Source organism: Amblyomma mixtum, chromosome 1 (assembly GCF_055824585.1).
Source record: "Amblyomma mixtum isolate Tamu chromosome 1, ASM5582458v1, whole genome shotgun sequence".
Lineage (NCBI taxonomy): Eukaryota > Metazoa > Arthropoda > Arachnida > Ixodida > Ixodidae > Amblyomma > Amblyomma mixtum.
Genome location: NC_143012.1, coordinates 75,734,251 through 75,878,429, shown reverse-complemented (window position 1 = coordinate 75,878,429; position 144,179 = coordinate 75,734,251). Strand labels below are relative to the sequence as shown.

The 144,179-nt window shown below is 50.8% G+C and overlaps 1 pseudogene; it reads right to left on the bottom strand.

Annotated features, from left to right (window-relative positions):
• Positions 1-33,184: 33,184 nt before the first annotated feature.
• On the bottom strand, positions 33,185-103,864 carry LOC149366804 (uncharacterized; annotated as a pseudogene).
• Between the last annotated feature and the right edge of the window lie 40,315 nt (positions 103,865-144,179).

Here is a 144,179-nt window from a genome sequence, read left to right as displayed (position 1 = left end):
GATGTTGTGCATGAAAAACTCCGCGACTTCGGAAGCTGTGCCACGAGGGATCGCCTTGGTCTCGGCGTAGCGAGTCAAATAGTCGGTAGCAACTATGATCCACTTATTGCCGGCGTGCGACAAAGGGAAAGGGCCGAGGAGGTCCATACCGATCTAGTCGAACGGAGCGCGAGGGGCTGTAACGGGCTTGAGAAAACCCGCCGGCTTAAGTGGTGGCGTTTTCCGGCGCTGGCATTCTCGGCAGCTTTTAACGTAGCGTTTGACATCATCAGAAAGTCCAGGCCAGTAGTACATGTTCCGCACTGGCGAGCGTACGTGAAAAGCCCAAGTGGCCAGATGTGGGCTCATCGTGGCAGGCGAAAAGAACGTCAGCTCGGAGATCGGCTGGAATGACCAGAAGGTAAGGTCTATCGTTGCCTCTCGAGTTCTTCTTGTACAAGAGGCCTTGCCGCAAACAGAAGGAGCCAAGACGTCGAGAGAAGTGGCGAGGTATAGCCGTATCGCTACCTTCAAGGCCGTCAATGAGAGGGCGAAGTTCCGAGTCCGCCCTCTGCCGGGTCAGTAGGTCGGAGGCGGTGAGCGTACCAAGGAATCCGCTGTCGTCATCGGGCGCTGCGTCGCCAGGATCAACTGGTGCGCGCGACAGTGTGTCGGCATCTTCGTGTCTGCGGCCGGACTTGTAGACAATAGTGATGTCAAATTCCTGGAGCCGTAAGCTCCAGCGTGCCAGGCGTCCAGATGGTTCTCGCAAATTTGCCAGCCAGCATAGGCAGTGGTGATCGGTTACGACTTTGAATGGGCGGCCGTATAGATAAGGGCGAAACTTCATGGTGGCCCACACCACCGCAAGACATTCATTTTCAGACGTGGAGTAATTGCTCTCAGCGCGGGAGAGAGTACGGCTAGCATAGGCGATAACCCTCTCAAGGCCCTCTTGGTGTTGAACAAGGACAGCTCCAAGACCGATGTTACTGGCGTCGGTGTGAACCTCGGTATCGGCATCTTCATCGAAGTGCGCAAGAACGGGAGATGTTTGAAAGCGCTGGCGGAGCGTAGAGAAAGCGGTCTGTTGCTCAGAGGTCCAGACAAAGGAGGTGGTATTCCTGGTGAGACGCGTCAACGGCTCGGCAATCGTGGAAAAGTCCGCAATAAAGCGCCGATAGTACGCACAGAGACCCAGGAAGCGCTGGACAGCTTTCTTGTCGGTTGGAACGGGAAAGCGCGCGACGGCGGCAGTCTTTTCGGGGTCTGGCCGCACTCCCTCAGCGCTCACAACGTGACCCAGAAATTTGAGCTCTTCGTAACCGAAATGACACTTCTGGGGCTTCAGGGTAAGGTCAGCCGAGCGGAGAGCGTCGAGGACAGCCCGCAGGCGCTGGAGATGTTGATCAAACATTTCCGAAAAAACGACGACGTCGTCCAAGTAGACAAGACAGCTTTGCCACTTGAGGCCTGTGAGGACGGTGTCCATCATCCTTTGAAACGTAGCCGGGGCGGAGCACAAACCGAAAGGAAGCACTTTGAATTCATAGAGGCCATCTGGAGTCACAAAAGCGGTTTTTTCGCGGTCCCGTTCATCTACTTCAATTTGCCAATAACCGCTCTTCAAGTCAATAGATGAGAAGTACTTAGCGCGCCGTAATCTATCCAGCGAATCGTCAATGCGCGGCAACGGGTAGACGTCCTTTTTGGTCACACTGTTCAGTTTGCGATAGTCGACACAAAACCGGAGAGTGCCATCCTTCTTCCTAACGAGGACGACAGGCGAAGACCACGGGCTTTGGGAAGGTTGAACAACGCCATCATCAAGCATTTCCTGAACCTGGGTTTGAATAACTGCCCGTTCTTTAGCAGAAACACGGTAAGGCTGCTGTCGTATAGGGCGAGCGTCGTCATAGGTGATGATGCGGTGCTGCGTGATGGGTGTTTGACGAACCTTCGAGGAAGAAGCGAAGCACGGCTTGTATTCCTTCAGCAGAAGCTCCAAAGCCAGTCGTTGTTCCCGAGGCAGGTGGCAGTTTATGTCGACGTTTTCAAGGGAGGGCTCGTCAGTGCCGGCTGCCGCGGAAGCAAAACAAACAGGAGTATCGATAAAAGGTTCGGCAGAAGCAATAGCGGTTCCTGCAAAAAGATGTCGGTACTCGTTAGAAAAATTTGTGACCAGCACCGCAGACCGGCCACTACGAAGCGTTAATAGACTGCGAGCGGCACAGATGCCTTGAGTAAGCAGGAGTGAACAGTTAGCCTCGGCGACTGCTTCTGCGTCATGCAAGTCGTTGCAGGCGACTTCAACCAAAACACTGCTCCGTGGCGGCAACGTGACACTGTCAGCAGAAACACGAAGGGCGGCACTGCGGTGGCAAGAGTCGGCGAGGTGGGTGGCTTGACTGGTCGAAAAGCTGATGATTCGGTGGCGGAGGTCGATCACAGCACCATACTCCCGCAGGAAGTCATTGCCGATAATGAGATCGCGGGAGCAATTGCACAGAACTACACAACTGATGACGAACGTAGATCCATGAATCTGAACGCGAGCCGTGCAAATGCCCTTTGGGGTAACGAGATGACCACCGGCTGTACGAAGATGCACCACAGAACATGGAGTAAGCACTTTTTTCAGAAGAGTCGCCAATTTATCACTGATAATTGAATAGTCGGCCCCGGTGTCCACTAATGCACTGACTCTGTGACCGTCGAGAAGAACAGGTATGTCCAAAGAAACGGGGCTGTCTAGGTCGGATGACGGTGCCATCTGTTCACGGTCGGAACGTAGCGGCGGCGACGGGAGGTCTTCAGCGCAGCGACTCCCAGCGACCTCGCCCCCGAAGGTCGCCGGTCTCAGTTTTCCCGACGAGGGCTGGGCGAGCGACCCTGTGGTGCTCGCGAGGAGTTGTGGGGGTTCGGGGAAGAGCGGCTCGGAGACGATGAGCGCGGCTGATGCGGCGTGCGGGCTGAAATTCGCTGTTCCGCTAGGAAATCTTCAATGGCAGGGGGCCGATGGCCAAACCGGGGTCTGGGTGAATCGGCTCGAAAGCCCTGCAGACCGAGACGTCGATAAGAGCAGTTACGGTAGAGATGTCCTGGTTCTCCGCAGTGAAAGCAGAGTGGCCGGTTATCAGGTGTGCGCCAGATATCGGCCTTCCGCAAGGGCGCTCGGCGATCGTCGAAATACTGCACTGGTGGCACGGAGGACCGCGGCTCAGGAGGCGTTACCGGAAACGGTGGTGGCGAAACCGCAGCCGGGCGCCTCGCAATTTCAGCATAGGTGGGGCGGTGACATTCTCCTGGTAGAGGAGGTGTTTCGACAGCAGGAGCCCTGAACGCCTGTTGCACTTCCTCGCGAACAAGAGCAGAAATCGAACCTAGCGCTGGCTGCGAAGGGCTGCAAAATTTCAGGACCTCTTCACGCACGATGGTGCGAATCAGTTCACGCAGATCGTCAGGGTGGCTCCCGGAGGTAGCAAACGATGCGGTGACAGCAGCAGCATGCACGGGCCGGTCGTAGGTCGCAGAACGTTGTTGCAGCACCTTTTCCATCGTTGTGGCCTCTGTAAGGAATGCAGCAACGGTCGATGGTGGGCTGCGCACGAGGCCTGCGAAAAGCTGCTCTTTGACGCCACGCATCAAATGCCGGAGTTTCTTGTCTTCCGGCATGGCCGGGTCAGCTCTTCTGAATAGGCGCGTCATGTCCTCGACGTACATCTGGACAGTTTCGTTCGGCAGCTGGATGCGAGATTGTAGTGCACGCTCAGCTCGTTCACGACGATCAGCGCTTGTGTAGGCCTCCAGCAGCCGACGACGGAACTCATGCCACGAGATTAAAACGTCCTCTCGGTTCTCAAACCAGGTGCGAGCACCATCCTCGAGGCTGAAGTAAACGTTCCGGAGTTTGGCTGCGTCGTCCCATTGGTTAAACGCAGCTACGCGCTCAAAATGAAGGAGCCAGCCCTCCACATCCTCAAAAAGTTCCCCACGGAACGTCTTGGGAATCCGCGGAGTCTGCAGGGTGTAGTGAGATGGCGCGGCAGCGGCAGTTTGCAGAGGAGAAGGAGCGGCTGTCTCCATGGCGCCGCTCTCTACTAGTCCTACCTCCGGAGGCAGTCCCTGGATCCTCCGACTGAAGCGGTGTACCGGGGTGTCGAGTGGTACAGGGCTGGCGCGACGGCTGCCTGGAGGGGTCTCTTGCATGGGTTCACGGGTACCCGGCACACTCCACCAAACTGTAACGTACTTGTTGACGAAGGGGCTTTAATAACACGTGCAAAGACAGACAAGGCCACGCAAGCTGGGGCAGCAAGGGCGACAGATTCCACACGGCGCGAGCCCTTCTTCGTCGTCGTCAGTAGCTATGCGCCACCTGGCAATGCTAGGTGGCAATACTCTGGTAGCCGTACTATTTTTCCCAATTATTCTCAACAACAGCACTTCCCACATAGTGCGCTAATTTTGACCCATCGGTATAAAATGCTTCGTATTCTCCGTATTTTTCGTTGAGTGCTAAATATTATTGTAATATCTGTTCATGTGGTGTATGTTTTTTCTGAAATTGTGTAAATGTCAAGTCGCACACAGATGGTAGGCAGTACCAAGGCAGGAGTGGGTCAGGTTTGCGGGAAATATTAGGCATGTGTCGATTATGTCTAGTTCTTGGCATTTCTCTTCAAAGCGGAGAAGGAGTGGTCTGATAGCTAGAGGTTTGTTGGTAAATAGCGTTCGAGATGGACACTTTGTAACGAGTGGGTAACAGTTGTGTTTATGCTGGGAACAGATCTTTAAAATATATGAGCATGTGAGCATTGTTCGTCTGTCTGCAAGTGGTGGTTCATTGGTTTCTACGTAAACGCTTTTTATGGGTGATGTCCTGTAAGCACCAGTTGAAAGACGCAAACCCATATTGTGCACAGGTCCAGTCGCTTCAAGTACGACGGCCTTGCTGATCCATACACTATGCAGCCATAATCTAAAACGGAACATACTACAGCGCGATAAATGTGTAGAAGGCATACCCGATTAGAACCCCAGTGTTTGCGTGAAAGGACTTTCAGTACGTTCAGTGATAGCGACGCTTTCTTCTTTAGTGCGTTTATGTGAGGCAGGCAAGCAAGTTTGGTTTAGTAAAACGAGCTTCTGGGCAAGTTGGTTACTTTGCTTCCACATCACTGCAGCGTAAAGAAGACGAGCACAAAGGAAGAAAACACTTACGACACGGACAAACGCTGCACTCACAACTGATTTTATTTCGCCAGCAATGGGAAATATAAAGATTCCGCTGCTAATGCGCGCGCAGGAAAGTACACATGCCATGAATAACAAAGATACATGATACATCAGATACATCTTATCGTGTGGCAGAGAAAAGATCACATTCCGCTTTGTACAAATGAATAGAGGTATCGCTTACACAAAAATCACCCTTTTTCTTTATATGGTATGCTTCTAGTAGTTCACGTGCAGTTTGATCTTTGCTTTTTCCTAGAATCTTTGCACCGTCAAAATGAGGCGAACAATCCTGGCAAGACCTGCAATGTTTTACTAAGTTAACATCTTCATCGTTCTTAAAATTCCTTTCATGCTCCCTCAATCGATCATTGACACATCTGCCAGACTGGCCGACATAGGCTTTTCCGCATGACAGTGGAATTTCATATACCACTCCTGACTGGCACTGTACATGGGGCTTGGTATGCTTTTTCCCGCATCCAGATTTTGTAGCCTCCTTACCGGAGATACGAGGGCACAGTTGGCCAAGCTTTTTCGGAGCCGAAAAAACGAGTGGCACCCCAAACCTATTCGCTACTTTTTTCAAGTTATGCGAGACTGCGTGCAGGTAGGGGGCAACTTCCGGACGCACAGTGCGCTCAACTTCCCTCGTCTTCATGGACGTCGTGCTCTTCTTTACCTTTTTCAGGAGGGTTTCGGCAACAGCCGTCACGATCGACTGAGGGTAGCCCGAGTCCAATATTCGTGCCAATTGGCCGTCAAAGCTGGTCTGCATCTCATGTTCGCACGATTTATCTAGTGCAGTTTCTAGGCATAAGTTCACAATGCTTCTCTTTATTATTTTAGAGTGTGCAGAATCATATGGTAAAAGTCGTTTTTGCACACGTGGAGAGTACCGCCAACACACGTGATCCCCACCGAACTTTAAACGAATATCTAAAAACTGTAGACATTTCTCTTTTTTTGGAACTTCGCAAGTGAAAGTCAATCCCTTTCCATGCTGTTTAAAAGCGTCTAAAATCTTGTCAGCAATAGCGCAGTAGTGTAAAGGGCTCTGCTTGTCCAATAAGATCAAAAAATCGTCAACATAACGGTACACTTTTGTGACCTCGTCCGGTTTAAAAACAGTTGCTAAAATCTCGTCAATACTGGCTAAAAAAATATCACTTAAAATGGGTGCTACGCAAGACCCAATGCATATTCCTTTGGTTTGTAAGTAGTGCTTGTTGTTAAAAGCGATAAAAGTTCCTTGAAGGTAAAACTCTAAAAGTGTTAGAAAATTGTCAACCGACATACCAGCTGAATTCTGGAAAGGGACGACGCCACTCTTGTCAATGCACTGTTTCAGTGACGCGAACAAATCCCGGTGGGGTATCGAATAAAACAAATCTTCCACATCCACAGAGAATGCAAAGCCAATGCTGCGGTTGGTTTTTAGAAAATCAACAACTTCTCTAGAATTCTTTATAAGGAAAGGGTCATTAATGGTGAGCACTCGCAAAGATCTCTGCAGGAACCGGCTAACAAGCACCTGCCACGTACCATTTTCACTAACAATAGTTCGAAACGGAACATCTAGTTTGTGCGTCTTGGCACTGAAAAAAACCTGTTCGGACCCGTAACACCATCTTGGGGGCATGTAAAGCGCGTGGGAAAGATTCTACGGTCGGAGCTATGGCGTCAGGTCCGGTTGTACCAGGACTGGCTGTCAGCAACGTGCTACACCCGGTATCCACCTTGGCTGGCGGATTCCAAGTTGCGCCACTTCAAACAGTCCACGGCCCATCTGACTGAGCTCTGGTGGAGCTTCTACCTAAGGAGTGCCCTCCGAGTTCCTGAGACTACGCAGAGGAAGGTACAAGCCAGTGGAAACCTCACGGTGTTAGGTGGGGTAGAATTGCCCCAGAACATACGCGGTCTGCTGGACAAAGGACCCAAATACGGGCTTCCACCTTCTGTACCGGTTCAAGACCTGGCAGCACTCAACCGCCGCATAGCAAAGAAAGCGCCGACCGAACAACGAGAGAGATGCTTGCTCGAAGGTGCGGACACTCTTTTGAAAACAACTGGTTTTTCTAATAATAATCATGTTGGCACGTCCTTGCGGAAAGTGGTTACTTACTTTCAAGAAAAGGGGCTCTCTCTACTCCAGGCCGACAAAAATGGGGGGTTTGTTGTTTTACCGGAAGGTATTTTCCGCGAAAAAGCCCTTCAGGCTGTGCAAAAAAACTTTACCCTGAAGGAAGGCCGTCCCAACGTTGCAAAAAAGAAAGTGGCCAACCTTTGCAAGGACGTAGGAAACGATAAGTTGTCGAAGCAGATTATCAATTGTAAAGGCAATGCTTTGAAAGTGTTTTTCAGTGCCAAGACGCACAAACTAGATGTTCCGTTTCGAACTATTGTTAGTGAAAATGGTACGTGGCAGGTGCTTGTTAGCCGGTTCCTGCAGAGATCTTTGCGAGTGCTCACCATTAATGACCCTTTCCTTATAAAGAATTCTAGAGAAGTTGTTGATTTTCTAAAAACCAACCGCAGCATTGGCTTTGCATTCTCTGTGGATGTGGAAGATTTGTTTTATTCGATACCCCACCGGGATTTGTTCGCGTCACTGAAACAGTGCATTGACAAGAGTGGCGTCGTCCCTTTCCAGAATTCAGCTGGTATGTCGGTTGACAATTTTCTAACACTTTTAGAGTTTTACCTTCAAGGAACTTTTATCGCTTTTAACAACAAGCACTACTTACAAACCAAAGGAATATGCATTGGGTCTTGCGTAGCACCCATTTTAAGTGATATTTTTTTAGCCAGTATTGACGAGATTTTAGCAACTGTTTTTAAACCGGACGAGGTCACAAAAGTGTACCGTTATGTTGACGATTTTTTGATCTTATTGGACAAGCAGAGCCCTTTACACTACTGCGCTATTGCTGACAAGATTTTAGACGCTTTTAAACAGCATGGAAAGGGATTGACTTTCACTTGCGAAGTTCCAAAAAAAGAGAAATGTCTACAGTTTTTAGATATTCGTTTAAAGTTCGGTGGGGATCACGTGTGTTGGCGGTACTCTCCACGTGTGCAAAAACGACTTTTACCATATGATTCTGCACACTCTAAAATAATAAAGAGAAGCATTATGAACTTATGCCTAGAAACTGCACTAGATAAATCGTGCGAACATGAGATGCAGACCAGCTTTGACGGCCAATTGGCACGAATATTGGACTCGGGCTACCCTCAGTCGATCGTGACGGCTGTTGCCGAAACCCTCCTGAAAAAGGTAAAGAAGAGCACGACGTCCATGAAGACGAGGGAAGTTGAGCGCACTGTGCGTCCGGAAGTTGCCCCCTACCTGCACGCAGTCTCGCATAACTTGAAAAAAGTAGCGAATAGGTTTGGGGTGCCACTCGTTTTTTCGGCTCCGAAAAAGCTTGGCCAACTGTGCCCTCGTATCTCCGGTAAGGAGGCTACAAAATCTGGATGCGGGAAAAAGCATACCAAGCCCCATGTACAGTGCCAGTCAGGAGTGGTATATGAAATTCCACTGTCATGCGGAAAAGCCTATGTCGGCCAGTCTGGCAGATGTGTCAATGATCGATTGAGGGAGCATGAAAGGAATTTTAAGAACGATGAAGATGTTAACTTAGTAAAACATTGCAGGTCTTGCCAGGATTCTTCGCCTCATTTTGACGGTGCAAAGATTCTAGGAAAAAGCAAAGATCAAACTGCACGTGAACTACTAGAAGCATACCATATAAAGAAAAAGGGTGATTTTTGTGTAAGCGATACCTCTATTCATTTGTACAAAGCGGAATGTGATCTTTTCTCTGCCACACGATAAGATGTATCTGATGTATCATGTATCTTTGTTATTCATGGCATGTGTACTTTCCTGCGCGCGCATTAGCAGCGGAATCTTTATATTTCCCATTTCTGGCGAAATAAAATCAGTTGTGAGTGCAGCGTTTGTCCGTGTCGTAAGTGTTTTCTTCCTTTGTGCTCGTATTCTTTACGCTGCAGTGATGTGGAAGCAAGTTTGGTGTCGAAGGTGGTGCCTAAAAATTTGTGTTTCTTTTTCAAAGGCAGTTCGGTTTGGTTTAGGTGTAATGTGGGATCTGTGTGCAAGCCTCGTTTGAGTGAAAAAAGTTAGGCCACTGTTTTGTGTGGTGAGAACTGGAAACCATTCATGTCTGCCCATGTTGCCAGTTTGTTGATTGTAAGCTTTACTTGTCTTTCACATGTAGATATATTGGAAGATGTGCACGCTATCTGAAGATCGTCAACATAGACAGAATATGTTATGGACCTTGGGATTATTTTCTTAATAGAATTCATTTTTACAACGAAGAGAGTTGTGCTTAAGATGCAGCCTTGATGCACTCCATTTTCCTGAATAAAATTCCTCGAAAAGGTTGAGCCTAGGCGGACATTAAATGAACGGTTAGTCAAAAAGTCTTTAATTGTGAGTTCAGTATTCTGCCGCGGATGCCAAGCTCAGCTAAGTCCTGAAGAATCCCGAACCTCCAGGTAGTATCATACGCTTTTTCTAAATCACAAAAGACGCTAAGAGATTGTTGCTTGTGTATAAAAACTTCTCTGACAGTATTTTCAAGGCGGACTAGGTGGTCTGTCGTGCAGAATAGTTGCCAATTTTCGGGCGAGGGGGATGGGGGTAATGTTAAAGAGAAAGGGGGAAAGGACGGAGCCTTTAGGGGTGCCGATACTCTGAAGCGTGTAGGAGGGGTAAGACAAAGGGCCGAAGTGTATCTCAGCTGTGCGGTCAGTGAGGAATGCTTGAATGTAGGCATACGTGCGCACACCCACATTCAATGGGGATTGGGCAGTCATGATCGCCTGATGTTCAATGCGATCAAAAGCTTTGGAAAGGTCCAAAGCTAAGATTGCCTTGGTGTGACCTGGAAGAAGCGAGTCAAAAAGGTCGTGAGTGAGTTGCAGCATGGCGTCCTGTGCGGATAGATGGGGGTGGAATCCCACCATGCTATGCGGGTAAAGATTGTTGTCCGCCATGTGACTTGTGAGTCTCGCTAACACAACATGCTCGAGGAGGTTCCCGAGGCATGAGGTTAGCGAAATCGGGCGAATGTTTTGGATGGTAAGTGGTTTGTTGGGTTTGGTATGAATATTACCTTCGCGTGGCGCCACGACTGCGGGAGGCTACCCTCCCTCCAGCACTGGTTGAAGTATTTCGTAATCTGGGTGATCGATCGATCGTCCAGATTACGGAGCATGGAGTTTGTGATTTGGTCTGCACCAGGTGCGGAGTTGGCGCGAAGAATCAGGAGGGCCGCTCTTACTTCCGTCTCCGTGATGTCGGTGCCGAGTGTGGGATTTGCTTGTCCTGTGTAGTGGGGTAGACGAGGGGGGTGTATCGTGCTCGGTCATGCCGCCATATGGCACGTGATGCGCACCGTGTTGCGCGTCAACCGAGAACGGCCTATATAAGCAAGGTACTGTGAGTTCGGACTGCTTTCCGATTCAATGATTCGCGACCAAATCGTGTTTGGTACCTGCAGCAGTAAACTAAGAGAAAAAATGCTGAGAGAGAAGAATTTGACGCTCCAAAAGGCAGAACAAATATGCAAGGCCGCAGAAGTGGCGAGCAAACAAAACGAAGCATGGCAAAGTAAGGAGGCAAAAGTGGACGCTTCCGAAAAAGGGTATCCACGTCGCAGCCAAGGGCTGAAAAATGCGTTCCAGTGCTCCAAGTGTAACAGAAGACACGAGCCAAGGAAATGCCCCGCCTTTGGCAAATTCTGCCGCGCTTGTGCAGGCAGAAATCATTTCGCGGTTTGCTGCAGAAAGCATGAGGTTGCCGGAGTGCAACACGAAAATGAGGACTTCAAAATACTGGACGTCACCGTATGCGGAATCCAGAAAATGGACTGGATTTTTAATGCCCAAGTTGGAAAACAGCAGGTTGCATTCAAAGTGGACACTGGCTCCCAATCCAATCTATTACCACTGTCTGTGTACAACAGATTCCGAACGAAGCCACGCCTGAGGCCAAGTAATTCCGTCTTGCGGTCCTATAGCGGGAATGCAATCATGCACTGCGGAGTGACAACTCAAGTAGTCACGATCAACGATCGTCGGTGCCTAGCAGACTTCTTCGTTGTGAAGCCGGGCCAGCCCATCTTAGGTCTGGGACTGGCTGAATCCCTTACACTACTGTCCCGTGCTGTGGATTCCGTGACCGCAGACAAGGTTGCCCCAGCAGTACAGAAATTTCCCCAACTTTTCGAAGGCACTGGTTGCGCGAAGCGAGAATATCGGATGGTGCTTCGTGACGATGCAGTTCCGGTGATCCAAGCAGCGCGTCGCGTCCCCTTGGCGTTACGGGAACCCCTGCGGAAAGAACTCTTGCGCATGGAAAAGGCGAACATCATCTGCAAAGTGGACGAGCCCACTGATTGGGTAAGTCCTCTTGTTATTGTGAGGAAAAAAGATGGTAGCCTCAGGGTGTGCATGGATCCAAGAAATGTAAACGCATGTTTGAAACGGGAGCACTACCAGATGCCACAACGCGAAGATATTGAGGCGGAGCTATCCGGCGCAAAATTTTTCAGTCGCCTCGACGCTAACGCGGGGTTCCACCAAATTCCACTCGACGAGGCCACTTCAAAGATATGCACGTTCGCCACGCCGTTTGGTCGCTACCGCTTCCTTAGACTCCCATTTGGAATCGCATCCGCACCCGAAGTCTTCCAGAAAACGCTTAGCGAGATTTTTGACCCTTTACCAGGAGTAAGGGTGTACATAGATGACATTTTGGTGTGGGGATCTTCTAAGCAGGAGCATGACGATCGCCTGAAAGCCGCTCTATCTGCAGCACAACAAGCAGGGCTAACATTAAACTTGGCCAAGTGCAACTTCGGAGTACAGGAAATAGCTTTACTTGGGCGATGTGCTTAGTCAAGCGGGAATTCGTCCAAACCCAGCATCGGTAGACGGTGTAAGCAAAATGCCCGTGCCAAACGATAAACTTGCCATTCAGCGCATGCTCGCGTAATCAACTATTTCGGCAAATATCTGCCAACACTAGCTGAGAAAACGAAGCTTCTTAGAAGCCTCATACGGAAGGACACCGTGTTTAATTGCACAGAAAAGCACGCACAAGAATGGGAAACAATCTGCGACGCACTGCGCACTGCGCCGCTGCTGGCGATATTCGACCCCGCGAAAGAAACTAAGATAACGTCAGATGCTTCTAAAGATGGCCTAGGCGCTGCTCTGCTTCAGCGACACACCAGTGGCTGGCGTCCTGTCGCCCACGCGTCGCGAGCGATGACCGAAGTTGAAAAACGCTATTCCCAGATCGAGAAAGAGGCCATGGGAATTGCATACGCCTGTCACAAGTTCCACCAGTTTGTGTACGGCAGGAAAATCGTAATAGATACCGACCACAAACCATTGATCGGCATTGCGTGCAAAGACATTGGCAGCATGCCCCCAGGCTTCAACGGTTTTTTCTTCGCCTGTTGATATACGAGTATGCTCTACACTTTGTGCCAGGAAAAAACTTGACACTTGCTGACATGCTGTCAAGGGCCACGCCGGCAGAATGTGGAGACACTAGCGATTTCGGCGACATTCAAGTTCACGCAGTTGCTGTTCTGTCGTCCTTGGTAAGCGAAAGAACGAAACGGCTTTTGGCACAGGAGACCTACAACGACCCGGAGCTGCGTGCAGCAGCAGAAAACCTGTCTTCAAACAAAGCCGTCGAAGGAACACTCAAACCATTTGCGTCGGAGCTTTCAGTGATTGACGGAATTCTGTTGAAGGGCAGCAAAGTAGTTATTCCAAAGAAGATGCGTCCAGAAACGCTCAGGCGCATTCACGAGGGCCATCTGGGTCTAAATAAGAGCAAAACGAAGGCAAGGCGTTTAGTCTTCTGGCCCGGTTTGAACTCCGATATTGCAGACGTTGTACGCAAATGTGCGGTTTGTAAAACCTATGCATACAAACAGCCGAACGAGCCTCTTAGCTACGACCCCCTCCGGATCACCCCTGGTACCGAGCCGGCGTAGATCTCTTCTACTATGCTGGATCCATGCATCTTGCAGTTTTTGACGCATATTCAAATTTTCCAGAGGTCGAAAAACTCGGAGACACGTCTGCGGCTGCGGTCATCGACAAGTTGGCAGCCATCTTTGCAAGATACGGAATCCCGGTGGAAGTCTGCACCGACAACAGCCCCCAGTTTTCAAGCCACCAATTCACCGCCTTCGCGAGACGGTACGATTTCAAACACATTACTTCGAGCCCCGAGTTTTCACGTTCCAACGGGCTTGCGGAAAAGGGTGTTCAGATCATCAAGCGGCTTCTTAAGAAGACCGCGAACGCACATGAAGATTTTTGGTTAGGTTTACTCGCATACCGCTCTGCCCCATTGCAGGATGGTCGGTCACCGGCGGAACTTCTGCAGGGCAGGCGCCTACGCACCAGACTACCAGACTTCAGCCAGGAGCCCAAACCACCCGTAAAGAAGCGCCAGCAGCAGTCGTCGGGCAGGCCGCTGCACCAACTGCAACCAGGACAGATTGTTCGCGTGAGAGGCCAGGCCTGGACACAAAAAGTGAAAGTAATAGAAAAAGTAGCACCTAGATCCTACAACATTGCAACAGAAGAGGGCAGAACGCTGCGACGTAACCGTCAGCATCTGCTGGCCACCTCGGAGGCATTCAGGCTTTCCAGCTACAGCGACGACAGTGACAGTGACGTGGGAGACGCTGATGCCGAAGAGCCTCCGCATCGGTCTTCACCTCGTGCGACTACGCCGGTACCTAGAAGATCGTCAAGGACTACGGCTGAACCATGACGTTTAGCATACGGTTCCAACTTTGAACAAATCTCTTAGTGTCTCTTATCTCTGTAGCGTTTGTTGTTTCAATATTTCATTGCTTGTCGCATTATTCTTTCTTTGCTGTTCTGTTCAAAAAAAAAAAAAAAGATGGGAAGATGTATCGTGTTCGGTCATGCCGGCATATGGCACGTGATGCGCACCGTGTTGCGCGTCAACCGAGAACGGCCTATATAAGCGCCCACAATAAACCCAGCGGCAGCATTGCCGCTCCCGGATTCGTAGTCGATTGTCAGTTCCTTATCAGCCTGTCTGGGGCTGATACAAGGGGGCGCCTGGAGAGGTGTACATGGTTTGAAGTGTGTCTAGGAGGGTGTCGGGATCGTCGATGTGTTCGTGCGTGAGGCGTGTCACGTAGTGTTTTATTGCTGATTTGGTGTGTGTGGGGTCAGTGAGGTATCGGAGGAGTTGCCATGCGCGTTAGATATGTGAGACAGATACTGCTCCATTTCCTTCCTCAAAAACCAATTTACCAATTTTTGCCCCTTTAAAAGCCTGGTTAAAATATTGCAGCTCTGCTGAGCACAGTACCGCGTTGGTATAGTAAATGTGAAGGAGACAACGCCCCTCGCTTTTGGTTTAGGTTTAGGTTTATGGGGCTTAACGTCCCAAAGCGACCTAGGCTATGGGAGACGCCGTAGTGAAGGGCTCCGGAAATTTCGACCACCTGGGGTTCTTTAACGTGCACTGACATCGCACAGTGCAGTACATGTTAACGAACCCCAGGTGGTCGAAATTTCCGGAGCCCTTCACTACGGCGTCCCTCATAGCCTGAGTCGCTTTGGGACGTTAAACCCCATAAACCTAAACCTAAAACAAAAAAGCGAAGGGCGTAGGGCATGCGCCCTATGCCCAGAACCTTTCGCCTTATCCCTCCACATCCTTTCCCTCTGCCCGGCGGACCCTCCGCCGCGGGACCTAGAGAACATCAAGACCTGGGAGGACTGGGAGACCCTGCTGCGCTCGGAGGACCCGGCCGTGCAGACTATCGCTACCGGCCGGGCTGCCAGTGTTATGGACCTTAGGAACATAAACACTTGAGTGCAGTGGGGTCGTGCGGGGACCCTGGGGCGTGCCCCGAATTCCTTGTACAATAAAGTTTTTTTTCTCTCTCTCTCCTGACTCCTTCACTTATACTATACCAACGCGGTACTGTGCTCAGCCGTGCTGCAATATTTTAACCCGGCTTTTAAAGGGGCAAAAATTGGTAAATTGGTTTTTGAGGAAAGGAAATGGAGCAGTATCTGTCTCACATATCTCGGCGGACACCTGAACTGCGCCGTAAGAGAAGGGAGTAAGGTAGAAGTCAAAGAAGAGAGAAAGAGGTGCCCTAGTGGAGCTCTCCGTAATAATTTCGAAGAACTCCACTACGTCACCCCTTTCTCTCTTTCTTCTTTCACTCCCACCTTCCTCTGTTCCCTTACGTCGCGGTTCAGGTGTCCGCTAAGCCCTGTGTGACAAATACTGCTCCATTTCCTTTCCTCAAAAACAAATTTACCAATTTTTACCCCGTTAAAAGCCGGGTTAAAATAATGTCTGCCTCTCCCGTAACCGAGAGTAGAGCAAGCATGAAATGTTTACAGGCCTAATGTCATCTCGGTGGACACCCGAACCGCACCGTACAGGAAGGGAGGAACGCCACCACCCGTTCAGCGCGATGCCTTGCCATTTGAACGCAAGGTTTTTTGAGGAAAGGAAATGGCGCAGCAACTCTCTGCCATCTCGGTGGACACCCGAACCACACTGTAATGGAAGGGAGGAACGCCACCACCCGTTCGGCGCGATGCCTTGCCCTTTGAACGCAGCGCTTCTCCCCCGGGCCCCTGTGCACCTGCGCGGCTTTGCTTCGATGCGCGAAGCCCCTAAGAGATCACGTATGTCAACGAAGTGTATCGTGGCATTTATGTGCTTTTTGCACGCGTTATTAGAAATCGGAAAATATAATTCCGTGCATTATCAAACGCACAGCGACTGATATCTTGATAAACATTGAGAAGGCACTGGCAGCAGTTATTTTTTGTGACTCCTTTGGAGACCAACCGGCGCTTGCATGCCGGTCGCGTAGGAGGGCTTAGAGAGAGACTCGTTAAGTCTCGTACAGGTGCCCGGATGTTCTCGTTTCAGAACCCTGCAAAAATAAGGTCATGGTTGTGTTTGCGCGTTGTATTTGCGCGTTGTGTTCGTGCGCGAGGTTTGTGCACGTGATTTGTGCACGTGATTTGTGCGCGTGATTTGTGCGCGACGTTTCGTGCGCGATATTTGTGCGCAGAGTTTGTGCGCGTCGCTTGTGCGCGATGATTGTGCGCGGGCTTTTGTGCGCGGTTTTTAAATCCGGCGTGCTTCCCCCGCGCGTTTGGACTCTTGAACTTTCTGAGACATGTTGTCTTCTTGGACACTTAAGTTCACCGCGTGTGTATGTTTGCACCGGGCTACGTCAGTCGCTGCAATGTACCTTTGTTTTGTAGAGGGACGGACGTCCCTTTTTGTTTAAGTGTCCAATAAACTTCTCTTCAAGGTCATGGTGGCTGATGTCGCGCATGTTTTTTGTTAGCCTCGACTCGCACACCAGGCCGCGCGACGCATTTGTGCGGCTCTTGCTGTGTGTTGGGGCCTTTGTTTTGTGGCGCCAGAGAGGCGTCGCTTCCTTGCAGGGCCGGCCTCAACGCGCCATGTTCCCCATGCTGCAGAGGGTTCGGGCGCGCCTGTTTCAACAGGCGTGTTTACATCATGTGACCCTCCCAGAAGACGAGTTCCTGCGGCGGTGGAGCACCCGCTTCATCGCCGCCAGCGGGGGCCGCGTGACGGTGCGGCTCCTGCCGTATTGAGTGTGTGGTGCGCGGTGTCGGTGCGCGTTCATCGTATTCAGTGAGCGTGCTTCCCCGCGATGCCTGGACATTATGGACCCTGTGAACATTTTGTGCTGTGAATGATTTTGTGTGAACGGCGGCAGCAGTCGCCGTTGTGTTCTTGTTTCATAGCTTGTTTGTACCGAGCGACACTAGTCGCTGGCTTGGTGTTTTTGTCTTTGTGAGGGACTATGGTCTCTTTGTATGAATAATCAGTCCAATAGACTACTCTTCAAGGTCATGGTGTTTCTGGGTGGCCACCCACTTTGTATACATTTGTTTTGCCCTCAGTCATGAGTGTGTTTCCAGTGTTTTGTTTGTTTGCACTGTTGAATAAACTTCCCTTTTATTCAGAACCCTGCTCAATACTGACTACAAACTGGTCGCCTCGATTCTCGTCGCTCGCTTGCGTCTTCTTTTGTCAAACCTCGTTAGCCCCTTCCAGGCTTGCGCTGTTCCTGGCCGTTCGGTCTTTGCGTCGCTCACGCTCACGCGCGATGTGTTCGCATACGCACACGCGAAAGGGACTAGCGGGGTTTTTGTTTCCTTAGACCAAGCTAAGGCCTTTGATAGAGTAGAGCATCGCTACTTATACTCCGTTTTGCGGTGCTTTGGGCTGCCTGCCAGCTTCATTGAGCGCATCAAATCGTTGTACTCGGGCCTCACGGCCGAACTCCTGGTGAACGGGTCAGTCACCGCTCCTTTCCCCGTAACACGTGGCGTGCGCCAGGGATGCCCTCTTTCTCCAGCTCTGTTCGTCCTGTCTTTGGACCCCCTGCTGCGCAGCGTCGCCTCCAACGAACGCATCCGCGGCTTTCCATTGACAGGACAGGAAACAATCGTCGTCTCGGCCTATGCCGACGATATTTCAATCTTCGTCCGAGACACCCGGAGTTTTGAGGCCTTCCTGGCCGTATTTACTACTTACTCGGCGCTCTCCGGTGCCGAGCTCAACGCCAGCAAGAGCAGGGCGCTTCGTTTTGGGACCTTCAGCGATCCCCTCCCGGTGCCCATTCCTTTCGTGGACGGGGTCCGAGTGCTAGGAGTCCTTTTTGAGCACAGCGGTGTGTCGTCCCGGACATGGGATGAAGTTGTTGCGAGCACGACGAGCGCGCTAAGGATGACAGCGCAGTTCGGCCTCTCCATGGAGGCCAGGTTGAGCGTCACATCAAGGGCCGCGCGTGCGCCTTTGCCCACTATGTGGCCCGCGTAGCAGTGATGCCGCGTCGTACGGCGGGTCGGCTCGCGTCCCTTGTGGGCGCCTTTGTCTGGGACGGTGGCACGGCGCAGGTCGCTCGACGCCTTTGCCAGCTGCCGCCTTCTAGAGGAGGACTCGGGCTGCCCTGTGAAGCCACCATGGCGCGTGCGTTCAGTGCCAAGCTCGTAAGCACGCTGGTGGAGAGCGACGCATACCTTGGGCGTTCGCTCATGTTTTATTGGATGAGCACAGTGCGGCGCTTCTTCACCACTGAGCGCCATATAGGTCCACAGGCCGAGAGGCCTCTGCGCTTCTATAGAGCGGCTGCTGGTTTTAAGGAGTCTGTTTGTTCTGACTTGCCAGGAGTCGACCTGACTGAGACGCCCGCGTCTCGGCTGAGCGAGATGATCGCGTGCGTGCGCCTTGGCGCCGACGACCAGCGGCGCACCGCGGTACGCAAGTGGCGCACGTGGTGCACAAGTCGTCTCCCTCCGCAGGTCCGCGACTTTGAGTGGAGGAGGAGATGGAGAGTCCTCCCCACGCGCGAACGCCTCTTATCATGGGGCCTTGTGCCCAACGCCCAGTGCGCGCAATGTGGAGCGCGAGAGACAGCGCGACACACTTTCTTTGAGTGCCGTGTTGCCCGGATAATGTGGTGGCAGGTGTATCGGATGTTTTCAGTTCGTGCCGGGCCAGGCATCCGGCAACCACGGGATTATTTTGGCAAACTAGTGTTTATGTCCGCTATGTTTGTTTTGTGGCGTCGCCGCTGTCTGGCCGAAGCCCGGCGTCAACCGGCGACGGCTATGTACCCCGCGTTGCAGAGCCTGCGTCTCCTCATCTGGCAATACCTGTCTGAAAGGCTTGCAGCGGATGGGGAGGCGCGGTTTCTGCGACGGTGGCACACACGCTTCTTTGTCGTGCACGAAGGTCGGCTGGTTATGCCGGCGCTGCGGTATTAGCCGGGCCGACCCCCCCCCCTCTCTTTACCGACTATGCTGGTTTGTTCGAGGATGGTGGTGTACAATTTTGAAAGGGCCAATCACCCTGAGAAAGATCCTTGCCCCCCCCCCCCCCCCCCCCCCCCGTGCGTCGTTGCTACGGGAGGCTGATTCTTTGTCCAGTGTTCGTTCTATGCACTATAGGCTGTAATTTGTGATATGTACGGTGTGTTAAAATAAGGTCATGGTGTTTCTGGGTGGCCACCCACTTTGTATACATTTGTTTTGCCCTCAATCATGAGTGTGTTTCCAGTGTTTTGTTTGTTTGCACTGTTGAATAAACTTCCCTTTTATTCAGAGCCCGGATGACTGGAATTCAGTGCCAGGATGATGGCTCTCGGTCTCGGCGTGACGTCACCACACTGCCGACAACGGGGGCTAAAAGCATTTCATGCTTAATATTGCAGCACTGCCGGGCATAGTACCGTGTTGGTATAGTATAAGTGAAGGATCCAACGCTCCTCATCTTATTCTCCTGCTCAGCACACTTGCCCCGTGCTTCTTGGCACCTGAACAGTCCACAGCAGTGGGAAGCTGGTTTGTCCAGCACCGAGGTGAATCTCCAACTTCGGCTGTTGACCTGGGCAGAAGACGTCGCGTCTAGGCATGGCCTGGACGCCACAACCGGCAGCCTGAAGGGAGGGCAGGCTGGGTCGCATAAGTACCGACTGTGGAAGGACCTGCCATCCAGGGTAGTGTCGCATCGCTAAACCGCTGGCCCACTACGCCAGGAATACTATGAAGACCCCCGGGAATTCACCCTTTAAAGCTATCGTGTCATACCCATAAGGCAGAGCTTAAGGGTACCTGTCCTTTTTCCATTCTCATAATGAATTCTTTATGGACTAGAAACTGGATTTAATTGAATGTCAGATGTAGCCTGTTTCTCAGTAGCATGTTTCTTCAAACAGCGCACAAGCTCGGAGTAGTTATTTGCAAATTAGCGCATTCAATTTTTTAAAAACCCCAAAGCAGATCCGTCATATTGTCCCCCAGCCGAACTTTAAATCATCGCTTGCTATGAGTTCCTAATCAAATATTCATCTTGCCAAAGACGATTACTAAAAACCATCATTACGCGGTGACTCAGTGGTTATGGTGCTGAAGGCCGCCCGCAATGCTGCATAATTTTCGTTTTTTTAGGCCTTCCTCAATAAAGTCTTTCACCACCACCACCTCGCTTTTGGTTGAAGGCATCTATGCTAAGTAGTGCCCGCATTGTGGGTGCGCGCTCTCGGACGTGTACCACATGGAATGGGGAAGCCCCTCTAACCCCTCTTACCCCCTTTCCCCTCACCTGCCCGAGGGAGCTGGGAGGCTGGCTGCTCTACATTAGGGAGCCAATGAGCTCTCGTGGCAAGGGCTCGAGCTGGTGCGGAAGTCACAGGGGTCCCAGTCTAGGGACCCCACAGAGAATTTGTAAGCGGCTGGCCCTAAAGTCCAGTCCCCACTGCCTTCTGTAAATAGCCGAAATAAATGTTTTCCACCACCACCGCCATTTCCTTTCCTCAAAGAACATTTTGCATCTCAAAATTTGGAGGCAACCGTTCGTCGCACAGCGCTCCGGGAAGTGTCAAACACGAGTGTGTGTGGGTGAGTGTGAATGCACCCTGTGACAGGGACATTAATGCTTTCACAGCCGCCGCGGTGGCTCAGTGGTTATGGCGCTCGGCTGCTGACCCGAAAGAGAAGTGTTCGATCCCGGCCGCGGTGGTCGAATTTCGATGGAGGCGAAATTCTAGAGGCTCGTGTACTGTGCGATGTCTGTGCACGTTAAATAACCCCAGGTAGTCGACATTTCCGGAGCATTTCACTGCGGCATCCCCCATAGCCTTAGTTGCTTGGGGTCGTTAAACCCCAATCAATCAATCAGTAATACTTTCACATACCCACATGTAACCACTCTTAGTGTCTCTGTCAAATAATCATTTGTAGCAAGAGCGACACTGGCCGAGTTTGAGCAGTTTCGCGCGGCTCCTGGAGAGCCGTGCAGCGCATGCGCAAGGAGCAGTGACGCCACAGGGCTCACAGCTGGCGTGCCTCACCGCGCGCGCTTGCCTTCCTTTCCTTAAAGTGATCGGAGAGTAAAACGTTGACAACGCCATCGCGAATGAACACACTGAACGCCCACGGCCTATGGCTTCAGCGCAGCGTTTCTGGCACTACATTATCAATGCCTGCAGCAAACATCCCTCTCTAATCCCCCCTCGTACCTATAAGCACGATTCAGGCGTCCACTGTCCCAGGGAGCCAGTTATGAGCAGTTCCTTTCCTTAAAATGATCGGATTGTAAAACGTTCTCAACGCCAACGCCAATGAACACAGCGAACGCCGACGGCCTATGGCTTCAGCGCCGCGTTTATGTCACAACGTTGTCAATGCCGACGCATGCAGCCAGCGTCTCCTGTAGAGGAGGCACTGATGCAGCGCACACCTGCCACTGCCGCCACTTAAAGCACGGTTGAGGTGAATGGATGGATGGAAACAACTTTACTACACAGGAGTCGAGAGAGAGAGAAAATGGTTGTGGCTCAACTTGGGTAAGCCGGGAAATCGCGAAAGCAATACCCATGGCTACGCCCTCGCTCACATGATAGTCGTGCTGTTGTGGTGCTTGTGTGAAACTTGGTGTGGTGCTTGGTGCTGCTGTGGTGATCACTACGACCTACTGAACTACAGACCTGCACATTTGGCACTGCTCCAGCGCGCATGTTCTAGTTCATGCCTTTTGCCGCTAGGGAAAGACACCTACGGGAAGCGTGGCGCTACATTATACCTGTTGAACAAGATGGCCTCCTTCATCATTTTATTTCAAAGAAGGCAGTTTCGTCGTTTGTCCACGTAATCATTAACATCCATTTATCTATGCTAGGCACGGTGGTGCTGACGAAAAGAAAGTGGATAAAAAGAACGACGTTTTTTGTACTCATCCAGAGCGAAAAAACTCGTTATTGTGGATATTTTTATTGTTGATGTTAAGATAGCAGAAGAAGACGAAACAAATGTATTAAATATCTTGCGCAAATTGGCAAACGATGATGATGATGACAGCAGACGAACAGGTCAACTGAGCGCCCTCAACGGCCAATAAGCTAACGAAAGTTGGCGCACGCTGCTCCATAGGACCCCGCCAAATGTGCAGGTCTGTAGTTCAGTAGGTCTTGATCACTACATTAAGCTTCGCCTTTAGGAGTGGAACGCGACAGCGTGTTGTAGCGCTGCCACGGAGTCCAAAGAACGTCACCACCTGTTCGGCGCGGTGCGTTGCCCTTCGAACGCAACGCTTTTTGAGGAAAGGGAATGGTCTGTAATTCTCTGTACTCTCGGTGGACACCTGAGCCGCACCGTACAGGAAGGGAGGAAGTGTGAGTGAAAGAAGAGGGGCTGTAATGAACAAAATGAAAATTGTATTTGAGGAAAAGGAAATTACTCATTGTCTTACATATCTCATTAGACACTAGTCTAAAATTGTATTTGAGGAAAGGAAGTTGCGCAGTAACTGTCTCTTGATTGTAAAACATTTTATTCGCCGGGAAGAGCTTGGCAAGAGGTCGCGTTAAGTGGTCGAGAGTACATAGCCCTCGACGACTTTGTCAGCCCACTCCACCGCCAAAACTTGCGTTCTGGGGTCAGAGCTAGCCAGCACGGTCTCCCACCGCTCGAGAGAAGGAGCTGTAACTAGATCACCCGGAGGTGGCTCTATTTTGCAGTCCCACAGGATGTGATCGTAGGTAGCACGTTGGCCACAGTGTTTGCAGTTTGGGTTGTAAAGATCTGGATAAATGCGCGCGAGGAGTGATGGGGTGCGTATCGATCTCGTCTGTAGACGACGCCACGTAACCTCTTGTTCTTTACTAAGTCTTTTGTCTGGAGGGGGGAAAATTCTCCTCTCTAGTTTAAAATGATTGGTGAGATCATGATATGTGATCATGGAGTCCTTCGTGAAATTCAGGGAGCCAGACTCATCCACTGCCCGGTCGACGAAACCTCGGGCTTTATTGTGGGCTGCCTCGTTCCCCGGATTCCCCGAATGGGCTGGGACCCATATCAATTCGGAATAATTTGGTGAGAATTTGGTTGCGTTAAGGATTCTAAGGGAGGTGTTTGGAATTCGCCCTTTAGCGAAATTATTGATACCCATTTTGGAATCACATATTTCGGTGGACACCCGTCAAATTTCGCGCGCGGTGACGTCACGACAACTTGGGTCAATCTGAAACGCGGACAAATACGCCTTGCTCGTCGGTGAGTTGGTTTTTGAGGAAAGGAAATGTATCTGTCTCTCATATCTCGGACGACACGTAAACCTCGTCGTAACGGGAAGGGAGGAAGATGGGAGTGAACGAAGACACCGTATTCTCTAGACGCACCTTTGTTCATTCCAAACCATCGAGTTGGCATGGCGGAGTGGTAGCGTGCTCGACTCGCACTCCGGAGACCGGGGGTGGTATTCTGCCGGTGTCGCCTTTTGCGACATGTCGCATATGGGCGGGGCCTAAAAAAGTGCTTACAGATGCTCGAAGAAACGGAAAAAGCCGCCGGCACTTTCGTCTGCGGTGCATTCATTCACTCCGAGAAGCGACAATTTACCACTGCTGATTCACTAGCAGCAGTAGTTTCGTATCTTTTATAGCAAGGATATTTGCCATCACATGACGTCTAATGTTCAAAAAAACATTTGCAAATTTAATATAAACTCGCTTTACTTCATTTAAGTCTATAAAACACCGCGAAAAAGCTCCAAATCTATTTTTCTTTCGTTCCGGACGGTTGTGCTAGGTTTCGGCTGCGTTTCGGGCAGTTGCAGACGGTAGCAGTGTAGCTGGAGGTCCTATTAGGCTTGCGCGCTCCAGAATCGAGAGCGTATCTAAAAAACTAGGCTGAATTGCAGCTTAACTTTATCGTCGAAGCAAGGAAAGTCATAGCGAAAAGTAACAACACCAGTAGTTGCCGGTAAACATGCCGACCGGAATCGCAAGGACTGCTGAATTGGCTGAAGCGGGCGGCTCTCGCTTGAAAGGACGTCGCCATGTTTTCACGCCAAGGGCGCAAAAGCCGCAACTGCCGATTGCGTTCGTACGCTAACGGTAGCCCGTCGCCCGCGCGAATCGCTTCAGCGCATTTTGTTGTTCAACTAAGCGTAATAAATTGGGGCGACGTCACGATGACGTAGCAGGAAGGCGGGTCCGTGTTGTCACGCCGCCGTCACCGCGGCTCGAGCCAATCAGCGAAGAGCGAATGCGACATGTCGCAAAAGGCGACACCGGGAGAATACCACCCCGGGGTTCGATTCGCACGCTCGGCAAATTTCTTACTGGGCTTTATTTATTTATCTTGTGTGACTAGAAAGGTTAAGTAGGGAATTAATTAAACTCAGTCAAACTTACATGGAGCATCACTAAACGATCCCTTTAATTGGTTGCATGGTTAGTAGCCAAAGTACAATTGGCCCCGTCTGAAATTCGCGCACTGTGACGTCACGACCGTTTCGACCAAATGAAAAGCGTCACATTTCTGTCGACAGCTCCTCCTTACAATGATGAGGCACTAAACGATTACGCCTTAAAAGCGCGCTTCGATCGCGGAGGCCACGCCGTGGTGGCACCGCCGCGGCTTGCGACGGCGCGAGTCGGTCGCCCTTCTCTTCGGCGTGACGTCACAAAGCACCTGTTGCGCTTCTAGCGGAGAACGCAAGCGTTAGGCGCCGGTGGTGGTGGCACCGCCGCGCCACGCTAAAGGCTGAAAGTGCAAGTAGTAAAGCTTTCGCTTTAAAACTTTATTCAACAGGAATTCGGGGCACGTCCCAGGGCCCCCGCACGACCCCACTGCACTCAAGTGTTCATGTTCCTGCGGTCCATAACACTGGCAGCACGGCCGGTGGCAATGGTCTGCACGGCCGGGTCTTCCGAGCGCAGCAGGGTCTCCCAGTCCTCCCAGGTCTTGAGGTTCTCTAGGTCCCGCGGGGGAGGGTCCGCCGGGCAGAGGGAAAGGATGTGGAGGGAAGAAGCGAAGGGTTCTGGGCATAGGGCACATGCGGGAGTGCGAAAGGACGGATAATAGTGTGCTAGGTTAAGGGGTGAGGGGAGAGTGTGTTTCTGTGGTCTGTGCCAGAGTTTTGCGTGTTTGTTATCTAGGGAGGGGTGGGGCGGGGGGTAGAGCTGGTGTGAGGCTCTGTATGCCTGGGTCAGCTCACTGAATGTGTGCATGCGCTCCTTCGTGAATACCCCATCCGAGGCCACCTGAGCCCGGTTTGAAGAACCTCGGGCTAAAAAGTTGGCAGCCTCGTTTCCGGGATTCCCTGAGTGCGCAGGCACCCATATCAGCTCCACATGGCGGGGCGGGGGTGCATCGGGTGAGTCCAGTATGTCAAAAGCAGGGACATGAACTCGGCCTAGCGCAAAATTTAAAATCGCAGTTTTATAGTCACTTAAAATATACCGGGCTTCCGTGCGAGTGATAGCAAGTGCAATGGCGGCTTCCTCTGCAGCCTCTGGGGACTTGTCTGGAGGGAGAGGTAGTGTGAGGAGGCTGGATGAAGAGTCCACCACAGCTGCTATCGCTTCATCACCCGTGCAGGCAACGTCCACCCATACGGCCTCCGGCTCGTAGCCGTACGCTCGATGGAGTGCCTTCGCACGGGCTCTGCGGCGCTGCTCATGGTGGGCGGGTGCATATTCCTCGGGAGCGGCCTGATGAGAAGCTCCCGGTGAAGGGGTCGTGGGATGGCGAGGAGGGTTGGGTCGACGGCGTTGTGCTTTACGTAAACCCCGATCCATCAGGCATTTTTGGCCGGCGGGCTGTGCGCTCCGTAAAGCAGCCTCCCAGGAAGAATGAGTGGGATTGGGGATGGGGGTACTGCCTTTGGGGAAGGTCATTCCCAAAGATAGTGGAAAAGTGTCGATCTGGGCACGCCACAGGTGGTACAATCAGGAGGAAAGGTGGTGTGAAAGCATGAGAGACGGTGGGGGGGGGAGGAAATCAGGCAGCCTATCTGTAATTGTCTCCATGTGGCGCTCGATGAGGGCGACAGGGTACTGTGGGGTGGTGGCAGTGTCATGCGGCTGAGTTTGTAGATTGAGTTGATTTGACGACGATATGTAGAGACCGATTGCGCCTCTTGCGCAAGGTTGGGTGCCTATCATCCGGTGTCCGGTAGGAGAGTTCTCGGGCCAGCGCATGAACGCGCTCATTACCGGGAATCGAGGCATGGCCAGGGACCCAAGACAGAGTGACCGTTCGGTCGACAGAGGTCGCTGTGGCAAGAATAGGATGCGTTGCTGGCGTCGCCACGCCCTTTAGGTAGTGGCGGTACGTTGCCTGGGAATCTGTGCAAATTTCGGTTATGTTTTTGTCAATGGTGGAGCGGGCCAGAGCAAGTGCGATTGCGGCTCCTTCCGCTTCTGCAGGCGAATTAGTCCGGGTAGTGGCGGCGGCCCCCAGTGTGCCGTCTTGAAGGCGGTTGAGGTGTCCACTGTTCCAAGGAGGCAGTTATGCGCCTTCCCTCTGGTTCAGGCATCCACCGAGATGTGGACATCTCGTCCTCACCTTGCGCTACGTATATCCTGGTATAGCAGAGCTAAGCCAGTGCCATTTTTTTAACGGTAACGTAACGCACAGGCCACGGGCATTTTTAGTGATTTACGTGATGCTGTGCCGCAGCGGCACCACGCAACCATGTATAACTTCCGCATGGCGCTAATGAGCGGTCATTGTTAACTGCAGCTAAGAAAGAATGTTACATTTATTTTTGTTTACTCTTCACGAATAGTGCATGTTTTTAACAATTTGATCCACCTTGTCATGCGCAATGCAGCGCAAGGATGGCTTGCAAATTAGCTTTAACAGCTTAGAATAAACATAGTCAAGGTACCGGCTTTCCCAGGGAATTTTCTTCCGCTAGAAAGGACTGCATGCAGCAGTTGCGGTGTAGTTGAACGGTTTACTTCTACGGTCGATCTGATAGTGAAACCTGCTTTCGAATGCTTGTCAGTTGACCTTATGCCAACCTCCATGATAATTTGGTACTCCACGCTTCCAAACTGCAATCTCTTCTGGTGGTCGATTCCGTGTGTGTACCGGCCGCCGGCTTTCGTCGGTGGACGGTGTGTGACCTTTCGACGTACTCTTTTGTTAAGGTGTCCTTCGGCTGGCGGGCGCCTCATTATGGTGACCCAGCCACCTACAAAGGCTCTGGCCTTTGATGTTGTCGTCCCTGAGGGGGCTACCCCGGAGGATGTCGTCGATGCGACAGCCTCCGTTGTTGGATTGGAGCAAGTTTACTGCGTCCAGCACTTCGGTGGACGCAACTACCAAATGACTGTGAAAAGTGAAGCCGCCATGGCTACAATCGTTGAAGCTTCCTGCCTCACCATCGGCAAGGAACGCGTCGCCATCGTTCCCCTGAGCCCGCAGGTGACCCAGGTGACTGTTCTTTTTCTGCCCGCACGTGTACCCAGTGACGCCCTTGCCAAGGCTCTCTCCCCTTTTGGCAAGGTGCTGCACATTAGTCGCGGCGTCATGGGATCGCGTCCCACTGTCACCACCGGGACCCGCTACGTGCGAATGGAAATGAAGCCAGAGTCACCCGTACCCAACTACATCAAGGTTTGGTTGGTTTATGGGGTTTAACGTCCCAAAGCGACTAAGGCTATGAGAGACGCCGTAGTGGAGGGCTCCGGAAATTTCGACCACCTGGGGTTCTTTAACGTGCACTGACATCGCACAGTACACGGGCCTCTAGAATTTCTCCTCCAAAGAAATTCTAGCCGCCGCGGCCGGGATCGAACCCGCGTCTTTCGGGACAGCATTGTTTGTGCATTCTTTGTTCAGTTTTGTACAACCGCGTAGGTATCGCGTAGGGTATGTCATGTTTGTACTGTACCAGTCAACTCAGTACACAATAAATTCTGTGTATGCAATGGTTTAATTAATATCGTCAGGTCAGTAAACGGTGGACATAGGCTCCCCCACGTGAATTTCCGCGGACGTAAAGGCGAACGTGACGTCCTAAATCAATTATTGAAATTACATATTCCATTCTGTTTTGCAGGAATATAAATTAAAAATGAATGCGATAAATTTACAAGTTTGAGCAGGTATATGACCCTTGAATAGGGTTTATTTTCATTGCACTGTGTGCGGAGATTTCACAAAAGCACGCTCTTTAGCGTCCACCCCTCTTACGGAAGCGATGGTTTTAGCTCCCTACTCAGACGTGAGAAGTACTCTTTCACCAGATGATCGACAGTAGTTTACAGGTGGTTTCACGCAAGGATCGCCCCTCCATTCCAAGAATTTCCTATAGGGAGCGGCCATTACCACAGCGTTGTCCAGTAAACGACTTGGTTTTTTGGTTGTGCTTGGTCCAGGTTGCGAGCACCACTCTTTCTTTCAATGCCGCGGCGTGGGAACGACAACAGCTACGTCTGCGAAGGTTCTCTTCTCGGAAGGCAATTTCCGCTCTTTAATCGGACGCAGCTTTGACGCCCACTTTTCCGCTCTTTGATGCTCAAGGGCGCTCAGTGCGTTGACAAAGGCTTCTATCTTCCATCTTCGTAAAGGAGAGTACAGTCCTCAGAGGCTGGCTATTGACCCCACGAGGCAGGCAACCTTCTGTTCACCTTTTCTAAATATCGCAGGAAAAGCACGCTCCTTGAGCTGCATGTTTCTTAGACAGGTTGTACATCTCCCGGCTGATACCTTTCAGGCGTGGGCCGTATTTGCCATTTATTTCTCAGTCGCGCTGCCTATAAGCCTACAATTTATCGACAGTGTGCTCCCTATCCGTTAGAGAGACTCCAATCCGGTACGCTGATTTCACAAGGCAGTTATGAATATACACGCAAGCCGTTTAGGCCAACAGAACTGTGTTTCTAGAACTGTTATTTCAGGCCTACTTATTTTAGACCAGCACAAAGACGGATATGACAAGATACCAGATATGATCATAAGAAATTGGCAACCGGAGTTTTTGTTCATAGAAAGGTGAGGGTTTGAGACAGTGGGTGATTCAGAAAATCAGACTCCATAGGGCAAAACCACGAAGGGAGAAGACAGATGCTAGTGGCTGTACACAAGACGGCATTTTCTACAAGTCTTTTCCGAATCTACTGTAGTAAAACGGCTGTGGCTCAGCTGAGCTGATACGGGTTATACGGAGCGAAAGGCAACCGAAACAGTGGCCGATGTCCACGGGGAGACGTTGGCAGCATCCGCCGCACTTTTCCGCTTGAGATACTCGCCCGTATACTGCCGCTTTAACTGTGGATGCGACACACACGAGCTCACCTTTTCAATCCTCCGACATGTTATCAGGCATGCGACACAGCTGGCGAAGCGAGCGGAGGCGAGCGCAACGACGAGGCAAGCGGTGTGACGTCATACCAAACGGCGGCGGCAGTTCCGCGGTGAGGCGGGCGGTGTGACTTCATGCCAGATGGCGCGGCGAGCGCGCGGCGTCCGCCAGCTGCAACGGTTGCCAGGTAACGCCTCAAGGTCGGTCTCTGTGCCTCTTCGGAGCAGCGCCGCAGTGAAATCGCAAGTTCGTGGCCAATGTAGCTTTCGCTACAAAAGAGATTAGGCCTACGCGGTTTCTGTGATGATGCGCAGTCTAAGACGTATGGAGGCCTATGGCGGCACCGACATTGCCGACATAGGCCTCGTAGAACTTTGGAGAAAGATGTAGGGTGGAGAGTACCACGAGGAGCTTGTTTGCACTGATTAGGCCTTCCTGATGGGCCCTACAGGCGTTCGCGCAAGCTGTGCTCATTAGCCGGGCTGACCCCAGCTGTATGACCACATCGCCAGGTTCTCCCAGCCCCCCCGAATGCCTCGCACCCAATATGAGCTGAAAGTGCTGGTGCCGTGCTCATTAAGGGTGCGGAAATGTAGTGATCAATAGTGCACATTTATAGCCTCATTACGGTTAGAGGCCCTGGTATTCCGCTTCATTTTTGCCTCTTTATTTGCGGCTTACTCAGTAGCGAGTAATCCTATCTTTTACAAGTTTTTCTCTGCTTCAACTTTTCATCTGTTGCTGAATAAAACTCAAAATTCCAACCATCTTTCTCCTCTTCTGTTGGTCCCTAAAGTTTTGCTTAACAGAATATAATGACAAAATTGGCAAAGTCAACTGCGTGTCTAAGACTAATCTGATCGCAATATCAAAGCGCGCATTGGCCATGCGCGCAAACAGCGAACAGCTGGCGGCATCAACATTGCCTGGGCAGCCTCGTTTTCCGCCCGTCGCCCAGAGGACGGTCTCTGGCGCGACATCCAGCCCAAAGACCGCTCAACAGCCACCCTAGCGTGAAATGGGAAGAGAGCGCCTTGCGCCTTACACGCATGGCGGGCTTACTACGCGGCCTGAATGACAGGACTGCACTACGGACGACACTGCACCTACATTTCTCTAAGCCATATACCAGCAGAGAGCGCTGGGTAGCAAAGAACAAACAACCTGCGCAACATAAAAATAGCAAGGCCTTCTTTTTACCGCACATGATACCCGCGCTCCACTGCGCTTACATGGAGAGCGCGACGCTAGATGTGTCGAGTTCAGCGGCCCATGTCATTGTCGTTGTGCAGCAACACATAGGATTGAGGAAGGCGGAACAAGGGACGCGGTAACCAGCTGAAAGAGCGCTTTGCCCGTCAACAGTGTGATGCTACGCGCCTGAGGAGGTATATGTGGTCATCTAATAATGAAAACCTGCCCACTTAGCAGAGCGCCGAATTGCCTTCACTTTCAAGCGTATCATCAGCTGAGCTTTAACCTATGATTTTTTCTTTCTTCTCCATGCGTTGAAATTCTCTCGGCAATGCTGCGCCTGTGCATGTTAACTGAAACGAGTGTGCAAAATCCGTGGCGAGTACTTTGATGGAGAGAAAGACTAACAGGCAACTCAGTGTCACAAAATTTTGCCTAACGACAATTAAATATTCTTCGCAGCTAGTACCCCAAACGTACCCCCCCCCCCCCCCCCCCCCTTGAGCTGGCGTAAACAGCACTAAAGGTACTATAAGCGAACGTCTACATAGCTCTCGTATTCGCACCCAAACTTGATCTCCAGCGAGCACAAGTACTTCTCGGACTGACCATCAATTCACCCAGTTATGGTCACGTCATCCCAGCCAACGTTCTGATCTTTATCCCTGTCGCCTCCTGTTGATCTTCTATAGGGAAGCTCTCCGTCATCTTAAACCTACATAGATCTCATATAAGAAGATTGAACAGTAGTGCTGCCGAAGTGCTGCCGCCTATTTCTACTTTTCAACGGGGTCACAGTTATACTAATAACATTGACGCCGTCGTTAGTATCCCAGTTTTCAACTCGAAGGTGAACTAACGGAAAAAATTTCGAGTCAACCCTGCCTCCCTTCATATTCATGGGTCGTCAACGACACACACGCAGCTACAAATTTTGTAAAATAAATAAAAAGAGCACCTACATGTCCTTACGAATCCATCTCTAATATCGGTTTCATAGCTAATGCGCCAGCAAACGCTACCCCACTTCTGACTCCACCCAGCCTCACTGTGAAAAGGACTTGTTGCCATACTCTAGCACCGAAGAGGGCCGGCAGCTAGCCAACAACGCATTAGCAACTTGAGCGTTATGTGATTCATTTTGCGCATCAGATGAAACTTGTCGTGGCTGCTACCGAGATGGGCGTTGTGTGCCCCGCGTGTAGCGCTACTTTGGACTCCAACTGTACGATCTGATCCCAAAAATAAATTCAGAAAAGAAGAATCGAGACACTGAAAGTATTGTTTTGTCTAAGTGTAGAAATATGGAGGGAAGACGAACTAAAATTCAGGGGATGTGGGCTAAATTTATCTTGCACAAATTATCGGCAAGAAGGGCAGCCCTGCTGATCCCGTCACTTCTAGAGCGTCCCGATGGAGATCGAAGCCAAACAGGCAGATTTCCTCAATATGCGGCCCTTATTGCTATTGGCCTATAGCCTGACCTACACAACTTCTCTGAAAAATGTATCCAAGAAAGGAACCTGAGAGAAAGAAGCGCAATTTATTCTGGCGCTCAACAACTGCGGACAGTTGTTGCCTTTAGATTTAGACGTAGATTCTTACCCGTACTATTTTCCTCAGTGAAACTTAAGCTAAGGGAGAGAAGAGTGTATTGAAACATTTCCGTTCATTCGGTCTGCATGTTCTAGTGGCTAACCCCATACTGTTTAAAGAAAAATTACACGATTGTGCAAGAAAATTTTTAGCCCACCCAACCGAATTTTAGTTCATCTTCACTCCATATTTCTCCACAATGCGCATCTCGATAGCTGCCACAATATATATATATATATATATATATATATATATATATATATATATATATATATATATAGAAGAAGGGGTCACAATCTTGCAATTATCTTAATTTAATACCGACAGTTTCAGACGGAGGACCGTCCTTCCTCAGGGTATACACAAGATTCTTGTGTATACCCTGAGGAAGGACGGTCCTCCGTCTGAAACTGTCGGTATTAAATTAAGATAATTGCAAGGTTGTGACCCCTTCTTCTACAAGTCTTCCTGGCCCATTGAACGACAAGACCTCCTGCAACTACTATATATATATATATATATGCATAGGCCGCCGCGGTGGCTCAGTGGCTATGGTGCTCGGCTGCTGGCCCGAAAGACGTGGGTTCGATCCCGGCCGCGGCGGCTGAATTTCTTTGGAGGAGAAATTCGAGGCCCGTGTACTGGGCGATGTCAGTGCACGTTAAAGAACCCCAGGTGGTCGAAATTTCCGGAGCCCTCCACTACGGCGTCTCTCATAGCCTTAGTCGCTTTGGGACGTTAAACCCCATAAACCAACCAACCATATATATGCATACATACACATACATTCCCCACTCTTTCACCGCAGAAAAAAAACAGTAAGAGAGATCTGAGCGGTACTTTCCTAAAGGCTGACATGCTGCACAAAATAAAGCTGTGGCTGGGACACGTTAACTGGGACACGTTAAGAAAGCACCAAACAGTGCTGCTACCAACTGCGCCGCAGTTTCACCTCGCCTAGAAGGGGTCGCCATCCCCCTCTTCATCTCTGATCTTCACCGTCTTTTCTTGCCTTCTTTTCTCCGTCGATTTCTTGCCTCGCAGGCAACGGATCTCCGAGTGCGTTTTCTGAATGCAAGAAAGTCGACACTGTTTACGCCCTCACATACTTGCAAACGCGACCGCAGAGACTCCCGGCAGCTCTTTCATCCAGATATACTTGCCTCCCGCCATCGTCTTTTTCGCTTCTGGAACTCTCGAGCACACGCCTTCGGTGCCATTTCGAAACGCAGTTGTTTTATTATTTTGATCTTCCCAGCCTAACCATAACGACGACGTCGTCTAACTGCGCTCAAACGCATATTATCGTTCGCGTAGCTCTTGCCCTCTTTTTCTTCGCCACGACCATAGTTCGGTTCGGGTTATGACGTTCCGCAGCAAAGCGAACTTCCCCTCAGCCAGTCATTTGTAAAACGCCCGGCGAAGAACCCTGGCGCTGGCATTGCACACGCTCTATGCTTCGGAGTGTTCGCCTCAAGGCATGACGACGACGAAACGAAACGGAAAGCAAGCAGGGCTAAAACACTTAGTGACTTGACAGTAAACGCTAATGAAACTCTGCGCAAACTGGTCGAATGGAGTACCGAATATTTGTTGAAAATTAACGCTACCAAAACTAGTGCTGTACTTTTTAGACCTAAGAACAAACAACTAGAACATTTACCTACACTAACGCTTGGTTCTCAAAGCATTGAAATAGCGCCGTCAGTAAAGTGTCTAGGTGTGACACTACAGTGCAATCTTTCATGGGACATACACATTGACAATGTGGTTAAAAAACTTGCAAAATGCACAGGCATGTTATACAAAGTCCGCTCTTTACTACCTCTGAGTGTCAGACTTTTAGTTTATAATGCACTATTTCTATCTAACCTTTCATATTGTCATCTGGTGTGGGGTACAACAACATGGTCAAATACATATAGGTTACAGAAAATACAGAAAGAGGTCATTCGTATCATTGCAAATGCCCCGTTTACTGCTCACACCCAACCTCTTTTCGCATCATTAAAAATAACTCCTATTAATGACCTATATAATTTATTGCTAAGTAAACGATGTGACAGAAAGCGGAAAAATCATGACGCATTCTTTGATATCACAGCTAACTTACGGCCCAAAGCCGCGGTGGCTCAGCGGCTATGGCGCTCGGCTGCTGACCCAAAAGACGCGGGTTCGATCCCGGCCGCGGCGGCTAGAATTTCTTTGGAGGAGAAATTCTAGAGGCCCGTGTACTGTGCGATGTCAGTGCACGTTAAAGAACCCCAGGTGGTCGAAATTTCCGGAGCCCTCCACTACGGCGTCTCTCATAGCCTTAGTCGCTTTGGGACGTTAAACCCCATAAACCAAACCAAACCTAATTACTACCCAACGCGTAACAACGACGTCTGGTATGTGCCATCATTCCGTACTAATTATGGTCGTCAAATGCTGCGACATATAATTCCAATTCTTCTTAATCGGCGCAATGAGCCCTGAGGACCTAACGGTACGGTTTTTTTTCTTACTGCAAGTTTTTGTCTTTCTTTATCCCGTTTGCTTTTGTGATTGTTATCCTTCATTTTCCATTTTTCAGTGTCTTTGAGAGTTGCGTGTTAATCTTGCCGACTTCACCTATTCATTATTGCAAGAGGATGTTCACTAATCTTTATTGAATATGATATTTGCTTATGCACTGCAGTATTTTTTATTGTTCTGTCCGTGTTCTGCTGCTGCCGGTTTTTATGTACGGGGGTGCGCGCCTCTGTGAAGCCAGTCATAGGCTTTTTGGGTGTACCCCTAACATCTCTGATGTTGAAATAAAGGTGTTTGTATTTGTATAAATAAGCACACATTGAAAACATTGCAAATATTTTCTCCCTATGTTCCCGTGTGTAAGCGACTTGAAGTTGATGAAAGCTTTCAAATCACACAAATACGAAGTTTTTGCAGTCAAAATTCGAGCACAGCAATATAATTTCTCAGTTCCTATCGGGTCGCCACGTTTACACCTCTTGAATCATCACTGCTTTCTATATATCGTTGATAGTTTTACGGACTCATTATTTTCATGAGAGTGTGCAGTTGAGGCCCTAAATAGGTCTACTAGTGACACAGACGCTGATTACCAAATATTAGTGCCGCCGTTTTATCTGTTATCTTCCAGAGAAAATTTTTATTGTATATGTAAAGTTTAAAGTTTTATCTTTCATAGCTAAACCAAGTCCATGGCCCTAGCATTTTTATATTACAATTATTAGAGGAAGGCACACTTTTAATCCAAGAGTTGAGAGAAAATTTGTTGCCGTGTAAAAAGAAGCCTGCAAAAAACAATATTTCGGGCCACTGACCGTTTTTGAATTGTTTGGGTGCCCAAAGTACGGTGAAAATTTTGTCCTGGTCAATACACCCAACTACACAAAGAAATGTGAACATTTTTATCTCGATAACAGAAGTCTGGATAAATTTATCGCTTCACCGTACTTCTATGCCGCTCCTCCACCGAAGAAAATCACCAATAACACATGCACTAGTGCAGGGGTCTTCGATGCGTGCAGGCTGGAGAAGATAAATCGGAAGTCGCGCCACTGGAACAAATTACGAAGACATCCAAACGCTGCTGCCACCAGCTGCGGGACAATTTTTTGTTTTATTGTGGTCGTCTTTTTCAATACGCCAAGAAGCGCTCGCCATCCGTCTCCTTTTTCATCTCCAGTCCTCATCGTCTTTTCCTGCTGTGTTATCTCTGTCTCTCCCCTTCTTAACTTGCCGTGCATCTAAGAGTCCCCGCCCTGAGGGTAATACAGTCGACCACGTTATCACTCCAGCATGCTTATACAAATCTGACCTCAGGGACTCCCGGCATGTGTTTCATCCGCCCTACTTTCCTCCCGCCCTGTCCTTTTTGCATATTTTATTCCCGAGCACATGATTTGGTCCTGCTTTCTTTGGTTTTTTTTTCTCTCTTTCAGCACACCAACTTCGTCGGCGGCGCTGAACTATGCACAACCGCATGACGCTACTCACGCCGTTCTTGCCTTCTCTATGTTCGCGACCAGCGAACAGCGGTTCGTGTTTAACGCCCCGGAGCAAACCGAACTTCCCATTAAACAGCAATTTCTAAGTCGCCTTGGGAAGGGCCCTGACACGCCCGTGGCACAGGCTCGATACTTCGGGGCGTTCGTTCAACCGCTGGACATAATAACGACGACGAATCACACGCATCGCTGACACTTCGCTCATCCGTAGTGTCGGTGTAGAACCATAAGCGATTCTCTCGTGAATCACTAAAATATCTCTATCCGTCGGCGTGTCGCGTAAAGCTGTCGATTTAAGCCCCGACGCGGCATCGGAGGATGTAGACGAAATGCGGAGGGCGCGAGTGCCCATCTCCCCCTCTGCCTAGATCATGACATTTTCAGTCATAAACCATAATGACTTTTTTTTACGATGAAAGGAGCTTAACAAGACCACCGTGCAAATACCACTGCCGCCTCTACGAGATACTCATAAATACGCCCCTGACACGTACAGTTCTTGGCTTATGCATCGTGCCATATTTCGTGTCTTTACTAACATCTGAAGTAAAGTTTGTATGAAGCGTTATTAATTAATTAGTAGAACAAGTGGAAAAAAAGAAAATGCGTTAATTTAGACCACCACCACCTGCAACACGCTCTCCCGTTCGACTGTTACAGGCGAAGCTTAAGCGTCCTCCAATTTTTATTTTTTCACTGCAGTATATGGCAGTGTACTGCATACCTCGCAAACCAAATATAAGGTGTGGCTAGTACAGCTTGTTTCCCCAGGCGCTTGATATATTACGACTACAACGTCCTACGTCCGTTGCGCCCAACGTAGCGCGATAACCTTCGGGTCAGCTTACCGAACTGCGCACCGGCACTTTTCTGCTACTCCTTTGCCGTGCTCATATAAAACGCGACGATCGATTGTTTTAGTGAGTTTTAATGGCGCGTTAGTAGGTGCTTTGTTAGAATGATACTCTAAGCAAGTGCAAAGATCAAGACGAGCTCATAGTTTGGCCGCAAGTAGCTCTTGCCTAACTTTAGTGCATCGGCGACCGTTCGGGCCAAGCCCACTGTACGAAGCTGTAGCTCTGGCTTCGAGCTGAGCAGAAAGCTCGCCGCCGGAGCTACAGCTTCCATCGACGCCCTGCTTCCTCTCTGCCCCTCACTTTATTCTCTCATGAATCAGTTAAGTTGTTTACATACTTACCTACCGCTCGCCCAACCACTGTCTTTGCTGAAATAGTCTCCATTACACCGAGGGCCTTTCGTACTGACTGAACATCAAACATGTGGTTGAACATTTTTTGATACTTGTGGCATCTTTCTAGAGTGCCCTCTTTCGCTCTCCAACATATCGTCTAGAACATACATTTACTGAAGAATGCTATGCTTCTGATGCTTTAATTCGTACCTTTCTCTGACTGGTAGCACACTCTAAACAGTCTGTGCCCCAAGTTCGATAACACGTAGACTTCCCACTGAGCAGCGCAGACCAGAACTAGGAGGATACTAGCGCTTTTTTTTTAATGAAACTTCACTGTCCTGCCTTATAGACGTTAAAGTTGTGCACCGCTACCAGCGTTTCAAGTGCTGTCTTGGTTGCACACGGCCTCCTACTGATCGCAATGTTTTGAAGGAAAGCTATGACTCTGTTCGTGCTATCACAGAAAACGACCGTGCTTGGAGTGATTGAGCATCAGCCAGAGATTATGCGGACAGTCATGATTCATTTTCATTAGAAGATGCAATAATGGAGGTAACAAGATGAGCAGCCACGTTTCTCTCTCCAATAATCAGTCGTGAGAAACGGCAATATAGAACGGACGGACTACCTGAGTGTTCGCCTCTTATGGCGCCTGAGTTCTTTCGATTGGACCTCTATTATGTACGCCAGAAATTCCTTCGAGAAAAATTCAGCGGGAGGGGGGTTCAGTTTGCTGGCCTAAAGTGGGGTGAGGCAAAAGCCTTTAGCGTGGTATTGCTGCTTGTGTCACTGGTGTTTGGTTAAGATGTTAATTAAGTGCACAATTCTTAGTGAATCTTAAATGCTGGAGACACTGGAGGGCGTTTGGGGGGCATCCGTCTGATTCGACGCCTGTCTGCAAACACTATCCAGCGTCCTATACAAGAACTACATATGCATTGGCAGGAATTAGCGTAGCCATTAGCACGCTCAGCTGCGAAACGGAAGGTTCGTGGTTCGAATCCCATCGTGCACAAAGATTTTTCTTCTGGTCTGACTAGAAAAAGCGTGACACCTCTGCTGACAACCTTCTGTCGGCAACAATGAGGCATTAAAACAGATCGCCTGCTTGAGTCACCAAAGCTATCTGCATTGAGGATTTTTTTGCATGCTACGCTTCGGTTCACCGTGGGCGGCTGATTTGCGAAGATCCTAAAGTCTGCCACTGCGCCTGTGTGACACACGAAGAAACTAATATTAGCGTGAGTGCAATACTTTCAGATAACAGACTAATCAGTAACATTTCAGCCTGATTTATTTGCCCTGTAAGGTGCTGAAAGAAGAGCAGCGCTATTTTAAGAGGACGTGTAAGCCGTAGCTTCCTTCATTGCGTCTTAAAGTTGTATCCTACACAGTAAATGCAAGCAAGCAGTGTGAAATTTCAAAATCACAAAGCCACTCCTCTTCTCTACCGGGCTGGTAAAGAAATAATGTTCAGTTAAGAGAACACTGAGCGAAGCGCTCCAGAAAACAAAGGCGGCTCAAGAAATACATTGTTGTATTCCAGTGGCCGCACATAATAGAAGCCGGCAGACTTTGCAAATACAGCTTCCTATCCAATGTAATAATGGTCGCGAAAACCAAGAAAGAGAAAGTCTGGAGTCGACAAAGACGCGGAGGTTTGTGTAGAGCCTTTTTATCGAGCCTTTTTGTTATCTTTCCTGCCTGCCTTCTCCCAGATTTTTTTTTTTATCCAGGCACGCCGCTGGCTTTCTCTAGCTTCTTGTCTCCCGACATTGTTTTCTTTTCTTACTCCCTTGTTTTCTTACTTTTTATCTCCCACTCTCGACGCTGTGCGCGAAGCGTTTGATATTTATTCTGCCCTCATGGCTTTAAAATACAACCACACTGTTCGCCACGCTTCTTTCCTGCACCGCCTGTTCCGCCCTCTCGCTCAGTATCTTCGTGTCCCTTTTACTCGTACCCAGGCGCTTTCAATTCCGAGCTGCAGCGCTCTCGTAATTTGGTACCTGAGGCAACAGTACAATGTTTGGGAAGTTTCAATGCATCCGGACACGATCAGCATCTGTCCCACAGCTCTTGCTCTTGTTTTGTTTGCACAGACTAAGGAGCGGATTCCGTTGTTGTGTTCCGGCGCAAAGGAAACATTGCTTCGCACTGCAATTTGCAAACCACGCATAAAACAGCCGGTACACCCGCAGGCCACGCGTTCGATCTTTCAGGGCTCTCTGCTCCTCCAGGCATAATAGTAGTGGCGTCAAAGCGCTTGTTTTGCAGACCGTTTTTAGCGCTCGGTTGTTCAGCTGTTCTTCAATTAAAGAAAAATTTTTTTAACGACCTGACCGGGAGCCTGAAATATGCTTATTTATCTCTGTCTCTGTATACGATGCGTCGCACATAATTTCATTAACCCCCGATACACAATTTCAAGCTCGGTGTTAACAGGCCCACTGTTTACGCCTTCCCCGTCATGAAAATGTTACACTGGTAAGTCGGCATACAGGCTGCACATAGTTTGCGCGCCTGTAATTTAACTCTTTGATAGCCCGAATCAAAAGTGCAGCTTAACACGGAATAATCACTGTGGTTTGTTGGAGACTGGAGGTACCTGAGGCCCTTCCGTGGGAACACAGCATCATCATCATCATCAGCCTGACTGCGCCCACTGCAGGGTAAAGGCCTCTGTCATGTCTCTCTAACTCTGTCCTTTGCCAGTTGCGGCCATTCTATCCAACCCCATTTCAACCTCTTGATTTCGGCTAGGATGTCATTAACTGGCGTTTGTCCCTCACCTACTCCACGCACTTCCGATCTCTCTACGTTACGCCTACCATTTTTCTTTCCATAGCTCGCTGCGTTGTCCTTAACTCAAGCTGAACCCTGTTTGTTAGCCTCCACGCTTCTGCCCCGTAGGTGAGTACCGGTAATATACAGCTGTTGCATACTTTCCTCTTGAGGCAACATAGAAGGCCCTCGCACCAGAGGCAAGTGCCTGTTCACGGCATGAGCTGGGGCATAGAACGCCAGGAGGAAGTGGCCTGCGGAAAAGGAACTAGCGACCGGCGAGCGTGCAGTGCCTGGTAGCCGCTGCGCCAAGGCACCGTCGTTGCCGGTGCGCCCAGCCCGCACCTTCCCTGCTGCTCCGCACCTTCTGTACCGTAGGGGCGTCGACACGGCACCGCGTTGACGAGTTCAGTCGCATTCAGTGCCAAAAAAAAGACGCGTTGTCGAGGCCATTTTTCCGAGCCGCACTGTGGTGTCGCTGGATTAACAAAAAACTATAATAGGCGTGCCAGATACTCTTTACTCCAGCTCTTCCTCATGTGCGTGTGTATGTTTCATTGGGTTATTTCATCTTCTGCTATACATCTCATATACATCTGCCATATCACGTGGCTGTCCTCGAAAAGGTGCCTTTAATAGGCACCAGTGTGTCAAAAATTGTAAACATATTTTAGCTGAATTATCTCCACTAAAAACCGGAAAACAGCCTAACTGGAGGTCTTGCGGGCAAACGCAGACGAATGCAACATGTAAAAGGTTCGCGGGAAGAAATTACAAGAGAGCATCTGCATTCTAGACCCATGCATTCACCTTTCTCATAGAAACGTGTTAACGCTTGCTTACGTAGTCTTTATGAGGGCTGTACTATCAGAAGATTTGGAAAATGATTTCGACAGCACTAACGGAATCTGTGGATTGCATAAAGCAAGAGGCTTAAATGGATACTGAAGCAAAACCTTAAAATTGAACACAAGGCTGAAATAGATTCTCGGAGTGCGAGTAAACCAAAATCTAGTCGTACGGATACGGGATACGGACCCCATAACACTGTCACCTTGAATGGGCCCCTGCTAATCAGGGGTTGGCAGGAAAAGAGGAAGCAGACGCAGCACCCGCGCGCTCTCTCACCGGGCTGTTTTCTCCTCCGCAGCCGATCAGGAACCCGATCCTAATCCGATCTATATGTTCAAAGATGTTACACCCCACTATAAAGACAGTCAACGCCTTTACCCTCGCCCATGTAAAGGCCTGAAGAAGGCGGATGAGCGGCTCCTTCTCTGCCTTCTTATCAATACATTGCTGTGCCCGGCAGCACTAAAACATTTTGACTCCTCCTTTAACGGCAGCTGCCTGCACTGTAGTGCGCTGTCTTCTGACACCTATCACATGGTGTGGGCCTGCCCCTACAAAACGGCCATTCCCACTTCCCAACCCAACCCGGGGGGACTGGCAGGCGACCCTGCTCGGCTGCCACGACTTACAGGCCCAACAAGCCTTAATCGGGCGCGCCCGGGCGGCGGCAACTGCCACTGGGGTCCCATACTAGGGACCTCCGCCTAGTGCTTGTAAGGATCAGTCCCTTAAGGGCTAATCCAAACATACCTCCTGTCCCTTCTTAATAAACGTTTTCACCACCACCATCCATCTGCGAAAGAACTAACCAAAAGCGGGGAGCGTTGGCTCCTTCTCTCATATGCCATCACACAGTGCTGCGCGTGGGAGTGCTGCAATATTTTAATCGAATTTTAACGGGGAGTGCCTGCATTGTGGGTCCGCGTTCTCGGACGTGTACCACATGATATCGGCATGCCCCTGTAACCCCCTTACCCCCCTTCCCTCACCTAACCGAGAGAGCTGGGACGCTACCGTGCTTGGCGGCCCTACCTTAAAGGGCCAACGAGCGCTCGTGGCTAGGGCCCGCGCTGGTGCCTGCTGGCCCTAAAGTCCAGTTCCCACTCTCTTCTGTAAATAGCGCAAATAAATCTTTTCCACCACCATCGCCACGTTTCCCTTCCTATAGGAACAAATTGCATCTCAAAACTGCGGTGCAACCTTTCGTCGCGCAGTGCTCCCGAAGGTGTTAAACGCGAGTGCGTGTGGATGGGTGTCAATGCGCCCTATGCCCAGAACCCTTCGCTTCTTCCCTCCACATCCTTTCCCTCTGAGCGGTGCACCCTCCCCCGCGGGACCTAGAGAACCTCAAGACCTCGGAGGACTGGGAGACCCTGCTGCGCTCGGAGGACCCGGCCGTGCAGGCCATCGCCACCGGCCGAGCTGCCAGTGTTATGGACCTTAGGAACATAAACACTTGAGTGCAGTGGGGTGGTGCGGGGACCCTGGGGCGTGCCCGGAATTCCTCTTCAAATAAAGTTTTTTTCTCTCTCTCTCTCCGCAGCCTGACACGTACCCATGAATAACTTCTGCATGGCGCTAGCGAGCGGTCATTGTTAATTGAAGCTAAGAAACAACGTTACATTTATTTTTGTTTAGGCTTCAATGCGCGCTATTCTTTCTTTAACAATTCTAACCATCTTATCATGCTATGTAATTTGCTTTGAAACCGCTTAGAATAAGCGTAGTCAAGATACCGGCTTTCCCAGTGCATTTTGTTCCGCTAGAAACGATTGCATGCAACAGAAGCAGTGTAGTTGGTCGGATCCTTTCGCGCTAGGCTCCACTCTCCTTGCCGATGGCGTCCATGTCACAAAAAAAAAAAACAATTCTCAAATCACATGCGGTTTAAGTGCTCCTGAACTTGTTTAGAGAAAAAAAGACATGGCGTATCATGCAACTATAGGTGGTTTGCATTCTGTGATGGTGAGTTTGTTCAGGAGACTTCGTAGTATTGGGATCAGGTAGCGTGGTTAAGGGGAGAATAGGCGGAAAAACTTTACACAGAGCGACAGAGAGAACAAACTTTATTGTAAAAGGAATTCGGAGCACGCCCCAGGGCCCCCCCCCCCCCTCCCCCGACCCCACTGCACTCAAGTGTTTATGTTCCTAAGGTCCATAACAATGGCAGCCCGGCCGGTGGCGATGGTCTGCACGGCCGCGTCCTCTGAGCGCAGCAGGGTCTCCCAGTCCTCCCAGGTCTTGAGGTTCTCTAGGTCCCGCGAGAGAGGGTCCGCCGGGCAGAGTGAAAGGATATGGAGGGAAGAGGCGAAGGGTTCTGGGCTCTCTCTGCCGAGTTTTATATACTCTTAATTCCCTAGGATCCCTGGATGGGGGTCGGGACTGCTGCTGAAGGCGTGTCCCGCTTCTCGCAGCTCGGTCGATGGGACAGTGTATAGGCTGAGTCATCAAACACTGCGGGAAAGGAATTTCCCGCAATTTACCAGCAGGTGAATGAACGTCCTCATACTCGCCCGCCGGATGTCCTTAACACGAGACCTCGGTCGAGGATACAGCCGTCGTTCAATTAACAGCAACAGCTTGACCTTGCGCGGAACCACTCTGTCGGCCGCTGACCCGAGGGTATACTCGGACACCTGACGCCGCCACCGTAGCCGCTGCTTTCGCCGCTGCGGCCGTCGTCGCCAGCCCTCGCCGCATCTTCAGCGTTTGCCGTATTCGGCCTTCGACGCTGCCGTCGGGGTCACCCTGGTCGAGGGAGTCCGCTGCCTTAATCCACATACGCAGGAGGAGAGGAAGGGAGGGGGGGGAAGGCACCCCAAGCATGACAGTACCCCCGCCGCCAGACAATGCTTCCGGAAGATGAGCCGCTCCTACGCAGCTAGGCTGACTGGACGTGCGAGAAGGGGCTCTTGGAATTTCTCTGGAAGCCGAGCAAAATGGGACCACAAACGCCAAGCCGCACATAACAAAAGCAAGTGCCGTCTGTAGCCCCCTCGTCCCGCCAGACCAAAACCAAAGCAAAACTCTAAGGAAAACGTGAAATGAAATAAAATTTTTCCCCCAACGAACACAAAGTGCGTAGCCGATATATGGCTCAGGGGTTCGGACCTCTTTAAAGCGTTGCCATCATGCGTGACATGATGAGACTGAGGGAAAATCGGAATAGGTCTGCAATCGATCGGAAATGTGGAAACGATTCTCAGATATTACCCGGGCGGGAAAGGATCAACCGAGAGGTCAGACAGAGGCTTTCAATTTTGCCCCAAGCTACTTACTATTCTTGATTAGCTCAATTGCCTATGTGGGCCCTTCCATTCGTTCTGCACGGCAGCAGAAGAGACGTGTAAATGAACAATATTTGCTCAACGAACACTGCAGGAGTAAAACTGTACTGCAAAGCTAAATTCGGCTGAAAAGGTAGCAGCTCCGGGAGCTCACGCCAGCTGCCTAAGTTACAATTGTTAAGAGTGGCCTCGTTCATGCTTCTGTGTCAGCCGACACTCGCACCCAGAAATCGGCGCAGTTAAAGTACGCGTGCCAAACCACGAAACAAACATGAAAAAATTAAAGTTCGAAGTCATCTCGAGGCACCCACACAAGAGTCTCCGCGCCATTAGCCCACGATTGACTTCGCTGTTCATCCGCGCCTCAGCGGGCACGCTCACAATTCGAGGCGCAGCTAAACCTATGTACAAGAGCATGCTGCACGACATAGTGCATCAAATCTTAACTAAGTGATGCCGATGAAGAAAAGGAACTAAACATAGCAAGGTAAAAGCGCGGGTGCGAACATGCCTTACAAATAAACTCGTTCGCGCTACAAAGAACAGCGCTGTGAAAACGTTACATAAAATACAAGCGTCGTAAAAGTTACATCACTACAAAGAAAAATTCACGAAGAGAACAAAACTCTACACATGCATAAAACTAAAAACTTTTTTTATAGGAGTATAGATACAAGAAGCCTTATTCCTGGAAATCTCCACTCTTCAGCTGTGCTCTCCGCGGTCGCTGTCGGACGGCCGGGCTATCAGCTAAGGTCTCCCAAAATCTGAGGGGCTGATTAGTTCCACCTACGCCGGACATGTCTCTAAAGCCAGAGTAGCGCTTGGGAAGCTCGAAGCTTGAGGGGCGCTTCCTCCTATTTTGGCTCCTTGCATGTTGCGTCCCCCTCGGACTCGCGGGTCCTCTGTGGCGCTCTTTTGTGCGGCGACCAGGCAACCTCCTCTGTAGCCCGCCGAGCGCGTAACCTTATAACCCCTGCTGCGGTCTCACAATGGAGCCGGTGACTAACGCCCTGACTACGCAAGATGAGTCTGCTGGGTTTTTATGCAAGACTTGCGAACTCTCGAGCGCCGCGGTGGCAATTTCGAGAAATTACGCGGGGTCCTCAAATGTAAAAGCTTGACCCGCACTTTTTGCTTTCTCGCAGAAGTGTTTGGATCAGCTGTATTCACGAGTGGCCCCTTTCGGGAAACCTCGCCTGTTGACTTTCCTTGTCTGTCAAAAATTGTCGTGTTATCAACTAAGCTGCCAGCCCTCTCCTCCTTCTCAACATCTGACCTAGTAGTTCGCAAAGGCTTGTCATGTTCGCAATTTTTCTGGCGCAGCGAAGCTATATGCGCTTTTCTCACAGTGCTAGGCGACGGTCTCTCTGAAAAGCTGGTCACTGCTTTTCCCTCTGCCTTTAAATCGACAGATCCTACCGCCGTTTCTGCTGAACTGGCAGTTCTTTCCGGGCTTGAACCTGCCCGGTCGCTGCTATTGTGAGCAACTATTTTGTGCGTAGCTGACCAAGCAGGGTTTGTTGGCTGGTCGCCGACGCACTGATGGGAGCGCTGCTCACTGCCATCATTTCGACCATTAGAATCCTCCTATATACGCATGCGAAATAAACGAAACGAAGGAGGGCACTTTTCGCTTTTGCGTAGTTGTCGGCATCCTCATCGGGCAGCCGCGCTAATATGGCGCTGACATCACCAGGGAGGACGGCCACCAGCATCAATGACCATTCGCACTGGTCTAGCTCTTCCTCTAAGAAAATGTGTTCAAAACTGGCGAGCAAGTCATTGAAATTTTCTCCCTTTATAAAAAATCTCAAACGAGCTCGAACCCTTCGCCATTGAGAAGCTGAATCTTACGCACTAGTCCCTGCTGCTCTCCTTCACGTAGTTCCTCGAGCTCAGCGCGTCTGTTACGACACTCCTCCTGCCCTCCTGATTCTCCGCGCGAACTCCGCGCCTAGTGCAGACCAAATCACAAACTCCAAGCTCCGTAATCTGGACGACCGATCTATCACCAGGATTACGAAATACTTCAACCAGTGCTGGAGGGAGGGTATCCTCCCGCAGTCGTGGCGCCACGCGAAGGTAATATTCATACCCAAACCCAACAAACCACTTACCATTCAAAACCTTCGCCCGATTTCGCTAGCCTCATGCCTAGGGAAGCTCCTAGAGCATGTTGTGTTAGCGAGACTCACAAGTCACATGGCGGACAACAATCTTTACCCGCATAGCATGGTGGGATTCCGCACCCATCTATCCGCACAGGACCCCATGCTGACACTCACACACGACCTTTTTGACCCGCTTCTTCCAGGTCACAATAAAGGCAGTCTTAGCTTTGGATCTCTCCAAAGCTTTTGATCGCATTCAACATCAGCGATCATGACTGCCATATCCCCATTGAATGTGGGTGTGGGCACGTATGCCTACATTCAAGCATTCCTCACTGACCGCACGGCTGAGACACACTTCGGCCCTTTGTCTTCCCCCCTCCTACACGCTTCAGAGTATCGGCACCCCTCAAGGGTCCGTCCTTTCCCCTTTCTCTTTAACATTACCCTCGGCCCCCTCGCCCGAAAATTGGCAACAATTCCCCACCTTAAGCACACTCTTTATGCCGACGATATCACCCTGTGGACCACTCACGGCACTGACGGCGACATAGAGAGCACTTTACAGGAAGTAGCCACCCTCACCCAAAATTACCCACGTACCATCGGACTGTCTTGCTCGCCAGAGAAGTCCGAACTGCTCCTCCTCCGTCCTAAGAACCACCGCTGTCCCCGCTCCCCCATTGCCATTGAACTGAATGGTGACCCGGGACCTGAGGTTGGCACCCTTTGTGTATTGTGCCTGCACATCCAGAACGATGGCAAAAACACCACCACCCTCAAGAAACTCAAGCAGATTGCAGACGCAATATCGCACCTCATCCGCAGGGTTTCGGGACATCATTGAGGTATGAAGGAGCGCGACCTATGTCGCCTTATTCACGCCTTTTCCCTCAGCCGTGTGCTGTACACTACCCCATAATTACAACTATCCAAACATGACATAAACGCTTTGGATGTTTTAATTCGCAAGGCATTCAAGGTAGCACTTCATCTTACCCTCTGGACGTCCACAGACAGATTACTAGGCCTGGGCCTCCACAACACGATCGGGGAACTGGTGGAGGCCCACCGACAGGCCCAATACATCAGACTCACACAAACCTCCACAGGTCGGTATATCCTGGACTCCCTCGAAATCAGAATACCGGCCAACGACCCAACCCACCTCGCCATCACAAGACTCCTTCACCGAGAGCTCCTCATCAGGCCGCTCCTGAGGAATATGCACCCGTCCCACCATGAGCAGCGCCGCAGAGCCCGTGCGAAGGCACTCCATCGAGCGTACGGCTCCGAGCCGGACGCAGTATGGGTGAACGCCCGTGGGGCGTGCCCCGAATTCTTGTTGTAACAAAGTTTTTTTTTTCTCTCTCTCTCTCTCTCTCTCTCTCACTTCTGCCATTCTCTTTCTTGCTGCTCTCGGAGCCTTCGTCTTTCCTGCTGCTGAAGCAGATCTCTCTTTTTTCCCTCGCGGAGTTTTCCTTTTCCTACTCATCTCGCTTCTCTTTCTCCTGGAGAAGCCTTCGCGTTTCTTTCTCCGCTTTTCGCTCCACAATCGTCTCCCACGCCTCGTCTCCCTCCTCGATTGACATCTCCTCCACCCGCATAACATCCAACATCTCCTCTCTCGTTTTAGTGCCGTCTACTGAATTGCCCAGTTCTAAAATTTCAAGGAGGTCCTCTATCTTGAAGTCCTCCATCGCGGAACACACCTCGTACCGCTAATCCCCGCTAAAACACAAGCTTCAGCTTGAGGCGAGCAATACAAAAACTGCCGATATTTCATTTACCAGAGATCCAAAATCCCCCTACCAACATCTGGCTGTGCTAGCGCGGTCTGGCGAAACAAACGGCAAACCACGGGCACTCACCCTGCCGAGATACAGCTGACGCCGTCAGTCCCGTGGCAGCCAGGGTCCACTCGAGCCGGTGACCTGACGTTTCCATCTCTCGGTTTGCGGAAGCGTAGCACCTGATTGATGCCGTTAATCACGTAGCTGCTGGGGCCCGTTGGAGGCGGTGGCTTGACTTGGGCCTCTCGAGCAATTCAGTCTGCCTCTGGGGGTGCGCTCCATGTCATCTTCTCTCACGGGCTACCTGAACGGCACACCCACTCCTCTTGTTTCTACCCACCGCATCCTCGGACTATTTCTTCAGTCTAATGGCAAGCACACCACCCTCATCACTCGACTCACAAAAACTGTAGAGCAGATCATACGCCGTGTTGCCAACCGCCACCTTGGCATGCGCAAACTCGACCCCCGCTGCTTGGTTCAGGCCTTTGTTCTAAGCCGCTTCTTCTGTTCGTCCTCCTTATCCTTCCTTTTTCACACCGAGGAGGATAAAGTCAACAGCTTCATTCAACAGGCGCATACGTCGACCCTATCTCTTCCCACATCTACCCCGACGGCTCGGCTATTGTCTATGGGCGACAACAACTTCCTTACGGAGCTAACGGAGGCCCATCGTATGGCGCAGCTCCTCCGCACCTGCCCGGGTCGCGAACTTCTCTCCGCCCTTAAGCTCTCCCCTCTTATCCCCCTCCCACCTCACTGCCCATCCCTTCATACGTCTCCTCCCTCCTAACCGTTCATTCCTTCCCTAAGAATATGCATCCTCAACACGACCCCTCCCGCAGAACACAGCGAGCCTCCGCGATCTGGCGTGAGTACGGAGGGAAACCTCACGTGGCTTATGTGGATGCCGCCTCGTACAGACTCTGCCCAGCCCACATCCCTGCAGTCACTGACAACTCTCTCCGACCCACTCTTACTGCCTCAGTCTACGGTTCGACCTCTGTTGATGCCGAGGAGGCAGCTATTGCCCTTGCCAACACAGAGACCTCTGCGGAATAATTTCTCAGTGCCTCCAAGCCTGCGGTCTAGAACTACTCGGTTGGACGGAGGGCACCCCAGTCATCTACATCTTACGTTCAGGCACCATCCCTATCGCCCAATCCAAATCAACTGGGTGCCCGCTTACGCGTCCCATCGTGGCAACGAGGCGGCGAATTATATCGCTCGCGATTCGACCGACCGAGCAAGCCCATCTCCGCCGGGAATGGATAGGCTTGACACGCTCCTCTCGTACCTCGATATTACTTGACTTTACTGAAAGTACCTGGTTGCTCCTCTTTTCGTAGTTTCGCTGGTTCGCACAAATTAATTTCGTTAATTTTTGACGGGTCGGTTTCATTATCAATGAATCATCAAATAAATATGCACTGCCCACAAATCCCGCGATATCCGTGATGCTGCTGGAAAGAACGAAGATTCCTCAATATAAGCACGCTCGGCCCCAGTGGAAGATAGCCGCTTCGGTGGCTAAGTGCTTATGATGCTGGGCTGCTGATCCGAAGGACGTGGGTTGGATCCCGGCAACTGCAGTCGCGTTTCGGTGGCGGCGAATTCATACTTGAGGCCTGTGCACTGTTCGATGTCACTGCACATTAACGAATCGCAGGTGGTCAAAACGATCCGGAGCCCTTCACTACAGCGTCCTTCATAGCCTGAGCAGCTTTATGTCGTTAAACCCTGTAAAGCAATCTAAAGAGAAGTGAGCTAGCGCTTCTGCACCTCTGCATCGGTAAGCGCGTCGCAGACGTTCGTTAAACGGAGGCTCACAGTTTTGGTTGTGGCAGCGCTGGCGCGTGGCATTGCACAGTCTGGCGTGTATAAAAGTAGGAGTGGCACGCGTATGGTTAGCTTGTGTTGACAAACGGAGCGGTATCTCCACAACAAGCGACACCAGACACCACTACTCCCACATTTCTGCAGACTCTTAAGCCGCCTGCAGAGCCTATACGAGTGGACATGTCCCGCGCACGGCTCTCCGCGTATTTGGCGGCCATCTCCAACATGATTGTCATCACCTGGGTCCCAGGACATGCAGGCCTCGATGCCAGAATTAGGGCAGATGCCCTAGCTCAAGATTACACTCACCGAGCGGCGAGCACTGACTGTACCCTCTACCCTCTCTCAACCTACGGTTCAACCCGCCTAGAGACCTTTTACGTAAAATGCGTCACCACCCCTCCCCACATAAGCAACTTTCCCCGGCGGACTCCTACCACTTGAGTCGCATCTATAAACTCTTCCCCCAATCTCCACCACCTACACCGCATTCACCCAACATTACACGCAGATACATGTGCCTGGTGGGGTGATGTTCCTACATTTACACATATTAGATGGACATGCATAGCTGATAACCCAACCACTTGAAGCCACCCGACGCGGCTCTGGAGCAGCAGGAAGTGACGCTGGGCAGCGGCACCCTGGAAGACCAGGAGGCGCTAGCCGTCATCGCCAAAACGCCGGGAGAAGCTAACGGAGTCCTGGACTGAATTTATTTATTTACTGCGTCAGGCAACTAGACTCTCCACTCCCGCTCCGCCTCTATCCACTCTATCCCACACGGTGTGGGCCTGTCACCGAAGTACCCACTTCCCGCCCTACCCAACCCCGACTAAAGATGTTTGAGAGAGCGTCCTCCTCGACTGCGACGACACAAGCTGCCCTCGCAAGCCCGGCGAGCGAGGCGGCGGGATCTTGCGGCATCCCGGTCTAGAGACGCGCACCAAGATGCCGGCATTCACCATCTACGCCGGCTCAGTCTCTCTATCTCCTTAATAAAGGTTTGCGTTCTCTCTCTGTCCTGGACTGAGGACTCCACCCAAACTCCGTTTCGGTGTCGTTTTACATTATAAGTGTACATTCTCTCTCTCTCTCGACATTTCCTTGACTGTTGCTTTCGCGTGTCCGTACTCTCTTCAGACACTGCCTGCCGTCCCGCAAACTAGCGTAATACTATAGAAAGCACAGAAGTCAGCGCCTCATGCATAGCAGCCTAGATCTCTTGTTCGAGTTTTATTTCTCGCTGATAGTCGAGAGAAGAGGAGAATAATATCGCCAGGCAGACCTCAAATAAAAGACAATTAGCTCAACAAACACAATTAATAAACTTTTTATTTGTTTAAGACGTAGTGACGAGTTCTAAAACAAAATCCATGAACTCGGGAGGCAAGTTTATTTTTCAAAATTTCTGTTTCAGAATCGAGGTTACAAATAGGCGAGGTAAAAAATGCGCCTTTGTAAGGTCAATTAGTTGGATTTCCCGAGCTTCACATCGGTAAAATGGCTTCGCTAGGATTTGTCTTGCAGCAAATACAGCCGCGTTCGTGTATTTTATTATGTGAACGAAGCTAACGAGTTTCCTCAGATGATACCGTTCGCATCTTTACTACTACGCTAGTATTGGTTTGTGTACTAGTTAGTTACTTTCCATTAGTATTCGAACAGTCCACGATACTCCTGAATAGTCACACGCAGGAAGATTAACTTACAAAAGAATAGGACAGGCACCAGGCCACCCTTTATGATTTAAAATAACGCCGCCAGTTTAGTCGCCCTTTTTAAAAGTAAAATGAAAAGCGGTAGCAATTGGTGGACATAGGTTTCCCACGTGAACTGCCGCGGACGCAAAAGCGAAGGTTACGTCCTAATCCAATTATTTGCATTCCGTTTTGCAGCAATATATATTGCTGCAAAAAGCAATACGATAAATTTTCAAATTTTAGCAGGTACATTACACTTGAATAGTGCTTATTTCCATTTCATTTTATGCGAAGAGTTCACAAAAGCCCACTTTTTAGCGTCCTCGCCTCTTACGCATCGATGGTCTTAGCTTCCTGTTCTGATGTGAGAGGTAGTCTTTAACCAGACAATCGACATTAATTTAGAGGTGGTTTCACGTAAGGACCGCCCATCCATTCTAAGAATTGCCTATAGGGAGCGGCCATTACCACGGCATTGTCCAGTAAACGACTTGGCTCTATCGCTTGTGCTCGGTCCAGGTTGCGAGCGCCACTCTTTCTTTCGATGCCGCGGCGCGGGAACGACATCACCTACGTCTACGAAGGTTCCCTTTGCGGAAGGCGATTTCCGCTCTGTAATGGGACGCAGCTTCGGCGCCCACTTTTTCCGCTCTTTGATGCTGAAGGGCGCTCAGTGCGTTGACAAAGGGTTCTATCTTCTATCTTCGTAAAGGAGAGTACAGTCTTCAGAGGCTGGCTATTGACCCCACGAGGCAGGCAACCTTGTGTTCATCTTTTCTAAATATCGCGGGAAAAGCACGCTCCTTGAGCTGCACGTTTTTTACACAGGCTGTATATCTCCTGGCTGATACCTTTCCGCCGAGGGCCGTATTTGCCATTTATTTCTCAGCCGCGCTGCCTATAAGCCCACAATTTATCGACAGTGTGCTCCCTATCCGTTAGAGAGACTCCAACCCGGTAAGCTGATTTCACAAGGCAGTTATGAATATACACGCAAGCTATTTAGGCCAACAGAACTGTGTTTCTAGAACTGTTATTTCAGGCCTACTTATTTTAGACCAGCACAAAGACGGATATGACAAGATACCAGATATGATCATAAGAAATTGGCAACCGGTGTTTTTGTTCATAAAAAGGTGAGGGTTTGAGACAGTGGGTGATTCAGAAAATCAGTTTCCATAGGGAAAAACCACGAAGGGAGAAGACAGATGCTAGTGGCTGTACAAAAGACGGCATTTTCTACAAGTCTTTTCCTAATATACTGTAGTAAAACGGCTGTGGCTCAGCTAGGCTCAGCCGGGTTATACGGAGCGAAAGACAACCGAACCTGTGGCCGATGTCCACGGGGAGACGTTGGCAGCATCCGCCGCCCTTTTCAGCTTGAGATGCTCGGCCGTACTGCCGCCTCAACTGTGATTGCGGCGCACGCGAGCTCTCCTTTTCAATCCTCCGACATGTTATCAGGGATGCGTCACAGCTGGCGAAGCGAGCGGAGACGAGCGCGACGACAAGGGAAGTGGTGTGACGTCATACCAAACGGCGGCGGAGGCTCCGCACCGAGGCGCGCGGTGTGACGTCATGCCAGAAGGTGCGGCGAGCGCGGCGTCCACCAGCTGCAACGGTTGCCAGGCAACGGCTCAAGGTCGGTCTCTGTGCCTCCTTGGAGCAGCGCAACAGCGAAATCGCAAGTTCGTGGCTAATGTAGCTTTCGCCACAAAAGAGATTATGCCTACGCGGTTTCTGTGATGATGCGTGGTCAAAGACATATTAGCATAGGCTTTGTAGAGCTTTGGAGAGATCTATACGGTGGAGAGTACCACGAGGAGCTTGTTTGCACTGATTAGGCCCTTCTGATGGGCATTGCGGCCTCACGCACGCTGTGTTGTTGGTGCGAATAAGCCGGGTTCACCCCAGCTGTATTATCCCATCTCCAGGTTCTTCCGGTCAAGCCGAAAGCCTTGCAAACAGTCTGTGCTGAGAAGTGCTGGTGCTGAGGTGTTTAAGAATGCGGAAATGTAGTGATGAATAGAGCATATTTATAGCCTTATTATTGTTAGAGGCCTGATTATTTTGCTTTAGTCTTGCCTCTTTATTTGCGGCTTACTCAGCAGTGATTAATTGTATTTTTTCCATATTTTTCTCTTCAATTTTTCATCTGTTGCTAAATAAAACCCACAATTCAAGCCCTGCTTTTCCTTTTCTGTTGATCCCTAAGGTTTTGCCCAAAAGAAAATAATGAAGACTAACTTTGGGAAGTCAACCGCGTGTCTAAGATTAATTTGATCGCAATATCAAAGCTGCCATTGGCCGCAACGCGCAAACAACAGCGTAGAGCTGGCGGCATCAACATTGCCTGAGCAGCCTCGTTTTCCGCCCGTCGCCCAGAGGACGGTCTTTGGCGCGACATCCAGCCCAAAGGCCGCTCAACAGCCACCCTAGCGTGAAATGGGAAGAGAGCGCCTTGCGCCTTACACGCATGGCGGGCTGACTACGCGGCCTGAATGACAGCACTGCACTACGGACGACACTGCACCTACATTTCTCCAAGCCATATACCAGCAGCGAGGGCTGGGTAGCAAAGAACAAACAACCTGTGTACATAAAAATAGCAAGGACTTCTTTTAATGGCACATGGTAACCGCGCTCCGCTGCGCTTACATGGGGAGCGCGACGCTAGATGTGTCGAGTTCAGCGGCCCATCTCATTGTCGTTGTGTAGCAACACATAGGATTGAGGAAGGCGGAACAAGGGAAGCGGTAACCAGCTGAAAGAGCGCTTTGCCCGTAAACAATACGATTCTACGCGCCTGAGGAGGCATATCTGGTCGTCTAACAATAAAAACCTGTTCACTTAGCAGAGCACCCAATTGCCTTCACTTTTAAGGCTATCAGCGGCTGAGCTTTAGCCTATGATTTTTTCTTTCTCCTCCTTGCTTTGAAATCCCCTCAGCATTGCTGCGCCGGTCATGTTAACTGAAACGAGTGTGAAAATCAGTGGCGAGTACTTTGATGGAGAGAACGACTAACAGGCAACTCAGTGTCACAAAGTTTTGCCTAACAAAAGTCAAATATTCTTCGCCGCTATTACCCCAGACGTACCCCCCCCCCCCCCCCCCCCCCCCGCTTATGAGCTGGCGTAGACAGCAATAAAAAGTGTATAAGCGAACGTCTACATAGCTGCCGTATTCGCACTCAACCTTCATCCCCAATGAGCACAAGTACTTCTCGGACAGACCATCAATTCACACAGTAGTGGCCACGTCGTCCAAACCAGCTTTCTGATCTCATTCCCTGTCGCCTCCTAATATGCTGATCTTCTACCGGGAAGCACTCCGCATCTTAAACCTACATAGATCTCAAATAAGAAGCTTGAACAGTAATGCTGCCTAAGTGCTTCCGCCTATTTCTACTTTTCAATAACATTGGCGCCGTCGTTAGTATCCAAGTTTTCAACTCGAAGGTGAACTAACGGCAGAAATTTAAAGTATACGCTGCCTCCCTTCATATTCATGCGCCCACCCCGACATACTGGCAGCTACAAAATTTCGACAATAAATTGAAAGAGCACCAACGTGTCCTTAAGAATCCATCCCTAATATCGATTCCATAACTCAAGCGCCATCGAACTCTACCCCACTTCTCACTTCACCAAACCTCACTGCGGAAAAGGACTTGTTGGCATATTCTAGCACCGAAGACCGCCGGCCGTTAGCCAAGAAAGCAAAAGCAACTTAAGCGTTATGCCTTTCATTTTGTGAATAAGATGAAACTGGTCGTGGCAGCTATCGAGATGTGCATTTATGACCCGCATATAGCGCAGCTTGGGACTCCAATTGTACGATCTGATCCCAAAGATAAACTCAAAAAAGAAGAATCGAAACACTGAAAGTATTGTTTTGTCTAGGCGTAGAAATATGGAGGGAAGACGAACTAAAATTCGGGGTGTGTGGGCTAAAATGTTTGTTGCACAATCATGTAAATTTTCTTGCACAAATTCGAAATGTGCCCCCCCCCCCCCTCTTCAATAACAGTAAGGGGTTACTCACTAGAACATGGCGAGTAAATTAAAGCAAATGTTTCAACACTTGCTTCTCGCCGTTACTAATGTGTCACTGAAGAAAATAATACTTGCAAGAATTTACGTCTAAACCTGAAGGCAACAACTGTCCGCAGTTGTTGTGCGCCAGAATAAATTGCTTAGTTGTACAAAAAATTCTTACTAAAATTTTCGTGCAGATCCGATTACTTCTTTCTGTATTTTTTTTAAGTGTCATGTTCCTTGCGATGTAAACGGGAAAAGCTGCCTGTTGGTCATCCCTGGCCTCCATTTCGAAGTGAGGTGTGGCACACCGTTCGACTCCACTCACTCGGGTGCGTCGCCTATCGTGTTCCGGTCACGGCAGCGTAGCCGGTGAAGCGCACACACTGACGGCGAGAGGAATCGATGGCGGCAAGCGAGACTGCAATCAGAGCTGTAAAGCGGGGCCCTGGGACGCCAGAGGCCGGGAAGACCCATTCGTCCCAATCTAGGTAATAGGGGCAAGAAGTGCAGCCGTGCTGATCCCGTCACTTCTAGAGCGTCCCGATGGTGATCGAGGCGGAACAGGCGGATTTCCTCAATATGCGGTCCTTATTGCCATTTTCCTATAACTTGACCTACAAAACTTCTCTGAAAAATGCGTTCAAGAAACGAACCTGAGAGAAAGAAGCGCAATTTATTCGGGCGCTCTAGAACTGCGCCCAGTTGTTGCCTTGAGGTTTAGACGTAGATCCTTGCCCGTACTATTTTCTTCAGTAAAACTTAAGCCAAGGGAGAGAAGCAGGTATTGAAACATTTCCGTTCATTCAGTCCGCATGTTCTAGGGACTAACCCCATACTGTTATTGAAGTGGAGGAAATATTTCTAGTTTGTGAAAGAAAAATTACACGATTGTGCAAGAAACAATCTCAGTCCAAACTCAACCGAATTTTAGTTCGTCTTCCCTTCATATTTTTACATCTAGACATAACGATATTTTCAGTATCTCGATTCTTTTTTTCTGGATTCATTACTGGGATGAGATCATACAAATGCAGTCCAAAGTAGCGTTATACGCGGGGCATACAACGCGCATCCCGATAGCTGCCACGACAAGTTTCATCTTGTGCACAAATTGAAGGCCATAACTCTTAAGTCTCTAGCATATAATTTTGTTTCATACACTTAGTGTCAAGGGAGTAAAATTAGAGAATCTTTGATATGATATACAAAAGGTGCAAACATGCAAACAAATCATTCCATCAACACTTTTTCTTGATTTTACAATGATGTCAAAAGCATAGCGAAATTTTGCTTATCATTAGGGCAATCCTCAGATGTGAGTGCAATACAACTTTTACTTGGCTCCGCCGTCTGGGTATTATATATATATATATATATATATATATATATATATATATATATATATGAAAGGGTTGAAGATCGGATGAATCCCGTAGAACATAAACCTAATTCGGTTTACACACGATAGAAAACAACAATATTATTCTAACGTTTCCACCAGCGTCTGGCGTTTCGGAGACCTTCGTCATTCCCCTACTCACTCTGACGAAGGCCAGACCCTGGTCGAAACGTTAGAATAATATTGTTGTTTTCTATCGTGTGTAAACCGATTAGGTTTATGTTCTACGGGATTCATCCGATCTTCAACCCTTTCATATATATATATATATGCCGCCGCGGTGGCTCAGTGGTTATGGTGCTCGGCTGCTGACCCAAAGACGCGGGTTCGATCCCGGCCGCGGCGGTTGAATTTCTTTGGAGGAGAAATTCTAGAGGCCCGTGTACTGTGCGATGTCAGTGCACGTTAAAGAACCCCAGGTGGTCGAAATTTCCGGAGCCCTCCACTACGGCGTCTCTCATAGCCTGAGTCGCTTTGGGACGTTAAACCCCATAAAACCAAGACCAATATATATATATATATACATACCTTCCGCGCTTTTTCGCCGACGAAGAAAAAGAACAATAAGAGAGAGCAGACTGGTACTTTACTAAAGGCTGATATGCTGCAGAAGATAAAGCTGTGGCTAAAGAACTGGGAGACATTAAGACGGCACCAAACCATGCTGCCACCAACTGCGCCCCAGCTTCATCTCGCCTAGAAGAGGTCGCCATACCCCTCTTCATCTCCGGTCTTCACCGACTTTTCTTGCCTTCTTTTGTCCGTCTCTTTCTTGCCTAGTGGGGGACGCATCTCCCAGTTCTTTTTATGAATGGAAATAAGTCGACCCTGTTTACGCCCTCACATACTTGCAAACGCGACCGCAGAGACTCCCGACAGCTCTATCATCGAGCCTACTGGCCTCCCGCCATGTTCTTTTTCGCTTCTGGAACTCTCGAGCACAGGCATTCGGTATCATCTCGAAACGCAGTTGTTTTATTATTTTTATCCTTCCAGCCTAACCATACGCGTAATGACGACGCTGTCTAACCGCGCTCAAACGCAAATGATCGTTAGCGTCGCTGTAGCCCTCTTTTTATTCGCCACGACCGAAGTTCGGTTCGTGTTATGAGGTTCTGCAGCAAAGCGAACTTCCCTCAACCAGCCATTCGTAAAACCCGCGGGGAAGAACCCTGGCGCTGGCATCACATACGCTCTATGCTTCGGCATGTTCGCTGCGCCGCAAGGCATGACGACGACGAATCATACGCCTCGCAAAGTCCCACCGCTTCTGTTCTTCTGTTGCGGTGCCGTTGAAGCGTAGGAGAATCTTTCGTAATGACTATACTTTTTTCTATATTTAAATGCTTCAATTCAATCTTTTCTAAATTAGTTCGGTTCAGCTCAATCCGAGACACTCTAGAAGCAATGCCCGGTGTTAATGTGGCGTTGGTGCGGGGCGTGGGAGCCCCGCATGGGAGCAACCTCTCAAGGCGGTTGCTGGGTGGAGACTGGGGTTTATTTCTTTAGAGGGAGAGAGAGAGAGGGCGAGTGTGTAAGAATGCACTTTCGCTGCTGTAGGAATGCAGACGGTCACGGTAAGGGAATTGGGAATGCGTCAGTCGACGGGGCCGTGGGGACCAGATGCCGTCGGGGAAGACGCCTGCTAGCTTTTGTGGGTGCTAGCTTTTGTTGGAGCGGCCGGCCCGCGCTTGTTTCTGGGAAGCGGGCGGCGAGTATGCGCGGAGGAGGCAAGGGTTGCTGGAGCGGCCTGGCGTCGCTTGGTCGACGAACACAACATCCCTTCCTCCTTAGCTGTGGTCACCGTATCGGTAGGGCGGGCGCCTTTCACGCTGGGGTCTTAGCACTTGCTGTTTGTTGCGTGGACCCCTTGGGTTGGTCTCCGCAAGGTTGTGTCGCACGGTCGTTCAGACTGGCCGCCGGTTCTCCATGTTTGGAGGGGGGCGCTGTAGACAGGTCGAGCACAGGCGAAGTTTCCGCTGGCAGCGTGATCACGAACGTAGCTGGCACAGTGTATTGTTTACTTGCTGCTGGTCCGTTCGTCCGATCGTGTGGCGGCGGATCTTCCGTCGGGTAGGCTGCTGCACCTGGTTTAATGTGACCAAGGTGCCTACGAACCGTTCCGTTTCTGTGTTGAGCAGTCTCGTGGACTTCTGCGGAGCTCGTCACTCCCTTGAGTCCTCGCTGCTGCCTTGACGCACTTTTTGATGGCAGGGCCAGGTCCAAAGCCCGCTTCTGGTGGCGTCGATTTTGCAGACGTTGTCGTCAGCACTCCAGGGTTGCAGTTGGCTGTCAAACTTCTGAGAGCTGCGACGTAGCTGCTGATCGATTTGCTTTCTGTCGGCGTCGTCGATGTTGCAGGCGTTGTCTTCAGCACTCCCGTGTTGCAGTCTGCTGTCAAACTTCTGAGGCTGCGACGTAGCTGCTGATCGAGTGGCTTTCTGTCGGCGTCGTCGATGTTGCAGGCGTTGTCGTCAGCACTCCAGGGTTGCAGTCGGCTGTCAAACTTTTGAGGCTGCAACGTAGCTGCTGATCGACTTGCTTTCTGCCGGCGTCGTCGATGTTGCAGGCGTTGTCGTCAGCCCTCCAGGGTTGCAGTCGGCTGTCAAACTTTGGAGGCTGCGACGTAGCTGCTGATCGACTTGCTTTCTGCCGGCGTCGTCGATGTTGCAGGCGTTGTCGTCAGCACTCCAGGGTTGCAGTCGGCTGTCAAACGTTTGAGGCTGCGACGTAGCTGCTCATCGACTTGCTTTCTGCCGGCGTCGTCGATGTTGCAGGCGTTGTCGTCAGCACTGCAGGGTTGCAGTCGGCTGTCAAACTTTTGAGGCTGCGACGTAGCTGCTGATCGACTTACGGCAGTTGGTCACGTCGCTGGAAACGTTACGGCTGTACAGCTCGGATGGTCTGCCATCGACGTGCTTCAGGAGAAGTGTGACTATAGGTATCCATAGCTGACTTCTCCGGGAGTCTTCGGTGTGACCAGCACGCGAGTAGTCTCGAAGGTGTCGTTCCGCATAGCGTCAGGAGGAGCGCGTGCTTCTTTTCTTCGTCGGAGACATCGTTTGACACGAGGTAGAGTGTGATGCGCTGAATCCACGATCCACGAAAAAGCTCGATGACACCGTGTAGTCCTCCAGTAGCCATCGGCGACACCTCGAACTGCGTACGCTCTACATCCCACTTCTCGTCGCCAGTGTTAATGGCGGCGTTGGTGCGGGGCGTGGGAGCCCCGCATGCGAGGAACCTCTCAAAGCCGTTGCTGGGTGGAGACTGGGGTTTATTTCTTTAGAGGGAGAGAGAGAGAGGGCGAGTGTGCAAGAATGCACTTTCGCTGCTGTAGGAATGCAGACGGTCACGGTAAGGGAATTGGGAATGCGTCAGTCGACGGGGCCGTGGGGACCAGATGCCGTCGGGGAAGACGCCTGCTAGCTTTTGTGGGTGCTAGCTTTTGTTGGAGCGGCCGGCCCGCGCTTGTTTCTGGGAAGCGGGCGGCGAGTATGCGCGGAGGAGGCAAGGGTTGCTGGAGCGGCCTGGCGTCGCTTGGTCGACGAACACAACACCCGGTAACAAACGTATCTCTCTGTGAACTCTCATATTAAGGACTGTAATAACTTTTTGCGGTTTAGTTTCGTGCTGAATAGTGATCTGCAATATTGTGATCTCTAATTTTGCTTTCTTTGGACGTCAGAATGGGACGATATGTTAGGTATGGCTGTGGGCTTAAGAAAAAAAAAGTGGTCGCAATACTCTGAACTGCGAAATGCGAGCGGAGGAGTGCGCTGTTTTATTTTGAAGGTTAGAGAACACGAAGCGCCAGCGAAGGCTACTCCTCTTACATTGCAACCTCATCCCACGATGACTACGTATAGAAGGGCGGTTCTAATCCTCCGAAGGGAGCCCACAGCTGTGCGAGAACGCAGGAGCCAGCAAGGCCCGCACTTTGTTGCAGAAACGCTTGAGTAAGAATATTAGCTTTCTAAGAGGATTGTTTTTCCCTGTAGTTTGGCAGTGGCAACCCATTTCTCGATCATTTTCGGCCTCGAATTCTGTGTGACCTTGTTGTGTGCCTCTGGATTCCGCTCTCTCGGGCTCGTCGGCTCTCCTGTTTTTCGCCAAGGCAGAGAACAATCGAAGCACGAAGCACGGCGGTGATGGGAATCGATGGCGGCCATCGGTAGCGCTCCGAGTTATTAAGCAGCGCCATGGGACACAGGAGGGAGTGAGGACCACTTTGTTCCCATCTAGGTATTGGGTTCGAGTAGTGCATATGCGTGCTGGTCTTGTCACTTTTCGGATTTCCCGAAATTGCCCAAGGCTGAAGAGTCAGATTTCCATAATGTTCAGTCGTTATTGCCATTATCGAGTGGCAGCCGATATTTGCAACTTCTCTTAAAAAAGCGTTTCAGAAAAGGCCATGTGGTTTATGTCCTAGATAGCACCGCACAGTCGATGCTTTTATTTTAGACGTAGGTTCGTGCCTATATCATTCCACCCCCCCCCCCCCCCCCCCAACCAAAACAAAACGGGAAGCAGGTGAGCACATATTGAAATCTTTTCAAATATTTAGCATGTGAGTTCTCGTGTATCCGATTTGAAGTTGATGAAGACTTTTAACGCAAACAAACACGAGTTTTTGCGGAGAAAATTTGAGCACAGCCATATGATTCTTCAGTTCCTATCGGGTCGCCAAGTTTACACATCTGCACTGCTTTGTTCTTATCGTTTATACATTTTGGACTCTTTCCTTTCATGAAAGTGAGCAGTGCATGCATACATTAGCATACATTCGGGCCGCCACAAGTTTGATTTTCAAGTGCAAAATCAAAAGATTTAGATTACAATTATTACAAGAACGCACACATTTAACCACAGAGGTTAGCGAGCGAAGTTGTTGCCGTGTAAAAAAAAGTACAATATTTCGTGCCACTAAGTGTTTTTGATTCTGCAGTGGTGCCAAAGGTATGGTGATAATTTTTTTTTCTCGACAATCCACCTAATGCACAAGGAAATGAGCACATTTTATCCCCGATAACAAAAGTCTGGATGAAGTTATCGCTTCACCGTTCCTCTATGCCGCTCCTCCACCGAAGAAAATCACCAATAACACATGCACTAGCGTAGTTGTATTCAATGCGTGCATGCTGGAGAAGATAAATCGGAACTCGCCCCACTGGAACAAATTCCGAAGACATCCAAAAGCTGCTGCCACCAGCTGTGGGACAATTTCTTACTTTTATTGTGGTCCTCTTTTTCATTCCGCCAAGAAGCGCTCGCAATCCTTCTCTTATTTCCCCTCTTTCACTCCAGTATTCACCTCCTTTCCCTACTGTCCTATCTCTGTCCCTCTCCTTCACTGGCCGTGCATACCTGAGTCCTCGCCCTGAGGGTAATACAAGCAACCACGTTATCGCTCTAGCATGCTTATACAAAGGCGACCTCAGGGACTCGCGGCAGCTGTTTCATCCGCCCTATTGCCCTCCGACCCTCTTTTTTTTTGCATCTTTTATTCTCGAGCACATCCTTTTGGTCCTGCTTTAACTTCGTTTTTTTTCTCTCTTACAGCACAACCACATCGTCGGCGTCGTTGAACTATGCACAACCGCATGACGCTACTGGCGTTGTTCTTGCCTTCTCTGTGTTCGCGACGAGCGAACAGCGGTTCGGGCTACAACGCTCTGAATCTAAACTTCCCATTAAAGAGCATTTCGAAAACCGCCTCTGGAAAAGCGCTGTCAGGCGCATCACACAGGCTCGATGCTTCGGGGCGCTCGTTCAACCACTGGCCATAAGGACGACGAATCACACGCATCGCTCACACTTCGCTCATCCGTAGTGTCGGTGTTGAACCATAAGCGAGTCTCTCGTAGATCACTAAAATATCTCTATCCGTCGGCGTGTCGCGTAAAGCTGTCGATTTAAGCCCCGACGCGGCATCGGATGATATAGACGAAATGCGGAGGGCGCAGGTGCCCATCTCCCTTTCTGCCTAGAGCATGACATTTTCAGTCGTAAACCATACTGGCTTTTTTTTTTTTACAATGAAAGGAGCTTAACAAGGCTACCGGGAAAATCCTGCCGCCGCCTCTACGAGTTACTCATAAATCCTCCCCTGACACGTTTACTCCTTTCCTTATGCATCGTCCTATATTCCGTGTCTTTACTAAGAGCAGAAATAAAGTTTTAATGACGCCTTAGTAGGCGCGTTGTAAGAATGATACTCTAAGAAACTGTACAGATCAAGAGAAGCTCATGGTTTGGCCGCAAGTGGCTCTCGCCTAACTTTAGTTCTTTGGCGACCGTTCGGGCCCAGCCCACTGTCCGAAGCTGCAGATCCGTCTGCAAGCAGAGCAGTGAGCTCGCCACCGGAGCTACAGCTTCCATCATCGCCCTGCATCAGCTTTCCCCCTCAGTTGATTCTCTTATGGATCAATAAAGTTGTTTACCTACCCACCACTCGGCTAACCTGGAATATTCGCCTTTACACTGAGGACGTTTCGTACTGACGAAACACAAAACATGTGCTTGAACATTTTTTGCTACTTGCTTCATCTTCCTGGAACACCCTCTTTCGCTCTCCAACATATCGTCTAGAGCATACATTTGCTGAAGAATGCTATGCTTCTGATGCTTTAATTCCTTACCTCTCTCTAACTGGTAGCACACGCGAAGCAAAGTCCGTGCTGCAAGTTCGATAACACGTAGGCTTCCCACTGAGTAGCGCAGACTAGAAGTGGGAGGATATTAGCGCTTTTTTTTATTAAACTTCTGCGTCTTTCCTTCTAGACGTTAAAGTTGTGCTCCGCTACCAACGCTTCAAGTGGTGTCTTCATTGCACGCGGTCTCCTACTAATAGCAACGTTTTGAAGGAAAGCTATGACTCTGTTGGTGCTATCACACAAACGGTCCTGCTTGGAGTTATGAAGCCTCAGCCAGAGATTATACGAACAGCCATGATTCATTTTCTTTGCAAAATGCAATAACTAAGGTAACTACAGAACAGATTTTTTTTTTTATTTATTTCGAACAAAAAGTGAAAAGGGAGGGTGGAGAAAAAGCTGTTTGAACACACCTTGACAGCGCTGCATCCCCCCAAAGGCAAAAGTAACAGCTCGCATATTTCACGTTTCAATATTACAGAGAAAGCCTATAAATTTAAAAGGGTTAAATAGTGCATACAATACCACGAGTTTGAAAGTTTCGAAGTAACAAATGTACAAGGGAAAGGAGAGTAATTGTTTACTGAAAAAGAGAACATAAAAAATGAAGACCGGACAGATATACGTGGAAGAGAGTCACACAGACGCAACGCATTTCTCTAAAGCGACAACACTAATAATTATAATGACGTGAAACCTTATCCACATTCTTTATTTCTATTGGCATCGCAAATGTTCACTATGACTTAAGAATATCTGGAAAATTCGGTTCTTTTTCAGCCTTTCAACATCTACGCTTTCCCAGTGGAAGCGGTTAAGAACGTCTGGCAACGTGTGCGCAATTCTTTGTTGGCCATAGTACGCGAAAAAGGAATGTTCGAGGGCACCTGATGACGATAGGGGTAGACTGTGTGCGGGTTTTCTAAGTGTGCCTGTCTTAGGAATGTATCAATGTGCCCCTTAATCCCTCCTTTGTAGCACCTAATTAACATGTAGCTATATATGTAAGTGGCTATTAATATATTGGTTTTGGGGACAAGTCGTTGAGGGTGTTCTAAGAAATTTTCTCTATTGCTCGTATTTCTTCTGCAATGGAACTGAGATAAGTATATATTCTTTATTGTCGTGTTCCCCAAAATCAGTAAGCAGTAATCAAGCTGCGAATTGATTAAAGAACTTTAAAGAAGTTTCTTACGCCAGTCAGAAACGAGTGACGGAACCTATTTAATATACCAACAGCTTTTTCCACTTTTGCTCAAAGAATCTTGACATGTTCATTCCAAGTAGTGTCTTCTGAGAAGGTCACCCCAAGTGTTTTCTCACTTTTATTGCAAGATATACTAAATGGTCTTAATCTGATAGTATTTGTCATCTTGACGCAAGCTCCTCGACCTCTGAAAAGAACGCATTTTTTCCCCTTCGTTGATTAGCAGGTTATTTCTTTGCGACCATTCTTGAAGCATATTGCAAACGGAGCTTGTTTCGCGAAGCATACATGATAAATCTCGGCCTGCAACATACATAGTAAAATCAATGGCGTAGATTACAAATTGACATCTGAGGATTGTTTGAACAATGAGATATTGTTTGAACAACAAAACAAGATGAGGAGCCGCGTTTCTCTCCCCAATTATTCAGCCGTGAGAAATGGCAATATAGAAGAGACGGACTTCCTAAGTGTTGGCCTCTTATGGCGCCTCAGTTCTATCGATTAGACCTTTATTATTTGCGTCATAAATTCTTCGAGAAAACAGGATCGCCTGCTTGATGCACCAAAGCTATCTCCATTTAGGTTTTTTTTTTGCACGCTGCGCTTCAGTTCACCGCAGGTGGCTGGTCGGCGAAGATCCTCAATTCTGCCACTGCGCCTGTGTGCCACACGAAGAAAATAGTATTAGCGTGAGTAGAATCTTTTCGGATAATAGACGAATCAATAACATCAGCCTCATTTTTTTCCCCTATAAGGTGTCGACAGAAGAGCCGAGCTATTTTAAGACGCTGTGTACGCCGAAGCTTCCTTCATTGCGTCTCAAAAATGTATCCTACAGAGGAAAAACAAGCAGTATAACACTTCAAAATAACAAACCCACTGCTCTTCTGCAGCGGGCTGGTGGGGAAAAAATATTTAGTTAATAGAAGCACGACCGAAGCGCTACACGACGAAGGCGGCTAAAGAAATATATAGTTGTATTGCGGTTGCCGCACATAAAAGAAGGCGGCAGCCGTTTTTGTAGATAGAGCTTCCTAACAAATGTAATAATGGCAACGAAAACCAAGAAAGTGAAAGTGTGGAGTGGGCAAAGTCACGGAATGTTTTTTTCGTGCCTTTTTATCGAGCCTTTTTATTACCTCTCGTGCTTGCCTGCCCCCCGCTTATTATCCGCGCGTGTGGTTGGTTTCTCCAGTTTCTTGTCTGCTGAGATTTTTTTTATTTCTTATCTGATCTCCCTCTCCCTGCTCTGTGCACGAAGCCTTCGGTATTGTTTGCGTCCCTGAAGGCTTTAAAATACAACCAAAATGTTCGCCACGCTTTTTTCCTGCACCGCCTGTTCCGCCCTTCGCTCAGTATCTTCGTGTTCCTTCTACTCGTACCCAAGCGCTTTCCCTTCAGAGCTGCAGCGCTCTCGTAATTTGGTACCTGAGGCAACAGTACAATGTCTGGGAAATCTCAATGCGTCCAGACACGATCAGCATCTGTCCCACATCTTTTGCTCTTGTTTTGTTTGCACAGACTGAGGAGCGCATTGTGTTATGTTTCGGCGCAAGGGAAACCTTGCTTCGCGCTGCAATTTGCAAACCACGCATGAAAGAGCCGGTACACCCGCAGGCCACGCGTTCGATCTTTCAGGGCTCTCTGTTCCTCGAGGCAGAACAGTAATGACGTCAAACCGCATGTTTTGCAGACCACTTTGAGCGCTCGATTGTTCAGCTGTTGTTCAATGAAACAAAATCTTTTTTTAATCTGTAAACATTCTGTATTTTTGGCCTCGTTAACTACGTGACACCACAAAGACTTTACCGGGAGCCTGAAATATCCTTATTTTCTCTCTGCCTTCTTGTATGATGCGTCCCACTTGATTTAATGAAGCACTGATACTTAATTTTGAGATCGGTGTTAACAGGTCCCATGTTTACGCCTTCCCTGTCATGAAAATTTTAGACTGGTAAGCCGACATACACGCACCACATAGTTTGCATGCCTGTAATTTAACTCTTTGGTAGCCCGAATGAAAAGTGCAGCTTAATACGGAATAATCACTGTGGTGTGTTGGAGACTGGAGGTACCTGAGGCTCTTCCGTCGAAAGACAGCATCATCATGATCGTCATTACCTGACTACGCCCACTGCAATGCAAAGGCCTCTCTCATGTCACTCTAACTCTGTTCTTTGCCAGTTGCGGCCATTCTATCTAACCCCATTTCTTCCTCTTGATTTCTACTAGGATGACATTAACCAACTTTTGCCCCTTACCGACTCCACCTGCTTCCGATCTGTTAACGTTACACCTATCATTTTTCTTTCCATAGCTCGCTGCGTTGTTCTTAACTTAAGCTGAACCCTCTTTGTTAGCCTCCGCGTTTCCGCCCCATAGGTGAGTACCGGTAAGATACAGCTGTTGTATACTTTCCTCTTGAGGCAGCAAAGAGGGTCGCCCGCACCAGAGGCAAGTGCCTGTTCATGGCGCGAGCTGAGGCATGGAATGCCAGGATGGAGTGGCCTGCGGAAAATGAGCCAGCGACCGTCGAGCGTGCAGTGCCTGGTAGCCACTTGGCCTAGGCACCGTATTTGACGGCGCTCCCAGCCGGCACCTTCCTTGCAGCACAGCATCTTCTATGCCGTAAAAGCGTCCACACGGCACCGCGTTGAAGAACTACGCCACATTCAGCGCAAAAAAAAAGAAGAGAGAGGCATCGGCGAGTCCATCTCTCCAAGCCACACCATCGTGTCGCTGCATTAACAACTATGAGCCGTGTGCCAGCCTCTCTAGCGCTTCCTGTAGTGCGTGCGTATGTTTCATTGGGATATTCCATCTCCTGCCATATCTCTCGCGTCATATCACGTGCCATAACACATGGCTGTCCTCGGAAAGGTGCCTCGGAAAGGTGCGAAATAGGCGCTAGTATGTTTAAAATTGTAAATAGTATTGTAGCTTGATTGTATGTCTCAACTGAAAACCGGAAAACAGCCTAGCTGGGGGTCATGCGGGCGGACGCAGACGCATGCAAGAAGTAAAAGGTTCGTGGAGACGACATTGCAAGACAGCATACGCATTCTAGACCCAAATATTCACCTCCGTCACAGCAGCTTACTTATGCTTACTTGCATGCGTTTTATGGAGGCTGTACTCTAAAGTATTAGTGGTGAGTTATCAACATCAGAAGATTTCGAAAATGATTTCAAAACCATTGACGGAATCTGTGGATGGCATCAAAGAAGAGGCTTAAATGCAAAACCTAGCTGAAGTCGGTCTTTAGTGCACGATTAGCGGAAGGAAAGCTTGGCTTATACTCCTACTTCACTGGAACGTGTATTTTCCCCTTAGCTGAATCCTATCGCTGCTTTAAGTCAATGGTTCATAAATATTGCTGAAAATGTTTACTTCAAGCACTACAAACTTTTCATTAAGCGCCTGATGAAAACCAAGTTATAGGGGGATCCCGAAACCAAATCACCTGGGATTACATTCACCTGCAGGAAATGCGCTTCCTGTTGACTCGCAATCCAATGAGACTCACTTTACCTGAAGGCCATTGGCTTATTGCTGACTCATATCGAAAGAGCACGTTTTGACATTTTAACGAACGCGCTCAAAAACTGTGAAGTTTTATTGAAATGTTACAGACTCCACAAAGACTAAATATTCGGTCAAATGAATCTCAATCTCCAATTTTGCGCTAAACCACTCTTCACACTGATTTGGCTCTCATTGCCTTATGACAGCGCAGGGGCATTTGTGCCCGGCAGTTGAAGTAAACTAGTTTTTTTCTCATTTTCTGCCACTGATGCGCATTGATTTAGCATCAGGTGGTTATAAGACATTTTCACCTCCCGAGTCTTCCTGTTCTGACATGTAGTTTGCGATAAACATTCCAAGAATTCTAGTTCAGTGCGGAGGACCTCGGTTTGTAACTATATCATTTGAAGCTGAGCTACCAAGCACGTCAGGAAATGCGAGCACATCACCAGTCATACATAGTAGGGCAACTGAGAAACACATTTACCAGATTTCCACCCGTAATGAACTCCCTATTATAACTAAGGCACTCTCTCCTTTGCATGTGAAAATCTGCATTTTATTTTTACTTGCGTAATCAACACGCTCCATTTGTTTGGCTTGCAGTCAGGTAATGATGATTATGACGATTGCGATCAGGGACCGTTTTGTTCAACGCAGAGACAACAGCGCTGTTAGTCGAAAGTAACCTCGACTTTACACATCGAGTCGAACAGCCGATGAGAAGGTTCCGCGTGGCCAGTGACTACTAGAAACAATGCCCGGTAACAAAGGGTTTCCCTCTTGCATATGTTATGTTTAGGCTCAAAGAAAACTGTTGCGGTTAAGCTTCGTGGTGAATGGTGAGCTGTCTATAGTGAGCTCTAATTTTTCAGGCATTGGACAGCATAATGGGGCGCTTAGTTAGGCATACGGGTCGCTTTAGAACAAAAGTTGGTTGCCATTCTCTCAACCGCGCAATTCTTCCGGAGGAGTGCACTGCATATTATTTTGAAGGTTAGAGAGATGAGGCGCCAGAGAACGCTGCCCGTCTTCGAATACAACTTTATCCCACGCTGACTACAGAAAAGACCTGGTTGCAATACTCCGAAGGGGGCTTGCAACTCGCAGAAAACGCAGCCAGCGGTCAAGATGACACTTTGTCTCAGGCGCAGTTGATCAAGAGTACTGTCTTTCTAGCGGAATTATCCTTTTCTATACTTTCTCTGTGGTAACGCGTTCTTTCCGATGTGGTCCGGAGAATCTTCTCCTTGATCACTATCCCTCGCGAATTCTGTGTGAGCATGTGACGTGCCCCTGGACTCTGCTCCCTCAGCTGGGCCGCTGTTTTGTTCCGCTCACGGTAGCGGAATCGGCGTAGCGCGAAATTCGACGGTGATAGGAATGGATGGCAGCAAACGACGGCTCTTCGACTTATAAAGCAGCGCCATTGAGCACGACAGGACGTGAAGACCACTTCCTTTCCATCCAGTAATTACGATCTAGAAGTGCATTCGTGATTTTCCTGTCACTTTCCGGACGTCCCGAAAGTGCACGACAGCAAACAGACTGATTTCATAAATGTCCAGTCGCTATTGAAATTATCCTGCAGTCAAACCCATACCTGCAACTTCTCTTGGAAATGCTTTTAATATAAGAACAGGTAAGCTAGAAGTGGCATATATTTATATCCTCAGGAGTTGCGTATAATCGATGCGTTTATTTTAGACGTATACACTTGCCTATATCACATCGCCCGGAGAAACGAGCCTAAAAGCAGATGAGCATATATTGGAAAGTTTTGATCGTATACTCCGCTCGTTCCCGTCTGTAACGGACTAAGTTGATGAAAACGTTCAAATCTTGCAAGAAACGTGAAAGGTTTTGTAGAAAAAAATTTCAGGCCAGCGAAATATTTCGTCAGTCGTTGTCGAGTCGCCATATTTACACATCTTTACGCATGACTGCTTTCAGTTTCTTTAGAGAGTACAGTGTAATACTCAAATAGCGTGAATAAAAGTGATACAGCGCGTATCACTTCCCAAAAGATGAAGGCTGCCCAACAATCTTAGAAAACGTGTACAATAGTTTCGTGGTTTGGGCACATGAAACACTGATTTCCCCAAAGCACTAACAAAAACCTTCTCTTCTATATATGTCTTGAATTCAAGCGTGTTCGTATGGAGCTTAAAAAATAAACTTTTAACTCCACCTGGTACAGCCACGCTTTCACTCGTTTTAAAACTGTCTGCCATGAACCTGCACAGTACAACGACCTGTACAATGGGACCGGAAGAAAGGCATCACGCAGGTTCTTATAAAGTTTCTTTCGCGACAGAGCTGACAAAGAATTCATTGAAAAGCGCGCTTGCAAGACACGATATGCATGTATGTCACCTCTCTTAGGAAGCCGAAAAGCACCCTTGCATAGTCGCTGAACTAACAACTAAAATTGGCAAGACCCTAGCCAACCTAACCTGACACAGTTCGTAAAGGGTGTCATTCAGGCTCCGAAAGAACATAAATCGATTCACCAACTGGCGCAAGTACAAATGCGCCCAACCTACTCCTCCAGAGCGGAGACGATGAAACAGACTGGTTCGCCGTGTCCGCTCCAAAGTTGTTTCCCATGCAAAAACTGAAAAAACCTGGTGCAGCTTCTGCGCATTGACTCGGGGAAATTTCAATTGCTCGCATAGCATACCAAAGCTTGGTTACACCAAATATGTTACATATTGTGGCACGCGCGAAAATACACCAACTAAAGCCTTTTAGCCTATCGGCCTTCTCACGCATTTCAACTTCGCGTTTCTAATATGGCCCACTGTCGCGATAATTCTCCGGCGGCACTCCTAAATATTTTACTGGTGTTACTGTCCAAGTCATATTCGCGAAAATTGTCAGGGATGTGGACCAGTCGCCGTGCCAGAAGCCCAAACATTTAGCCCCTCTTCACAGCACTCCGACTCACAGAACAAGTCTTTCACAGTTTCAGCCACAACACGAACGCTTTCGTGGTCGGCACAAAATACGGCAATGTCATCTGCATACGCGAAACTGCGCACCACCGCCGCATGCAGACGAAAACCACGAACACTGCTGCTTTCAAATATGCTCAAACTAAAGAGATAAATATACAAACAAAATAGAAAACGGTGACAGGGGGCTACCCTGACGCACGGAGCGAGTCCCTCGGATACGGGCATCGAGCCCCTTATTTACTATCAACCTCGTCGTGCATTCCCTGTATCCCATGGCTACGCCCTGACAAATGACTGATCCAACATTCACGTGCTCTAACAGAGAACAGGAGGTCATGTGGAACCCTGTCAAAGGCTTTCTCTAGATCAAGCTGGAGCATTGCAATGCTTTCATGCATTGCATCACAACACTCGAGCACAGACCAGGCTCTGTGGACGTTGGTATATGCATGGTGTGTCGCGTAGCTTGAGCTAAGGACTTAAAATAGTGGTTGAGCGGAGCTGGGTGTAACCAGAGGCATATTATTTCTAGTCGTGTGGTGCCCCTCAGAGTATGCTTAATTAAGAGCCTTCTTAAGAGCATGCTTAATTAGTTCATTAGCTAAGGTTATTTATCCAAATTTTCTATTATTCACTTTAGGGTCACGTGTGTTCCTTTAGTTGTAGAGGGGGTTAAGAAAGAGCCTATCCAGTTTTTTGCAGCAACGTCTCTATACGTAGTCCTTTTTATCGGCGTTTAAAGTAAGCCCGCGAATTATGAAAAAAAAGCCACGTGACTGCGCTCATGCCCTACCATATTCCAGCGCCCCCAACCGTGTTTTGAACGTAAGAGACGTGCGCGCTGACCGTGCCCAAGTGAGCGGCCACCGCTCAATTCGACGGGCTGCAAAAATGATAAAAAAAAAACGGAGGCTACCTTGAAATACGCGATTGCACTGCTTTCCTTTCCTTTTTTGTTTTGCCTATGCGATGGTTCAATAGAAGCTCCGTCTGAGTTGGCTGTCGACGGCCTCCTTATCACTTATCACGGATCAAGGCGAGCGCTTTCCATGTTCACGACCCCGTCTGCCAAAATTGTTACCAGGGAGAAATCGCCACCCAGGCTCACATCCTCTGGGGTTGCGCGGGAAATCCGCCCCCTCGAACCTTACTGCCAGCTCCCTCCGAAGACGGATGGAACCAACTCCTCAGAAGGCCAGACAAGAGCATCCAACTGGCACTCATTTCGTGGGCCCAGGAAGTCGCCCCCACCTGGGGGCCACACCAAGCCCACCTGCCCTAAATCCCGCCAGTCTATGGCAATAAAGTTGTTTCTCTCTCTCTCTCTCCATGTTCACGAAGAATCTGCTGAATCACTTTCAATGCAAAGCTGAGAGCAGCTTCCGCCGATCTCTTCGACACGGTAAGCACCCACTCTTCGTTCACTGAAGATGCGCTTGGCAGTGCTACAATAAAGTAGCGCAAAAGCGCAATCACGTGGTTTTTTTTCATATTTCACTGGCTTTCTTTAAAATCTGGAAAAAAGGACCGCGTACAAGATATGTTGCTAAAAAAAAACTGGATCGGTTGTTTCATAACCCCCTCTAGAGCTTAATGAAAGGCACGCGACCCTAAAGCGCAAATTAAAAATTTTTCGTAACTAATCTTAGGTTATTAACTAATTGAGCGTAATTTAAGAAATACTCTGAAGAGCGCCATATTTGGTTTGAACCAGCTCTGGGGAACAACTTTTTTTGGTCCTTGGTTCGAGTTACGTGAAACACGCTGTATAGTGCGGCCTTTAATACCATAAGGTGATGTGGGCCTATTAATTCTTGCTCCACAGTCTGGAGTCGATTGGCCAGAATTTTCATGAAGATCTTATAATCTATACTTGTCAGAGATATTTGTTGGTAAGCAGTAACTTGTCGCAGTATAGTTTCGTCGTCGCGTTTTGGTATTAAAATTGTGTGGGCTGTTAGAAATGACGAGAAAAGCATATCCTTATCATCAGCCTCATTAAACAGCGTAGCCAAAACTTGCGCAAAATTATTCTCGAGTGCCTTATAGAGCGATGCTACCAGGCCATCTGGTATGGAGACTTTCCAGGGATGAGGTTTTTTATGGCTTTCCGCACTTCTTCGGTTGATATAAGCAGTTCTTACCGTTCTTTCGTTTGCCGCCGCGGTGGCTCAGCGGTTATGGTGCTCGGCTGCTGACCCAAAAGACGCGGGTTCGATCCCGGCCGCGGCGGCTAGAATTTCTTTGGAGGAGAAATTCTGGAGGCCCGTGTACTGTGCGATGTCAGTGCACGTTAAAGAACCCCAGGTGGTCGAAATTTCCGGAGCCCTCCACTACGGCGTCTCTCATAGCCTTAGTCGCTTTGGGACGTTAAACCCCATAAACCAAACCAAGCCAAACCGTTCTTTCGTTTCATCGCTAAGCATCGGCAAGAAAGAAAGAAAATGGGTTTTAAAGACTTCGGTTCTTAGTTTGGTGCAACCAAAAAGCCCGGTATAGTATTCATAAAAGGCCCTCTCTATATTAGCTTGATCACAGTAAATTACACCGTTCCACTCTATTTTCAGTATGTCATTCTTGTGAGCGTGCCTCTTTTCCAAGCCGAGAGCACGTTTTTTGGGCATTTCGCCCGTTATCAGGAGCTGTGCCCTCGCTCTCACGACTGCTCCTTGATACCATTCCGTATCGATTGCCTCTCGTTTCAGCTTAAAGGGGTAGAGACATCAAATTCCGAAGTTGTACAAAAGACTGCCATACGTTTCCTTTGTATGTGAGGACCATAAGAGCGAAGTATTAAATTTAAGGGAGGTCTAGAACATATTTTAATTTCATTTTAAATTTTGTGAAAATGCTCACTCTTGAAGTCTGAGCCATCGCTAGTGCATCACTGTGACGTAGGAACAGAGAAGAAAACACAAGCAAGTATTTCCTACGTCATTGCACAGTTTTCTGACGTATGGGACCAAGTTTTGCGGTTTCGCGGCCTAGCAACCTTGGTTACGAGTGCTCACGAGTCTTTTTTTTTTCTGCACGCTCGCGAGTGCGATGGTGCTTTACGCCCGGCGTTGCCGCAGGCGATGTCGTTGCCGAAAGATCCACTTTTGCAGAGGCATATTGCCCGTGCTCTAATGTAGGAAGCATTCTCTAGTATCATGGATGTTATGTATTTTCTTGTGCGAACGTGAAGTACGCCGAGCATGCCGGCCGGCCGGCCAGCCTGGATCCCGTCTGCCGGCGTCATAAAAAGGAGCTAAAGTGTGTTCTTGACGTAAATAATAAACCTGGGATAAGAAATGTGAAAAATGTGTCATTTTTGAGGATCGCTGACGAATACTGAGCTGCTGGCAAAGGTAACGACTGTGATACGAGCAAACTTTTTGCCACAACCGCCTCGCAGCTGCCGCTGGCCCGACGTTGCAGTCCGGCTCGCCTGGCGCCCGCTCGCTTCGCTGCTGAAGACGTCGTGGAGATTTACCATACTATTATTTTATTGTGAGATGATGCTGTTGACAGTAAAGCGATATGTAGAGTAGGCCTTTTATTATAGCGCAGGCGACTTCCGAAGCGCCGGCCGCTGCGACTTCGATGCGGAAGAGGCTATAGGCCTAGCGACGACCACGGCAACCAGGCAGCAGAAGAGCTCGTCGCCCGGAGTGCCCGCGAGTGATGCCGTTGCCGAAAGCTCGAAACATAAGCAGGCATGCTTTGTCGCTGCTCGAGCAGTCGTTCTGAGGGACTGCTGTACGGCGGCGAAGTGCGACACCGGTTGCGGGCGGAGCTTGGGTAGAGCGGCGCAGCGATGCTCACCGACCGCTCCGTGTCCCTGCTTGCAGTGGGGCGGCAGTTCGCAAGCGACGATCAGTGCGGCGCGTCGGCCAAGTGGCCATATGGCTTGATGAATGTTGCTGCGCGTGCATTATTTGTCTAAATAATGATTGCACTTCGCGCTCTGAGCTCGCTACTTGTTTTTGGTCGGCGAATGTTTTCGCTCGGCCACCGAATGCCCAAGGCACGTCGGCCAACGGGTCTCGTTTTGGTCGGCGGCGTTGTCACACTAGGACGACGCTTGGTCGTTGGGGCGTCGTCGTCGTCGTCGGTGCAGTGTGACTGGCTAGTCGGGGAACGACCAGGTTGTCCGACGCGACCGTCGGCGTCACTGTCGCGTCGACCTCGGGGTCCCGTCGGCCTAGTGTGAACGCGCCTGAACTGCGCGCTGGTCCCAGGCTGCCCTAGTCGTCGCAGGGCCTAGGTGGTCTCGCTTCCGCAGTTGACGGCGCTTTGGAAGTCGACTGTGCTATAATAAAAGGCCTACTCTTCACATCGCTTTAGTGCGAACTCGTCCCATAATAGAAGATAAGTTCGATTTCCGATTTCCACGACGCCTTCATCAACGGAGCTAGCAGACGAGCAGCGCGCACGAAGAAGCAGCGTCGAGCTGTCGGGATGGGACAACGTCGGCGTGAGGTCGGCGCTGTTGTCGGCAGAGTGTGACACACGGGTCGGCCGACGGCTGCTATCTCGGCGACGCGACGGCGATGCGCTCGTCAGGCGACGACCGGTGCTCGGTCGGCATCTGCGCAGTGTGACAGACGCGCCGACGGCACGAAAATCGCTGCCGCCGACCATCGCCAGACTGAAATCGGCCGACCGTCGGCGTAGTGTGAACGCGCCTTTACCATTTGACGTTGCCTACACGCTCGGCGTTCGCTGGCACAATCTGAGCTGCGTCGGGCCTGACGCCTGCCTCCTCTTCGGAATCGCTGGCCAACGGATCAAAAATGAAGTGGTTGTCGGGGTTCGAACCGCGGCTTCTTCTTCCTCGTCTGCTTCATCCCGCGATTCCTCATAATCGGTGTCTTCGCCGAAATAAAACTCTTCTTTCCGACTCGGAGCTGTTCGACTTGCCCTCCGCCCGGCTCTCCGTGTTTACGCGCACCACTTGCGTGTCAAGCAGACGACATGCCTACACGACGTCACGGCTTTCCGGACCCACGTGACAACGCATTGTCTGGTTTTTGACGTCATGAAAGAGCCTGGCAAAACCTGGCAACTACGAACCGAAACCGAAACTGCTGGGTACAAATAATACGATTATTAATTATATAATGCGAGTTCATGCTTCTAAGATGGTGTTCCATGCTCACTGAACCGCTACGCATTATTTACAACCCACAGATACAACACAAAAATTTGGTGTCTCTACCCCTTTAAGGGAGCGAATTTCTTCAATGCGTGCTCCTGGCTTCTTACCCTCTTGCGTTATCAAAGGTTTTAAGTCGTCTCTAAGCATATTTTCGTTCACTCTTTGTTTTTGCTTTACATCACACGATTGTTCAATAGGTGTCAATTTCATGGCCTGCTTAAACCTTTCCCACTTCACTCCAGGAAGTTTGTTGTCTTCTATTTGCATTTCGTGCATCGCCGACGCTACAGGTTCCATAATGATATCATCTTGCAGCAGCTTCTCATTAAGTTTCAAGTTTTCCCACACGAATTTGCTTTTCATTTTTCGTTTATTTTCTTTTTGCTACGCGGAAGATAACAAGACAATGGTCACTAAACGCCACTCGTTATACGCGGTACTCGCCGCATAATGGTATCAGTTCGACGGACACGTACGCCCCATCCAAACGCGCGTGACTCGTTCCCTGGTAATGGGTACAACAAACACCAAAACCGCACCCGTGACCATCGCCCACATCTTCGAGATGACAGTGATCAGTTACGTCACTCAAGCAGGCAGTACTCGCATCTCTATTAGGAGTCGAACTGGTCTTGTGGCGTTCCATGCTCACACAGTAGAAATCGCGAAGTAAGACGACCAGACGGTCTGTATCACAACAGTTTCCAACTGCCTCAAAAAGTTTTCGCCTCGCTTCCACGTTAGTGTGCGCATAAATACAGATGACGCGCCACTCCAAACTAGCAAATGTGACGTCGCAGAGAATGCAATGACCGAAAACGAAAGTCTGAACTCTTTCCACAATCACTCTCAGTGACTGGCAGATCAAAAGCATGCACCCTGCCGAAGTACCCACCACATGAGACACGCAAACATAGTATCGCCTACTGAACGGACGAACCATACTGTCGGTCTGGTCTTGACTGTCGATTTTGGTCTCTTGTACTGCTACAATATCCAATTCCTGCTCAGTCACGAGTCGTAACAGCTGATTTTGCCTCCTCCTGGATGAAAACCTCTGACATTAAGCGTGGCTACGGCAAGGTGTCTTTTAAAAGCCGCAATCGCTTAACAAGACCAGGCCACCAGTACGACGCTTACCTTTGTAGCACAACGTCGCGCCGTGTCGTGCCGTCCCGACTTGGAGTAATTCCAGCGAGGAAGCAACGACGATCGTTGCCCGCTGGTGACACGCTGCTTTTTCACCTCGCCGGCATCGAGTTGGCTTTGTAGCGTACGTTGCCTTTGAACCGGGCTCATTGAAGCGACGTCTTCATGGCGCCATTTAGCTTCAGCAGGGCTGAAGCTAAATGGCTCCATTTTGCAGTGGCTCGGTAACCGTGACCGACCTGAGCGGTAACCAGTCGGCTAAGCGTTGATTCAGCAGTCCGTGGCATGTCGTTGCGCGTGAATACAGTGGATTGGGCCTCGATGATGATGATGTCCTAAGGCATGGCACATACCCACGGCGGGAGATTGGCCAGGGCCTCGACCACTGGGTTGGAGGCGGCCTGCTCAGCTTCGTCCATATGCAGCTCACTGTTTTCACCGAGTGTTCCTCGCCCAGGCAGCGCGGGCCTACGACTTCGTGTAGTCAGCCTCTTCGTGGCCGTATGCGTGGCACTGGCTACACTTGCGCACCTTGCAGTCACGCCTAATGAGGCCTGTGTTGCGGCAGCGGAGACATATCGGCGCACGCCCAGGCACGACGAATAACACCGTCCCGTTCCCGATACGCATCTGATGGGGTAGGCGCTCGAGGCTCGCACGTTCTCGTAGAACCAGCCGCACCACTCGAGCAGTCGAGTCAGCGTTTCCAAACCCGCCGGTCTTCCATCTACCGCCCGAGACTTCTTTCACTTCGCCGTATTCAGCGAACGCCCGCCTCAGAGTTCCATTGCTCACGTTGAAGGCACCCCAGTGCACCTTCAGCCGCACGAAGTGGGGCTTAAGGTGGCAGAGGCGGCAGTACAATCTTGTAATCTTTCAAACCGTCCAAAAATGATGTTCCACGGCCAGCGTATGCCGTTATCACAGCTCGCGAAAAGCCAGCCGTCCTGCGTCTTTTCACGACCGTGGCCGGAAGCAGAATGACTAGGCTATCGCCGCAGCCAACGCGCCTCGCGGTGTGCATTGGGGAGCGTCGTCTTCATGAACTTCCCTCTACACCGGCCCGCCGCACTGCCTACTGACCGCCGTCTTCTACGTAGCGCAAATAAGTGCTTTCGCTGCGATTCGAATGTAGTAAACATTCTCTGCAGTTTTTTTTTTAATTCAGCGTCCTTCCATCGAGAGGGGAATGTTTTACGCCGCGGCTAACTTCTCAAGTGCTCCCTGCATTCCAACAGTCTTGTACTCGCACAAATGTTCTTAAAGAATTCTGTCACTCCACTCCCTAGGCCGCGAATCCCAGCGAATTGTGTGCCGTAATGCAGAGAAAGCTCCGCCCGAGAAACTGTCAAGCGCATTCGCAGCTGCCCGGAGTGGCAAACTGCAAGTGTTCCATTTTTACGGTATTTTACCGACTGGTTCGCTATGAAGGTGAAGAGACTCCAATCTACAAGCGCCAGGAATTGTTTCTTTCTAAGTGGTGATGATTATGCGGGAAGCAGTGCAATAATCTTCTAGTTACAAGTCCTTGTCGTCGATCGAGACTAAGTTTTGGTGACGAGAGGAGAATCAAACGGTGTGTTGCCGAAAAACTGTTGAGTGAGTTTGGTCAGCAGTAGCCTATGTTGCAATAAGTCGCTGACGTAACTGAAGTATGGGCTCTTCATAACTGAAGTATGGGCTTTGGGACGTTAAACCCCATAAACCAAACCAAGCCTTCTTTAAGTATTTATCTTTCTTGACAAATCTTATCTCCCCAGGCACTAGCCATTGTCTAGGCTGTATTGGCCTCATCGTCAACAGCACTTAGGGGTGTTCCGACCTTAAGCACCTCTCATTTGCATCTCAATGTGTTTCCTACACGTTCTCGCCCTAAGGGCATACTCGAAATCAGAGTGTATTTTTTCTGTTTATTTTAGTATTCTCTGCTCCAAAGGTAAGTCCAGTGGTCTCCTTTTAGTTGAGCTCCTTTACAATTATTCGTTCCGTTGCCCGAGAGAGAAACATTGGTGGAACAGCACTCCCAGCTGTAGCACTATTTCGCTTGCTGCTGACATCGGCTCATTCTCAAGGCAGGCTCATTTGTCAGTTTTTGTAGCAAGAGCTACACTACGCCAGCTCTTCGAGCCTTCGGCGTGGCACCCCTTGGGCTCCGTGGCGGCGCCGTGGCCTTCAGCCGGTTGGTCACGTGGTGCGGAGAACCGAGCTGCAACAGCTGTGCGCATGCGCCGTGTGGGTCGAGTGGGGGGGAGTGGAGAGGGGGAGAGGTGTCGCAGCTGTATAAGTAGGCGGCTCAGCGAAGCTCTCGCGTCACTCCAGGTTTAACCAGAGCTAACCCGCAGCCAATTTTTACTGCTCTCATATTATGGCTCAGAGGCTGACGCCTTTGGAGACGTGTTCTGCAGTACACTTCAGAATGTGAGAGGAGAACCAGCCAAAAGAAGAGAGACGATAAGAGGAAGGCAGACAGCGACGACTGGGCAAGACTTGACTACTATAACTGGACTAGCTAAATTGGACTGGAGAAGATTGAATTGAATTTTACTAGACTAGAGACTAACCGGCGCGAATATTTATTCCCCTCATACACTCAAAAGACATTAGGGTGAACCGGGTCTTCAGTATTACAAGGGTCCTGTGAAATTCAATGGACTGCGTAGCCTGTCCCAGTCCAAGTTGTTCGTGAACACTTTTTTTTCGCACACTGTGACCAGGCGGCCACGTTCCTTCGAAGCGTCTGTTTAGAAATAATCTTGCAATACATGCTCGTTTCACTACTTAAATTGCCATAAGCTGAACCTACGGTTGAACTCAGCCATTCCATTATGCAAAAACATTACCACGGAAAAGGGTCTGCGGTTACATGTCTGAAATGTTAGCGAGATCTACGCAGTAGTCCATTGACTCCAGCGCCGCCATCGACGCCACACACATATAGGCGCCGCCGCCATGGTGGTTCAGTGGTTATGGCGCTCGGCTGCTGATCCGAAAGACGTGGGTTCGATCCCGGCCGCGCGGTCGAATTTCCATGGAGCCGAAATTCTAGAAGCCCGTGTACTGTGGGATGTCAGTGTACATTAAAGAACCCCAGGTGGTCTAGATTTCCGGAGCCCTTCACAACGGCGTCCGTCATAGCCTCAGTCGCTTTGGGACAATAAACCCTCATAAACCAAACCAAACCATATCGGTGCAAGTGTAGTAGGCTGTCAGAGCGGTATTTAATAAAGCCTCTCAGTAATGGAGACGGACGGCAGCCTTTGCTGCTTGGACGGTAGCCAGTGGCAACAGTCGCATTCAGAACTGAAGCCAACACACAGAAAGGAGGAATGGAGTGGACAATATCGCTTTCATCTTCGGGCGCAAGGCACAAATCGAATTACAAACGCCCTCATTTACGTATGTTAACCCTTCATCGGTTACAAAATTCATAACAGCAAGTGCAACTCAGAAGGCCATTAAAATCTCACCCTCCCTAACTATTTTAGTAAACAGCTAGAAAGAGTGTAGGAAAGTGGCAGTTGGTAGCGATTAAACGGTATAATCAGGTCATTCAAGCTCTACGTGCAGGCCAGCGATGGTTCACGTGCCGTGACCATAGTATTCGCACACCTCTGGGGGCTCGGCTTGCCTGCACTGCAATCGCCATGACAGGAAGCGGGACAGTGAACGAAGCTCGACAGCGACAGGAATCGATAGGAAGAAACGGCCGCACTTGGAGTTATGAAGCGTACTCCACGCAAGCGGTGGTAGTGAGACGAGCAAACGCAGTTCTCTCGCCAGTTATTCAACGCTCTCAGAAAGGACAATAAAGAAGGAAACGGACGTCCCGAATGTTTGGCTCTTACAGCACCTCAATTATTTCGAACGATTCTTTATTATCTCCGTCAGCATTTTTTCAAGAAAACAGCCGACCTGCTATATGCGCCAAAGCTATCAGCGCTAAAGAATTTTTCGGGAGCCACGCTTCGGTCCACCGTAAGCGGCTTTTCGTCAGCGAAGATCCTTAAGTCTGCCAGCGGGCCTATTTGGAACACAAACAAAATATCATAAGCATGCACTGAATTCCTTCGGGTAAAAAATGAGTCGAGGATAATGCAGGGCGATTTATTTGCTCTCTATGGTTTAGAAAAAGCAGCAAGACAATTTTTTTAAGCTGATGTGCAAGCCGTAGCTTCCTTCAGAACATCTTAAAGGTGTATCCTACAGGTTAAAAATAAAAATGTCTAAAATCATAATTTTATGCTGTGTAAAATCATAATTTAGTTTAGTGGTCTGTCTTCGCTGCTGGCGAAAAAATCTTTCATGTGAGTAAAGTTCGAGCAGCGCAGCGCACAAAGAAGACTGACGATATACGTTCTTCTATTTCATTGTCTGTACATAAAAGAAGGCAGCTGGACTTTATGCAAAAAAGGGCTTCGAAAGAAATCAAGAAATGTGGAAATATGAGTCTTTTTATTACCTATCTCGTCAAAGCGAGCTTGGCTTCCCTCAGGGCTTTAATTGCACGTGTCGCTTGGTTTAACACCATCTGTCGGGCTAGTTGGTTGCGATCCATATGTATCAGCAGTGCGAACACCACACAGGAAGAAGAAGGAGTCCTTACCTCTTATTTACCTCTTTACCTTCTTCTCCTTCTTCTGCCTGTGTGGTGTTCGCGCTGCTGATACATATGGATCGCTTGGTTTGACTAGCTTATGTTCTGCTGCATTTTTTCCCGTTTTCTGTAGGTGCATCTCTGAGTACGAGCCCTGTGCATGAAGCCTCTCGCCGTGTTCTTACCCCTGAAGGCCTTTGAAATATAACCGGAAGGCTGGTCATACGACCTTCCTCCGCCCTCCTGTTCACCCTCCCACTCACTTTCTTCATGTTCTTTTTACACGCACGAAGGCGCTTTCGATGCCGAGCTTTAGCCCCCTCACGCAATTCGGTGCCTGCTGCATCAGTGAAATAATGTCTGGGCAGTCTCAATGCTCCCTTACACGATCAGCTTCCCTCCCGTAGCTTTTGCGCTTGTTTTTTCGCGATTACCGAAAAGCGGATTGCATTATCATGTTTCTGTGCGCAGGAACTTTGCATCGCCCAGCAATTTGTAAAGCGCCGGGACGCCCACAGCCTACACACGCAGTCTTCAAGGGCGCTGCCCCAACAGGCACAATAATAGTGACGTCAAACCGAATGCTTTCCGGAGATCTTCGTGCGCCCGGTTGTTGAGCTGCTCTTGAATCAAACACAAGATGTTTTGCAATCTGCTAACCTTTGTATTTTTTGGCGTGGTTCGTTACGTGGAAACTGAAAACGTTTGCGCCGTAACATTAACGCTTAACATTAACACAAAACGCTTTTTGTCCCACCCATTCTCTTTATGCTAATGACGGTTCATATCCTGAAATTCCGGAGAAGGACATTTTTAAACGGGAAATCGTTGATGAGAGCAATTATTTCATATGTTGTAAGAGTTCTCTGTAGCAACGAGTATGACTGCAGAACTTCCCTCGACAGACGCATTTCTTTTGCTATTAAAGATTTTTATAATGTCAAAAACATCCCCTCTTCTGTCCTTGTGCTCTTCTTGCCCAAGTTTGTGCTGCGCAGTTCCTAGCTTAACGGTTCCCCCTTGTTGTTCTGTGTCAATCTTAACTAGTCGATGCGAGGGATTTACGAAATTTCAATGATTTCGCTTCGCATTTAGAAAACGGACCATTATCTTCAGTATTTCAATAACACTAGTTTGCAACTGTTCAATATTGAAATTTGTGTCCAAAAACCTGGACTTCATCAGCACTTTTGTGTCCAACAGTGTCACATTGGAGTGGACTGAAAAAAATACCAACACAAAAAGCAACACAACATAACGCAGATATTTGATATGTGATAACGAAAGAATGCAGCGAGTAAGCTTCCTTGTTCAGTACTAATACACGCCTTTCCACACAGCGGCGGAAATGTTGAGAAAAGACTTTAAATGCGGCGTTCAATGCTCGCTTAGCAATGAAACTGTGCACAAGCAGAACGAACACAAAAACGAAATATATGGAAAGCTGGGCACTTGGTGGCACAGTTGAGAGCCGACTGCTTCTGTTGCGTGAAGAAGCGCGCATGCATAATGCATCGCAGCCACATCTAACCACGCTCTACTTCCCGTTTCGCGCATTGTGAACTCCTCACAGTACAGACGAGGCAGCTCGTTTCCACCGCCAGTCTTTCTCACTGCTTTTTTCAGCAGTCACGTCTAGAATAACAAAAAAATGCCGCTCTAGGTTTAGTGCTTCGCCGTACCGAGGAACACAAAATCAGCAGATGCTTGTTTGTAGTTTGCGGCGCATTATATGCAGATGATAAACTACGGCCTCCAACACAAGAACCATCCAACGTGCTCAGTGCTGAAGCGGAAAAGCGTGGCTTGTTTTCGACGTGACTAGCTGCTTGCCTAGTGCTTACTCTATGAACCAGCGGTAAGAAAGAAGCGCGAAAGTTTATTGCGGACGTTTCTGGTCGATTGTTAATGCCCTCACTTGCGACTACAAGTACTTTGACCCAGATATTGGACTGCGCGGGATAAAAATAAGAACGAATAAGATTCACACATGTTTTATGTTGCGGCGAAGCGCGAGGTAAAAAGGAAAGTATTCAGAAACACCAAAGTTTAACGCAGCCTTTTTAGACGCGTTTGTCTCACGCTTTACTAGCTGCTGTATAATCGACGGAAGTTTACGGGATGGGGTCCTTGGAATGTAATGCTCTCGAATAAATACATGTTCTAGTGAGGTACAGTCGCGACGAAAAAAAAAAATTGGAGGCTTTTCAAGGTTAAGCCCAGTGGAGGAGGAGGAGGAAAACTTTTATGCCTATTTACAGTGAGAGGTCGATGGGGCGAGCCGGAAGGGCCCGCCCCTTACAAACACTAGGAGGGATCCCTAGTCCGGGATCCCTGTAGCTTCCGCAGCGGCCCGGGCTCTAGCTACCAATGCCTGTTGGGCATGGAGTTCGGAGCAGCCGCGCAGGGCAGCTTCCCAGTCCTCTCGAGTGGGGTGGAGGTGGGGTGGGTAGGCAGGATTGGAAGGGCATGCCCACACCATGTGGTAGGTGTCCGAAAACTCCTCCTCACAGTGTGGGCACGCGCCCGAGAAAGAAGAATTGAAGTGCTTAAGTACTGCCGGGCACAGTACAGTATTGGTATAGAGGCGGAGAAGCCAGCGCTCCTCCACCCTGGTGAGGCCTTTACAGGGAGGGGGATAGAGACCATGAAAATTTTGATAAAGAGAGGTGATCTCTTTAAAGGTGATGGCCGGATTGAAATTGAATTCCGGATCAGGCTGCGGATGAGGCGACGCCCGGTGAGTAAGCGCAGTGGATGCGAAGCATAAGCAGCTGCCTCAGTGTGGATTGGGCTAAGTAACGGAGACGTGGTTTTAGGTTAATCGTCGTACTTTATTCTTTGCAGCCCGACAAACACACTCTTATGGTCCGTAAATGCATGACTCTTGGTTTGCACGTCACTTATTTTGTATTGTCTTTGAACATTTCTACACAACACCAAGTCTAAACTGTTTCCCCACTGATTCGTTTTGCATTCCTATTATTAACGTCCTTAGCGTTTGGAGGCATCTTGACCGCATACACGCCCGGCGCAAAGACGCTGGCGCGGTTGCGGGCACAGAAACTGACGCGACGGTGGGCGCGCGCCGCTTCATCCCTGGCGTGACGTCACATATCACGTGATGCAGCGATGGTGGCGCCGCCGCCGCGTCGCGCGCGACGGCGCGAACCGAAGCGTGGAGGCCTCCGCCGGGCTAGCCGGGCGACGGGCGACGTCCGACGGCGCGATATGAGGCCCCATCTGCAGCCGGTGTGACGTCATCACGTGACGTCACATCATGTGATCTTACTTCAAGGTCAATGGTGGCCACCGCGGGGCGTCGCGCGAAGGCCCGAAACCTACGTTAATATGCTTCGCATAAAAAAAAGATTACCACAATGACGTTACCGCACCGACGAACATCGCGCCACTGAGGCTGGCGCAGCGCCGTGCTTCGCGTACAAGCCTGGCAATTTTGTTATCAGTAGGGCCCGGAAATTTAGGCATTTGCGTAAACATGCCTATAAATGCCTAAACGGGGGATTTTTGCACATGCCTGCTTTTTTGTCATTTTTTAGGAAATACTACCTATTTACCCGCATTTTTTTCCTATAAATGCCCAAATCTGGCATTTCGGTCCTCGGTGCCGTTTTTCAATTTTGAGACATCTGTCTATGTATGGCGAAAGGCGCGCGCCGATGCATGCACAAAAGGCGCGGGTCTCGCCGAGCGTTTTTCTCGAATTGTAACTTCAACGCAGTGTAATGAAGTGTTAATCGCGAAGTATAGCAAGAGACGAGTTTGGAAAGACACCTGACATACATTAGTGCAAACTTCTCAAAATTGACCGAAAGGATGACAAAGTTGGAAAGACTGGACACTAAATAGATGATTCATTGAAGATAGTGGCAGAAGTACTAGCAACACTTCGGGGACTGGAAGGAAAGGGTGCTATTAACTCCATGTGATGTCAAAAGAAGCCTTTTAAAGTACAAAGCTATGCATAGCGAAAACCGAAGGAGCTTCAATTTCGAAAACATGAGAATGCGCTTTATTGCTTCAGTTGAGGACTGCCTACGCTCCGTGCTTGAGTTACAAATCTTTTACATATGAATAAAGGGCATTATTCAAAGCGCCTATTTTTGCTTTGTAGCGCCTATTTCAATATTTTTTACAGCCTAGATTCCTGCCTATTTCGGGGTTCTTTAGTGCCTTAATTTCCGGGCCCTAGTTAACAGCATGTTTGTAACCACAGCGCCGAGCGTTGCTATATGCCGGTCCGGTTATACGTCATAGTGGTGATCTTTTTGGTAGCAAGAGCTACATTCGCCGTATTCTCGCCGTTTCGCTGTGGACGGTGGCCTCACCGCGAGCGGAGCCGTTGCCTAGCAACCACCGCAGCTGGCAGCGCCGCTCGCTGCGCCATCTGGAATGACGTCAGAGGAGGAGCCGGTGAAACCACTTTGCAACAACAGAAGAGGAGCCGGCGTTGCATCGCATCTACAGAAGGGGCGGCTTGGTGGGATTCGTCGGCAGATATGGAAAGTAAGTCGGAGAGACTGAAAGGATCCAGGCTTCGTCGTCAGAACGAAACCAAGAGGAGGCAGCGAGCCGACCAGACGGAGGAAGAACGAGCCGCACGCCTCGAGAAGCGTCGTAAGTACGAAGCGGCCAGGCGAGTGGATTCAGATGACGATGGTTCGTCGTCTAGTTCGGCATCTCGTGCCAAGGCCGACGTCAATACTGTGTCGGAGCCATTGAGACGGCTGCTTGCTACTTCACCGACCATCAGGCCGTATTTGTGGCAATTTAGAAACAACAAGATAAAGACTTTCAAAATAAACGCGTTACACTCTAAAAATGAGTAGTATTTAATGTAATTAAGCCTTAACGATAGGTAACAGCAAAACCTAAAGACTGATAAATACTGAAGCTAAACGATAAAGATGTAATCATAGAGATAATGAAGCTAAACATTAAGATTAATCATACTTCTCGCTACGGACATCCAGGCATAACTGACTTAAGCCATTTTTTTTATCCGACTGTACGCATATAGCCCGGAAAGTGGCAGTGACAGAGTCATTTCATTATTTACGTAATGGCTAGAAAGGTACCTTCTTTTGACGACTGTCAAAATCTCCTCATCATAGTTTTCAACAGGCGCTGGCGAGAGAATGGGATCAGGCGGCGATTTTCCGTACAAAACAATAAATGTTCGCTACGTAAGAGCAAATAATCACGGCGTACATCTTTCACGAGCAGTTAAAGACAACGTCTTCCAACGCCCGCCCACTCGAGCGCTATTGAAGTTCTAGACAACGTAATACATATGCTACAGGAGTGACCTGAGAGACCTTCCTGCAGGGCTTACAGGAGCTACCCGTAACCCGTAACGCCTTTGTAACCAACCGTTTGCCGCAGGTTGTTCCGGATGGTGCCATCCGATTCAGCTTATTTTTTTTTTGTGCAGCATAAACTTACCTATAATCGTGGGAACTCGCGACCTCTAATGGGGGCTGCGTATTATGCGCGGTTCGGGTGTCTGCCAAGCTAAGTGAGACTTTTACTGCGTCACATCCTTTCGTCAAAAACCAATTTGCAATTTGATGGCGTTTCGTGTAAAGCCCCGTGGTGGTGGTGGTGGTGGTGGTGAAACTTTATTTCCAGCGGATATAGAGGAGCGACCCGAAGTCGCCCCCCGCTTAAACGACGGCCGCTATCCCTTGGGCAGCGGCGGCGTCTTCAGCCATCTGGAGGAGCTGGAGGAGCTGGAGGAGCCCCGGGTCAGTGCTGAGCAATAATAGATCCTCCCAATGATCAGGGTCGGTAATGAATAGACTAGCGGGTAGGGACCTGCGGGCAGGTCCGGATCATGCGATTTAGATCGGCTTTGTTATCAAAATTTTGCTTTCTCTGAGTAAAGTCCTTCCAAATAGAAGCTAAACAATTGTGGATTTGGATAGGTGTTAGTTTGAAGATTGAGCCAGGCTTCGACCTTTGTTTGGAAAGCGTTTTACATGCGGGGGCGAATCTGAGTCTTGCAAGGCTGTAGTGCTGCAAGATTTCTCTGTAAGAAAACGACCTGTCCTTGCCGGAGTATAAGGCGGGTGGGCAGCACGACTCAGCTCGGCGGGACTGTTCTCGAGCTAGGTTATGAGCTGCCTCATTACCAGCAAGGGAAGCATGAGCAGGCGTCCAGATTAGGCGAATGCGCCGCGTGGCCTGATAATTTTGAAGAATGCGTGCTGCTTGTGGGGAGACTCCCTGGCGCCCTGCAACACGCTGTCACATTCCACTGTCAAAAGCGAAGCTTAAGCGTCCTCCAAATTTTTCGCTTCCTCCTCCCTGCTCTCTGGGCGCGGCTGATGTGTCCACTGATGGAACGAACGCTGCAACCATCCTTACCTCAAAATCCTTTTTGCGTAATACTGGCGGTATAGTAACATTTCACCAGAACAAAACAAGCCTATATTACAAAGCTTGCTGAACTCGCGGCTCTCCGAGGTTTTATTAAACTTCGTTAGCACTTTTATGCGACATTTTTAGCACTGCGTTTTCGCAGCCATAGTGGGTGCTTTGCTTTTAGAAGCATTAAATATACCACCTTAGCAAACCATACGTAGTGCATTAACTACGAAATCTTCCTGTGGCGTACTAGTGGTGAGGCAGCGTCACTCGCAGTGGTGTCTAGGTGACTACAATAAAACAGTTGATCCTTCTATGGTTGATTTATTCGCGCTTCACGTTCCAAACCAACTCAGGCTATGAGAGACGCCGCAGTGAAGGGCTCTGGAAAATTCGACCACCTGGGGTTCTTTAACGTGCACTGACACCGCACAGTACACGGGCCTCTAGAATTTCGCCTTCATCATACTATATGCTCCTGCAATGTTTGGAGCGTAAACACTGCACACGAAATTTGCGATGCTTCACCACCCTCAAGAAACTCAAGCAGGTTGTAGGCGCGATATCGCACCTCATCTGAAGGGTTTCGGGACATCACAGAGGCATGAACCCAGGCAGCACAACAACATTGGCCGAACGTCGCGCAAGTGTTGGCAAAACTTGGCACGAACATCGGTCCTACACTGGCATTTGGGCCGAGCGCTACCACTTCACACATTGGCCTTACTTTCATGCCAGTTTTGGGCCAACGCTCGGCCGATCAAGCGGCCAACGCAGTCCCGATGTTCGTTCTGCAGCATGGACCAGCAAAGGTCTCATACTGGCATCCAACTTTCAAACATTGGTAGCCAACTTTCAAACATTGGTAGCCAGCTTTCGAATAATGGTTTCCAGCTTTCGAATATTGGTATCCAGCTTTCGAATAATGGTTTCCAGCTTTCGAATAATGGCATCCAGCTTTCGAACGCTGGCACATGCAATTAACCCACTCGCCAATGACCGGCACTGTGGATGCATGTACATACATACCATTCTACCTAGGAAATATTCATAAATGAGGTTGCGAAAGAATTCCAGAAAAAAGACCCGTTTATTGCTTTGAGTTACAAGAATCACGCTTCTAGCGCACACAGGATGGTTTGCGCTACCACCAGCCACCGTGGGGAGTAAAGAAAAGGGGCCCAAGAGCATGGTGGCAGAGGCTGTGGGAAAACAATTTATTTTCAAGTTTGGTGCGTGCCGATCAGGTTGGACAAAGCATCTCGGCAAGCTGCTGAGGCACGGCTAAGGCATCCATAAAGCGCTCAACGGAGCTGTCCTCCAGTGAACTGATCAGTCATATCCAAAGTAATCGTTGCACTCCACTTGCAAGGGGACTGCTGGACTGCATTCAAAGAAATTCCTCGTCCAGTTCTTGCACGATGGCCTCACGAAGCGCCAAGCCTGCAAAGAGATGCATGATGTCATGGTAAGTTGAATTATGGCCATCACAGAACAAAAACAAAAATGATTAAATAACACCGAATTCTGTGAAACACAGTCATCGTGAAGACACTAGCAACATATTTTACAGGATAATTTTTAATTTATTCTTAAGAACCAGCACCACATTAGTTGCACAAAGTGGAATTTAATTTACTAAACTTCTCTTATACCAAATGGTTTAATTTAGTTTAATGCGTCGTGTCGCACTCCCAGTAAATATATTCAATGCGAGATAAGCAAATTAATGTGATATTGAAAACAGATTAATGTATTATTTTGTTTTAATATAACTCGTATCTCTAAATTGCGAGGTAATTTTTTATTCCAGTAAACATGCACAGGTTGTAGCGTCTCTTCCACACGGACGTCAAAACAACATTTTTGATTAGTTTTATTTAATGGGGTTAAAAATGCGGCTTGCGATTTATGACGAAATACGCTGAACGCAAGGAACTCAGGGCACCTTTGTTTTACCTTAGTTGCTTCGCATGCATGCTATAGTTGGATTCGAAACTGCAACTTGAAAACCACACAAAAATACTAGTCTTATAGTCCAGAGTAATGCCCTTTTTCATGGCGAGAGAACTTGGGCAAAAGCTTTAACCAGTAATTGCGGATTTTCTATTGAGTCTGCAAGAGTAGAAGGCAAAAAGAAACACTACGGAAGTATTACACATATTCTTACCAACTAGTCTGCAGTGGAAAATTAATTAAGCGGTTCTGATTTCCGTCGTGCATAAGCGGTAAAGGACATATTCCCGAATGCATCCTATCTCAAGTCATATGAGTTCAAACCCGCTGTTAGCCAAAGTAGTGAATCTTTAGTGAGTTCATCTCACCAAAGACGAAAAATTAAATTCTCACCATTCGGCCACAATTCCACTGCGCACGACGTCAAGCAAGCCGTTTCGCAATGAGAGTGGGTACACAGAAGTCTTCCTCGTGCTTTTTGGCTCGCTCTCTTCTCCTGCCTAAAAAATAAAGGCGCATGTAGTCAAAGCAACATTTACTACAAAAACCACTTTAACTTCCAGACGTATATCAAGGTAAAAGAGTTTTAGTACTTACAAAAGATCTTGCAGGCGGTACGAACAGCGTCGGAGCTCTCCTAATATATGAGTGTGGCGTTTCGCGTGCACAGACTATGAACGGTGCTAGCTCGAGTGTGCATGCATTTTCGTCGCGTTGGTTGTGCACGTGGTTGAGCTCCGCCGTGCAGTCAAGAATGTCTTATTGTGATGAGTCGCGCGGTTCCAAGACGAGCAGTGGAGACGATGGTGTGTGTGTGTGCGGGGGGGGGGGGGGGTTGCTGGAGGGGAGAGAGTAATTTTCCTTTACACAGGTTTTGTGGTTCCGAGGAAAGTCCTCGAGCTGAAAGGTGGAGACAGGGAGGTGGAGGAACAGCGAAGCGCGTAGCTGCGTGCGAGGGAAAACAGGTTTGAGAAAGTGACAACCAAAAAGAAAAAATAGCGCTTCGCGGGGTGGGGGGTTAGCCCGCTCCCTGGAAAAGGGCACGGCCGGGAGAACAGGTGGGGAGATATTGGACTTGAAGACTTGAAAGAGAGAGGGAAAGAGGCCAAAACACGTGAAAAGGGTTTGGAATTTTTGGAGAATGAGTCACATGGCCACAGGCAGTACAGAAAGCAATATCTACAAGAGAGAAGTGGATGGGAAACACGGATGCGTCAAAGTATTGCTACAAAGCTGCAGCAAAAGCCTGAAAATTTTGAAGTGAAAAACTTGGAGCTTCAAGATGCATTTCGCCAAAACGACTTGAGACACTCGCGTATTTTGTGGGGCCGTATGATGTGGCTTCTGTTAGTTCAAGATAGCTTAAAATGTTACCACATAACAAAAATATAAAGCAAAAAAAAATATCCAAGCAGAATGCGCCCTCTTTCATAGTTTCATGTACCGTACATGCGCCAAACAAGCTAGGTTAACATGCGTCTAACGCCAGTTGTCAGTCCATTTATTCAGTGGTCGTCGAAGAATCCTCAAATTTTTTGTTGGGGTGGAAGTTTCGCGCAAAAAAAAAAACAAAAACAAACAAAGGCATGTTGAATTGTGGTTCGCAACTACTTTCGATGGTTTTCATCAATAAAGGTGATGTTCGAAAGAAAAAAAAAACCTGCGAGTAAATATGCAAAGACGTGAGCAAGAGCTATATAGCCCCCAATGCAAATTACGCAACAGAAGAATAAAATGGTCAAAAACAACAATTTCCAACACAACGATTTGCAGAAAAGGAAGGAAATAGCAAATCAGAAGACACGGGAAAGGCGCGATCACAGGGCAAGACGTAGGGAAGCGTAGGAATCGCTTAGCACGTGTCCGCGTGCGTTTATGAAGCACCCGCCTAATATTTCACGAGCGCAACGCATAATTCGAAATTACGAGGCGACTGCTTCGTTTCTGGACGTTGCCAAAACTGAGCACAATTTCGGTTTAGTGAATGCACTTGCGCTAATCTATTACGTTTGTATCGCGATCTCCCTGAAGCAGACACCAGCTGCGTACTGCGGCAGTGAATTCCTAGAGCGAATAAAAAAAGTGATTTTTTTATTCCAAAAATTTAATCAAATGAAACTTATTTGATTTTTGTTGAAGGCACCTGTTGACAATTTTTGTTGAAGGCGTGTCGGGTGTAATCAGAACGTTAATTCTGATCAACAGGACTTCGATCGCAATTCTTCTAAACGTATTATTGCTGCTCACTGCGCAACCAGAGAGCAGCTTTTCCAACGGAATCATGGGTAGCTTTGCTCACAAACTGCAAAAGTGTTCGGTTAAAATATAATAATAAATAAAACCAAAACTTTGAACTCGCATGTTTTAGCGCGTTCGAAAATTATGAACTGCCGATATGGTACTCGACAATAAAAATAATTTTGAACCCATTTTAATGGATGACACAATGTTTACCAACGTTTGCCAGTATACTTTTAACACTGGATAAGCGGTGGCAATCCTAGGCCAATATAGCCAGCTCCCGGAAATGGCATAGCCAATTCTGGCAAAGAGTGGAACAACACTGGCTAACATGGCCCATGATAGCCAGGATTCGATGATGGCACAGCCAGCAATGGCAAACAGTGGGGCAATCCTGGCTAACCTGGCCCATGATAGCCAGGATCTAATTATGGCTCAGCCAATACTGGTAAAGCGTTGGACAACCAGGGCCATTGTTGGATGTGTTAAGGAGTGGCACAACCAATATCGGATGCTCACTGGCAACTCTGGGCCTAGTTAGGGCCACGCTTTGCCAGTGGATTTCCAATATTGGCCCGCTTCCGTGTGCTACCTGGGAAGGAGCGCGACCTATGTCCACTCATTCATACCTTTGTCCTCAGCCGTGTGCTGTACACAACCCCATACTTACAACTACCCAAACATGACATAAACGCTGTGGATGCTTTGATTCGCAAGCCATTCAAGGCAGCACTTCATCTTCCCCTCGACACATCCACAGACAGATTACTAGGCCTGGGCCTCCACAACACGATCGGGGAACTGGCGGAGGCCCACCGACAGGCCCAAAACATCAGGCTCACACGGACCTTCACAGATCGGTTTATCCTGGACTCCCTCGGAATCAGAATACCGGCCAACGACCCAACCCTCCTCGCCATCCCACGACCCCTTCACCAGGAGCTCTTCATCTGGCCGCTCCCTAGGAATATGCACCCGTCCCACCACGAGCAGCGCCGCAGAGCCCGTGCGAAGGCACTCCATCGAGCATACGGCCCCGAGCCGGACGCCGTATGGGTGGACGCTGCATGCACGGGTGATGAAGCGACAGCAGCTGTGGTGGACTCCTCTTTATCCGCCCTCCTCACACTACCTCTCCCTTCAGACACCTCCCCAGAAGCTCCAGAGGAAGCCGCTATTGCACTTGGTATAACCCGCACGGAAGCCCGGTACATTTTAAGTGATTCTAAAACTGCGATTCTAAATTTTGCTCGAGGCCGAGTCCATGTCCCTGCTTTTGGCATACTGGACTCGCCCGATTCACCCCCGCCCCGCCAAGTGGAGCTGATATGGGCGCCCCCGCAGTCCAGGAATCCCGGAAACGAGGCCGCCAACCTTTTAGCCCGATGTTCTTTAAACCGGGCTCTGGTGGCTTCGGATCGGGGATTCACGAAGGACCACATGCACTCATTCAGCGAGCTGACGCAGGCCGACAGAGCCTCACGCCAGCTCTACCCCCCGCCCCACCACTCCCTAGATAATAAACAAGCGACGCTCTGGCGCAGACTACAGACACACTCTCTTCCCTCACCCCTTACCCTAGCCCACTATCATCCCTCCTTCCCCACTCCGGCATGCGCCCTATGCCCAGAACCCTCGCCTCTTCCCTCCACATCCTTTCCCTCTGCCCGGCGGACCCTTCCCCGCGGGACCTAGAGAACCTCAAGAACTGGGAGGACTGGGAGACCCTGCTGCGCTCGGAGGACCCGGCCGTTCAGACCATCGCCACCGGCCGGGCTGCCACTGTTATGGACCTTAGGAACATAAACACTTGAGTGCAGTGGGGTCGTGCGGGGACCCTGGGGCGTGCCCCGAATTCCTTGTACAATAAAGTTTTTCTCTTTCTCTCTCTCTCTTCCCGCGCATTATTATTTCTGCTTTTCGTTTCTGCTTTTCGTGGCGTCGCCGTCGCCGTTGTCCGCAGTAACCAGCAGTGGACACCATTTAAGCTGCAAAAAATTCAGGGGACACTTTGACTGTCTAAAGTGCGTAGAGGCGATAGCGTTTTCCCCACCACTTTCGCTGCTTCTGTGGCACTGGTGGAGTCACATATAATTGAGTACGAATTACTAAGTGATAAATCACTAATTAATGGTTAATTACTGATTAATGCTTGAATACTAATTGACTGCTAAATAATGGCGCTTCAGCTTCGCCTTTAGGAGTGGAACGCGACAGCGTGTTGTAGCGCTGCCAGGGAGTCCACGGAACGCCACAATCGGCGCGATGCCTTGCCCTTTGAACGCAACGCTTTTTGAGGAAAGGAAATGGCGCTGTAATTCTGTGTCATCTCGGTGGACACCTGAACCACACCATAGAGGCAGGGAGGAAATGGGAGTGAAAGAAGGGAAAGAGGGTACGAAATGAAGAAAATGAAAATTGTATTTGAGGAAAGGAAATTACGCAGCAACTGTCTCACATATCTCGGTGGACACCGGTCAAAATTCAGGGGGGGGGGGGGCACTTTTTTGACCTAAAGTGCGGTCACTGATGTGTGGTTAAGATGTTAAGCTTCGCCCCTAAGAGTGGAACGCGACAGCGTCTTGCAACGCTGCCAGGGAGTCCATAGAACGCCATCGCCCATTCGGTTCTACGCTTCGCTCGTCGGTAAATTGGTTTTTGAGGAAAGAAAATGTACCTGTGTCATATCTCGGTGCACACCTAAACCTCGCCGGAAGGGAAGGGAGGAGAATTAGATTGAGCGCAGACACCGTATTCACTAGATGCGCCTTTGTTCATTCCGAACCATCGAGCTGGTATGGCGGAATGGATAGCATGCTCGTCTCGCACGCAATTAGGCAATTAACTCAGCTCAGTCCCACTTACTAGGAGCATCACTATACGATCCCTTCAATTGGTTGCATGGTTACTAGCGAAAGTACCATTAACCTCATTTGAAATTCGCGCACTGTGACGTCACGACCGTTTCGACCAATTGAAAAGCGTGACATTCCTGTCGACAACTGCTGCTTACATCGATGAGACAAAGGCTTCCGCCTTAAAACCTACGGAGCGGGAGCTTTGAAAGCGGAGGGTGAAATTCGTAAATTGGTTTTGGAGGAAAGGAAATGCGCGAAATCTCCCTCTTAGGCTGCGAAACCAATGGAGCGGGAGCTTGGAAAGCAGAGGGTAAATTGGTAAAATTGGTTTTTCATGAAAGCATATGCGTAGTATGTGTCTCACACATCTCGGTGGACACCTGAACTAGAGGAAAGACACATAACTGCCGTCTCGGAAGAGTGGACACCTCAATCGTGCCCTAAGGTATGTGGTGGTAGTTGCAGATGAGCGCTGCATCCGTTGCCCTTGACAACGTTGTGCCAGATACGCGGCGCTGAAGCCAAAAGCCGTCGGCGTTCGTTGTGTTCATTGGCTTTGGCGTGGACAACGCTTTTCTCTCCGATCATTTCAAGCAAAGTGCGCATGACTGCCTACCTGGGTGGCAGGGTGGCCGGGGACTTTAATGTAGATATAAAGAAAAACAAGAATTTCTTACCACTTACGCCGGAGAACATCGCGTTCTTCTCGATCGTAACACTTCCCACAGCTGTTACAACCTCAGGAAATACTTGCGCAGACCTCGTCTTTGAGAACCCGGTATTGGTGCACGAAGTCGAGCATATATCTATTTCTCCGACCACAAAGATTCTGTTCACGACAATCTAAACTTTTAATGGAGTGGTTCTTGAAGAGGGAAAATTCAGGGGGCACTTTGACTGTCGAAAGTGCGTAGAGGCGGAAGCGTTTTCCGCACCACTTTGACTAGCTCTGTGGCACTGGTGACGCCACCACTGGATGACGGCACACATAATTATTGACTAATTAGTAAGTAATTAATAATTACTATTTAATGGTTAATTACTGATTAATGACTCTATACTAATTGACTGCTAATTAATCAGATTAAGCTTCGCCTTCTGGAGTGGAACGCGACAGCGTGTTGTAGCGCTGTCTGGGAGTCCACGGAACGCTACCACCCGCTCGGCGCGATGCCTTGCCATTTGAACGCAACGCTTTTTGAGGAAAGGAAATGGCGCAGTAATTTTGTTTCATCTTGGTGGACATCTGAACCGCACCGTGCAGGCAGGGAAGAAGTGGGAGTGAAAGAAGAAACAGAAAGACGGGCCATAATGAAGGAAATGAACATTGTATTTGAGGAAAAGAAATTTCGCAGTAACTGTCTCACATATCTCGGTGGGCACCCGTCATCTGTTTGTAGAGGACGAGCGGAAATGGGAGTGAAAGAAGAAAGAGAGAGGGACCGTAATGAAGCAAATAAAAAGTGTACTTAAGGAAAGAAAATTACACAGTAACTGTCTGACATATCTCAGTGGACACCAGTCAAAAGCGTGACACCTCGGCCGACAAGCTTCTACTGACAGCCTTCTGCCCCCAACGATGAGGCATTAAAGGCTTCGCCTTAATATGTGTGGAAAAGAAGTTCTCTGTAATTGCACATATACGTCACTCAAATTCCTTGCCGCAATCTATCGAAAAGCTGTAACAGCTGATGAGCTGCGCTCAAATTTCGCATTATGAAGTAACGTAATCATCAGCAATTTTTTTTTTGTATTCCGCGTCGAAAGCGGAGGCGGTTAGTGGGGAGGTAGTGGGAGTTAGTGAGATCGGTCTCTTATAGACTGATCCAAACATACCTCCTGTCCCTTGCCAATAAATGTTTTCACCACCACCAGCTAGCATTACGACCTTCAGGTGGCGCCTATGGACATCCCTATACTACATGGTTGAGACCAGCCCTGTCCTTGCATGACTTACACTCATCAGTGTACTGCCCCGGATAATAACGGCTACAAGCAACCGTGTTCGGGCATGAGTTTGTTGGCAGGCGACGCAATGTTGCTTCCTCACCTTTGCCCAGCGAGGGGTCTGCAGGTGGGTATTACGCTCCTCCCATTCTGTTCTATTGGGGAATCTCCCTCTGCGGCCGCGTAGCGTGAAAGGGCCGGTGTCAGGATATCGTGAGCGGCTTGATGTTTGGTTGGCGCTAAAGTTATAATTAATCGGGCCAACCTGCCCACCACTGCACTCTCCGTAAATTTGGAGGGGGAGGAGCGACAAACTTCTCCACCCCGCGTGCAAAAGATGAGGTTCTACTCTGACAGGCGATATGGGCCACGCCTGATTAGCCGACGACCGGAGACATGAGGCGTAGATAAGTTTCTTAACAAACCCCTTTTCTTAGGAAAAGAACAACCCCAAAACTGGTTTCGTTTGGTTTATGGGGTTTAACGTCCCAAAGCGACTAAGGCTATGAGAGACGCCGTAGTGGAGGGCTCCGGAAATTTCGAGCACCTGGGGTTCTTTAGCGTGAACTGACATCGCACAGTATACGGGCCTCTAGAATTTCTCCTCCAAATAATCCAACCGCCGCGGCCGGGATCGAACCCACGTCTTTCGGGTCAGCACCCGAGCACCATAACCGCTGAGCCACCGCGGCGGCTAAAACAACAAAATGTACAAAACAAAGCCCAACAAAGAAGCGTCAACCCACAGGCGCGACGCCAACAAGCACAAAATCAGAACACAAACAATTATTAACAGGAAAATCAAAACATAGGGCCCAAGACTATACAACGTTACAAGAACAAAGCAATACTATACAAAAGGTTAGGACAAGAAAGAGCGACAGGGCAAGAAAAGAGTAAAGCGAGTGGGGAGAAACGGTGGCTTAGCTGCGGGGTGACAAGGTCCGGTCGTAGGGAGCGTCGGGTTGCGGAGGCGCGCGGGGCTGATGGGGGGTTGCGGCTACGGGCGAACTTGGGCCACGCGTCTTCCACGCGTCTTTGGGGCCGCTGTCGCAGCGCTCTACGCGTCAGACTCTCGCCTAGGCTCGCTTGCCGACCACTTCTCTGACTGACCTCACACACGTCCGCACGCACCGAAATCTCCAAGCCAACTGCCCGGCTCGCGGTTTCCCGCCGCCACGTTCTCGTGGCAAAGCAACAAACAAACAAAAACTCAAGGCCAACAGCGTGCCAACGATATACAGATGTTGAAAAAGGGGGAAATGAAACATGATGAAACTAAGAAGGAAACCGGGGGGAAACTGGGGGAAAGCTACGGTCCTAACTAGGAGCGAGGCTAACTTCCGAAGGTCGGGAAGAGTGCCGGGGCATTCAACCGACCGCTTCCTGTCCCTGCAACGTGCAACGTACAGGCGATCGCTACACGGCGATAATACGAGAAGGGGGCGGAGTAGCCTTGACCCTCCAGCATCGCGAAGGGTCAACCGTCCACGCGGGGGAGGCAAAATCATCGCCGCCGCGTCGCCACATGCTTGCGAACAACCAGCGCCGTGGCAACCTCGGTCACAACAGGAAAAAGAACGACAAGGCATGCACAAACTTTGTGACAGCTGGACGGCACACCGACTCGGAATGTAAAATTCATAATTTCTTCCAGATGCAGCCCAGAGAATGGAAGCCTTAGTCGAGCAAGCTTCTAGTTCGACATTACTTCCATTTATTGTTTGTGATCAATGAAAAGACAGATTAACCGTCTTCCAGCTTTCAACCACGCCCGAAAGAATAATGCGGGGACCGAAAGAAATGACTGACAGGCGCCGTTGTGGCGCTGTCTAAATTTAGTAGCGTGAGCTACATTGGCCAAAATCTCGCCGTTACGCATGCTCCATGCGTCGTCCATACTGCGCATGCGCAAGGAGCAAGTGGCGTCCCTGCGCACAGCTGGCGCACCTTGCCGCGCGCGTTCGTCGTTGCTTCGCCGCGCGCGCTCGCCGCCGCCGCTGCCGCCGCCGCCGGCGCAGACCCACGTGATGTGACTGCTCACGCTATGTATATCCTGGCACAGCAGAGCTAACTCACGGCCAACTTTTTTTTACACCACCAGGGCTCTGCGAGGAAGTAGCCGTTGCTCCAGCGGTGGCGGAGGGCTATAGAACCGGGCGGTCGCTAACAATACTCACCAACTCTCAAACAGCCTGCCGAAATTACATGAATGGCAGGATAGGTCGTCACGCGCTCCATATACTCCTCGCAGTGAGCGACAGAATTAAAAACCAGGAAGAACAAAGCGACAAGATCCCACACAAAATTGTGTGGGTACCGGGGCGCACGGGGGTGGCAGGGAACCAAGAGGCCGACAGGATAGCTCGAGGATACATTACTTTCCGAGCATCCGACGAGCCCGCGGAACTCGCGCCAGCACCCAGGGATTACTCGGCCATACTACAAAACTACAGAGGCAGAAGATTGCGATATCCCCCACCGCACAAATCTCTCAGCAGAGCTGTCACTTGGAGACAATTACAAACAGGCTCTTTCCCAAACCTACATATACTAAACAAAATGCACCCTACCATATACGCGGACAAATGTCCCTGGTGCGACGGAAAACCTACTCTCTATCACATCACATGGGCCTGCCAAAAGATACACGTGGTCCCCAAAATATAAAACCCGAGTGCGGAGCAGTGGGAGACTCTGCTGTCCAGCGACCGCTGCGAAAACCAACAAGGTCTGGTACAGCGAGCTCAACGGGCGGCAGTGGCCAGCGGAGCCCTGGACTGAGGGCAACCGACAACTGATTAGACGCGGACGACTTCGACAGAGAAGACTCCTGGGGGTAGAATCAAGGAGAAAACGTCTCTGAAGATGCCCCCAAACCGCATGAAAAAGGACTAGAGTAAAATAAAGTTTTTCCTTCCTTCCTTCCTACACAACCAGGGAAAGTTGAACGGGAATGGGCATCGCACAGCACACGTCCAGCACAATTCACAAAGCTCTGCTCAGCGTAACTGTGCTTACCAATTAGAGTTGAACCGAGATAGAGAGCTGTAATAGTTTTCTAGTGTAGAGCGCTTGTACAGCTTAATTTTTCCTTTAACAATTTCACGCAACCTATGGAGGCTGGTGTGACCATATTGGCGCAAGTGATCTCCTCTCGGGCACCGCAAATACTTTCGGCAGATGTGCCAGCTTAACGAGTGCAGTTTCTTCGGCTTAAAACATTATTATGTGGCAGTAGAGATGCGGTCAACGGCTTTATCGGCGGTCTGGATAGCCGGATTTGACGGAGTGAGAGGAGGTTCTCCCCTTTTTTTTGTAGGCACCACACTATGCCTTTCTGATACTTTGTGAATTGGACTATGTTCAACCCCAAAAGGGTAATTTGTCCCACTCTATGATCTTTTGTTCGGAGCAGGCTCCCCAGTGTATATATGCTTGTACTGAATTACTTGTTTGGTTTGTACACAATAAATTTCTCTTTGTGGTAGTGAGCGTGCTTCCGCGATGCTTGAACATTTGGACCCTTTGAACATTCTGTGCTGTGAATGATTTTGTGTGAACGGCGACAGCAGTCGCCGTCATGTACTTGGTTTGGTTTCATTTATGGGGTTTAACGTCCCAAAGCGTCTAAGGCTATGACAGACGCCGTAGTGGAGAGAGAGAGAAAAAAAAAACTTTATTGCACAAGGAATTCGGGGCACGCCCCAGGGTCCCCGCACGACCCCACTGCACTCAAGTGTTTATGTTCCTAAGGTCCATAACACTGGCAGCCCGGCCGGTTGCGATTGTCTGTACGGCCGGGTCCTCCGAGCGCAGCAGGGTCTCCCAGTCCTCCCAGGTCTTGAGGTTCTCTAGGTCCCGCGGGGGAGGGTCCGACGGGCACAGGGAAAGGATGTGGAGGGAAGACGCGAAGGGTTCTGGGCATAGGGCGCATGCCGGAGTGGGGAAGGAGGGATGATAGTGAGCTAGGGTAAGGGGTGAGGGAAGAGAGTGTGTCTGTAGTCTGCGCCTGAGCGTTGCGTGGTTGTTATCTAGGGAGGGGTGGGGCGGAAGGTAGAGCTGGCGTGAGGCTCTGTAGGCCTGCGTCAGCTCGCTGAATGGGCTCCGGAAATTTCAACCACCTGGGGTTCTTTAACGTGCACTGACATCGCACAGTACACGGGCCTCTAGACTTCCTCCCCCGAAGAAATTCAAAAGCCTCGGCAGGGACCAAACCCGCGTCTTTTGGGCCAGCAGCCGAGCACCATAACCACTGAGCCACCGTGGCGGCTGTACTTGTTTCATAGGTTGTTTGTACCGAGCGACACTAGTCGCTTCCTTGTTGTTTTTGTCTTTTTGAGGTACTGTGGTCCCTATGCATGAATTATGGGTCCAATAAACTTCTCTTCAAGGACTCTGCAATCCAGGGCTGCAAGTTCGATTGCAACTTCCTCCGCGAATGTAATGTTGGGGCACGGAAGGTGAGGCCCTGAACTGGGTTGTTTTTGTGGTCAACGGCAGCCGTGTACCAACCCCACGGTGTGGACCGGCCGCGTCCGTGTAAAATACCCCTGGTCGAGCACCATACTGGTCGAAAATGGCCTCCGCTCGCGCGAGGCGGCGGCCATCATGGACATTCTTGTTATGTTATGTTCTTGTTAGGGGGCGAACCTACAGTGCGAAGCGCCAGGCCTCGGGCATGGATACCCGCTGCTCCTCTTGGGTTTGTAGCGAACCACGACGGCCGCGCCTGATTCCGCCTACGCCGATCGCTGCCAGAGCGCCGACGACGACGAAGCGTCGCAAAAAGACGAAGTGCCGCCGCGCTGCACGAGATCGCTTGGGTCGGACTGGCCGTCTTCTGCGCTGCCCGACGTTCTGCTCGCCGCTTTGTGTCGCCTGCCGTGAACACCACGCCCTGTACCATTTGTGCAGAAACCCCTTTTCACTTGGTGGAGGTGCGGATTTACTGCCTTCTTGGCACTTCAAGGCCGTCCGCTTCCGAATTTCACCGTGCCTCAAGATTCCGAACAGCCGCCGATCCTTGTGCCACATACTCCTGCCCCACAGCCGCCGACAGTCGTCTGCGCTGGAGCTTTGCGCCAGCGCGACCCCGCTGTTTTCAGCGGTACCGGGGACCACGACGTCGAGGACTGGCTAGCCTCGTACGAGCGGGTCAGTACCCACAACAAATGGGACGATCCCCTAAAACTGAACAACGTCATTTTCTATCTGACGGACGTTGCCAATCTGTGGTACCGCGCAACCATGAGCCTGACATCACATCGTGGACCGCCTTTAAGCAAAATTTCGCTGACGTCTTCGGCCGGCCTGCAGTGCGCAAGCTGCGTGCTGAGCAACGCCTGCGTGCTCGGGCGCAGCTGCCTGGTGAAAATTTCACCAGTTATATAGAGGACGTGGTGGATCTGTGCAAACGTGTGGATGCTTCGATGCCCGAGCGCGCCAAGATCGACCACATTCTGAAGGGCATTGACGACGACGCATTCCAGATGCTTCTCGCCAAAAATCCAGCCACCGTCGTCGACGTCATCGCACAATGCCAGAGCTACGACGAACTCCGTAAGCGCCGTTTTCTCACTCGCTCTCCACTCTCTCCACCGGAGCCTCTGGGCACTTTGACATCTGGCTCTGACCCGTCGCTACTGCTGCCGCAGATCCAGCAGTATATTCGCGAAGAAGTTGCTCGACAGCTGTCTCTCGTCCACCCGAGCACTGCCACTTCCTCTTCTCTTGTGCCTTCGCTGCAGCGCGTCATCCGCGAACAAGTGGCCGAAGCTCTTCCTCCTCCCCCTGAAGTTCCTTCCGTCCCTCCTTTGACGTACGCTGGCGCCGCAGCACATTATAGCCAATCCACCCCTGTGGCAGCGCCCTTGACGTACGCCGCCGTGGCTGCACGGCCTGCGGTGTTGCCACCTCGTCAGCCTGTTCTGCGCCCGGCACCGGCCCCACCAGCGGCTCCGCTTCCTCCTTCTCCTTCGCCATATTACAACCCTTGGCGCACACCAGACAATCGTCCGATATGCTTTTCATGTGGCTTCCCCGGACATGTGGCCCGCCGCTGTCGACGCCGCATGGTCGCCCCTAGAACGGTTGCGCCTCCTGCCTGTTCACCTGAGCAGCTCCGTTCTGTTCCACCTCCGGAGCCCTACGCCACTGACGATCGTCCGTATACGACCCGTCGATCCCCGTCCCCACGTCGCCGTTCACTTTCACCTATGCGCCGTCGCCCTACATCTGCTGACGAGGGAAACTAAATTCCGCAGTTCCCGAGGCAAGAACTGCGTGCTCTTCAAACAGCTCAAGGCCTCAACTTTCTCCCGCGAACATTCTATTGGTTTCCGTCGATGGTTTTTCTGTGTACGCGCTTGTGGACACGGGTGCTGCTGTGTCTGTTATTCATGAGAGACTGTGCCGTCGGTTACGAAAAGTGACGACTTCATTTTCTGGTTTGTCGCTTCGGACTGCTACCGAAGAGAGGATCGCACCTTTGGCCGCATGCACAGCGCGGGTCGTCATTGCCGACATTTTGTACAGTGTTGAGTTCGTGGTCCTGCCGTCTTGTTCCCACGACGTAATTCTCAGGTGGGACTTCCTATCAAAAAATAACGCCGTGATAGATTGCGCCCGCGCAGAGGTAGAATTTTCTGTATTGTCTGACGAACCGGCCGACGACCACCATTTCCTGTGTCCGCAGAAGATCACAGTAAGTAAAGACGTCGACATCGCTCCGGAGGCTTCAGCGCTGGTATCCCTCTCGTGCCCTGCCACACCCGCCGTCGCAGTTTTCTTTACGCCCTCGTCTTCCTTCGTCCATCGCAAAAACCTGCCGCTGCCGTACGCTGTTCTCGATGTTCACGGAGGTCTAGCGAAAATGCTTATTTATAATCCGTCTGCATGCCCGCTTACCCTGCTACGTGGTGAGACTCTTGGCTTAGTTCAACCTGCCCACCTTCTCTCTGACCTGGATGCACCTGTGACCTCCCGCAGTTCCTCCATCAATGCTCTTCATCCTGATTCGGCACCCGATCCGTTGCCCGACGCCTTCTTCCAAGCCGCCATCGACGCCGCTCTTCCTTCCGCCTACCGGAAGCAGCTCTCAGCTCTACTAAACACGTTTCGCTCCGCTTTCGACGCCGCCCACACTCCTCTAGGCCGGACTTCCACCGTCGCTCATCGCATTGAGACCGGCTCTCACTCGCCTTTTCGCCAGCGGCCATATCGTGTGTCGGCGGCAGAGCGCCGCGTGATTAGCGAACAAGTTGAGGACATGCTGCACCGTGGTGTCATCCGTCCGTCTCACAGCCCTTAGTCGTCGCCGGTGGTACTTGTCAAGAAGAAAGATGGTTCAATCCGATTTTGTGTCGATTACCGCCGCCTCAACAAAATTACCGACAAGGACAATTACCCTCTTCCCCGCATCGACGACGCTCTTGACAGCCTCCAAGGCGCTGAGTACTTTTCGTCCCTTGACCTACGTTCCGGCTACTGGCAAGTACCGATGGCTGCACCTGACAGAGAAAAGACAGCATTTGTTACACCCGACGGCCTCTACGAGTTCAACGTGATGCCGTTCGGTCTGTGCAACGCTCCCGCCACATTTGAAAGGATGATGGATAACATCTTGCGGAAGTTGAAATGGCAGACCTGCCTCTGCTACCTGGATGACATTGTTGTCTTTTCCGCCGATTTCACCACACACATTGCACGCTTAAAGCAGGTTTCGACTTGCCTCACAGACGCCGGACTGCAGCTGAATCTCAAGAAGTGCCACTTCGGAGCTCGGCAGTTGACAATATTGGGGCACATCGTCTCCAAGGAAGGCATTCTCCCTGACCCGGCCAAGCTCCGTGCTGTGGCGCAATTTTCTAAGCCGGTTTCGCTCAAGCAGCTTCGAAGCTTCATAGGTTTGTGTTCTTATTTCCGGCGCTTCGTACGCAATTTTGCGTCCATCATTGCGCCGCTGACGAAGCTACTTGACGGGACCAATGACATATCTGGCTGGTCGGCCGAGTGCGACGAAGCGTTCGCTACCCTGCGCCATCTTTTGACTTCGCCGCCAATACTCAGACACTATGACCCCACAGCACCTACCGAGGTCCATACGGATGCGAGTGGCGTTGGCCTCGGAGCTGTCTTGGCCCAGCGAAAACATGGTTTTGAAGAATACGTAGTTGCGTATGCGAGTCGCGTGCTTACCAAAGCTGAATCCAACTATTTCGTTACGGAGAAGGAATGCTTAGCTATTGTATGGGCGCTAACGAAATTCCGGCCCTATCTATACGGCCGCCGGTTCGACGTCGTCACGGACCACCATGCGCTCTGCTGGTTATCGTCGCTTAAAGATCCATCCGGTCGCCTCGCTCGGTGGGCTCTTCGCCTTCAAGAGTTTGACATCCGCGTCATCTACCGTTCCGGCCGTAAGCACATGGACGCCGATGCTTTGTCTCGGTCTCCCCTTCCCAGCGACGCTGCCTGCTCCTCGGCGACCGATCCCGTGCTTTCGTCTCTTACCATCGCTGATATGCCGGCGGAGCAGCGAAAAGACCCGTGGCTTGCGTCCCTCATAGACGCCGTGTCTTCATCACAAAACGTTGCGCCTTCTAGAACTTTACGGCGTCAAGCTCCGCACTTTGCCCTCCGGGACGGCCTTCTATACCGCCGCAACTACATGCCTGATGGTCGGCGATGGCTTCTCGCGATCCCCTGCCATTTACGATCTGAAATTTGCCCATCTTACCACGCTGACCCTCAGTGTGCGCACGCCGGTGTGCTGAAAACATTCAAACGCATTTCTCAGCGCTACTATTGACGCGGCATGTACGCCTATATTCGAAAATACGTCCGATCGTGCATCGCTTGTCAGCGGCGGAAGACTTCCACTCCCCGATTGACCGGCCCCTTACAACCACTCCCATGCCCAGCACGTCCTTTCGATCGCGTTGGCGTTGACCTTTACGGACCGCTTCCCTGTACGGTCTCTGGGAACCGTTGGATTATCGTCGGCGTCGACCACCTCACCCGGTATGCCGAGACAGCCGCCCTTCCTGCTGCAACTAGCCGCGAAGTTGCTACGTTCCTCCTGAACCATTTTGTTCTTCGTCACGGCGCGCCGCGCGAGCTGCTCAGTGACAGAGGCCGCGCCTTCCTTTCCCAAGTCGTTGAAGCACTGCTTGCCGAATGTCGCATCCTACATCGGACCACCACTGCCTACCATCCTCAAACTAACGGTCTGACCGAGCGCTTCAACCGTACTCTCGGAGACATGCTCACGATGTACGTCGCAGCAGATCAGACCAACTGGGATGCCGTCCTCCTTTTCGTGACATACGCGTACAACACCGCCACGCAGTCCACCACCGGCTTTACCCCTTTCTTCCTTCTGTATGGGCGTGAGCCGTCGTCCACGATGGACACCATATTACCTTATACTACTGACGCCTGCGAGTGGACGCCTCTCTCCGAAGTCGCAAAGCATGCAGAAGACTGCCGCCAGTTGGCGCGCTCTTTTACCTCCGAATCCCAAGGCCGCCGAAAGCATCGCCACGATAACGTTAGCAGGCAACACGTTTTTCCGGTTGGATCCCTAGTTTGGATATGGGTTCCCGGCACACCACCCGGATTGTCATCTAAATTTCGCACAGAATACCACGGGCCTTATCGCGTCGTCCAGCAAACGTCGCCAGTCAACTACGTCGTGGAGCCGCTCAACCCCTCTTCGGACCTGCGCCATCGCGGTCGGGAAACCGTCCACGTCAGCCGCCTGAAGACTTACTACGACCCGCTCCTTTTGCCCTCGCCATAAGTCGCCAGGATGGCTCCTCTTCGTTCCCGGGGCAATTGTAGCGAACCACGACGGCCGCGCCTGATTCCGCCTAGGCCGATCGCTGCCAGAGCGCCGACGACGACGAAGCGTCGCAAAAAGACGAAGTGCCGCCGCGCTGCACGAGATCGCTTGGGTCGGACTGGCCGTCTTCTGCGCTGCCCGCCGTTCTGCTCGCCGCTTTGTGTCGCCTGCCGTGAACACCACGCCCTGTACCATTTGTGCAGAAACCCCCTTTCAGGTTGTGTAATTGGTGTGGAGGCGGGTCAGAAGGCGGCTACCCGCACGTGTTTTGCTTAACCGCAAATATTGATTGCTGAGATGAGCTTCGCGCAGCTCCCCAAAGGTGTTCGCATCCCCAGGCCGAGGAGACGTTGGTTGGATGTTGCAATGGGAAGGTCGAGAGCTGTTTTATAGATTTTGGGGAGAATCACTTCGAGAGCGTACCCATCGCATTTCCGCAGGTGGTGGTGGTGGTGGTGAAAACATTTATTACGAATGAGCAGGAGGTATGTTTGGATCACCCCGTAAGGGACCGATCCTTACAAACACTAGGTGGAGGTCCCTAGTATGGGACCCCAGTGGCAGTTGCCGCCGCCCGGGCGCGCCCGACTAAGGCTTGTTGGGCCTGTAAGTCGTGGCAGCCGAGCAGGGTCGCCTCCCAGTCCTCCCGGGTTGGGTTGTTGATGGGGGGAATAGCGGGGTTGGAGTGGCAGGCCCACACCATGTGATAAGTGTCAGAAGACACTGCACTACAGTGTGGGCAGCTGCCGCTAAAGCAGGGGTCAAAATGTTTTAGCGCTGCCGGGCACAGCAATGTATTGGTGAGAAGGCGGAGAAGGAGCTGCTCATCCGCCTTCTTCGGGCCTTTACATGGGCTAGGGTAAAGGCGATGACAATTTTGATAATATGTTGTAATATCTTTGAATGTATAGACCGGATTAAAATCGGGTTCCTGATCGGATGGGGAGGAGAAAACAGAGCGGTGAGAGAGCGCGCGGGCGGCTGCGTCTGCTGCCTCATTTCCTGCCAACCCCTGATGAGCAGGGGCCCATATGAGGTAACGGTGTGCGTGGTCCGTATCCCGTATGCAATTTTGGTATATTTGATAGGCTAGGAAGGGAGTGCAGCCTTGTTCGACGTTCCGACAGGCCCCTCGCGAGTCGGTGATTATGTATTTTGAATTGGAATGTGAGGCCGCGAGAGCAATCGCGACCTCTTCTGCTTGTGTTGCACTGCGGGCTATGAAAGTTAGGCCGTTAACTGTGTTGCTGTTGTGAACTACCGCGGCCGTGTACCATCCCCCGTGGTGAGGGCCGGAGGCGTCCACGTAGTATACACCTGTTTTGTTGCCATAATACCGGGCTAGCGCTTCCGCTCGTGCCAGGCGCCGACCATTATGGTCTTCATGTGACATGTTTGCTGGAAGAGGCCGCACGAGGAGGGCACGTCTCCACAGTTCCGGGATGCGAAACCTGTCTTCCATTGGAGGGGTGTGTTGGATATGGGGTCGAGCAAGAAGGCGGCGACCCGACTCCGTTAGCGACAAGCGCGTGTACTGGTTTGTAAGGTGCGCCTCCCGGAGCTCCCGGAAAGTATTCACCACCCCAAGAGCCATAAACCGGCTGTTTGAAGTAGTGATGGGGAGGTCAAGGGCACGTTTAACAATTTTGCGAAGGATGACCTCAAGGGCGTCCTCCTCTTGTTTCCGTAGGTGGAGATAAGGAGTCGAATAGAGAATTCAACTAGTTACGAAGGCGTTTGCCAGCCGCAAGGCATCCTTACTTCGTAACCCTCCGCGTTTGTTGGAAACCCGGCGGACCATGCGGCCCACCGTGTCCCCCACCTTACGGAGTTTGGCCAATGTAGTGTCTGGCCGCCTGTGTTTGTGGATGTAGAGTCCGAGTACCCGTATCTCATCACTTTCGCGTATCGGACCACTCTCAAGAGAGAGAGATATTTTAGTTGAGCACTTCTGTGAGGGGCGGAGGTGATAAAATTCCAATTTTTGAGGGGAACATTGAAGACCGCAGCGGCGGGCGTAGCGCTCTACTATCGTCGCCGCTGTTTGCAGGCTGGTTTCAATGTCTCCTGTGCTGCCCTGCGTGGCCCACAGAGTGATGTCATCGGCGTACAGGGCGTGCTGCACGCCGGCGACACCACTCAGCTGGGCCGGCGGGTGCATCATGGCCAGATTGAAGAGCAGCGGGGAAAGTACCGCGCCTTGAGGGGTTTCCCGCGTGCCTAGTAGGTAAGGACCATGGTCTCTATCTTGAATTCGAATGTAGAATTGACGATCCATTAAAAATTGGCTTATGTATTGGAATGTGCTGAGGCCACAGTCGGTGCGACTTAGGTTAGTGAGTATAATCTGATGTGTTACATTGTCGAATGCCCCTTTAAGATGCAAGGCGAGTACTACCCGGTCATTATGGGGGCATTCGAGGGGGTCAAGGACTTCCCGATTGAGTTGCAGGAGGACATCCTGTGGCGGTCTGTGTGGGCGGAATCCGAACATAGTGCTCGCAAAGACTTGTTTGTTTCCAAGATATGTAGATAACCGATCCCGCACCATCGTCTCCATTAGTTTGCCCACACATGAGGTGAGAGAGATGGGGCGGAGGTTATCTGTGTCAATTGGTTTGCCAGCTTTAGGAATAAAAGTGACCAAAGCCGTTTTCCATTCGATTGGCAGGGGGGTATCCCCGCGCCAAATCGCACTGACGTATTCCAGGAGGGACTGGTATGCCAAGTCGGGCAGGTTCGTCAAAAGCTTGACGGTGACCTTATCCCGTCCTGGCGCAGTGCCCCGTTTCATTTTGGCGAGAGCCGCCCGCAGATCATGGAGCTGGAAAGGTTGATCCAGCTCCGTGTTCTCTCTGCGTGCATAAGAGTACGCAGATCCACGGTGGTCTTGGGCTGTACACAGATACTGGTCCCGAAGTTTCTGTGCCAGTTGAGTCGTGTTGCCAGTAAAAGCGTGCAGGGCTCGGTGCAAATGTTTTTGTGTTTCGGTTCGTGTTTGGGTTGGGTCGATTAGGGCTCGAAAGAGACGCCACGTGTTTCGGCTGGACATTTGTCGCGCGGCCGTGTTGCATCTATCTACCCAGTTGGAGTCGGCGAGTTGGGCCGTGTACTCTGCCGCTTTCTGGGTAAGCTCGGCAATTCGAGCTTTAAGCTTTCTAGTGTGTTTCTGGCGTCGCCAACGGCGGACGAGGCTGCGACGGGCTTCCCAGAGGTGTAGAAGGTGGTTATCCACGTCCGTGACCGCCTCTGAGAGCTGGATGTGTGTTTCATGCGAGGAAAGGTGCGCCAGCAGCTGTTGGGACCATGCTGTGTAGCCTTGCGCAGAAATGGGTGTATTATCAAGTGAGTTAAAATTTTGCCTGAATTTCGTCCAATCTGGGATATGGGCTTGTGTTCTGGGACGCTTGAGGGGGCGTGTGCGGAGTGTAGTGTTAATGATGCAGTGGTCGCTACCGAGGGTCTCTTCGGTGCTGAGCCAGTCTGCGTGTCGTATGTTGCGAGTGAAGGTTAAGTCCGGACAAGTATCCCGTGTCACGGAATTTCCTAGCCGGGTTGGGTGGACAGGGTCCGTGTGGAGGGTGCGGCCCAACGTCGACGCAAGCTCCGCCAGCTTCCGCCCGCGCGACTCCTCCTTGCGATACCCCCACAGCTGACTGGGAGCGTTAAAGTCGCCCACAATCAGCAGGGGATCGCGGCCCGCTACTTTTAGCGCGCGGCTAAAGAGGTCCGCAAAAGTCACTCGCTTTAGTTTGGGAGAGCAATACACGTTGAGTATATGCAACGGTGGGTCCGTGCGGCAGACTGGTAGGCGGGTCACCATTACATAAGAGTACTCTAGTTGGAGGTCGAGATCCACTAGGTTGGCTGTGTAGTCTTTGTGAACGAAAAGACAAGGCGCGGGATCCTGTTGGAACGTCGTGTAATTTGAAGTTGTGGCGCCAGGTCTGGCTCTTGGAGGGCAACCACGGCTGGTAAGGACTCGAAAGTTTCAAGGTAGAGGCGGAAACTGGCCTGCTTAGTGCGGTCCTTAAAGCCTCTACAGTTCCACTGTGTTATTGAAGTTGACATGGCCGAATTTTAGATGGCGGAACTCTTTTGGTTAAGGTGTCTCGCCATGATTTAAAATTCTTGTGGGGGAGGAGGAGAGATTGGCTGCCTCAGACCCAGCTACTTGAGCCATCAAGGGGGTGATGACGGAAGGAGCGGGGCAGCTGTCCTCATTGTCCGAATCAATAATCAGACGGTTGAATTTTGAAGGGCGGGATACGTCGCTAATGGGCCCCGTCCGACGGAGTAGGCGGGGTTGTCCGAGATGTGTTTTCAGACCACCGCGGGAACGGCAGATTTGACCTTTGTCAAGATCTGGTCCATGGCGGTCTCGATCATATATCGCAATTGAGAGGTTAAGCGCTCCTCCATCGCAGAGATGGCTGTCACGAGGGCAGGCGAGATCTCCGCGTCGCTCTCCATTGCGTCCGAGTTCTGCGGGCTCGGTGCGGCGGACGCCAATTTTGACTCTAAATTTTGAATTTTGTTCAGCAAAAGCTCATTCTGTGCCCGGAGAACGTCTATCTGTTTTTTTTTGTATTCCGCATCGAGTGCGGAGACGGTTACGGGGGAGGGTAAGGGGTGGGAGGAAGAGGAGGCGATCTAAGCCCAGCTGCTCACCTGTTTGTCGTGTTTAGGCGCTGATGCCCGGGCGTCGCAGCGCCAATTGTCTTGAGGGCCGGGAAGTGGCCAGTGTGTCTGCCGCTGGGCGGTGGAGGCGCCGTCTTCTTCCTGGGCGCTGGCTTCACCGACGGTGAAGAAGTTGACGATGTTTTCTGGTCGGTGAAGTGAGCAGCACGCGGCGTTCCGCTACCGGCACCTGGTTCGGAATGACTTGGCTGCTTGCCAGGTCGCTGGTTTTTTGGCACCTCTGGGCGTTTAGCCTTGGGGCCATGCACCTTGAGCTGCCGGAATATTCCCGTGCAGTCGCGGGAGTTGGTAGCGTGGGCTTGCCCACAGACTGCACAGGACAGAGTACATTCATGCGGCGCCTTGACTCCGTCGACGGTCGGCGCCGTTTGGCCACACAGGCCGCACTTTTCATCCGGGCAGGGGCAGGTGTCTGCGTGCTGCTCGCCGTGACGACGTCGACATACGGATTGTGCGAGATTCTAAGATACGTTGTGTCTGCGCATCGAGGCAATCGTTGAAGTCTAATAATTTATCACGGTGCTAAAATATGGACAAGCTGTTGTTCTAAAATTCATGGGACGCGATGTTTGCCCTAGACTGCTGGTATCAGTAAATATTATATCTTTTTCACTTATGTACCAGGCAGTGTTCTTGTGTGGTTGAAAGATATAATTTTTGAAATTCAGGGCGGGCGTTCATGTCATGGTTAAATAAATATGCCTATGAATAACATCGAATTTCGCAGAGAGCATATATATACTAAAGAGATATATTCTTGCATCTTGATTCGACGTTTCGACTATATTTAGTGTGCGTAGTGTTTTGGCTAAAGAATTCCCAGTATATTTAGGTAATTGAAGCTATTATATGCATTTGCGCAATGAATAAAGGCGTCTTTGACACGGGTGCCCAGTGTAGCATACAAGTAGCTGCACTGAGCTTGGTTCATACTTGAAATAAAAAAGTGAACAGAAAGGGCAATATCTTGATCCCTGAAGAACTTTTTCCTCCGATGCTTTTCAGGTATGCGCTCGGGCTACATTTCAAACCTTAAAATGGTATATTTAAAATACCTTAAAATAGAATCGTGTGGGCTGGCGCACGAACAGAAAAAGCTTTGCCATTTGTAAATATGTATATAAATTGTAAATATGTGAATAAAGTCTTGTGACCACTGTTCCTTACGATCCCTGGCGTTTCTTTTACGCATGTTTCAAATCTAGATATGCTACGCAAAATATTGTTACGAAGATGAAGAAGAGGGCAGTGGCGCGGGACGCAGCGCTCGTGCTAGGCCCGCAGCCAATAAACCATATTTTAATCTGCCATCATGTCGTCCTTTTCCTAGGCTTGCCACCTCGTATCATTTGGTGGAGGTGCGGGTTCCTCCTCGTCATCCCGGACCCTGGAGCATCGCCGCCTTCTGCTCGCCGTGTGATCGCGTACGCCAGCCGTCTCCTCTCTGCCCCGGAGCGGAATTACTCAATTACCGAACGCGAGTGCTTAGCTCTTGTCTGGGCTGTTGGAAAATTCCGCCCATATTTATACGGCCGCCCCTTTACAGTTGTTACTGACCACCATGCGTTGTCCTGGCTCTCTTCCTTGAAAGACCCTACAGGGCGGCTTGGTCGTTGGGCACTGAGCCTGCAGTAGTACCATTACTCTGTACTCTACAAGTCTGGCCGCTTGCACGCCGATGCCGACTGCCTTTTTCCGTTACCCCATTGGCCCGTGTGACGATCTTGGCACTGACAGCGTGGATGCTCTGTGCTCCCTCTCTGTCCTCGCTATCATGGCCGAAGAACAGCGCCGCGATGCCGAGCTGCGCTCCATTACCGACCGCCTCAACACCGCCCCATTCGACCTTCCGATGCGCCGCTTTGTGCTCCGTGATGGAGTTTTATACCGCAGGAGCCTCAGCCAAGATGGCCTAGACCTCCTTCTCGTTGTCCCCGAGCACCTTCGCACTGTTGTCCTCCAAGAGCTGCATGATCTTCCCACTGCTGGTCACTTGGGTGTCTCCCGTACTTACGACCGCGTGCGTGCGATTCTTTTGGCCGCGCCTCTACCGCTGTGTACGCCGCTATGTTGCTGCCTGCGATGAGTGCCAGCGCCGGAAACGCCCCACCACTCTGTCGCCGGTCTGCTTCAGCCCATTGACGTCCCACCCGAACCTTTCCATCGCGTCGGCTTAGACCTTTTGGGACCATTTCCGGAATCCGCCTCGGGCAACAAATGGATAGCTGTTGCCACAGACTACGCTACCCGTTACGCGATCACACGGGCACTGCCCACCAGTACGGCTACTGATGTTTCCGACTTTCTTTTGACCGACCTTATCCTACATCATGGAGCTCCCCGTCAACTTCTGACCGACCGAGGCCGATGCTTTCTGTACAGAGTTGTCGCTGACATTCTTCGATCGTGCTCTACGAAACATAAGCTCACCACCGCCTACCACCCGCAGACGAACCGCCTCACAGAACGCTACAAGCGCACTCTCACCGATATGCTGGCTATGTACGTTTCTCCGGACCATCGCGACTGGGATACCGCTCTCCCCTATTTGACCTTCGCCTACAACTCCTCCCGCCATGACACTGCCGGTTACTCCCCTTTTTATCTTTTGTATGGCCGCGAGCCCCTGCTGCCTCTGGACACGCTGCTTCCCACTTCTACTGTTCCGCCGTCTGCATACGCCACGACGCCATTACTGGCGCTGACCACGCTCGCCAACTCGCACGCTCCCGGCTCCTCGCTTCCCAGAGAGAGAGAGAGAAAACTTTATTACAACAGGAATTCGGGGCACGCCCCAGGGTGCCCGCACGACCCCACTCCACTCAAGTGTTTATGTTCCGAATGTCCATAATACTGGCAGCCCGGCCGGTGGCGATGGTCTGCACGGCCGGGTCCTCCGAGCGCAGCAGGGTCTCCCAGTCCTCCCAGGTGTTGAGGTTCTCTAGGTCCCGCGGGGGAGGGTCCGCCGGGCAGAGGGAAAGGATGTGGAGGGAAGAGGCGAAGGGTTCTGGGCATAAAGTGCATGCCGGAGTGGGGAACGAGGGACGATAATGGGCTAGGTTAAGGGGTGAAGGGAGTGTGTGTGTCTGTAGTCTGCGCCAGAGTGTTGCGTGTTTGTTATCTAGGGAGGGGTGGGGCGGGGGGTAGAGCTGGCGTAAGGCTCTGTGCGCCTGGGTCAGCTCACTGAATGAGTGCATGCGCTCCTTCGTGAATCCCCGATCACAGGCCACCTGAGCCCGGTTTAAAGAACCTCGGGCTAAAAGGTTGGCGGCCTCGTTTCCGGGATTCCCGGAGTGCGCGGGCACCCATATCAGCTCCACTTGGCGGGGCGGGGGGGGGGCATCCGGCGAGTCCAGTATGCCAAAAGCAGGGACATGGACTCGGCCTCGAGCAAAATTTAGAATCGCAGTTTTAGAATCGCTTAAAATCTACCGGGCTTCCGTGCGGGCTATAGCAAGGGCAATGGCGGCTTCCTCTGCAGCCTCTGGGGACGTGTCTGGAGGGAGAGGTAGTGTGAGGAGCGCGGATAAAGAGGAGTCCACCACAGCTGCTGTCGCTTCATCACCCGTGCAGGCGGCGTCCACCCATACGGCGTCCGGCTGGGGGCCGTACGCTCGATGGAGTGCCTTCGCACGAGCTCTGCGGCGCTGCTCATGGTGGGACGGGTGAATATTCATCGGGAGCGGCCTGATGAGGAGTTCTCGGTGAAGGGATCGTGGGATGGCGAGGAGGGTTGGGTCGTTGGCTGGTATTTTGATTCCGAGGGTGTCCAGGATATACCGACCTGTGGAGGTTTGTGTGAGCCTGATGTATTGGGCCTGTCGGTGGGCCTCCACCAGTTCCCCGATCGTATTGTGGAGGCCCAGGCCTAGTAATCTGTCTGTGGGTGTGTTGAGGGGAAGGTGAAGTGCTACCTTGAATGCCTTGCGAATCAAAGCATCCAAAGCGTTTATGTCATGTTTGGATAGGTGTAAGTATGGGGTAGTGTACAGCACACGGCTGAGGACAAAGGCATGAATGAGGCGACATAGGTCGCGCTCCTTCATGCCTCTATGACGTCCCGAAACCCTGCGGATGAGGTGCGATATCGTGCCTACAACCTGCTTGAGTTTCTTGAGGGTGGTGGTGTTTTTGCCATCGTTCTGGATGTGCAGGCCCAATACAAGGAGGGTTCCAACCTCAGGTACCGGGTCACCATTCAGTTCAATGGCTTCCCAGACCTCTGAGCAGAAATTCTACAACCGCCGTCACCGTATGGTCTCCTTCACCCCTGGCTCTCTCGTCTTGCTTTGGTCGCCAACTCGCCGCGTGGGGCTCTCTGAAAAACTTCTGTCCCGCTACATCGGCCCGTACCGTGTCCCGCGCCAAGTCACCGCAGTCACCTACGAGATCGCTCCGGCCTTCCCCGGTGCCACGTCCTCTCAGCATCAGACCGATGTTGTGCACGTCTCTCGCCTCAAGCCCTACGTCTTGCAGTCCCCCTCCCTGCCCTGATGTACACCGAGACGGTGCCTTTCCGACCGGGGGGCCATGCAACGGGTAATCTCCGTGAAGACGACGCACAGAAAGTGCCCGGTGTGTGCGCGCTTGCCGCTCGGGGCTAGCTGTGATCTGTACCCTGTGCTCCGGTCGTCCTTGTGCCGACATAGACTTCGGGCCACGTAACAATATATACGCCAAAAAGTTTCCAGCAATCCCTTCATTAATACGATGAAAAGCCATCCATTCCACGCATACCTTCATTTTAGCCCAATGCAATTTAATAGCAGTCGCCAAAATTTTACCCCGCATCAGTACCGCCCGCACTCCAAGCGTGCACCTGCACGGGAGGAGACGCAGGCAGTGGCGGCTGGGTCAAGTTGGGTGACGTCACGGAGGAAGCGCGCAGGCCTTAAGTGTCTAGGTGGCTTTGGCTGGGGGCATTAAAGAGGACAACGATTATGAGGGGGTCCCTGTTCGCCATCTTTAACGCCCGACTGAAAAATTCAGGGGCACTTTGACTGTCTAAAGTGCGTAGAGGCGAAAGTGTCTTCCGCACCACTTTCGCTGCTTCTGTGACACTGGTGGCGTCACATATAATGGAGTACCAATTACTAAGCGATGAGAAATCACTAATTAATGGTTAATTACTCATTAATTCCTGAATACTAATTAACTTTTAATTAATGCCGCTTAAGCTTCGCCTTTAGGAGTAGAACGCGACAGCGTGTTGTAGCTCTGCCAGGGAGTCCACGGAACGCCGCCACCCGTTCGGCGAGATGCCTTGCCCTTTGAACGCAACGCTTTTTGAGGAAAGCAAATGGCGCAGTAATTCTCTGTCATCTCGGTGGACACCTGAACCGCACCGTAGAGTAAGGAAGTGGGAGTTAAATAAGACAAAGAGGGCCCGTAATGAAGAAAATGAAAATTGTATTTGAGGAAAGGAAATTACGCAGCAACTGACTCACATATCTCGTTGGACAGCCGTCAAAATTCAGGGGGGCACTTACTTGACCTAAAGTGTGGTCACTGATGTGTGGTTGAGATGTTAAGCTTCGCCTCTAAAAGAGTGGAACGCGACATTGTCTTGCAACGCTGCCAGGGAGTCCATAGAACGCCATCGCCCATTCGGTTCTATGCCTCGCTCGTCGGTAAATTGGTTTTTGAGAAAAGAAAATGTATCTGTCTCTCATAGCTCGGTGGACACCTAAACCTCGCCGGAAGGGAAGGGAGGAGGATGCGGGTGAGCGAAGAGACAGTATTCTCTAGACGTGCCTTTGTTCATTCCAAACACGGGAGAGAGCGAATAAGTGGAAAGGGGTGACGTTGTCAATTTTTGCCAGAGTGGCCACTGTTTGCAACCTGTTCTTCATCGGCAGGCTCTGGTACGTCATGCAGGTGTTGCACTGTTCACGGTTAAGCATTCAAAAGCTGCACAGAATTTTCGCCGTCTTCATCTGGTCGTCTGACTGGGAGCGCTGCAGCCGGACCAACCTGTTCAGGCGGGTACAGGAAGGTGGGCTGGGACTGGGCCATTGGTTTCTTCGGCAGCTGGTGAATCGTTTCTTGTTTTTTCGGGAAACAAGAGACCCATTTTTGCGCACCGTATGCCAAGTTAGGCTGCGGCGCCTGCTGCCGGAGTACGTAGTCGGAACTGCTGAGGTTTACAGTAGGGTCAGCGGTTTCTTTCCACGCGGTTTTCGAATGACTTTCTGTCCACTGTGAAACGAAAGAAACTGTACCGTGCTTTGTCTAGGTGGCTTTGGCTTTGTGCGATGTAGTTTTCCCCGTGCCCTTGTACAGGGCCTTGTACAGTGGAGGGCCAGGCAAAGCTGTTTTCAAGAGAGTGAAAAAAATGCAGGTGCCGCCAGGAACAAAAACCTTCTTTTTTAAGCTGCACACCGGAACCTTACCGGTTAAAAAATTTTTAGAGGGAAAGGAATTCTTTTTACCCTGGGGATCTCACTGTTTGATTTGCAGGAAGCCGGAAACAATAGATCATGTTTTTTTACACTGTTGGGAAAGGGCTTATTTTTGGGATGGGCTGCAGCGAACCTGAAAGAAAGAATTTCCGCTAGACCCGTACGGCATTCGGTACTTATCTGTTGAAAATGAGGGTGGGGTGCCTTTTGACTTAATGCTGACAGGCCTCCACTGTATATGGCGCTCCAGAATGGCAGGCTACCAATGTGACCGAGACGCAAGACCTGCCAGGATTTACTTTCGCGAAAATATGGACATGTTTCTGGCCATTCAGAAGGCCGCTGCGGACCCTCCGGAGTGGCTCTCAAAACTAGAGCCGCTCTGTACATTCCCTGAATTTTAATTAGACGAAGCCAGATTCATGCTGCCTGACCACGAGTCGTATGTACATAGCGTTTATTGTGTTTTGTTGATTGTTTGTTTTGTCCAATTTTCTTTGCAAAATCCAGGCAATAAAGAAAAAAAAAGCTGCCATGGCGAAGTGGATAGCATGCTCGTCTCGCTCGCCGAAGACCGGGGTTCGATTCCCGAGCTCGACGAATTTCATACTCGGTTTTATTTATTTATGTAGCCTGACTACAAAAGTTAATTAGGGTAATAGGGTAATTAAGTAATTAACTAAGCTAAGGAGCATCACTATACGATCCCTTCAATTGGTTGCATGGCTACTAGAAGTGCAATTGGCCCCGTTTGAAATTCGCGCACTGTGACGTAACGACAGTTTCGACCAATTGAAAAGCGTGACATTTCTGTCGACAACTGCTGCTTACAACGATGAGACATTAAAGGCTTTCGCCTTAATAAGTCCGCAAATGTGACGTTTGGAAGTTTTGGAGAGCTGTGAACGTTGAGTACGTGTAATGGGGGGTCCTGTTTGCGTAGCGGAAGGATCGTCACCATCACATACGAGAAAATCGCTTTGTAATCCATGTCCACCGGGGAGGTCGTATAATTTTTATGTTCGCAGATGCAGCATTGCGCATTCTGCTGATACACTGAGTAATTTGTGAGGGTGGCTGCGTCCGCCGGCTCTTGGAGGGCCACTACAGCAGGAGGACTGGGGAACGTAGTTAGGAAAAGCCGTAGGTCGGCCCGCTTAGTACGGGCGTTGAAACCTATGCAGTTCCACTGTAAAATTTGGACAGAGGCCCAATTGCTCCGTAAGTACCATCGCGGTTTGTGAATGTCCGCCATGATTATCAGGAGAATTTGTGCTTACTAGGAAGGGGCCCGCCTTTGAGCCGGGTGCGCCAATGACAGCAGGTTGCGTCACGCTGGGCAGGTTGAGGCAGCGCCATCTTGAATTCTCAAGGCCTGCGCGCTTTCCTTTTCCCCTGCTCTGACGTCAGCCACTTTGACCACTGACCCAGGGCCCCCACCTGCCCCACCGCATTCCTCCGACACTGAGACGTCTCCTTTCTTCCCTCAACCAGTTTTGTACCCTTCCGTTGTCGTGTAGCCGGACGTCTCAGTGTGCGCTGCTGCGTTCCATTGCTGTTGCGTTCATGAGTGCTGGCTAGAAAATTGCTTGTGATCGTGATACATAAATGTTTGCGTGTACAGCACCTGCTGTGGAAACGATGGGTCGCTGCTGCGTGCCCAACTGCAAAGAAAATTACGACAACGGGCCAAAAGTGCGTGTCTTTTCATTCCCAAAAGACGCCCGTAGGATTACGTGGGAGCGTGCTGTTCGTCGAGACGACGTCGACATACGGACTCTGCGAGATCCTAAGGTACGTTGTCTGCGCATTGAAGCTATCGTTGAAGACTAATAATTTATCACGGTGCTAAAATATGGGCAAGGTGTGGTTTTAAAATTGATGGAACGCGAAGTTTTCCCTAGACTGCTGGTATCAGTAAATATTACAGCTTTGTCTCTTATGTACCAGGCAGTGTTCATGTGTGGTTGAATAGATAGTTTTTCAAGTTCAGTGCGGGCGTTCATGTCTTGGTTAATTAAAAAAAAACTCTGCCTCTCCCGTAACCGAGAGTAGAGTAAGCATGAAATGTTTACGGGCATAATGCGAAGCGCACGCGCACACGACGAGACGCAGGCCTGACAAGAATGTATATGCAGCGCGTTCGAAACTGTCCGAAGTGCGTAGAGGCGAAAGCGTTTTCAGCACCACTTTGCGTATGTGACACTGGTGATGTTACCACTGGATTACGTCACACATAATTCATGACGAAGTAATGACAAATTACTGATTAGTGTGTAATGACTGATTAATTACTGAATACTAATAAACTGCTAATTAATGACGCTTAAGCTTCGCCTTTAGGAGTGGAACGCGACAGCGTGTTGTAGCGCTGCCAGGCAGTCCGCGGAACGCCGCCACCCGTTCGGCGTGATGCCTCGTCTTTTGAACGCGACACTTTTTGAGGAAAGGAAATTACGCAGTAATTCGTAATTCTCTGTCATCTCGGTGGACACCCGAGCCGCACCTTACAGGAAGGTAGGAACGCCACAACCCGTTCCGCCGAACGCGATGCCTTGCCCTTTGAACGCAACGTTTTTTGAGGACAGGAAATGGGGCAGTAATTCTCTGTCATCGCGGTGGACACCCGAACCGCACCGTAAAGCATTTCATGCTTAAATATTATAACAGGCTGAGCTCACGGGCTAGTTGGTTATTCATAATAATTTTTCAACAGCGCATGCTACACAAGGACACAAGACGAGGAAACACACACACAGCGCTGACTGCAACTTTATTTGCAGTCAGCGCAAATAATAATAAAGTTGCAGTCAGCGCTGTGTGTGTGTTTCCTCGTCTTGTGTCCTTGTGTAGCATGCGCTGTTGAAAAATTATTTTAAATATTGTGGCATGTATGTGCTTTTTGCACGCGTTATTAGAAATCGGAAATTATAATTCCGTGCATTATCAAACGCACAGCTAGTCTGATACTCGATAAACATTGAGAAGGCACTGGCAGCAGTTATTTTTTGTGACTCGTTTGGAGACCAGCTGGCGCTTGCATGCCGGTCGCGTAGGAGGGCTTAGAGAGTCTCGCTAAATCTCGTGAAGTCTCGTACGGTGCCCGGATGTTCTCGTTTCAGAGCCCGGTTGAGTGGAACCTTCCACTGGGTCTCGGCGTGACGTCACCACACTGCCGACAACGGGAGCTAAAAGCATTTCATGGCACACAAACGGAAAAAGCTTTTCCATTTGTAAATATGTATATAATTTGTAAGGCTGTGGCTAGAGTTCCGTCCAGACGGAACTACAATTTGCGCTAGAGTTCCGTCCGGACGGAGCTACAATTTGCGCTAGAGTTCCGTCCAGACGTAACTACAATTTGCGCTAGAGTTCCGTCTAGACAGAACTACAATTTGCGCTAAAGTTCCGTCCAGACGGAACTGTATCTGACACCATACAGTTCCGTCCAGCATTACCTGCCACAAGAGTTATGTCAAGACGGAATCAAAGCTGGCGTTAGTGATTGGGAAACCAGTTTGCTTGCCGACTTTTGCATGTGCATTTAAAAAACTGGCAGTCTGTTCCGCGTAATGTGTAACAGGCTATTCTGCTGCATCATTTTATTTTTCAAGCAGTCAGTGAGAAATGGCAATAGAACGAGTTTTGGCTTGGGTTTGTTGGTGCGTTTGCATAATGCTTGTTGACTGCTTCTGTACGTCTTTGTCTTTTTCGCGCTACGTCATTTTGCAGCACAAAAAGCAACAAGGCTTCACATCACTTCGCGAAGAGTTTCTGCGCTCTGCTTCTAGCAGTGTCATTTTCCCGCTCATGCATGCATGCACGGATAAATCTTTGTCAACTGGGTATTCCAGAGGCAAAGAAATGCTTTATGTGGGTAGAAATCACCCCTTTTTTATAGTATGGACAGTACGGACATTAGAAAGTTTTAGTTTTACATACGTAAAACCTTCACGCACGTAAACGTGAGCAGTCTACGTAGCGTACGCTCGTGTCGCTTCGTGCAGTTTTAGCTACACGTACGGAACACAAACTGTGGAGATCTACCATAGAACCTAAAAAAATGCGCTAGCATGTTGTGCCGTGCCATCTAGTACAGACAAAGAAAACTAATTTTGTTTAGGCGAGCTGGTTGGAGCGGAGCCAGGCCAAGCCACAGTGTGGGGTAAATACTTTCCCCCTTTCTTCTGACAAACGTTGAGCGATTTCATTTCCCCGAACTGTATGTTGCATGTTATCTTCAAAGGGATTGCATTCCTTCACGTCCCGCAGCATATTTAAATCGCTTTTCGAGAAGCGAAGGCGCGCTTGTGTCCCACTCATGTTGACGACGAGTGCGTAAGGAGCCAAAACGTGCACCATTTTGCTTTTCCCGCTGACTGTGCCGAGGGTCTCGCGATATCCCGCAAGGTTTTGAGCTTCGCGTGGTCTCGCGAGACCGTCGGCACACTCTTTGCTATAACGTCCACAAGCGCTTCTCCGTCAGGCTTAGGAGCTGCTGAAACGGATTTCTATCTGTAAAACAAAAGCTAGTTCTCACCTAAAACTTCGTGCGAGAGCAAGAATGGACCTACTGAAGGCAAATACAGCAGTTTACAGCACGATACCACGTCGAGGGATTAGCGACGAAGCTGTTATCGTTGTGAAGCGGGCGGGCAGGGCGCCGCCATCTTGCCGACGCCATGTACGCAAGCAACGTGAAGACCGCAATGCAAAGGTCCCAATCTCACGTACGTCTATGCGACCCACGCAGACACTTCACGTTCTCCGCATGCGCACTGGTGACCCGTAAGCGCTCTACTCACGTGAAGCTTCTACGTACGTGAAATTAAAACTGTCTATTGTATGGACGGAACTCTATAGCTGCAGTAAATATTCCGTCTGGACGGAACTGCAGCAGCAGCAAATGTTCCGTCTGGACGGAACGATAGACACTCCGAATTTGTAAATATGTGAATAAAGTCTTGTGGCCACTGTTCCTTTCGATCACTGACGTTTCTTTCACTGAAGTTTCAAATCTAGATATGCTACGCGAAACATATACCGCTGAACGTTTCCAGCAATCCCTTCATTAAGTACGATGAAAACCCACCCATTCAATGCATACCTTTCTTCATTTTAGCCCAATGCAATTAAAAAGCAGGCGCAAAAATTTTACCCCGCATCAGTACCGCCCGCACTCCGCGCGTGCCCCGGCACGGGAGGAGACGCGGGGAGTGGCGGCTGGGTCAAGTTCGGTGACGTCACGGAGGGAGCGCGCAGGCCTTAAGTGTCTAGGTGGCTTTGGTTGAGGGCGGGATCCTGTTCCTCATGTGCGACTTTTGGTCTACCAGCCTTAATATTGGGACTCCTTATACGCTTGAGTGGATCGGAGCGCCTGGTAGCTAGTTTGTTTCGTCATGTGTGCGGCTATAATGGTCGGAAGTTTGTCTAGAGCCTCCTTGATGGTGGCTGCGAATTGCATTTTTAAGGCGGAGAATGTGGAGTTCATCTGGGCCTCGAGTGCTCTAACCCTCGCTTCAAGCGCAGACTGCGCGGTTGCAGTCTGCGCGTTCGCCGGTGTGTCGCTATCCATCTCTTCCACCGCGGGGGAAGTGGGCCTCTGAGTAGGAAAATTTTGGCGCGCCTCAGTGAGGGCAAGACGCTTCTGTAGGTTAGCGATTTCCTCTTTGAGGGCGGAAATTTGGTATTGATCGGCAGTTTCTGTCCGCGGTTCGGAAGGGGGGGGGGATGAGGAGGGGCTGCCCTGCCCTTGCTGCTCAGCTGGGATCCCTGGATGACGGATTGCGCCCACGTCCGCGAAGAACCTGGTGGGAGAGCACCCGTTCGTTTCTCGACGTCGGCTTGGTGTGGTGGTGGTATTGCCTAAGGCAACTCCGGCTTGTCGGTATGTGTACCACCTGGCTTTCTAGTAGATGGACCGCCTGGCTTACGGTAGATAGACCACCTGGCTTGCCGGTAGATATATCGCCTGGCTTGCCAGTAGACGGACCGCCTGCATTGCCCGGGGGCTCATTGGCTCCCTTGTTCTTGGTTTGGCGGGGCCGCCGTTTCCGGTGTTTACGGCGGCCCTTCTTGTGCGTCGGTCCCTGCGCCGGGCGCAGGGGCTGGGGGTTCGATACTTTGCAACGCACCCGCGGGCCCCCATGGTATGGGCACCGGCGCACAGAGGGCATTTTGGAACGCACTCGTGAGAGACCCGCACCCCCTTTAGAAGCTGGGCTATGTTGGCCGCACACACCACATGTGTCCGGTTATGGGCCAGGGCAGGCGTCCATACGGTGACCGACAACACCGCAGTGACCGCAGGCCGGGATCGTGCGCTGGTATTCACGGACTTGAATGAGCAGGCACTCGTGATGTATAAAGCGCGGCTTCTGCTTCCAGGAAAATGTTATTCGCGCCTGGTTCGACGTGGCAAATTTGCATATCTACAGAATTTCGCCATGGCGCCACTGGAGACATGAACGGAATGATTCCGTTGTATCTGAATTTCGTACGGTTACACGCCGTAACAGACGTTACCACCATCTTGCCTCAGGTGGCCCGTAAATGGGACTTTCTTATTCTGCAGATTTATCTCTATGTCCTCGATAATTTTGTCTGCAGTTCCGGCTTTTGAAGTGTAAATTAGAATTAAGTTCTGATCGCGTTCCGGAAGAACTGTGAAAAAGTCCGAGGAGTCCGGTCCGAGGTAGGCTATGAACACCCGTCCGTATCCGTTCTCCTAAAAACCTCTTGCAAAAATACTCGAATTCGCGTCTTCAGGACTTCCACGATGTCTTCGGGTGTCGGTTTGGATAATGGCTGCGAACTCCACGTCGTAAAAGGCCGGCGCGCTGTGCCTTGAGCGGAGTTGTCGGAGCTGGCGCCGGCGGCGGGAGCGGCAGGGGAGGCCGCGTCGACGGACGCCGCTTTTAGGGAATGGCCCTGCGCTCGGCGAGCAACCGTGGCAGCGAGCGCGGCGCTCTTGAAGAGAGAGAGAGAGAGAAACTTTAATTTAACAGGAATTCCGGGCACGCCCCAGCGTCCCCGCACGACCCCACTGCACTCAAGTGTTTATGTTCCTAAGGTTCATAACACTGGCAGCACGGCCGGTGGCGATGGTCTGCACGGCCGGGTCCTCCGAGCGCAGCAGGGTCTCCCAGTCCTCCCAGGTCTTGAGGTTCTCTAGGTCCCGCGGGGGAGGGTCCGCCGGGCAGAGGGAAAGGGAGTGCATGCGCTCCTTCTTGAATCCCCGATGCAACACACGCGGAGGAGATTGCCATTGCTCTGGCTCTCACGAATCCCAAGTCAAAACACATCATCACCGACTCGCGAGGGGCCTGTCGGAACTACGAGTTGGGCTGGGCTCCCCCGCTTGCCTGGCGCATATTGGAATATAGCTGCCGATGCGAAGATCCAACTCCACGCAACCTGATTTGGGCCCCCGGTCACCAGGGCCTACAAAGAAACGAACAGGCCGAGCAGGCCGCCCGCGCACTCTCTCCCCAGGCTATCTCCCTGTCCTTGGAAGCCTACTCCCAATCAGACAATCTGGCCCTTACATTCAAACACATCACCGATTACTACAAGGAGGAGCACCGGCGCTACCCGGCCCCTTGTAAGGGACTGGATCGCGCTGACGAGCGCCTCCTCATCAAAATTCTTACTAACACTGTACTGTGCCCGGCGGTACTTAAACATTTCAACGAATTCTTTGATGGCACGTGCCAGTTCTGTGGGGAGGTGGCTGACACCTTCTACATGGTTTGGGCGTGTCAATCCAACCCATCTATCCCCCCCAACCCCAACCCCACCAGAGAGGACTGGGAGGCAGCCCTGCTCGGCTGTCAGGACCTAAAGACCCAAAAGGCCTTGGTTCACCGGACGCGGGCGGCGTTGCTTGCCAATGGGGCCCCGGAATAGGGGCTCCACCTAGTATTGTGAGGGGAAAGGGCCAATAGGGCCTACCCCAATCACCTCTCTGTAAATATTTATTGCACTATAAATGTTTTTCACCACCACCACCGATCAGAGGCCACCTGAGCCCGGTTTAAAGAACCTCGGGCAAAGAGGTTGGCGGCCTCGTTTCTGGGATTCCCGGAGTGTGCGGGCACGCATATCAGCTCCACTTGGGGGGGCGGGGGGGCATCGGCGAGTCCAGTATGCCAAAAGCAGGGACGGCCTCGAACAAAATTTATAATCGCAGTTTTAGAATCGCTTAAAATGTACCGGGCTTCCGTGCGGGTTATAGCAAGGGCAATGGCGGCTTCCTCTGCAGCCTCTGGGGACGTGTCTGGAGGGAGAGGTGGTGTGAGGAGGGCGGATAAAGAGGAGTCCATCACAGCTGCTGTCGCTTCATCACCCGTGCAGGCAGCGTCCACCCACACGGCGTCCGGCTGGGGGCCGTACGCTCGATGCAGTGCCTTCGCACGGGCTCTGCGGCGCTGCTCATTGTGGGACGGGTGCATATTCCTCGGGAGCGGCCTGATGAGGAGCTCTCGGTGAAGGGATCGTGGGATGGCGAGGAGGGTTGGGTCGTTGGCCGGTATTTTGATTCCGAGGGTGTCCAGGATATACCGACCTGTGGAGGTTTGTGTGAGCCTGATGTATTGGGCCTGTCGGTGGGCCTCCACCAGTTCCCCGATCGTATTGTGGAGGCCCAGGCCTAGTAATCTGTCTGTGGGTGTGTTGAGGGGAAGGTGAAGTGCTACCTTGAATGCCTTGCGAATCAAAGCATCCAAAGCGTTTATGTCATGTTTGGATAGGTGTAAGTATGGGGTAGTGTACAGCACACGGCTGAGGACAAAGGCATGAATGAGGCGACATAGGTCGCGCTCCTTCATGCCTCTATGACGTCCCGAAACCCTGCGGATGAGGTGCAATATCGCGCCTACAACCTGCTTGAGTTTCCAGAGGGTGGTGGTGTTTTTGCGATCATTCTGGATGTGCAGGCCCAATACACGGAGGGTTCCAACCTCAGGTACCGGGTCACCATTCAGTTCAATGGCAATGGGGGAGCGGGGGCAGCGGTGGTTCTTAGGCCGGATGAGGAAGAGTTCGGACTTCTCTGGGGAGCAAGACAGTGCGATGGTCCGTGCGTAATTTTGGGTGAGGGTGGATGCTTCCTGTAAGGTGTTTTCTATGTCTCCGTCACTGCCGTGAGTGGTCCACAGGGTGATATCGTCGGCATAAAGAGTGTGCTTCAGGTGGGGAATAGTGGCCAATTTTCGGGCGAGGGGGATGAGGGCAATGTTAAAGAGAAAGGGGGAAAGGACGGACCCTTGAGGGATGCCGATACTCTGAAGAGTGTAGGAGGGGGAGGACAGAGGGCCGAAGTGTATATCAGCTGTGCGGTCAGTGAGGATTGCTTGAATGTAAGCATATGTGCGCACACCCACATTCAAGGGGGATAGAGCAGTCATGATCGCCTGATGTTCAATGCGATCAAATGCTTTGGAGAGATCCAAAGCTAAGACTGCCTTGGTGTGACCCGGAAGAAGCGGGTCGAAAATGCCGTGTGAGAGTAGCAGCATAGCGTCCTGTGCGGATAGATGGGGGCGAAATCCTACCATGCTATGCGGGTAAAGATTGTTGTCCGCCATGTGACTTGTGAGTCTCGCTAACACAACATGCTCTAGGAGCTTCCCAAGGCATGAGGTTAGCGAAATAGGGCGAAGGTTTTGAAGTGTGAGTGGTTTGTTGGGTTTAGGTATGAATATTACCTTCGCGTGGCGCCAGGACTGCGGGAGGTTACCCTTCCTCCAGCACTGGTTGAAGTATTTCGTAATGTGGGTGATCGATTGGTCATCCAGATTACGGAGTATGGAGTTTGTGATTTGGTCTGCACCTGGTGCGGAGTTGGCGCGGAGAGTCAGGAGGGCCGCTCTGACTTCCGTCTCCGTGATGTCGGTGTTGAGTGTTGGATTTGCTTGTCCTGTGTAGTGCGGTAGAGGTATGGGGCCGCCTGGAGACAATCTATAACTGTTAGTGAAGTGTTTCTTGAAGAAGGAAAATTCATGGGCACTTTGACTGTCTAAAGTGTGTAGAAGCAAACGCGTTTTCCGCGCCACTTTGACTGCCTCTGCGGCATTGGTGACGTCACCACTGGATGACGTCACACATAATTAATGACTTATTACAAAATGACTAAAATTACTGATTAATGGCTAATTACTGAGGAATTACTAAATACTAATTAACTGCTAAATAATGACGCTTAATCTTCACCTTGAGAAGTGGAAAGCGACAGCGTGTTTAGCGCTGCCAGGGAGTCCACGGAACGCCACCACCCGTTCGGCGCGATGCCTTGACCTTTGAACAAAACACTTTTCCAGGAAACGAAATGGGGCAGTAATTCTCTGCCATCTCGGTGGACACCTGAACCTCACCCTACAGGAAGGGAGGAAGTGGGGGTGAAAGAAGAAAGAGGAGCCTTAATGAAGAACAAGAAAATTAAAATTAAAAGGAAATCACGCAATAACTGTCAGTGAAAATTGTATTTGAGTAAAGGAAATTACGCATTAACTGTCCCGCATATCTCGGTGGACACCCGTCTTCCTTTGGTAGAGGAAGGTAGGAAGTGCGAGTGAATAATAAGGAAGTAATAAGTAATAAGGAAGAGAGAGAGGGGCCGTAATGAAGAAATGAAAATTGTATTTGAGGAAAGAAAATTACGAAGTAACTGTGTCACACATCTCGGTGGACACCAGTCAAAAGCCTGACACCTCTCCTAAGCTTCTGCTGGCAACCTTCTGTCGACAACAATAAGGCATTAAAGGCTTTCGCCTTAATGTGTGTGGAAAATAAGTTGTCTGTAATTTTATGTAGAGTCTTTGTCAAAACTTTAGAAACCAGGCGGTTTGCTTCTAAGCCTCGCAGTGGGACTCCTATAACATTCGTAGTAGTCCCTTTCCCACCCCCGCATGTGCCCTATGCCCAGAACCCTTCGCTTCTTCCCTCCACATCCTTTCCCTCTGCCCAGCGGGCCCTCCCCCGCGGGACCTAGAGAACCTCAAGACCTGGGAGGACTGGGAGACCCTGCTGCACTCGGAGGACCCGGCCGTGCAGACCATCGCCACCGGCCGTGCTGCCAGTGTTATGGACCCCAGGAACATAAACACTTGAGTGCAGTGGGGTCGTGCGGGGACCCTGGGGCGTGTCGCGAATTCCTGTGTAAATAATGTTTTTCTCTCTCTCTCTCTTTCTCTACCCATTGGAGGAAGCAGAACCAGAAATCTTCTTACCTTCAGCAAATTTGGAGCGCTGGAGATTCATTACGAACCAGACAGTGTGCTTCAGAAGCAAACCCCCTGGGCTCAAAACTTTTGACAAAGGCTGCACATACATGTCGCTCAAACTCCTCGCCTCAATCTATCGAAAAGCTGGAACAGCTTGCATTAGGAAGTAACGCGGGGGCTCAGTGGTAAGGCGCTCGTCTACCGAGCCGGAGTACCCGGTTTCTAACGCGACCGCGGTGGCCGCGTTTCGATGGAGGCGAAACGCAAGAAGCGCTCATGTGTTGTGTGATGTCAGCGCACGTTAAGGATTCCCAGGTGATCGAAATAATTCCGGAGACCTCCACTACGGAACATCTTTCTCCCTTCGTTCTTTCACTCCTACCTTCCTCCCTCTTCTTGCGGCGCAGTTCATGTGTCCGCGGAGAAACGCGAGACAGATACTGCGTCATTTTTATTACTCAAAAACCACTTTACAAATTAACCAAGTAACGTAAACGTTGTCAATTTCTTTTGTATTCCACGTCGAGCTCGGAGATGGTTAGTGGGGAGATAGTGGGAGTTAGTGGGAGAAAGTGGAGGTTAGCGGGATCGGTGTGTTATGAACTGATCCAAACATACCTCCTGTCCCTTGCTAATAAAGGTTTTCACCGCCACCACCTAGTATTACGACCTTGAGGTAGCGCCTGTATGGGCATCCCTATACTACATGTTGGAGACCAGCCCTGTCCTTGCATGACTTGCACTTATAAGTGTACTGCCCCGGATAATAACGACTACAAGCAACCGTGTTCGGACATGAGTTTGTTGCCCAGCGACGCCATGTTGCTTCTTGACCATTGCCCAGCGAGTTGTCTGCAAAGGACATTTCGCTCCTCCCATTCAGTGCTATTCCTTAATCTCACTCTGCGGTCGCGTTTAGCGTGAAAGGGCCGGACGGCACAACGACTCGGAATGTAAGATTGCTAATTTCTTTAAGAGGCAGCCCAGAGGTTACAAGCCTTAGTCGAGCAAGCTTCTAGTTCGACATTGCTTCCATTTATTGCTTATGATCAATGAAAGGGCAGATTAACCGTCTTCCGGCTTTCAACCACGCCCGAAAGAATGATCGGGGGGGGGAGTGAAAGAAATGAGAGACAGGCGCCGTTGTGGCGCTGTCTAAATATTGTAGCGTGAGCTACATTGGCCACAGTCTCGCCGTTTCACGTGCTCCCTCCGTCAAGCATACTGCGCATTCGCCAGGAGCCAGTGACGTCACTGCGCACAGCTGGCGCGCCTCTTCGCGGACACTACTACTGGAGAGAACGCGAAGGGACGCATTCCATATCGGCTCCGTCAAGTGTCGCTAATTCTTGGGGCGTATCACTTCGGCCTCTCTTAAAATTTGAGCGAGCGGATTCCTAACATCACCAGGACTCTGGAGGCACCAAATTTCACCAGGTGGGCCCAATTTTCGCATTGCTAGGGGCGATTTCCACTTTGCCGCGAGGAGTGGACGCTGCGCCTAACGGCTGCGTCGCTCCCGTGGTGGTGACACCCTCGCTACATCTCAAGATGGCTTCTCAAGCCCCTCTAAGGGGCTACGACCCTTCCGAAATGGCCTGGACGACTGTTCCGGCTACCCAACCTGAAGCTCCTGCGGAACCTGCGCGCTTCGAGCACGAGGAGCTCTTCCAACTCGTCAACCGGCGCGGCAGAGCCGGCTCCAACAAGCAGGCTGCCATATCGCCGGCCTCCCAAGCTACGCAGCAAGGCCTCACGCACGGGCCTGCCTCATCACTTAGAAAACAAGCTCAGTCGCGTCTGTGGAAGCCCCGTCCTATGCCACAGATGCATCCTGAAGATTACGTGGTCGTCCTCAAGCCCAGGGTCACCGCCGACCTACGGAATACCTTCCGACGTGGTGAGTTGGGCAAAGCTCTAAACGCACACCTTGGCATCTCTGCTGCTGAGAACATTCTCAACATCGTCCCCGCCTGGGAGCAGAATCTTCTCGTTGTAGGAGTACGGAATCCGCACCTCGCCGATCGCCTGATCGGCGAAATCAGCTTGACCACAAGCAAAGGCACCCTGCCCGTACACGGGCATTTGAAACAAACTGGAGACGTATGCCGTGGCGTCATCGGAGGCATCGCCGACGACGAAACCAGCGCAACGCTCACCGCCCAAATTGTCTGGAGAGGCGGGCAGATTGCAAGCATTCGCCGCCTTGGAAAATCATCCATCGCGGTGATCACCTTTGTGGGAAAGGTGGTCCCGCGGTACGTCCACTACAACGGGGAACTTACCCCCGCCCGAGAATACAAGCGAACCGTGCCCGCCTGTGTAAAGTGTGGTACTGTGGGACACCGCACGGACACTTGCCCCACGCCGAATTCGTCTAAGTGTGGCCTTTGCTGCCAAAATGTTACTGTGACGCAGGATGGCCCTGCGCCACACGAGTGCAGCCCGACATGTGCAATCTGTGGACTAGCCCACCCCACAGGCTCGAAAGATTGCACGGCAAAATTCCGTCGACTTCACCTTGCCGGTGTCAAGCCCTCTCGACATGGAGGATTCGAAAAGCCAGAGTCTGGAAACAGACAAGATCCCACCACCGGCGGAGCCAATGGCGGCGCGGCACATGGCAATAACGCAACCGCCTCGCGCGAGGAAAACGTCATCGCGGCTTCCTCATCTCCCGGGAAGTCCACCCGCGTCAGAGCGGTGCAGACGTGCGTCGCATGCGCTCCCGCCAAGCAGCTGTTTTTCGGCGTTCAACTTGGGCCTGCGGGCCGGAAACTACCGCGAACAGATCCGGATTCTCCCTCCGTGCAAGGGGACACTGGATTTCGGGCAGACGGTGGACTATTTCACATTTCATGGGACTTTTCACCTCTCGGACGCGTGAGAGCTAGCTAGGCCTAACGCCCAGACCTAGCGTAGCTACCCGTGCATCGACGGGAGCCGGCCCCTGGGGCGGCCCCGTGACCACCACGATGATCAACGCCGTCGACGGAGATGAACTGGCACCCTCGGAATTTGAGAACGGTGAGTGGGAGACCGTTCTCAGCATGCACGACCGCATGAAGAAAAAAGGCGGGAAGCCTGGAAACGCCGGCGGAAACGCTGGCACGAACGCCGCCGCGAATTTCGGCGGGAACGCTGGCGATCACGGCGCCGGGGTGAAGAAATCGACTGCCACTCAGAAAAAGAGGCAAGACCCGAACATCCGAAAAAGGGCACCAATGCCGAAGCTCCCGGAGAGCGACTATAAAATAATCTTCAGGCCCAGAGGCTGGAACTTGAACGATTACGTGCCACGTCACCTACTGCAGGCCACCTGCGCGGCCGCGCAACTACCATACGGAGATGTCCTGGACGAAGACACTTCAAGAATCAACTCCGTGAACAACACGTACACGATCAGCACACCGAATCGTCAACGCGCGAGCACCTACGCGAGGATAAAGACGATAGTTATCGGGGAGAAGACCCTCGCCATGGCACCCTACGTCGCAGCTCCCGACGACGCAATTAAGGGCGTGGTATACAACGCCTATGATATCGGAACACCGGAAGAAGTCCGTCAAGGATTCATCAAACGCAACCCGGACATCGAAGTACTCAACGCCAGAAGAATTGGCAAGTCCAGATCTATTCTCATCACCTTTGGAGAGAAAAAGCTTCCCAGACAAGTCTTCTACTGGGGATCAGTGTTCATCGTCTACCCGTACCGAGAGCGGGTAGAGACCTGCTACAACTGCAGGAGGACGGGACACAGGACGGATGTGTGCTATAAGCCATGGGTAAAGCGTTGCCGCAGATGCGGCGAAGACCATCCAGACCCACCGGAGGGAGAACTGCCGACATGCAAGAACGAATGCATCGTATGCGGGGGGCCACACAACACCGGCAGCCGGAATTGCAAGTATCGGCTGGCAAAGAAAGCACCTTTTAAAGCCAAGAACGACCTGGGGCAACTTGACTCCGGACACCAACCAAGACCGAAGACCAGGGACCACAGCGGCACCCGCCAAGGCCACCGGGGGAGAAGCAGATCGAGCTCCTTCCCACCATTACCGGGGACCGGAGGCGCCAGCTCGGGTCCTGACAGAGAGAGCAGCTCGAGCAGAGGAAGAGGCTCAAGCAAGGACAGAGACGCGGGCAAAAAGGTGAGCTGGCCAGATAAGGCCTCTTCTTGGGAAACCGCTCGGGAGAAGGAACTGGTAGAGCAGCTCGCTAAGAGGGACAGAGAGCTAGACACCTTAAAGAAGGAAATGGCGGAGCTGAGGAAACTCATTCACGCTAACACAAAACAGCCGAAGGTGGTCGAAAAACCTCCTTTGCAACAATCACAAAACGCGAGTCAGGCGCCCCCGCGTGACACATATGAAGGGGGAGACATTCAAAACGCAATGGATACAGACACCAGAGTCCCCTTGAAAAGACCTCTACCCAGAGAGGAAAACACAGACGACAGTACTCCCAAAAAGGCGGCAGAAAGTCCTAACGAGGACGCATCGGCTAAAACCCACATGAACGTTAGGCCGGACATGAACACACTATTGAAGCGGGTTGACGCTCAAGACGCTAGAATTGATGCCCTTACCGCTAGGGTAGACAAAATAGCCGAACGTGCTGACAATCTGACGGCGGAATTCGTCACGTTCAGGGAACGAACCACGGGTTGCTTCCAGCAAATTCTGGAACAACTAGCAAACATAGAAGCCAGGCTTCCCCCTGTTGCCGGCAACACCCTCCCCTCGCTGCAACCGCAGCAGCAGCCTCTATAGGACATCATGGCCCCTAGCCAACAAATTAGAATCTGGCAGTGGAACTGCAGAGGCTTCCAGTCCAAAAGATGGAACCTGCAGGCATACATTCAAAAAAACATAACCACACCGGACGTAATCACGCTGCAGGAGGCAAGCGGCATGGTCAAATTAAATGGCTATGCCGCGTACACCCCGCTAGAAGTGCAAAAAGAGCACAAACCCAAGTCATTCACGGCCACGCTAGTGCATAAAAATCTAACGGCAACACAACACGCACTCGAAAACACAAGCGAGGACTACGTGATGTTAGAAATAATCCCAAACAGAAAGGGGGACAACAGTCTCTTTATTCTGAATATATACAACTCACCGAAAAACCGGGGCACAGGGCTGGCGGACCTATTACGTAAAGCCATTAGACTATCTTATAAGAAGGGATTATTAATCACGGGGGACTTCAACGCCCCGCATCCGGCATGGGGATATCGAACGGCCTCCCCTAAGGGAAACAAACTATGGACAGAAATCCAAAACTTAAGGCTCACGCTACTAAACAACCCGCAAGACCCCACGAGGATAGGCAATAGCGTCAGCGTAGACACGTCCCCAGACTTGACGCTAGGCAAAGACCTCGAGGGTGAACGATGGTCAAACACAGGACACACCTTGGGTAGCGATCACTACATCATAGAGATTGAAACACAAACCAGGCCGATGAAGGGGAAGCTGCGCGAAACGAAGCTGACAGACTGGGACACCCTCCGAAAAGTCCGGGACAGAACCGCTCCGAGGGAGATATCGGATCTAAATCAATGGGTTGAGACACTCAAAAAAGACGTAAACAGTCACACTAGACAGACCCCAACCACCGAACATGACATCACAGACTCGAGGCTAGCCCACATGTGGGAAGCCCACGAGAGCCTCTTGAAGAGGTGGAAAAAACAGAAACACAATAGAAGGCTAAAGAAGAGAATATCGACACTCGAAAAACAGATAGAAGACTACACAAACGAGCTTCAGCGTCAACACTGGGGACAAATTTGCGATGAAATGAATGGAAAGCTAGGGTGCAAGAACACGTGGCATCTTCTTCGCCACTTACTAGACCCAGGACAAACAAAGTCGGCGGCACAAGGGCAGCTTAAACGATTGATTCACAAATACCAGGGAACAGCCGCGGACCTAACAGAGGAACTGAAGAGCAGGTACCTTAACACAGACAAAGGGGGTTCATCTCCAGCTTACCAAGGAGCAGAGAACACACAGCTAGATGAGGACATCTCGATAGCGGAGGTATGGAGAGCGATGAGTCAACTAAGAACCACGTTGGCAGCGGGGGCAGATGGGGTAACCAACAAAATGCTAAGGAACCTAGATCTAGTCTCGGTCACGGCAGTCACAGATTACCTAAATGAGATATGGAAACGAGGTAGTCTACCTTCACAATGGAAACATGCCAAAGTAATCTTTATTCCAAAACCCGGGAAGAAACTTGAAGTGGGCAACCTAAGGCCGATATCGCTAACGTCCTGCCTGGGGAAGCTGATGGAACATGTCATATTAAACAGACTCCAGGAATACGCAGAGGAAAGGGAGGTATTTCCTGAAACGATGCTAGGCTTCAGGAGCAAGTTGTCCACGCAGGACGTCATGCTCCAGCTCAAAGCAGACATCATAGACCCGCCCAACAAAGGGGGCGCCAAAACTATACTGGGCCTAGACCTACATAAAGCCTTCGATAACGTCAAACACGAGGTCATACTAACTAATCTGGCGGAGATTACCCCTGGAAAGCGGACCTACGATTACGTAAGGGACTTTCTAACCGGCAGAACCGCAGAAATAAATCTAGGAGACATCCAGTCAGAAACTATTAAGCTGGGAGATAGGGGAACTCCGCAGGGCTCAGTGCTCTCTCCTTTCTTATTCAACCTGGCGTTGAAGAACCTACCGCCGCTATTGAAGACGGTCGAAGGTATAAACCATACGCTATATGCGGATGACATAACAATATGGACGCATACAGGAAACGATGGGGAAATAGAACAAAATCTCCAACACGCGATCGATATTGTCCAGGAATACGCAGAATGGGCAGGACTAAAATGCTCGCCAAGCAAATCCGAACTTCTGGTGATCCGGGGGGCTAGCAAACGCGATACCAACGCAGGAGACATTCACGTACTGGTAAATGAGACTCCGGTAGCCAGAGTTGACAAAATCAGGGTCCTAGGACTTATAATATAGGACAATAGAAAGAACACAGAGACAATAAACAGGCTTAAGTCCACAATTAACATGACAACCAGGCTCATAAGGCGAATAGCTAACAAAAGACGGGGAGTCAAAGAGAAAGATCTCTGCCGAATGGTTCAGGCTTTCGTGATAAGCAGAATAGTTGACGCCGTTCCCTACCTCAAGCTAGGGCTGGCGGAACAGAACAAAATAGATGGGATCATAAGGCAGGCATATAAAGCAGCATTGGGGCTGCCCCACTGCACTCCTACGGAAAGACTTCTTAAACTGGGGATCTACAACACCACCACGGAACTATGCGAGGCACATATATTTGCGCAATTAAGGAGGCTTGCGACCTCACCCCCGGGGAGAAAGATCCTGAGCAACCTAGGATTACATGATAAAATTCCGGAAAGAAACGCGCAGGCAAAATTCCAGACCAAAGTTAGAAAATTACTCACTATTAAACCACTTCCAAAAAACATGCACCCTGCTTTTCATGAATGCAGGAGGAGAGCCAGAGCAAAGGCCCTTCAAGCCAAGCTCGAAGGCTCGGAATACACAACTTATGTAGACGCGGCGGAATACGAAGGAGGCGACTCCTTTGTGGTCGTGGCCGTGAACGACTCGGGTGAAACATTAACGGCCGGTTCGGTCAAAACAAAAAACTCAGGGACAGCGGAGGAGGCGGCTATCGCCATGGCAATGGCCAGCACCAAAGCAGTCGCCATAATTAGCGACTCCAAGGTGGCTATCAACAATTTTGCGCGGGGTATGATCTCCCAGGAGGCAGAACGAATATTAAGACATAAAGACTGGGATCAAAGAGAGGTGGAACTAATATGGGTGCCGGCACACTCGGGGAACAGGGGAAACGAGTTGGCTCACAGTATAGCTCGAGGTTATGTCAGCCGAGCAGTGAGTCGGGTCGAGTCCCCAAATTTCACGAGAGATGCATTCATATCATTTCACGAATACACCAATCAGTTTAAACTGGAAAGGAGGGTCTATCCGCCACCAGACAAAAAGCTCGACAAAAGCCAGGAGGTAACGTGGCGTCGGCTCCAGACGCGAGCCTTCTTTAGCCCGTCGAGACTAGCACACATGTATCCAACACAATACAACGCTACTTGCAAACAATGCGGCGAGATAGCCGGATATGACCACATTTTATGGAGCTGCAAAAAGGCGCCGCCACCGGCGGACCTACTACCAGTCCCTTCTCTAGACCGGTGGGAGGCTATACTGGCCAGCTCAGACCCGTTGACGCAAGTCCGGGCCACTGAGTGGGCTCACAAGGTCGCCAAGAGCCATGGGCTCGAAGCCACCTAGTATAATGCCCACTAGAGCTCAGTGCTGACAATAAACGTTTTCCAATCCAATCCAATCCTCATCTCCCGGACAGAAGACAACGGGAGAGAAGAAGAGAAAGAAGAAAAACAAGAAGAAAAAGCAGGCACCGCCACCGCCCCCTAGCGGAGACTACGCCAAGCACTTTCCCGGCCTCAAACCAAGTGGCGCTGCCGGAGCCCGGGCCCCGACGCAGCAACAACACACTCAGGTGAGCAGCTGGGCAGGGGTTGCTTCCTCTCCTCCCTCCCCCTCGCCCACTTCCCCCTCCTCGGCTTACGGCGTAGATGTCGAAAGCCGCAGACAAAATGAGCAGCTTAGAGCACAGATCGGGCAACTGCTCGCCAAAATTCAAAATTTGGAAGAAAAGCTAGCTGCCGCGACGGGTATCCCGAGTCCCGACGCCATGGAGAGTGAGCCCGAACTGCCGCCCGCGTTCGCGTCGGCAATGGCCGCGATGGAGGCGCGTCTCACCTCCCAGCTTCAGAAAATGGTAGAAACGGCTATGAACTGCATGGAGTCGAAATGCTCGTCATCGGTCCCTGCAGCCATAAGCCGCTGCATGAAATCGAAAACCATCCGAACCAGTCGGCGGTTCGAGGGGATCCGAGCCTTCAATACGCACAAGAAAATTATCTGTAATCCCAGAGACGCGGCATCGCAGGACTCCAACCCCGCACCCCCACCCAGTGCTAGCTGTAGGCCAGAGTCCAATCAGCCCCCGTCTCTCACCTCCAATCCTAATGATGGCGGCACGGCCTAACAAGCGTTCCCCACCTCCGAAAACACACACGTTGGTAACCGTAACGCAATGGAATTGCAGAGGCTTCAAGGCTCGCCAGAAACGCGCGAACCCGCGCCTCTACCTAGAAACTTTCGATGCTTTACCCGCCGTGGTCGCCATCCAGAAGCCAGGAGCGGCGGCGAAATTGACTAACTACGTGACGTTCCAGCGAGACCCCTCGTCGTGTCTCCTCGTACACAAGTCTTACACAGCCACCGAAATCGACCTCGATCTCAACATACCGTACTCGTACGCCATGGTAAGGATCCTTCCCCTTCGCCGATCGGATCCTCCCCTGCACGTACTTAATGTATACTGCTCCCCGAAACTGAAGCGAGTGACCTTCGCGGACCTCTTTAGCCGTGCACTTAAAGAGGCGGGTCGCGACCCCCTGCTGATTGTGGGCGACTTCAACGCCCCTAGCCAGCTATGGGGCTATCGTAAGGAGGAAGTGCGCGGACGCATGCTGGCGGAGTTGGCGTCCACACTGGGCCTCACCCTCCACACCGACCCGGCATTTCCTACTCGCGTAGGCAACTCGGTGACCCGAGACACATGCCCGGACCTCACCTTCACTCGCAACATAAGACACGCAGACTGGATCAACACCGAGGATACCCTCGGCAGCGACCACTGCATCATCAAAACCACTGTTTATACACGCCCCCTAAAGCGCCCTACCACACTAGCACGCATCCCCAATTGGACCACCTTGCGCCAAAATTTCCCGTCCGACACCAACACGAACATTACAGAGCAGGGATACGCAAACTGGTCCCGGTCAGTCATATCGCACCTTCGCTCCCACGAGAAGCAGATACAGCTCACCGAGGTGGTCACGGCCGTGGACAACCACCTCCTTCACCTCTGGGAAGCGCGCCGCGGCCTCACGCGCCGCTGGAAGCGCCAGAAACACAACAAGAAGCTCAAAGCGCGCATTGCGGACCTCACCCGGCAGGCAGCAGAGTACGCGGCCCAACTCGCTGACTCAAACTGGGTAGACCGCTGCAACACGGCGGCGAGGCAGAGGTCGAGCCGCAACACGTGGCGGCTCTTCCGAGCCCTCATCAACCCAACACATACCCGTACAGAAACGCAGAAGCAACTGCACAAAGCCATGCACTCATTCCAAGGAAATACAACGCAGTTGGCACAGGCGCTCCGGGATCGCTACCTGTGCACAACTCAGGACGCCCACAGATCGGCCTAGTCCTACGCTGGCAGAGAAAACTCGGAGTTGGATAAGCCTTTCCAGCTTCACGATCTGCGGGCGGGTCTGGCCAAAATGAAGAGGGGCACCATGCCGGGCCGGGACAAGGTCACCGTCAAACTTTTGGCGAACCTTCCTGATTCAGCATACCAGTGCCTTCTACAATACATCAATGCGATATAAACGGGGGAAACCCCGCTCCCCATTGACTGGAAAACGGCCCTTGTCACCTTCATCCCGAAGGCCGGAAAACCGATCGACACGGACAACCTCCGCCCTATCTCTCTCACCTCGTGTGTGGGCAAATTGATGGAGACGATGGTGCGGGATCGGCTGTCCGAGTACCTCGAACAACACAACACCTTCGCGGACACAATGTTCGGGTTTCGCCCACATAGATCCGCACAGGATGTCCTGCTCCAACTCGACCGCGAAATCTTGAACCCCATTACACACCCCCAAAACGACAAAATAGTTCTTGCGCTCGACCTGAAAGGAGCGTTCGATAACGTAACTCACGAGATCATACTCACACATTTGAGTCAAACTCACTGCGACACCAATACCTTCTATTACGTTAAACAATTTCTCACGGGCAGACTATCCTACATCACAACACAGGACGAAGAGCACGGACCTTTCCTGCTCGGCACGAGGGGGACTCCACAAGGCGCGGTGCTGTCCCCTCTACTATTCAACATTGCCATGATGCGCCTACCCGCCCTACTGGGTGCGGTCGAAGGGGTCCAGCACGCGCTGTACGCCGACGACATCACCATCTGGGCTACGCAAGGGCGCCTGGGTGATATGGAAACCAGCCTGCAAACGGCCGCCAGCATAGTGGACCGCTATGCTCGAGACTGTGGTCTGCAATGCTCCCCGCAGAAATCGGAATTCGTGCATTTACGTCCCTCGCGCACATGCTCGACCCAAATCAATCTCTCGTTGCAAAGCGGTCCCATTCGCGAATCCAAGGAAATCAGAGTCGTTGGACTCTTCATACACAACCAGAGAAGTCCGAACTCTTCCTCATCCGGCCTAAGAACCACCGCTGCCCCCGCTCCCCCATTGCCATTGAACTGAATGGTGACCCGGTACCTGAGGTTGGAACCCTCCGTGCATTGGGCCTGCACATCCAGAACGATGGTAAAAACACCACCACCCTCAAGAAACTCAAGCAGGTTGTAGGCGCGATATCGCACCTCATCCGCAGGGTTTCGGGACGTCATAGAGGCATGAAGGAGCGCGACCTATGTCGCCTCATTCATGCCGTTGTCCTCAGCCGTGTGCTGTACACTTCCCCATATTTACACCTATCCAAACATGACATAAACGCTTTGGATGCTTTGATTCGCAAGGCATTCAAGGTAGCACTTCACCTTCCCCTCAACACACCCACAGACAGATTACTAGGCCTGGGCCTCCACAATACGGTCGGTGGAGGCCCACCGACAGGCCCAATACATCAGGCTCACACAAACCTCCACAGATCGGTATATCCTGGACACCCTCGGAATCAAAATACCGGCCAACGACCCAACCCTCCTCGGCATCCCACGATCCCTTCACCGAGAGCTCCTCATCAGGCCGCTCCCGAGGAATATGCACCCGTCCCACAATGAGCAGCGCCGCAGAGCCCGTGCGAAGGCACTTCATCGAGCGTACGGCCCCCAGCCGGACGCCGTGTGGGTGGACGCTGCCTGCACGGGTGATGAAGCGACAGCAGCTGTGGTGGACTCCTCTTTATCCGCCCTCCTCACACTACCTCTCCCTCCAGACACGTCCCCAGAGGCTGCAGAGGAAGCCGCCATTGCCCTTGCTATAACCCGCACGGAAGCCCGGTACATTTTAAGCGATTCTAAAACTGCGATTCTAAATTTTGCTCGAGGCCGAGTCCATGTCCCTGCTTTTGGCATACTGGACTCGCCCGATGTCCCCCCGCCCCGCCAAGTGGAACTGATATGGGTGCCCGCGCACTCCGGGAATCCCGGAAACGAGGCCGCCAACCTTTTAGCCCGAGGTTCTTTAAACCGGGCTCAGGTGGCCTCTGATCAGGGATTCACGAAGGAGCGCATGCACTCATTCAGTGAGCTTACCCAGGCGCACAGAGCCTTACGCCAGCTCTACCCCCCGCCCCACCCCTCCCTAGATAACAAACACGCAACACTCTGGCGCAGACTACAGACACACACACTTCCTTCACCCCTTACCCTAGCCCATTCTCATCCCTCCTTCCCCACTCCGGCATGCACTCTATGCCCAGAACCCTTCGCCTCTTCCCTCCACATCATTTCCCTCTGCCCGGCGGACCCTCCCCCGCGGGACCTAGAGAACCTCAAGACCTGGGAGGACTGGGAGACCCTGCTGTGCTCGGAGGACCCGGCCGTGCAGACCATCGCCACCGGCCGTGCTGCCAGTGTTATGGACCTTCGGAACATAAACACTTGAGTGCAGTGGGGTCGTGCGGGGACCCTGGGGCGTGCCCCGAATTCCTCTGTAAATAAAGTTTTCTCTCTCTCTCTCTCCCTCGCGCACATGCTCGACCCAAATCAATCTCTCGTTGCAAAGCGGTCCCATTCGCGAATCCAAGGAAATCAGAGTCCTCGGACTTTTCATACACAACCAGCGACGCTGCGACGCTGCGACACAACACTCGCCAAGCTCCGGCAGGTGGGGGACCAGGTGGGCCGCATGGTCCGCCGGGTTTCCAACAAGCGCGGCGGGTTACGATGCAAAGACGCCTTGCGGCTGGCGAACGCATTCGGGACCAGTCGAATCTTGCATTCGGCTCCCTATCTCCACCTGCGGAAACAGGAGGAGGATGCCCTCGAGGTCATCCTCCGCAAAATTATGAAACGAGCGCTGGACCCCCCGGTCTCTACCTCTACCAGCCGCCTTTTGGCACTGGGGATGGTTAACACTTTTAGGGAGCTTCGGGAGGCCCACCTCAACAACCAATACACTCGTCTCACAAAGACAGGGTCGGGTCGCCGCCTTTTAGCCCGACTTCACATCCAGCACACTCAATTCACAGAGGAGAGATGCCGCCTTCCCGTACACTGGAGACGCGCCCTCCACGTGCGGCCTCTCCCCACCAATATGTCCAAAAAGGATCATAATGGCCGCGCCTGGCGCGGGCGGCAGCCTTGGACCGCCATTTTCGGAGCAAACCAGGAGTCTTCTACGTGGACGCGTCCGGCCCGGACCCCAGGGGATGGTACACGGCCGCGGTTGTCCACGAGGGTAAAACAGTAGGCCCACTCAGCCTACTCAGCCTACTCAAGGCCCACTCAGCAATTCACGCAGAAGAGGTTGCCATCGCTTTGGCAGCCTCTCACACCTCCTCCAAATACATAATCACCGACTCGCGAGGGGCTTGCCGTAACGTCACGCAAGGGTGGGTTACTCCCCTAGCTTATCGCATTTACCAAAATTGTAGCCGAGACTCGGATCCCGCGCACCGATCTCTCGTTTGGCCTCCAGGTCACCAAGGCGTCCACGGAAATGAGGCAGCCGACGCCGCCGCCCGCCCGCTCTCTCTCCGGGCATTTCCCACGGCACCCGACGCCGACCAGGACACTGATTTAAATCCGGTTTATACTTTTAAAGAAATATGCGAGTATTACGAATCCACGCACCAAACTCTTCCCACCCCGTGCAAAGGGCTGGGGAAGGTCAACGAGCGGGTACTCCTGCGCCTGCTCACCAACACGATGTTGTGCCCGGCAACTCTGCAACATTTCGATCCTCAATTCGACGGGCGGTGCTCACGCTGTGGGGAGGTGTCCGA